Source organism: Phodopus roborovskii, unplaced genomic scaffold, assembly GCF_943737965.1.
Source record: "Phodopus roborovskii unplaced genomic scaffold, PHOROB, whole genome shotgun sequence".
In the NCBI taxonomy this organism is placed as follows: domain Eukaryota; kingdom Metazoa; phylum Chordata; class Mammalia; order Rodentia; family Cricetidae; genus Phodopus; species Phodopus roborovskii.
This window is the reverse complement of record NW_026125927.1, coordinates 463,801-607,979: the sequence shown is the minus strand read 5'-3', so window position 1 is coordinate 607,979 and position 144,179 is coordinate 463,801. Positions and strand designations below refer to the sequence as shown.

At 40.4% G+C, this 144,179-nt stretch overlaps 1 protein-coding gene across 6 annotated transcripts; it reads right to left on the bottom strand.

The window, feature by feature from the left end:
* Window positions 1-56,858: 56,858 nt before the first annotated feature.
* Zfx (zinc finger protein X-linked) lies at window positions 56,859-130,190 on the bottom strand. Of its 6 annotated transcripts, none has more exons than XM_051178992.1 (8): window positions 130,112-130,190; window positions 80,235-80,323; window positions 76,282-76,851; window positions 65,096-65,245; window positions 64,386-64,529; window positions 63,876-64,025; window positions 63,066-63,206; window positions 56,859-62,306 (listed from the first exon to the last, which is right to left on the bottom strand). In XM_051178992.1, the coding sequence occupies exons 2-8, from the start codon at window positions 80,293-80,295 to the stop codon at window positions 61,123-61,125; spliced, it is 2,400 nt and encodes a 799-aa protein (XP_051034949.1). In that variant the 5' UTR covers window positions 80,296-80,323; window positions 130,112-130,190; the 3' UTR covers window positions 56,859-61,122. The 6 variants fall into 6 exon arrangements, with proteins under 6 accessions (XP_051034949.1, XP_051034948.1, XP_051034947.1 ...); XM_051178991.1 differs by lacking the exon at window positions 130,112-130,190 and adding an exon at window positions 101,644-101,716; XM_051178990.1 differs by lacking the exon at window positions 130,112-130,190 and adding an exon at window positions 101,104-101,502.
* Between the last annotated feature and the right edge of the window lie 13,989 nt (window positions 130,191-144,179).

Below are 144,179 nucleotides of genomic sequence, written 5' to 3'. Positions count from 1 at the left end.
CCTGGCTGTCCTGAAACTTGCTCTGCAGACCAAGCTGGCCTCGAAATCACAGCAATCCACCTGCCTCTTGTCTTTGGAGTGCTGGGATTAAAGGCGTGCACGACCACTGCCTGGCCCTTGGGTATTTTTTTTAAGTGGTCAAGATAGAAAATGTAAAGGAAGTGAGACTAGCTTTATCTCTGTGTGGTTGAACAGTCTGCACCTCCTTCCAGGGGCTCTAGATGGGCAGTGGGCCTTTGTTGGAGCAGTAGACACCAGCAAAATCCTGAATAGAAAAGCTTAAGTGTTCAGGCAGCCCTATGAGCTGTCTCCCAGTTGTCATCCTAGCAGTGGGGAGGCTGGGGACACGAAGATCAGGAGTTGCAGATCAGCCTGGACAACATCATGAGACCATGTCTTAGAAAAAAAAAAATAAAAGATCAACCAAAACTAAAGAACTCAAAGTGTAATGGTTGAAATGGGTAATGTACATAAATAGCTGGACCAGTTTTTTTCTTGTTCTAAATTCTATTCTATTTAGGAGTAATTTTCTCCCTCTTCGAGCTCCCTCATTATATATGCTTTCATTCAAAATGTTAATTCTTCTTCTTGTTGTAATTTAACCATCCGCTAATCATTTCTGGGATGGAAACACATATTCCTAAGTGAAACTCTATTGAAGAGCTGAATTCAGCAGACAGTGTGTTTGTTTCTCTAATTTCTTATCTAATGGTTAATAGAATTGCCAACGAAGAACTTTTTCAAAGTCTTAAAAACTATCTGTGGTAATGTTTTGTGCAAATTAAACTTTTTTGGCCAGGCAGAGGTTTAAATCTCTATAAAATAAAGTGTGTGTGTGTGTGTGTGTATGTGTGTGTGTGTACGTGCACGCGCGAGCACATTCGTGTGTGTAGCCCCCAAATGATATTTGCATGCAAAAAAAGAAAAAAGAAAAAGACTATAGTCTCTTTAAACGAAATGCAACTCTTTTCAAGTACAAAGAAAACTAGATTCTAGACTCCAGTGTCTACTGCTGGAGAGACCTTGGGCAAGCAACTGAGTACAAGCCTGCATTTTTTTTCCAAACTTGAGCCTGTTTATAACACACATGATGGAAACTGGATCAAGAAGCAAAAAGAATATAATGAGAAGAAAGTTTGATCTGAAGAAGAGAATAGTGACACAATAAGGTAAAAAGTCAGACTACTGTCTCCGTCTGGCTTTTGCTGACATCCTGCTATGTCCCATTCCTGCAATTCAGAGGGCTATCTAACCACTGTAATTTATGGGCTCCAGAGCAAAACAACACTCTTAATGAAGTCAGCAGTGTACAAGATCAGCTATGATTTTTTCCCAGACTTTGAAGAGATAAAACAGCAGTCAACTTCAAATTAGATTGTATTTATACATTTAAAAGAGAAGGTTGTATGTCACCTGTTTTTTTTTTCCTGTATCTGATAGCATCCTTTATTACTCTCAAGAAGAAACTTTGAAATAAGAATATTATTAGTCTCCACTCCCTCCAGTCCTCAAAAAATGCACTGTGTCCTGGACTATAGATGCAATCAACCCAAGACCCAATTCTCCACCCCTGTATTCATAATGTTCTCTATGTAAATGCATAGTACCCCCTCCCTGGTATGAAGCCATACAGCTACTTGATTTCTTGAGCTCTGAAAAACATGAAAATGTGTTGGAGGTAGAGAGATTGTTCAGCACTTTTTTGCTGTTGCAGAGGACCCGGGTCTGATCCCTAGCATCCACAAGATACTTCATAACCATCCATAACTCCAGTGCCAGGGGATTATGATGCCCTCTTCTGACTACCAGAAGCAGAAGGCAAACATGTGGTACCCATACATACATACAGGCAAAACTCTTATACACATAAAATAAAATAAAAAAGTCTTTGAAAATTTAAAAATGAAAATGTGAGTTCCCTACTCAAAACCAGAAAACAAGTCTCCTTTATAACTTTGAATGTTTTATTTAAATTTTAATTTCCTAATGTCATTCTCATACATACATAGTTTTGGTTGATATTCTCTTACCCACTCCTGTTCCCCATAACCCTGCCCATTTATTTTGTCCCCAATTGTTTTCTTCTACCTCTTGTATCCCCTCTTCGGTTTTCACACCACATGCATTTTATCACTCTTCCCCCCACCTCCCTTAAAGCCTATTTGTCCCATCTCACAGGCCCCACTGTAATTTCCTGACCTCTGCCCATGTTCACACCCATATAAATATCCACATATAAAAATTCCATGTAAACATCCGTATATGAAGTTAGAAGCCAAGCTCCACAGACTGTCAAGTGTTCGCTTGATATTATAAGTTGTATCTCATTGGGAAAGGCTCCCATGTCTTTCTTCTCTCCACAACTAACGTGCAATATTTTTTTTGCTGCCTTTCATGCCCCTAATCCATACACTTTCCTTCTCCTTCTGGTCTTATCCCCTCTTGTCCTTCCCCATGTTCCCTTCAGTTACTTAAATGTTTATCCCCTAGCCCCTCCCCCCAAAAAAAATAAAAACAAAAAACTATTAACTTTATTTTACCCAACCGGTGCTCTAAGTACCTGACTCCAAGCTTTCATAGCAATTGACATATAAAACTTCTTCCTCAGGGCTGGAGAGTTGGTTCAATGGTGTAGAATACTTGCTGGTCTTGTGAATGACCAGTGTTTGATTCCCAGCACCCAGAGGTGGCTCACAACCATCCATAATTCCAGTTCCAGTGGATCTGATGCCCTTTTCTGGCTTCTGCAGGTACCAGGTACATGGTGCATATACATATATTCAGGCAAGTCATTCATACACATAAATAAATAAATGTCTTTTAAATTTTAAAAACTAAGCTAATCTGCTTTTCCTCTACGATCTCTCTCTCTGTCTCTCTCTCTCTCTCTCATGTGTGTGTGTTTATGTGTGAGAGAGAGAGAGGGAGAGAGAAAAAGAGAGATTGATCCGTTTGGGATTTGTTGATTTTACTTTTTTGAGATGGGGTCTCATGCATCCCAGGAGGACAGTGGCACCTTTATCTTTAAATCCCTGGTGTTAGGCACAGTGTCTAAGACACAGAAGGTAAAATATATGTTTCGGGACCCAGGGACGGTGGGGAAGAAGGAAGTGAGGTTTTAACCTGCTTTTTTCCCTGTGAGAACATGGACAAACTGGCCCATTTATGAACTGCAGAAGTGGACAATGGCACAAATGCTTTGGAAAACATTTTGCAGATATCCAAGAAGGTTCCAATGAGGCAAACAAGATAGTTTAGAGATAGAGTATTTTCCTAGCATGTGCAAAGATCTAAATTCAATCCCCAGCACTTAAAAGGAAGTTGAGCATAGAGTTATCATGTGGTCCTGCAGTCCCCTACCCAAGAAGACTGAAAACATATCCACATAAAACCTTTTCATAAACATTCATAGAAGCATTATTCCTAATAGTCCAAAACTCAAAGCAACCCAGTTTTCCAACAACTGATGGATGGATTTTTAAATGGTATATCTTGACAACGGAACACAATTCTGCCTTTAAAATGTGAGGTTCTGGTTTGTGCTGTGGCATGGATAAACCCTTGAAAATATTGTACTAAGTGAACAAGGTGACTCACTTATAATTCTAGAACCTGGGCAGCTGAGCCAGTGGAATTTCCATGACTTTAAAGCCAGCCTGGATTGCATAATGAGTTCCAATCTAGCCTCCAAAACAGAGTGAGGTCCTGTCAAAGAAAGAAAGAAAGAAAGAGAGAGGGGGAGGAAGGGAGGGGGAGGGAGGGAGGGGGAGGGAGGGAGAAAGACGAGAAGGCAGGCAGACAGACCAGGTGTAGTAGCACACATCTTTAATCACAGCACTCAGGAGGTAGAGGAAAACAGGCCTCTGTGAATTCAAGGCTAGCCTAGTCTACATACCAAGTTCCAGGCCAGCCAGGGCTACATAGAGAAACCCTATCTCAAAAAACAATCGTAAAACCAACAATGTAATAGTGATGGAGACTTATACTGCAAATCAAGGAATTCCAAGTAAAGCCAGGCACCACTGGAAGCTAGGGAGAAGCATGGCACCCATTTTCTGTCAGAACCAATCCTGATATATTTTGATATTGGGCTTCTGGTTTCCAGATATATGATAAAGTAAAACTTTTCAAGCCACTCAGTTTGATGATATTGGTTAGAGAAACCCTTGTCCTAAGATTTGTTTATTTTTATTTTATGTATATATTTTGCCTGCACGTATGTCAGTGTACCATGTGCATGTGGTACCTGCAATGGCTAAGAGAGAAGCAGAACTCCTAGAACTGGAGTTACAGACATTGGGTCCTGGGAATCAAACTCCAGTCCTCTTCAAGAGCAGCCATTGCTCTTAGCCTCTGAGTCATTTCTCCAAAACTGCAATGTGCTGACTTGTATGGAAATAGCAAGGTACCAGGCAGATACAGGTACCACAACAACTCTCTAATAATTTGCTTTGATGGTTCATACAGAGTAGAGCTGACACAGTTAATAAGTGCACATGAAGGAATCTGAAATACAAGGGAAATGATGAGCTGCTGCCAGTGGGATGTTCTCAGTTATAGGAGATGGATAAGCTCTAGAAAGCTGCTGTGCAACATAATGTCTGTGGTTACCAAGATGGTATCCTACAATCAAAAAAATCTGTTAACAGAGTAGATCCTGTGGTACATATTTTTTTTTTACCATGAAACAAAGCAGACAAAAATGAAAGGGGCACAAGTAAACTTCGAGAGGTGTTGAGTATGTCTATGGCCTTGATGGGAGTGATGGGACTGTGGATGTTTGCATATGTGCAAGCAAAGTCATCAGATTATAGACATTCATATGTACAGTTCTGAGTATGTCAAGAATGTCTCAGAAGAATTATTTAGTCATGGGCTGGAGAGAAGGCTCAATAGTTAAGAGTACTTGCTGCTCTTCCAGAGGCCACTTTGGTCCCCAGCACTCACATGATAATTACTGCCTGTAACCAGCATGGACACACACACACACACACACACACACACACACACACACACACACACCATGTACATATAAATAAAAACAGAATAATTTCTTTTGAGACAAGTTCTCACTATGCAACCCTGAATAACTGGAATTCTTCATGCAATCTAGGATGGCTTCAAACTCACAGAGATCTGCCTGCCTCTGCCAATGGAGTTCTGAGATAAAAACAAATCTTTCTTAACTGATTAATGAGACAAGTACGGTGGTACATGTCTGTTATCCAAACCCTCAGGATACTGAGGCAGGAGGATCATGAGCTTGAGGCAAGCCTATGAAGCACACAGCAAGAAGTTCACAAAAAGCAACCAAAGAACAAAATTCAATTAGCACAGTTTTGTGTTTCCAGCAGAGGGCGATGTTTCCTTCCTTGGTAGTCAGACCAATGTGCTATTTGAAGTATATACAGAGATGACTGGAACCATGTAATGAATTTATTACACCACTGTCTGTGATACAAGAGTTTTATTTTACTTGTGCCAGCCTGGGACTTGAAGCTGCAGCCTCCCCTGTGCTAAGCAAGCATTCTTGAACATAAGCTACATCCCTAGCAGCACCATGTCTCAATGTCAAAATTCACATACTTTTTCCTTGCCCCAACACAAAATCTTCTCGAATGTTTCCTCTTTTGCTTCATCTCCTGTTCTGACCTGCCAAAGCCCTGAAGGCCCTGAGGGAAAAACCAATATCATGCCTCTCTCCTCACTTCCTGTGGTAGCTTCCAACCCTTTATGCTCCTTGGCTTGTCCCTGATACATGTCCCCACCTCCATCCTCTTTGGTCCATTATTCCCCTGTCTTCTTCTCTGTCTTTTAAAAAGACACTGTCATTGTATTTACAGCCCACCCTAAATCCAAATAATCTCACTCAGCATTTCCTGAGTACAGGAACCAGGTCTTAGACAAATCTTGGGTTTAGGGTGGGAGTGAGTCTCGGACATGATTTAGCCCACTATAGTTATCTTCAGTCTGAGCTCCTTGAGGTTAAGATGACTTGTCTATTATTTGTTTACCCCCCCCCAAGTGCCTGGAGTTGTGTGTTTAATAATGTCTTAAACACAGAAAGTGCTCATGGAGTTCACTCAGTTCATGGCTTGGTGAACTGGCTACTAGGACAAAGGATGTTGTCTAACCTGGTAGGTGGACACTTGGTGTAGCCAGAATTGGAAGGAGTATATAGAGGATACATGGAGCTCGCAGTAAAACCCCGTGCACGAGCCAGGTGCAGCGTTGCACACCTGTACTCCAGCACTGGGGAAGCTGGAGCAGGAAGTGGGCTGGGAGACTAGACTAAACCACATAGTGAAATGTTATCCCAGAGCAGGGAGGGAGCCCAGCACAGGACGCTCCATAGCTTCGCAGGCACGCCACGTAGCTTAAATGAAAAAACGTCTCACAAAGCCTAGCAAATACATCCCAGATGAAGCTTCTCTGGCCTTCAGAGAGTTAGGTAAACTTGGCGGAAACCCCAACTGTCACAATGAGGATCCCCAGCCCTCTCTCCAATTTCTACAAATTACTAACCCTACTTCGTGCTCCTAATTTGTCATCTTCCATGTGTTCTTGATTTCTTCCCTTGCCAAAAATCTGGCCAGTTCCTGGTTGTTGTGCAAGATTCGCCCAGCTGCCTTCGCAGTGCAAGCACACAGTGTTGAGTATTTTGCTCAAGTTCCTGGATTTACACAGTAAACCTACAGTATCCCCACAGCCTTCACTCTCCATTTTCTTATTTGACTTTCCCTTTCCTCTCCCTCTCACGGATTCCTTTCTTTATCTCAGGCTAAGCAGTACTCTTCATACTTAGCAACTACCACCACCATGTCCCTCTCACCTTCTACTCTCAGAACAGGCTTGTTAAAACACAAGGCTGGGCCAGGGAGTGGGGCGGGGGTGTGGCATAAGCCTTTAACCCCAGAGGCAGAGGCAAGTGGGTCATTGTGAGTTCGAGGCCAGCCTGGTCTACAGAATGAGTTCCAGGACAGGCTCCAAAGCTACACAGAGAAACCCTGCCTTGGGGGGTGGGGGGAAACAAGTCTGAAAGGAGGAAGGAGGGGGAGAAAGGAGAAGAGAGGAGGGTAGGGAGTGAGGAAAGGGAAAGGAGACAAGAGGAATGAAATGAAGGGAAGAAGGGAGGAAAGCAATGGAGAAGGGCAGGAGGAGAGAGGAGAGAGAAAGGCAGACAAAAGATTAGAAGGAAGAAGACAAGGAGAAGAGAGGGGGATAAAAGGAATTAGAAACGTCTAGGAGGAACATTCATAAAAGCGCATAAAAGACTATGTATTTTCCTCTGTTTCATTAAGAAAAGGCTAAATTTTGAAAGTCTCTGGGTAGGAAGTGAACTTCAGCATCAGCCCCTGGGCCACTTGCTCTAGACTTTCCTTAGCGTTCTTAGCAGAGTGAAGCAAGTCTCGTCTCAAGTTTACATTTAACTCGAATTGCAACCGTAGAGATGATTTACGCCCCCCCACCCCCCAACCTCCCCACCCCAAACCACTACCCCCGCCTCCTCCGCCTTTTGCATTGTCTTTTTCTTGGCGTGCTCTCCTTGGCTCTGATTGCCTGCTGTACACTGTGTACGAACCACAGAGATGCCTGCACTGTTTAACTGTGCCTTTTGTTTGTTCCCACAATCAGCTCCAAAACAGCTGTTGAATGTTCATCCTTGGATCTGGCATCTTCTTTCAGAGACCTGGAACAGCAGCATCTTCTGCTTTTCATTTTCTTGAAGAAAGAGGAGATTAAAAAAAAAAAAAAAAAAAAAAAAAAGGAGAAAAAGAACAGGCCAGACGCTGTGAGTAGCTGCTGGTTAATGGCTTACTTCCTCCCTTTTCCTTAACCAGCAAAGTTCATACTCCAGCGGCTGCCGAGATCCCCTTAATAAGCTTCCGACCTACGCTGAGCTGAGGGGAAAAAACGGTGGTGTAAACAGCTGGCTTCAAGAGCCACCGAGGGGTCCAAATGAGACAGCTGGGGGTGTGGGGGGGAGGAGAGCTGCCATTTGACACAGTTGTGAGGAAAAGCAAGGACAACTGTCACAAACTTGTGATGCCCCCCCCCAGCTCTAGAACACCCCATCTATTGAAAAGTCAGACATTTAAGTGTCGACCAAGTGAGTCCTTTTGGTATGAATTGGCTGCTGAGTTTTGCTTTAGGGAACTTAAGAAAACTTGCCATTGAGTGATGGACACATTTAATACCTTGTGGTACGAAAAAGCACTCAAGAAAATCAAGACAAAGTGTGCCTTTTCTGGGTGCAAGGTATTGCTTAGTGTAGAATCATTGCTTCAAGGCTAATGGCTAATCAAAACAGCCATTATTAAATGTCACTAGCTATGCTTAAATTGCTTTTTGACCACTGGTTTTCGAACTGCACCTCTCCACAGGGATAATTTAAGGAGAGCTTTGGAGGAGGGGGCAGACTGGTGACAGAGTCCAGTGCCATCTGCTTTGCTCTATCCTGCCGCCAGCAAAGCCTGGGGAAGGGTTGTCATGTGCAGCCTGCATCAGAGGCACAGACAAGCCTTAAAATCAACATATGATGTGGGAATGAAAAGTCCCATGAACACCCCGCTTTAAGTCTGCTCATGTTGGAACTGCCTTTTAAGTGGAGTTGGAGCCCCTTCTGTTGGAGGGACTTAGCCCGTGGCGCAACATCTTTGGCAAGCTTCATGTTTACTTCTATACTGTAAGTCTCTCTCTCCCCTCCCCTCTCCTCCCTTCCCCTCCTGTCTCCTTTCTCCATTTCTCCCCACCTGACCCTTAGAGACTCAAACTTAGTGTTCAGTCCACACCATCCCTTAGAGACCAAAGTCCACAAAAGGTAGATCAGACTAGCCCAGAGTAATAACTTTTTTAACTAATGCATCTTCACTTGTTTGAATAAATTGTGGTCCTACCTGTCTCACCTCAGCCCCACATCAAGTGGAAATCAGGAAAATACGAGCCTTACAGGGAAACAAGCTCCCAATATCCCAGTTTCAAAAACTGGCCCCCAGCGCTATACTCTAAGATAATAATGGCCACATCCTCAATTCTCTCCTTGCCCTTCCCTCACAGCAAGGCCCTCCCTCCCCTACACTTCACTCAATCTATAACTCACAACCTGCGTTCCCCAGCTTTCCCCCCACGCCCAAGGCCTTATCCCCACCTCGCACCTTGATATGGTCACTGTCCTGTACCTACATTGACCTGTCTTCAGTTCTCACTGCCTTCAAGCCAGTTCACATCCATCAGCCAGAGGAATTTTTTTTTTTTAATTTTTTTTGTTTCCTTTTGTTTTGCTCAAAATAGGTTTTCTCTGAGTACCCAATCTGGCCTCAAGCTTAATTCTCATTGCCTCTGCCCCTCTAAGGCTGAGATGTGTTGAAGGGCCCTGTAAATAATGGTTTACAGATCACTTTTCTCTTGAACACTTTTTGATAGTTTCTCATCTCACATGCAATAAAACCCCAACTCCTAGCCATGACCTAGAAAGGCCTTCCTGGCTCTTGTGGCTTGTATCAAAAGCATGTATGGTCCATACCTTTCTTTCTGCCTCTCCCAGGGACTGGCTTTCTGCCCCTGCCCAGAGCAAGCCACCACACTCAGGGCTTCTCTCTGCCCCTGCAATACCCTCTCTCTGGTACGATACATAGCCAGACTCTTCTTTGGCTGCCAGTCTTGGCTTGAAGGCCATTCTTCAAAACGCCTTCCTCTACTACCTCATCTCGGCTGTGACATCGTATTTATTTCCCTTAGAAGTAGCTGCTTCATTTATTTGTATTCTGTCTCCCTCCACTGGAGGGAGAAATCCATGGAGAAAGGTATTTTGACTTATTTACAGTTATGTTCATAGCCACCATCAGCATACCTGACACAACATAGAAAAACATCAAACCATAAGATCTGACATCTCCACCATAAGATGTGGCAGTTAGAATGAACTCAAATATCTGCATGCATAATACTCAATTGATGAACTTGGAAGGATGAGGAGGTGTGGCCTTGTTGGAAGGATATGTGTTGCTGGAAATGGGCTTTGAGGTTTCAAAAGTCCATGCCAAGCCCTGTCTCCCCACCCTCACCCTCATCCCTACCCGTGCTGCCTAGAGGATCAGGGTGTAAAGCTCTCAACTTCTTCTCCAGCACCATGCCCCACTGCATGCCACCATGCTCCTAGCCATGGTGATAATGTACTTAAGCCTTTGAAACTGGAAACAAGCCCCCAGCTAAATGCTTCCCTTTATAATAGTTGCCTTGGTATATTGGCTGATTTTGTATGTCAACTTGACACAAGTTAAGAGTCATTAAAGGAAGGAGCTTCAGTTTAGGAAATGTCTCCTTGAGATCCAGCTGTAAGGCACGTTCTCATTTAGTGATCAATGGGGGAGGGCCCAGCCCATGGTGGGTGGTGCCATCCCTGGACTGCTGGTCCTGGGTTGTATAAGAAGATGGGCTGAGCAAGTCATGGAGAGCAAGCCAGTAAACAGCATCCCTCCCTGGCCTCTGCATTAGCTCCTAACTCCAGGTTCCTGCCCTGTTTGAATTCCTGCCCTGACTTCCTTCCGTGATGAACAGCAATGTTGAAGTGTAAGCCCTTTATTCCACACCTTGCTTATGGTCATAGTGTCTCTCCACAGCAATAGAACACTGACTAAGCAGAAGTCAGCTGAGCTAGTTCTGCAGCTGACAACAAATACTTGCATCAATAGATGAAGAGCTGGGAATGAAGCAGGAAGATGAAGTTGAGTGATCCGTTTTGGAGGCAGCGTCTCTCTAATTTTCCCTTACACATCACTATGTATGTCTATGAGCTGCTGCTGACACACTCATCCTCACATGACCCTCCGAATGTATGTTGATTTCCTAATCTAGTTCCAAGTACGAGAATCAGAAATGAAGCTAGGAGAGGGGAGAGTGGCGCATGCCTTTGATTCCAGCATTCAGGAGGCAGAGGGAAGCTGAAATCCATGAATTCGAGGCCAACCTGGAAGAAATTTATTTGAGACAAGTTACCCCAAGTTACTGTATAGTGGAGACTTGGATGCTAAACTCTTGCCTCTGTTCAGCTGTTTCCTTCTCTAGAGATCAGCTTTCTGTCCTCTTGTCCCCACCACACCCATCCATACCCCACACACACCTCCACACACAAATGCACATTAATTGTGAGCTACTACATCTCTGCCGTCCACATTTTCTAATAGATTTTGATTCTCAGGTCCTCCTGGATGCCATAGGCTTGGAGCAGAACCTTGAATAGCTAGAAAATGTAAAGTGTTAAACTTGTCTTATAGGAGAGAAAGCAGGGGCACTTTTTATGCTGCAATGAATTCAGCCAAGGAAAGAAATGTATTTTAAGCATCCAACTATAAAGCATTATTTCTAAGAGGAGAATTGCATTAAGAATAAGCACATATTTCTGGATATGCTGATGCATGTTTTTGATCCTAGAACTCTTGGGAAGCAGAAACAAGAGGATCTTTATGAATTTAAGGCCAGCCTAGTCTACATAGCGAGTTTCAGGGCAGCCAAACTACATAGTGAGACGCTGTCTCTAGGAAGAAGGGGGGAGGAAGTAGCAGCATATGTTAGGCCTGAAAGCTTGATGGGTTCTTTGAAGCTGTTGCCTTTTCAAACCAAATGATTCATCCACCAAGAGGCTCTTTTGTTACCAGATCAATCTCACTCTATTGCTAATACAGACAACTTGGATGATTAAAATGTTGCACTGAGAGGAGCCTGTTTCCTTGTTCTTATACTCAATTTCATGAAATATCATCCACCCACATGTGCTCAAATCTATAGAAATAGAGCCATCCATATATTTGAATTTTTAAAAAGTGGTTGAATGTTGGGTGTGAGGTTTTAAGTTTTTGTGGAATGATGTCATGTAAGCTACAGCAATAAGCATGTTCAGAAAAAAATACTAGATAAGGAAAAGCAATGTTTATAGTGGTTAATATTCTGACTTTGGAGACTAGAGAGATGGCACAGTAGTTAAGAATACCAGCTGCTCCAAAGGGGTCATATACACCATGGGAAGGCTCACACAATCAACTAACCTGGACTTGTAGGGGCTCACAGAGACTGAACCGACGACCAGGGAGCCTGCATGGAATTGACCTAGGCACTCTACATATAACAGTGGGATCAGGGCCTGTACCTGACTCTTTCTGATTCTTTTACTGGCTTTTGGGAACCTATTCATCATACTGAGTCTCGTCGTCCATCCTTAATACATGGGAAAGTGCTTAGTCTTACTGCAACTGACAGGCCATGTTTTGTTAATATCCATGGGAGGCCTGCCCTTTCTTAGAGCTAGGAGAAGACAGGATTACGGGCAGGCGGTGATAGGAGGGGGGATGGGGGGAGAAGGACTGGGAGGGGAAGATGGGGGGGATGCTGTGGCAGGATGTAAAATAAATAGATGAATAAAGAAAAGAATATTAGCTGCTTCTCCAGAGGACCTGAGTTCAATTCCCAGCACTCACATGGCAACTCACAACTGCCTATAACTGCAGCCCCAGGGGATCCAATACCCTCTGAGGGCCTGTAAGGGCACCAGGCACACACATGGTGAACAGACATACATGCAGGCAAAACACCCATACATATAAAAAATAAGTATTTAAAATCTGGCTTTTTAGCGTAATGTTTCAAACCCTGGTTCCTGGCTCTTAGTCTGCTGTGTAAAGTTTGATTTCTTATTATAGCATAGGAATATTAGCATTCTGAGGGGTTGGGCAAGATTTACTTGTAAGGATGGTTTGTATAAATTAGGGATTATTGTTTCTTTCTTTTTTTTTTTTAGTTTATTGTGGAGGTTTTTCTGTTGTTTTTTTTTTGGGGGGGGTGCTTGTTGTTGAGACAACAGGGCCTTACTATGGAGCCCTGGCTGGCCTGAAACTCACTATGTAGATCAGGTTGGCCTTGAACTCACAAAGACCTGCTCTGCCTCTGCCTCTGCCTCTGCCTCCCAAATGCTGACATTAAAGGTATATACCATCACATCTGGCTTGCATTAGGGATAAAATTCTTAGTTATAAGTGACAGAATTCTTGACTAAATAGTGGCTTCAGAAGACCAAAGAGTAACCTTTTCACATTCACCAGAAAGCTTAGAGATCAATGGTCACTAACATTGCGTAAGGAACTCAGAGATTTCAGAGATGAAATTACGATTAGGAGGTAGGAGGTGTGGCCTTGATGGAGGAACTATGTGGCTTGGGCAAACATCCAGCTAGCTCTCTTAGCATCCTGGTTGTAGTTTGACATGTGAGTTCTCAGCTGCTGCCCAGTTACCTGTCACCTGCTACTTCCATTCTGCCATCATGGATTGTAACTCTCGGGAACTGTAAGTTCAAAAGAAACCCTTTTATATATTGCCTTGCTCATAGTGTTTTATTGCAGTAATGGGAAAGTGACTAATAGACTACAGGAGTTGCTTGTCTCTGTCTACTGTATGTTTCACAGATAGTAGCTCAGATCCTCCAGGCTTAGTGGAAGGCACACTCAACCTACTGACCCATCTCATTAGCTCAAACATGGGAAATTGTGTAAGGGGTTTATAGATAAGATCTATTCTATTTATAAGATATTCTATTTGTGTCCACATCTTATTGGCCAGATTTTACTCACATGGATCCACACAGAGGCAAGGGTGATAGTATTCAGGCATCTATACTGGCCTGTCCTTGGAGTTCTGACAGGATTCGTCCTCAGCTGCAGCTACTAATAGCACCACCTGTGCATATCACTATGTTACCTTTTAAAGGGGCCCTGCCTACCTCCCATCCCTCTCTCTCCCCTCTATCCCTCTCTCTCTTCTTCTCCCTCTCTCTCTCTCTCCCTCTCAGTCTCCCTCTCTCTCTGCTCCTCTTTCCTCTTTCCCAATGCTCCTGTCCCTGGAGGCCGATCTCTCCCCCCTCCCTTCTCCCTATGATCTCTTTCCCTAATTAAAAAAGAAAAAAAAAACTTTCTTTAAACCCTGTTGAATGGCATCTTTCTCTCATGTGCCACTTTTTAAAAAATTACAACAAAGGGGAGCTAAAAAAATACCAGGAACCGGCAGCTGTTACCAGAATGAAACATCTCCATGCTTTGGAAGGGGAGCAGTGATCTTTGGAGCTACAGTTGTTGGTGACACAATAGAAGCCCATAATGAGCCAAGTATGGTGGCAAACTCCTGTAATGCCAGCACTTGGGAGGCAGATGGAGAATCACCCAAAATGTGAGGCCAGATTAGTTCATACAGCAAGTTCCAGGCCAAGGAGGACTGAATAGCAGAACCCTGTCTTTAAAAACTACACTGAGAAAATTAAGCCAAATCACACAAAAGACAAATGTCATGCTGTTTCTCATTTGTGGTTCCTAGATTTTTATATAGATGAATAAAGTCATGCGCATACACACATATATACCCTAACTGAAAGGGACCAAGAGGAGAGGAGAGGGAAGAGAAAAGGGAGAGTAGGAGCATATGAGGAGTATATACTTGACATACACTGTATACATAGAGAAAAACTTAGAAGATAAAAATACTAAAAAGCAAAAAGTCATAATCTGAACCCATTCATAACCCCATCTGCAGGTGGCCATTCCGAAGGTCCTGCCCAGAAGAGTCATTTGGCACTCACACTAGTTGTCTGTTAATCACAGATTTGTAGGTGGAGTTTTCTGTCTAGACCAGTTCTGTCTAGATCAGTTTTGTCCTGCCAGCCACTCCTCAAATAACCAACATAGAGATTAAAAATTAATTGTAAATGCTTGGCCAACCATTCCCTATGGAGGGATACTTTCTCAGCCTAGATACACAGTGGAGGGCCTAGGTCCTGACCCAAATTATGTGACAGACTTTGACATCCCCCATGGGAGGCCACACCCTCCCTGAGGAGTGGATGGGGGATGAGATGGGAGGGTCTTTGGGGGACAGAGGAGGATGGGAGAGGAAGAGAGAGCTGGGATTGATAGTGATTGTTTTCAATTTAAATAAAAATAAAATAAATGCTTGGTCTTACTACTTAAAGTAACCCATTTATATTAATCTACATTCTGCCACGTGGCATTTGTCTCTCTTTCGTCTTGCACCTCTTGTTTCCTCTCAGTGTCTGGCTGGTGACTGCTCTGACGCCACCCTTCTTCTTCCCAGTGTCCTTAGTCCTGCCTAACCTTATCCTGTCCAGCTATTGGCTGGACAGGTATCAGACTAATTAATATCACATGGTTGCTGCCCCCTAAGAATCAGAATCCATAGCCAGGTGCCACAGAAATTTGTCTTGTTGAAGACAAGGACAGGACAGAATATGCTACCAGCCAGGCCCTACTACAAAATACATGAAGAGTGCAATGGCACCAGGAGAATACTAACTAGCCTTTAAAAGGAAGGAATTCTGATACAGGCCACAATATGGGTAAACCTGAGGACACACACACAAAATAAAAACATGATTCCTTACACGGGGGCTCTGGAGTAATCAGACTCACTAACATAGAAGGTAGAAAGGCAGGGCCAGTGAGGTGGCTCAGCAGGAAAAGGTGCTTGCTGCTGAGCATGGTGACCTGAGTTCAATCCCAGGGTCCCACACGGTAGGAGGAGAGAGCTGACTCCCATAGGTCGTCTTCTGACCTTCACACATGCCCAATGGTACCTATATGCATGTATGCACACAAATAAATACATAAATAAAAATTCACTTTAGATGCGGTGGCATTGGACAGAGATGAGAGAGGAAGGGAGAAAAGAACGGAGAAGGGGAGAGAAGGGAGGAAAGAGAAAGAAGGGAGGGAAGGGAACAAAAAATTCTACAGGTCTCCAGCACTGGAAAAAAAAATGAAAAAGAGGACCTACCACCACTCGAGTGGCCAAGGCAGACAGATCTCTGAGGCCAGTGTGGTCTACAGAGCGAGTTCCAGGACAGCCAGGGCTATACAGAGAAACCCTGTCTCAAAAAAAAAAAAAAAAAAGAAAGAAAGAAAGAAAGAAAGAAAAAGAAAGAAAGGAAGGAAGAAAAGAAGAAAGGAACGAAGGGGAGGGAGGCCCACACACAGACATACACACCAGAAGGAGGCTGGGTACACACAGAAGCCACAGTTGGAGGGCTGCAGCCATAAGGTAAGGAGTGTCAAGGACTACTGATGGCCACCCACAGAAGTTAGAGACGGTTGAGCAAGGACTCTCTTTGAATCCCAATGTCCTGCAACACCTCTTCTCCAAACATGAAATGCAACACAACAGATTCCTGTTGCTTGAAGGCAAGTAACAAAAGCAAAGGCAAAGGCTGTCCTGTGTCCTTTATTCATACTTCCCACATGCCCTGCTCCTGAGTTCTCCATTTTTCATGCTCTTCATTGCAAAGAAAGTTTCTGTGGCCTCTTTTCTCCCCCTACATCTACCTTTCAAGAGGCAATACTCCTTTTTTTTGAGATGACCCTTTTCTGACCCCCATCAGTCCCCAAATCAGCAGGCCTTTTTTCCCCTCTGTTTCCACCTGCCCTCAGGTTAAATACAAATGCCTGTTATGTTAGCAGAAAAAAAGATGAGAATGGAACTGCAAGAAAGTTTGCCTAATTTGTAAAATAAAATGAGTTTCGATTCCAGCAGCTTATGTATTATTCTTGTGAGGACTGGGTTTACATCGATCATCTTTTTTCCTGGCAGTCAAGTGTGGAATATGGTGGAGCGAGAAATGTAATTGTGTAGACATAAAAAATTGCGTCTTGATACCCATCATCGGGACACTTTTCTCAAGATGCTATCTCGGTGTCCTTCAGAGCAATAACGATACCAATTGAGAACGTAACAGGAGCAAGTTAAGTGTTGTGCCTCGTTTACGTGTGGCAAGCTTAATGTGCTTCGGAGCAGGGCTATTGCTCATGACATAAGGTTCTGTCAGAAAGACTGGAAACACTTCAAGACCATTAAAATAAAATGCCCACCATTCCTGCTGTTCAAATATTCTTCAACTTCTAATTTAAGGCACCAACACCTAAGAATGTAATTGCGTTATTCTCTCTGATAGCTGGAATCTATCTAAGCCAAATGCCTAGGAATTATGGACTATTGGGGCTACAGGAGTCCAGAAGACAAATGAGGTGGGTAAAACGTGTTATTTTGTACTGGCTCATTCAACATTTGGGCTCTGTTACCATTTACGTGTTAAAATGCATTCAAAGACGAAAGTGTCTGAAGTGTCTTTCCTAGTCTCAATTGAAGAAGAGGTTGGGGAAATGGACAAACCACCTCAAGATCTAAACTTAGGGGAGAGAGAGATGAAAGACTCATACACCTCTACTTAGTTTCCACAGTGAACTTTCTCTCTAATCATCCTTTTTAAAAACAAATCTGGGAGTTGTCACCTTAATAAAGGAGTCCCTTGCAACTCAAACTTTCTCACCTGCTCTCCCTGATTAGCCAGTGAGAGCAGATGAGAAAGGGTTCCCTGGGTCAGAAAAGGGTGATTTTAAAAGCAAATGATGGACAAGGTGATGCCTGCCACCCAGCCACCCCAGCCCCCACTGCATCGCATGGGAAAACCACTTCTGTTTAATGCCTGCCTCAGGAGAGGTACACTTTAGATTCAGGTAACCCATGGGCACACCAGGACTTTGACTGGGACATGGTGCCAATTCAAGGTGTCACATAATAGGAGAATGGGGGAAAATCCCAAATCGGTTTCTATTCTTTAATAGAAAGCAATACTGTGATTTAAATTAGCAAGGCGCTGCTGAGCCCTCATTTAAAATGTGTTTGCACTGACATCCCAAGAAAGGATTTTTTTTTCTTCTTTAATTGCACTGTCAGTGTGGAGCGCTTTCACTTAAAACTATTCTGAGGTAGACCTTTTTAATAGAAAGTGACAATTTAAATTGCCATGATAGCAGCAGAAATGGTGCTTAAAGTCATTACTAAACTGAAGTCGCAGTTGGCTCCAGACCAGTTTGTTAAAGCTGAGAAAAGGTGTTGGGGGAAGGGAGGTAAGGAATGAACTGGTGAATCGTTAATTCCTTTTGTATCCATTGTAATAACATCAGCTGTGATGAAGTCATCTGGCTCCCAGTGGATGTAATGTACATTTCTATTGAATTCCACATTATTCCATTCTAACGTTTGCCCTGATTAATGCTGACTACTGAGGAATTGTTCAAGTCATGGGCACTTACTTCTCTGCAGTGACTTTGTTTTCTTGTCTTCACTCCCAGGGTGCAAAGAGAGGATGTGGGCTTCCATTTGCTGGTTGGAGTTCCAAAGCCCCTTTTTTACTTGTCCTACAATTACTCAAGAGTTGCCTGGCAGCCTCTGCAGGTGACTTTCACTGGCTTTCCAGGAGTGCCATCTACAGACTAAATTTGTCCTGGAAGCTGAGGTCAAGGCTGCCTGAGGGAGGCCACTGGGCAAACCCAACTGATTCGCCAAAGCAACTGATGTGCCAAACCAGTGTGTCAGCTTGGGGTGGGGGGAGGGGCAGTGGATGGGATATTACTTCTCTGAACTTGGATAACAGCTCATAAGTGAGTCAATGTTGACTTTTAAACATCGGGGATATATGGAGAGATGCTACAGAAGTTTGGAAGGATGAATGAGAGGCAGACAACCCTGGAAGTTGGGGCCCACCTAGGCACTTTCATAGTTTGTCACACATTATTTTGAAATTGTCTCTGGAACATACTCCCTTAAAAGGATATTAATCATTTGATATTTCTAGAAATAATAATAGGTAAGTTAGCTTACAGGATTGCCCTTTTAAAACTACACTGCAGATGGAGAGACAGCTTGGTCCATCGGTGTCCAGAGCCCACATTAAAAATAATGCTGGTCATAGTGCCACACTTGTAATCCCAGTCCTGGAGAGGTAGGGACAGAACCTATGAGCCCCATTGGCCAGCCCATCTACTCTAATTGCTGAGTTCCACAGGCAAGTGACAGACCCCATCTTCAAAGAGGTACTGTTCCCAAAGATGACACACTTGGACACACATAGATTTTAAAAGCATACACTGCAGCTAGGCATGGTGTTACATACCTATAATCTCAACACTCAGAGCCTGTGGTAGAAGGAATACATGTTTAAGGCCAGGTCAACCTATGTGGTGAGCTCCAGCCAGAACCATACAATGAGATCCTTTATAATAAATATATACAAATATGGACTGCACACATCTTTGTTATGTAAAAAATTGCTTCCAAGAGCTAATGAAGTTAATCAGGCTTACTTTAGGGAAGCATACTTTGCTATTTAAATTTAGAATATAGTGATGGGCTGGTGAGTGGCTCAGCAGATAAAGGCATTTGGTAAGCAAGCCTAGTGATCTGAATTCAACCCTTGGAATCTGCCTAAAGGAGGAAGGAGATAACTAACTCCAAAAAAAAAATGTCCTCTAACCTCTACACATATCACATGCAATGTGTGCTCACACGAGCACATACAGACATCATTTCCACACATGTGTACAATAATAATACTTTTCTGTTTTGGATTTTTTAGACAAGGTTTCTATGTGTAGCCCTAGCTGTCCTGGAACTTACTCTTTAGACAAGGCTGGTCCCAGACTTAGAGATCTGCCTGCCTCTGCCTCCTGAGTGCTGGAACTAAAGGTGTACAATAACAATACCTTTTAAATGTAAATAAAATATTAGAGTTAGGCTAGGGTTTCTGAATTATTGCCTGGGGTCATCTAATTTAAAGACCTTGGGAGTGACTCTCCACCCATCAAACTTTCTCTAAATTACTACAATTTCTGAAAATTTCCATCACTCAAAAGCAGAGGCAGCATTGGTAACCACCTGGGGAATAACATTAGGATCTTCTTGAGTACCTGGGTATGGGTTACTTTTTGTTGATTGTTTGTTGAAGCAGGGTCTCCTGTATCCCAGGCTGGTGTGGAACTTGCCACATAGATGAGAATGCCCTTGGACTCCCGAACATCCTGCCTCCTGCTCCCAAGAGCTTGGTCTGCCAGCACGCACTGGCACACCCAGCTTACGGTTTATTTGTGCTTCTTTTCCATTCTTAGTGAACTCCCTTATTTGTTTGCCTGTTTCCTGACTATTGCACCCATGCCCTGTCCGTGTGTGTGTGTGTGTGTGTGTGTGTGTGTGTTTTGGTGATGAGTTGTTTTGTTTTTATTATTGTTGTTGTAGTTCTAGAAACAGAACTCAGGGTTTTGTGAACACTAGGTACTCCTGTCTTTTTTTTTGTTGGGGATGTGGGAATGTAGTCATGTATGTACAGATGTTCATGCACATGTGTTCACACATATGTAGGAACCAGAGGTGGACCTCTGGTGTTACTCCTCAGAAGCCAACTACCCTGTTTAATGCAATCAAATGTCTTTCATTGGCCTGGAACCCACCAATTGTTGAGGCAGTCTGGATGGTGAGCCTCAGGGGTCTTTCTGCCTTCATCTCCCCATCTCAGAATTATAAACACGGCTCCTGCCACCTCTGGCTGGAGCTGGAGATCAAACCCAAGTCTTCATGCTTAGACATCAAGCACTTTACCAACTGACCATCTCTCAACCATCCTTTGCTTGCTTTGGTTTCAGATAGCTCCTCACTGTGTAGTCTTGGCTGTCCTGGAACTCCCTATGTAGACTAAGCTGGCCTCAACTCAGAGAGCTTCCTGCCTCCCAAGTGCTGAGACTAAAGATGCACACCATTACACTGTTTTGTTTTGAGAGAGTCTCAAGTAACTCGGAGCTGCCTCAAACTTGTTATGTAGTAGAAACTAGCCTTGAACTCCTAATCCTCCTGCTTCAGCCTCCAGAGTGCTAGTATTATAGACATGTACCACAATATTTAGCTTCATGTATGAGTTGCTGCATGTTTGTATAGCCATGAAGTTTTAAAGGAGCTTAATTGTTTGAAATATTTACTCAATTAAATCCTCACCAACTTGTTATGCCTCATTCTGACAAATTTCATCCCCTTGCACCAAAAATAATGTCAAGTTAGATGGGAGAGGATTGCAGAAACTGTGCTGTTGGTTCATAATTGTTAGATACCTATTTGCTTATAGCCTTACATAAAGGGTACAGCATGGACAGTCGTTGTCATACAATGCTGACCCTGAGCCAGGAAGTGAGCAATAAGTGACTTCTCCCATAATCTTCGAGCACAGGATTGAAATTTATGTTATGAGATGGAAACCTAGGTCCACAAATCTTATACACAGTGAATGCTCGAAGAGGACCATTAATGTTAGCAAATAGGTGAAAGCTTAATGGATTGATGGAAATGATAAACTATGGTGTATCCTTACAGTGAAGTATTATTTGGTCGTAAGTAGAAATGAAATACTGACACATGCTAGAATGTGGATCAGTGTTACAAACAGTGTGATAAAATGAAAGAACAGACCAAAAACAAACAAAAAGAACATGTTCTGTGAAATGTCAGCAATAAGCAGATCTGTACAGACAGAAAGCAGACTGAGGGCTGCTCGGGGTTTAGAAAGACAGGGGTGGAGTGCCTGAGTGGGTGAATACTAAAGGATGAAGGCTTTCTTCCTTTTCTTTTATCTGTGTATCCCTGGCTGGCCTAGAACTCACTCCATAGACTGGGCTGACCTCGAACTCATGGAGATCCACCTATCTGTGCCTCCCGAGTGCTGGCATTGAAGGCATGCACCACTGAGCCTGGCAAGAGTTTCTTTACAAGATTATTGAGATGTTCTAAACTTGACCATTGTGAATATACAAACAAAATATTGGATTGTATTCTTCAAACAGATGACCTGTTTTAATTGTTGTGTTTCTTTTTGGCTGCTTTTCTTCTTGTACTAAGTTATGAACCCCGGGTTCTGCATGTGTGATGCAAGCCCTCAGCCAGTGAGATCTCTCTCTCTCTCCCCCCCCCCCCATGTGTGTGTCTGTGTGTGTTGGAGGTCATAGGAGAAACTACTCGAAGTACACTATAGAAATCTTAAATCTAAACTTTAGCCCTTTAGAAAGAACATCATGCCCCCTTGCTTGCCCACCTTCCTCATTGAGACAGGCTCTCCAGGTCAAACCCAGAACTCACAGATATGGTTAGGATAGCTTGCTCTGGAGACGCCCTGTCTGTACCCTCTGAGGCTGGAATTACAGGAAATTACAGGTGAGTGGCTACACTCATCTAGCATTCTCATGGTTTCTAGGAACCCATACTCTTGTCCTCCAGTTTGTGTGTCGAGTGATCTAACCACTGAGCAATCACCACAGCCCACTGGGGGCAGGGCTCGTGTCACATCTTTAATAGTCCATCCTATCCATAATAAAAGAAGGGGCCAGGTAAAACACTTTAAATAAAGGTTGCTTTCTGTCAAACACATAGTGAGCATTTTGATTTAATCAGGATTTTTCAGAAAGATAGCACCAATAGAGAGGAAGAGGAAGGGAGGAGGAGAGGATGACAGAAAAATTAGATATTGTGAAGAAAAGATCAAGCATGTTAAACACAGAAGCAGTTGCATCCCACGCATGTGCTGATGGGGATGGTCCAGTAGACAGGAGTGCATCAGTGATTAGGAAGGGAGGGAAGGATTGCCGAAGCCTGGTCCTTGAGAGGAGATAGGATTCAGCACCTAAGCACAGGCACTGCTTCTGGCCACCACATAAATAAGTCATTCATCTTTGTTAAGTAGGAAGCAAGGCCAAGGTCAGTGGAACAAATGCATCTGGAAGGGGGCGGGGAGAGAGAGAGTAACAACAGCCTCGACTTTGGAAATTTACCTGAGTTTGTAACTGGGCAAGCTCTTTAGTAAAGGCTTCCTTCTGTTACCAATAAAACCCATGTGCCCCCACAAAAGGAGGTAGAGGCAGACCAGATCCCCAGATGTTTGCAGTAAGACAAGAAGTATACTACAAGAGACAATGGTTGCAGGATACACGCAATTGGCCACGTTGTCCAGAAGTGAAGCTTAGTGTGAGGTCTGTTGGTACCTCCAGGAAGCATTAGATCAGTAGTTCTCAACCTATGGTTCACGACTCTTTCGTGGGGGAGGTGTCAAACAACCCTTTCACAGGGATTGCCTTAAAACATCCGTATATCAGATATTTACATTATGGTTCATAACAGTAGCAAAATTACAGTTATGGAGTAGCAATGAAAATAATTTTATGGTTGGAGGTCAACATAACATGAGGAACTAAATTACGGGGTTACAGCATTGGGAAGGTTAAAAACCTGTGCAGTAGAAGAAGGAACTTTCCTCCATCTTGTTCATTCGCTTCCTTCAAACTGAAAAGGGTACATGGAAATTCAGGTTGCCAGAAGAAACATTTGTTTGCAGAGTGGCTATTACTTACTTTTGTATTGCTGTGATCAAAGACCTTGCAGAAACAAGGGGAGAAAGGTTTATTTAGGCTCATGGTTTTTAAAGATATTTCAGTCTATTGTGGTGAGAAAAATAAAACATATGTTTTGGTTACTTTTCTGTTGCTGTGATATAACACCAAGATTAAAGTAATTTAGGGGATAAAGTTTATCCGGGCTTATGGCTCCAGAGGTTAGGGAGGTGGTGGGGGAGACCTGGTGACAGGAACTGAATGCTGAGAGCCCACATCTCGAACCTCAAGCACAAAGCACAGAGAGCAAACTAGAAGTAGGTGAGGATTTTTACTCTAAAAGCCTGCCCCCCAGTAACATACTATCTGCTAAACTTCCCCAAGAGCCTGGGGGGGGGGGTTGCTGTTCTGGTTTTTTTTGGGTTTTTCTGTTTTGTTTTGTTTTCAGAAACAGGGTTTCTTTGTGGCTTTGGAAGCTGTCCTGGAACTAGCTCTGTAGACCCAGATCCGCCTGTGCCTCACAGAGATCCGCCTGCCTGTGCCTCCCCAGCGCTGGGATTAAAGGCATGTGCCACCAACACCTGGCATGTAGGGGGGCATTCTTATTCAAACCACTACAACATGACTGTAAAAGCCTGTGGCAGAGGCTGTTTTCATGGTCAGGACTAGGAAACAGAAAGCACAGGACAGAACCAGGGCTGAACATAACCTTCAAAGTCTCACCTCTAGTGACCTGCCAGCTGGGTCCACAGCTTTGAAAAACAGTGTCATCAGCTGGGGAACAAGTGTTCAAACATGAGGTTTTGAGGAGACATCTCAGATTCAAACCATCACAGCTCCCCAATCTCTGAATGAATGTTCCAGCCCCTGTATCAAAATGGAATGGGTATGCTAGATGTGCTGGTGCACATCTTTAATCCCAGCACTCAGGAGACAGAGGCAAGAGGATGAACTCTGTGAGTTCGAGGCCAGCCTAGACTACACAGCAAGTTCTAGGACAGCCAGGGATACACAGAGAAATTCTGTCTCAAAAACAAAAACCCTAGGGTTAGTGTGGCAGGTATGGTGGTGCAATGAGGAAGGAAAGACATTGAATGCCCTCCATGGACTGTGGCTGCCCCCTGTGACATCAGTTTCACCTGGGAAATTGGCCCTACCGAAAACCTACTGTTACGATTTGAATGTGCTCCAACGAAAGTTCATACTGAGGCCAGGCATGGTGGTGTGTGCCTGTAATTGGGAGGCTGAGGCAAGAAGATCACAAGTTCAAAACCCTATTTCAAAAAGGGGGAGGGCAGGGAAATGGATAAAAGCACTTGCTGGCAACGTGAGTTTGATCTCCAGAGCCCAAATATAGACTGAAGGAGAGAGTCAACTCCACTAAGTTGTCTTTTGACTTGTACACACTGTGATGTATGTACACACACACACACACACACACACACACACACACACACAAACACACACACACACACACGAAGGAGGAAGAGAAAGAGGAGGAGGAGAAGGAGGAGGAGAGAAGGGAAAGAACAGAAAGAAGCCCATCAGGAGAATTATAAACTGGCCTGGACCATTTAGTGGGACCCTATCTCAAAAAGGATAAAAGCATCCTGCTCAAACAATCCCCAATGTGATGTGATGGTATTAAGAGAAAAACCCTGTACGAGGAGAAAATGGTTAGAGGATTAGTATTCAAGTTTCTCTTCTGTATCTCCTGCTTTTCTTCCTTCCTTCCTTCCTTCCTTCCTTCCTTTCTTTCTCTCTTTTTCTTTTTCCTTTTATTGAAAATCGGGATTTTGTCACATAATATATCCTAATTACTGTTTCCTTCCCCTCTACTGCTCCCAGTTCCTCCCCAACCCCCTCCCACCCAGATCTACCCCCTTTCTGTCTCTCATTAGAAAAACAAACAGACCTCTAAGGTGATATGATATAACAAAAGCTAACACATCAGAATAAGACAAAATAAACTAACAGAAGGAAAAGAGCCCAACAGAAGACACAAGAACCAGAGACCCACTTGTTCACACACTCATGAATCCCATAAAAACGCTAAACTGGAAGCTATCACATATACACCCAGGACCTGGTGCAGACTGCACAGGCCTTGTGCTCGCTGCTTCAGTCTCTGTGAGTTTACATGAGCTTTGCTCATGATGACATAGAGGGCCTTGTTTTCTTCTCTTTTCTTTAAATTACCTGGTGTCACATATTTTGTTATAGCAGCACAAACAGACTAAGACACCTACTAACTCAAAAAACTCTGGATGCGGGGCCCTGCTGGCTGTGTTTTAGCAAGGTCATTGTAATTCAGGTGAATGTTTGTGAAACCCTGCTGGGAGGCACCTGGCTAAGTTTCCATCTGCTCTTATCCCGTACTGCCACCTATTGGGCAAACTCTTCTACATGCTTTGAGGTAAATGAAACCTATTTAAATGAAAAGGAATTAATTTCTTTGTATTTTTCTCTTCTAAACAACTTTACAAACCAAAATAAAAAGTAAGCTTGAGCCTTTGTATGCAAACACTAATTTTGCATTGCTATAAGCAGTATATTTAGAGGAGTTTTTTGCATTTGTTTACTCTCTCTCTCTCTCTCTCTCTCTCTCTCTGTGTGTGTGTGTGTGTGTGTGTGTGTGTGTGTAAACAACTTCCTGGAATGCATCCTTTCCTTCCATCATGTGGGTCCCAGGAATCAACTCAGGTCATCAGACAGATTAAGCAGACAATACCAATATTTGGAATTAACAACATTTCAGTAAATCTTAGAAGGTTGCTATCATATCCAAAATTAGTCATTCCTTATTTTATACATTTAAGCTATTTCCAATTTTCTGTAGTCATAATCAATAATGTAATAAATACTTCTGTATGATAGACTTGGGGTAGTTATTTCTTTGGGGTTATAATCTCCAAACTAAATTTACATGTTTTTATTTAAAGGCTTATTTGCTTTTATGAGTATGAGTGTTTTGCCTGTCTACATGTCTACGTACCATGTGCATGCAGAACCTGCCAGGGTCAGCAGAGGGAGTCAAAGCCCACATAACTAGAGTTACAGACCGTTGTGAGGGTTTAAACCCAGGTCCTCTGGAAGAGCATCTCGTGCTCTTAACACTGAGACATCTCATCAGTCTTACAATTTCTTTTTAAATTTTATTTAATTTTAATTTCTTTTATTAAAAATGTGACAGAAATTAGGCATGGTGGCTCATTCCTCTAATCCCAGTACTCAGGAGGCAGAAGCAGGAAGCTTCCTGTGAGTTTGAGGCCAGCCTGGTCTACATAGTGAGTTCCAGAACATCCAGGGCTACATAGTAAGATCCTGTCTCCACAAAAAAAGTGACAGGGTCTCACTATACTACCCGGGAGGCAGGAGGGCAGGAGCTGATGCAGAGGCCATGGAGCAGTGCTGCTTACGGGCTTGCTCCCCGTGGCTTGTTCAGCCTCTCTCTCTCTCTCTCTCTCTCTCTCTCTCTCTCTCTCTCTCTCTCTCTCTCTCTCTCTCTCTCCCTTTCTTTCTTTTTGACACAGGATTTCTCTATGTAGCTTTGTAGAGCAGGCTGGCCTTGAACTCACAGACATCCTCTAGGCTCTGCCACCAGAGTGCTGAGAGTAAAGGTGTTCACCACCAACGCCCAGCTTCAATCTGATTTCTTATACAACCCAGGACCATCAGCCAAGGAATGGCACCACCCACAATAGGCTGGGCCCTCCTCATCAATCACTAATAAACAAATTGCACTGCAGGTTTGCACACAGCCCAATCTTATGGAGGCATTCTCTCAATTGAGGTTCCTTCCTTTCAGATAACTCTAGTTTTGTGTCAAGTTGATATTAAGACTAGCCAGCACAGTATCCAAGGATGACCTTGATCCTTGCTTTGATCCTTTGCCTTGACTTCCCCAGTGCTGAGTTTACAGGTGTGCAGTTTGAATAAGAATGATCCCAGAGGTTCACATACTTGAATACTTGATCTCCAGTTAGTGGAACTGTTTGGGACAGATTAGGAATTGTGGCCTTGTTTGGACACGTGCATCAGGGTTGGGGGGTTGAAGTTTCAAAAGACTCCTATGATTCAGTCTTCTCTCTCTCTCTCTCTCTCTCTCTCTCTCTCTCTCTCTCTCTCTCTCTCTCTCTGCCCTTGTGAGTTCTACACCAACCCTCCAAAATTATAAGCTCCAAATAAACTCACTTCTATAAGTTGCTGTGGTCATGGTGTTTTATCACAACAACAGAAAAGTAACTAAGACACTGGTTTATGTGGCGCTGGGCATGGAACATAGACTCTTGTACATGCTACACAAGCATTCTAATGATTTGCTTAAGTTTAAAGAAAAAAAGAAATAATCCAAATGTATTCACAAAAGAATTGGTGGAGTATGGAAACTGTTACTCTAAAGCTTCTAGAGTGTCCCAGAACATATTGTCAGGAGTTCGGCTAAAGATCCTAGCTTCTGTCTAACTTTAAGACATCCTTCCTTAGTCTCCTAACTTGTGTGCATCTTTAAAACATCCTTCCTTGATCTCCTAGCTCTATGTATCTTTAAGACATCCTTCCTTAGTCTTTAGCTTCTGTGCATCTTTAAGACATCCTTCCTTAGCCTCACCTTCCTGCTGGAAGTCAGAAAGCTCTTTCTGCAGAAAGTTCACGTACGATCTAGGACTCATCCACCCAACATCCCAAGGTCAGACTGACTCAAAAGTGCACAAAGGGAAAAAACAGGAAACCTGGGACAGGGTAGCATTGCATTGCACTATTCAGAGCTCCATGACACTGGTACTCAGCATACAGGCGCAAGCAATGGGTCTGTGTCCACTACATGGTGGAGTTTACTCACTTATGTAGTGGTGTACTTAGAGCCTTCAGCCTAGAATTCTGGCCCTCCCAGACATCTGTGAACTATGTACATTTTTTTTCATAAGTCCACCTCTGCCTGTGTGTTTGTTCCTCCTAATGTTGCTATGTAACAAATTTAGTGGACTGTGTAAATGGAACTGGGTTTTCTCAACATTTGTACAACAGACATTTTCTTGTTGTGTGGGGTTGTCCTGGGTCCTGTGGAAAGTTAAGCAGCATTCCTAGTCTCTGTTCACTATTCACCAGCAGCATTCCAAATCCTAAGTTATAACAACCAAAAACAATGTCTCCACATATTGCAAAATGTATCCTGAGGCTAAAATCTCCCCAAGCTGAGACACACCAGCTTAAAATGGCCAAATCTTGGAGCATATCTAAACATATTAGGGTGTCTGGTGAAACAGTGGTTAGAGATGGGTGGGCTATGGAATGGCTGGCATTATTTATCTACTTACTGAGTCTCAAGGGCTCTCCACACATCCTTTGTTCTGTTTTGATTTCTGAGACAGGATCTCTCTGTGTCCTGAAACTTGCAATGTAGACCAGGCTGGCTTGGAAATCACAGAGATCTTCCAAGTATGAGCCTCCATTCTGATTATCACATCTCCTTCTTGTAGGACCTACTTTGTGTTTCTTTGCAGCACAGTGACCTAAGTTAGTTTAACTGCTTATGTGGATGCCCCACGAGGATATCAAAAAATAGGAAAATGCTTTTTAGGACCTGGTCTCGGATGCGACATGCCACCATTTATGCCATAATCACAAGATCCAGAGTGGGAACATGGACTCTACCTCTTAGGTTGAAGAATATTAAAGTTACATTGTAAGGTCATATGTAATAGCATGTTGTCAACACTTTTGAAAATCTGACCTGTCACAGCCATCAACATAACATCACCATGCATCAGGAAAATGCAAATTAAAACCAGTAAATACTACTACAAACTACCAGAATACCTAAGTATAAAGCAAAGATTTAAATTCTAAATTGAAGAGAGAATACATGTAGGTATAATCACTCCAGGAAAAGTGGCTGTACCCATAGAGTCTAAGCTCATGTCTACTCTACAACTGAACACTCATCTAGATTGCTCCTGAGAGACAAGAACAAGCATGCACACCAAAAGATATACAGGAGCCTGGTGATGGTAGCACGAGCCTTTAATCCCAGCACTCAGGAGACATAAACAGGTATATCCCTGTGAGTTCAAGGCCAGCCTGAACTACAGAGTGAGTTTCAAACCTATCAGGGCTGTTACATAGATAAACCCTGTCTGGAGGGGGAAAAAGACATACAGGAGGATCTCCATACATAGAGTCTTACTTAGGATAATTAAAAACTGGATAACAAAAAAATGTCTGTTAAGGAACTGTCTCAGAATGGGGCTGGAAGATTTTAAGAGCCAGAAGTCATGGAAGACCAAAGCAAAGCAGTGTGTTCTGGACATGACAGGACAGCTGTACTCATGAACACACGGCAGCTGTGCTGGCCTGCACAAACCTGTGCAATATCAAGTCAGTTAGCATTCTAGCATGGAGTGGGAAGGGGTTCAGGAGCTTCTACCCCTAACTGACAAGGTAAGGATTCTAGGAGAGGAAAAGCTAGGTTTTCTTTAAGGATGTAGCCCCTGGTAGGTCAACCACAGTCCAGTAAATGAGTGAGTGGCTGCACACCTAAGGATATATGAGAAGACAAATTGAACTAAATGTTTTTTTTTTAAGGGGAAATAAAATTAAAAGGAAGGGGTGGCAGAGTCGAACCAGGCAGACTTGGGGAATGGCAGAGGTGTGAATGTCATGAAAATACATTGTATGAGCTAGGCAGTCATTGAACACCTTTAACCCCAGCACCTGGGAAGCAGGAACAGGGGGAATCTCTGTGACTTTTGAGGCCATCCTGCACCACAGAGCAAGTTCTAGTACAGTCAAAGATACACAGAGAAACCCTGTCTCACAAACAAAACAAAACAAAAAATTCATTGTATGCATCAACAAAAGTCTCAAAACTTATTAAAATATTCTAAATAGCTGTCAATAAGAAAATGACTATAAGTTAATTATAAACTAACTGTGATCTAGTCATCTACTTGCATGCTATACTTTAACATAAAATGATTGTTTACACCCAGAAGGAAAAAGGCAATAGACATTATGCTCAACAAAGGAAGCCAGACACATATGGTATAATTCCATGTGTATAATATCAAAAACAGGAAGCTAATCAGTAGCAATAGAAATCAGAGGACGTGGTAACCTCTAATGGAAGGAGGAAATGGATACTGACAGGAAAGAGGCACAAAGAACTTCTGCAAGGTTGGAAATAGTTATATTTGATCTGAGAGGTGATTAAACAAGTTGTGCACACTACATAGGATGCACTTTTAAGTACTTAACTCCATTCTTCAATAAGAATCAAAAGTAAAATGATGCCTCTGTTTAAAGAAACACATGGGTTCTGTCAGATACCACTAAAATTCTTTGCCTAAGAAAGACTGTGGCCCTCACCAGGGGAAGACACAAGCTCACATGGTATGCACAGTACTCCTGTTGGAGCACCCCCTCTGCCAGTTAGTCCTACTGGAAACCATCGACACTCAGACTACTCCCAGGATTTTCCTGAAAGAGCTAAGTAATGCAAGTACAAAACATAGAGGTTTTTATTAGAAGCCAGGGCTCAGAGAGATGGCTCAATTGTCAAGAGCTCATACAGTTCTTGCAGAGGACCCAGGTTTGGTTCCCAATAAATACCCACACACATGAAATGAAACAATTTTTAAGAAAAGAAACATCTGAGGGACTGGAGAGATGGCTCAGCAGTTAATGGCACTGACTGCCCTTTCAGAGGTTCTGAGTTCAAGCCCCATCACCCGCATGATGGTTTACAACTGTCGTGAACTCCAATCCCATGAGAGCCAGTGCACTCTTCTGGTGTGCAGGTGTACATGCAGACAAAACACCCATATATATACATAAATAATTTTTAAAGAAAAGAAACATCTGTATTTAAAAAAATAGTTTAAAAAGAAACCTCTGAAGACCCCACACTTTGAACACAAAAATTTTAGAGAACATTGTTTTTAAATATTGGGCTGATTCAGGGAGAATGTATGCTAAAGGTTCCTCGCTCTGTTTCAAGACTATAAAAAATTATATTGCTTCAGATGACACCAAGGAATGTAATTAAAACAGCAACAACAACAACAAGAACTAGCCTAGTAGTGCATGTCTTTAATTCCACCCTACAGCAGGCAGAGTAGGCAGATCTCTGTGACTTGAGGCCAGCCTAATCTACATAATGAGTTCCAGAAAAGCCAGGCCTACTTTGAGAGACCCCCATCTCAATAAAATAAAATAAAATTTAAATATCACAAGAACCAAGAACTAGAAACAAAGAGGAAATCCTTGGTTATAGTGAGATGCTTAATGCATGGGTCCACAGAGCCCAGGATCAAGCAGAGACAGTGGTCTAGGATTTGAGACACACAGAGGAAAACTCCATTGGAGAAATAAGGAGTTGAAACTGACCTTCTACTCCACTCTTAAGTTCACATTTAACAGGCTAGGATTCCTCACCTAGCTAGAAACAGCTTCTCACCTGTGACTAAGGAAAATGCAGAAATGCTGATAGAGTGACCACCAGGGACGTACTCCATGTGAGCTCCTGGTCCCAAATGGTGATGCTCGCCTGATTTATCCCTGAGCATAACATGATGAAGCAGAGAGGGAAAAGGAGGAGGAAGGGGAGGGGGGAGAGTAAAAACGGGGGCAGGCTTCCATATTAGATGAACACTCAAGGACAGTTACAAGGCCTCAGTGAACCTGAGAACCTTAAAAGAAAGACAACACACCCAGCATGTATAAGGACTTATATAAAAGAAGCTAGGTCTATGGAGCAAGTTCAAGCAAGCAGGCAAACAAGCAAGCAAGCAAGCAAGAAAGAAAGAAAGAAAGAAAGAAAGAAAGAAAGAAAGAAAGAAAGAAAGACAACTGTCTCAAAAAAAGAAAGAAAGAGAAACTAGGAACGATAGGGCAATCTGAAACATATTTTAAAATAAGTGCATTAAAAATTAAAAAACCAAAACAGGTGGTTATGCCTTAAGAACAGGATTTTTAAAATTATTTATTTTTAATTTACGTATGTGTTTTGAGTGCCCGTGTATCTGTGTACCATGAGCATGCCTGATGTCTACAGAAAGCAAAAGAGGGAGTTAACTCCCATGGAACTGGAGTTACAGATGGTTGTGAGCCACCATGTGGTGCTGGGAATCGAACTTAAGTTCTATGCAAAAGGCATGAGAGCCTTTAACCACTGAGCAATCTCTCCAGCCCCAACTTGAAAAAAAAAAATTTAAAGCCACTGACAGATAATTTTTAGATCCTGTACCATTCAGCAAAAGAAATATTACTCTAGACATTTCCAACAAGGGCAAAAAAAAATGTGTGTGGAGATTTTTATTTTTATTTATTTATTTATTTATTTATTTATTTATTTTTGAGTCTTTGAGGCAAGAACTCTCTATGTAACCCTGGTTGTTCTGGACAGCCTTGCTATGTAGATCAGGCTGGCCTCAAACTCACAGGGATGTTCCTGTCTCTGCCTCCTGAGTTCTGGGATTAAATGCATATGCCACCACCCCTTTATAACAAGTGCAAATTTAGACAAGGAATTTATTATACAGGTGATAGACAAGCTTAGATGGTGTAACATCCCAGAAATTAAACACAGCAGAAAGCTCCTGCTACCCTTATGCCCAAAGAGACAAAGAAAGGAGACTGTGTTGCCAGAACCCAGTACTTATAGCCATCTGGTAAGGGCTATGAGCAACTGTGGATTGAAAATATCTTTTTCAAAAAAGTGCCTAGTGGGACTGTGATGGCTCATGCCTTCAATCCCAGCACTCAAGAGGCAGAGGCAAGTGGATCTCTGTGAGTTCGAGGCCATCCTGGTCTACAAAGTGAGTTTGAAGCCAGCCAGAGCTGTTACACAGAGAAAAAAAAACGTATATATGTATGTATGTAAGTATGTATATGTGTGTTATATAATACATTATATGTTAATATACTATAATATGTAGTGTGTATTATTGCAGTTAAATAAGGATCAGGATAAACAAATAGGCCGAATAGATGTTTATTCAGGGAGAAATAACTTACAACCTAGACAGATGAACACCAGCAAGTTCCACCGGATGCTCTCCTGTCTGAGTCCCGCCAGCAAGAAAGCCTTCCCCGGTTCTTTCTCAGACCTCCTTCCACAGGTCACTTCCGCCCATGGCTCCACCCCCAATGGGCGTGGTCAGTGCCACAGAAGGAGACAAAGTAAATATCTCACTACAGTGTATTAAATATGCATAGGCTTATTCTTATCATTAATCCCAAAGCAATACAGTATAGCAATGATTTATACAGCATTTATATTGCATTAAGTATTCTGAGTAATATAGAGATGTAGTGAAGGATATAGTGTATGAGTATGTAGAGACTGTAGCTTGGTTGGTAGCACACTTGTCTAGGAGTGATAAAGTCCTGAGTCTACATAAGCCAGGCATGTTAATAACAGCCTGGAATCCCAGCACTCTGGGTAGAGTCAAGAGGATTAGAAGTTCAAGACTATCTGTGAAGTTCGAGGCCAGCCTTGAAAATATGAGACCCACTGTTTAACAAACTGGTGAAGTGGCTCAGCATTTAAGAGTACTTGCTGCCCTTGCAGAGGACCTGGCTGGATTCAGTCCCCAGCACCCATGTGGTGGCTAACAACCATCTGTTACTTCAATTCCAGGAGATATGATGCCCTCTTCTGACCTCCCTGAGTACCAGGCAGGCACATGTTACACATACATACACACAGGCAAACACACACACATAAAATGATAAATAACTATTAAGATATATGGTGATATTTTGTTTGTGATCTAAAAATAAAGCTTGCCTGAAGATCAGAGTGCAAAGCTAGTCACAGTAATCAGCAATAGAGGCCAGGAAGAGGTGGCACACACCTTTAATCCCAGCACTTGCAGATAGATCTCTGTGAGTTCAAGGCCTCCCTGGGCTACATAAGAGTGAATCAGTCTAAAAGAAAAACAGAACTCACAAAAGGTGACCCCAGCACTTGGGACGACACACCTTTAATCCCAGCACTAAGGAGGTGGAGACAGGAGTGATATGGCTGAGCAGAGAAAGAAATATAAGGTGGGAGGAGATGGGAGAGAGATGCAGTCTGAGGTGCAGTCTGAGGATGCAGTGTGAGGAAGCAGTCTGAGGACAGGATCGCCCCTTTGGTCTGAGCATTGTGAGAGGTGAGAATTCTCTAGTGATTGGCTGCTCTTCTTCTCTGATCTTCAACATTAGCCCCAATATCTGATTCTGAGTTCATATTATTCAGAAGAATTAGAATCTGTGTTACAAAAATATAGGTAAATACAATAAAGTACACAGGAAAATGTAACACACATAAAATAATAAATATTAAAATATAGGTAAATACAATAAAGTATATAGAAAATTGTGAATAAGGTGTTTACAAATCCAGTCCCACTTTCCATATGGGACTTGTGGTGATTTAAATGAGAAATCTTCCCAATAGTTCCCAAGCATTTGAAAGCTTGGTCCCCAGTTGGTGGTGCTGTTTGGGAAGGCTTAGGAAGTCAGCCTTTTTAATGCAGAAAATGTGACATTGGAGGTGGATTTTGAGAATTTAAAGACTTGAGCCAGCTGGGCATGGTGGCACAAGATCCAAGATACCCAGGGCTAACAGGAAAATCCTGACTCACAGAATGGATGGATGTATGGATGTGTGGATACGTGGATGGATGGATGGATGGATGGATGGAAATAAAGACGGGCCATTTTTACTTCACACTCTGGTTCATGCTTCCGGTTACAGATGTGAGCTGTCAGTTTCACCATGCCTGCTGTTTACTTTCATGCCTCTCTGCTATGACAGACTCTATGCCCTGGAATCACAAGCCTGAATAAATTCTGTCTCTATAAGTTGCTTTGGTAATGGTGTTTTATCATAGCAATAAAAAGAAAACTAATACAGAACTCAAGCATCCATATATTTTGATATTCAAGAAGTCCCTGAAACCAGTCCCCCATGGTTACTGAACACAATGCCTTATGAAGTTTAATGCATATGGCTATGGAGGCATATAGTTCAGGGAAGGGTGTAGTGAGATATTCACCTTGTCCGCACCTGTGGCTCAGACAAGTCTATGTTGCAAGTTATTTCTCCCTGAATAAACATCTATTCGGCCTATTTGTTTCTCCTGATCCTTATTAAACATCAATATCTGGTGTCAGAAGTGAGATACGAACCCACACCTCTATTCGGAGACAGATGAACACCATCAGGTTCCTGGTCCCAAGGATACCTCCTGATGTTCTCCTGTCCCCATGCTGCAAGCAAGAGCTCTCAGAGCCCCCTCCTCAGATTTAGTTCCCCCAGGTAACGTCCTCCCCTGTCTCTACCCCCAATGGGCGTAGTCTGTGCCACAGGTGCGGACAAAGTGATTATCTCACTACAGAAGGGGCTATAAATAAACTACTGTAGGGTCCTCGAATTGTCTGAGAAGTGGGCAAAAATGCCAGTTAACATTAGACTTTGGAAAATCAAAGATGCATATTGTAATCTCTATTACAGCTACAAACCAGCAGTCTTGCTCCTGGGTACATGCCTAAGGGAAATGTGTGAACATTTGCTCCAAAAGGGAAATGCAAGGACACTTGTAGCAGCTGCATTGGAGACAGCCCCAGAGGTCGATAATTTGCAATGTGCTCGAGAGATGGAAGCAGGCCAAGCCAAGGAACTCCAGAGCACCTCTGCAGCTGGTAAAACTGGACAGTGTCCACCCCCAGCACTGCCTCGGGAATGAATAGACTTGCTTCACTCAGTTTAGGATTAAAGGATTAAAAGTTCCAGAAGAATGAGTCACCCTCACATACTTTAGGCGACATGCTGGCACCCTGGCCCTATTGCAGAGATTAGAGGAAGAATCTGCCAGATGGCGTCTTCAGGGGCCTCTTTGGTTTCTGTAGTGGGAGTTCTGCCAGATTCTGGATTTATCATTCCACTGAGATTGCACACACCCTGGGAACTGCCCGGGAGCAATCATGCCTGTTCTTAGGAAGGACGAATGAATGAACGTTAAATAGAAACCCCTCTCCCACAAAACTACATCGTTTCAGGTCTGTCTTCTCATACACATATGCCCAATAACTCTGTTGTCTAAAGTGATGTGATTTCCCCTAGCAACATAAAATAGACTCATGTTTCTCAACATCTTCCCAGTTTCCACTTCTAGCTCCAAGATAAAGATCGGTTTGAATCTGATGTGTTCTCCTAATTCCATAGCAATGCTGTAATCTAAGGTCCACACAGTAAGTTTATCCATCTTTATCTATAGCAGAGAAAGAGAGCCAAAAAGATGAGAATGGTTTTTAAACACACAAGCATACATACTTGGGGGATGGGGGAAATGAGGTTCACCTAGAGCCTTTACTTTTGCAGCTTGCTATCCATGATCCAATCCTAAATTCTATTAATTTGCAGATGTGGGTGTCAAAAAACTAGTCTCTGAAGGCCTATGTCCTTTGTGGTCCTGCCTGGCCAAACACCTAGCAGTTTTCCATTACCTTTCAAGCAAAGGAATGACCCCCTGACTTCCAGCCCTATCCTCAACGTATTTTGTAGCAATCAGAGACAAGGCTTTATCTTTCACTTGCTGGTCTACTGGCTAAACCCAGTGACTCCCACTGGATTAATGGCCAGGCTGAACCGAGGAGCTCTTCATCACCCCAGAGGGAGTGACAGGCTGCTCAGTTTCTCACAAGCTGTCCCAGGGCTATCAACACTAGGCAGCTGGTGTTCTCAGAATGGTACGGGACTTCCCTGAGTAGTTGGCACCAAGGCTGAAATCCCACTCCCTAATCCTCACCCTCACACAGGCACAATAAACTCCTCTCACAGAAGTCCTGTAGAAAGGGAGATAGTTTGCCAATGGATTCTTTTTTAAATTGCATGAACGGGGGGATGCAAGCTAAAAACAATAAGTCCTGTTTCACCTACTGGACTGGAAAAATAGGACATCCCAGACAGGGTTAAAGCTGTCAGGAACTTCCATTACTGCAAGAAGTATATATTGCATGGCCATTTGGGTGAGCAACTTGACAGTGCGTGTAAGACTTTGAAATGTTTGTATTATATGACTGAAAGTGTCTGTCCTAGAAAAACACTCTGGAACAGACAGGTGAGCTGTGTTCAACTGAAGCATTGGGGAGAATGAAGAGAACCTAGAAACACCCCCAAAGGTCATTAGTAGGAAAACAGCATAATGTATAGTTCTTACTTGATAGTTACGATAGAAGTGTGTTTCAAGGCCCTGCTTTTTTTAACCGAATCTCCAAATGGACATCTCATGATTTATGTAATATTCTGTTCAAAGCTAGATGAGATGGTTAAGTGGAAAAAAGCATCGAGTGAAAAAAGTGAATGTTATGGCAAGATGGGCTCATATTTGCAAAAATAAACACATACATTTGCTTTGGGTGTGGAAAGATTGACTCCAAATTCATCAGTGCAGGCAAGGAGAGATGAGAAGGAGAGGCCCTAGATCGGGTTACTGTCACAGAGGATTCTATTTATAACATACTTACTTCATAAAGAGAATGTGTTCGCCTTATATTCTTACAACTACAAATTAATCTAAAAATAATGTGGGCTGCTCTGGGAAGAATGCTTAACAGCAAAATGCTCATTTGCAAGATGTATGATAATGACTTGCCTTTTTATTGCGTGTTGTGAGAAAGTAATAGCTCATTGGTCTAACACTCACTAATAATATAGGTCAGGCTGGTCTCAAATTCACAATCCTCTTGCCTCAGCCTCCCAAGTGCTGACATTTCAGATATGTACTACCATGTTCAGCTAGACCTACCTTTTGTAGACTGTGAATGGCCCCAGAAGCTTCTAGAATTACTTGTCTGGAAAGGCTAAGTCTAGCAAGTTCAATAAGTGAGCACAATGGAAAATCTTTCCTGAAGCTTATGAAGTCAAACTCACACAGGAAACTCCTGGAGCGTTTGAATTATTTTTGTCTGAATAAGTGCACTGATGGTGGTCCCTGGGTTACCTATTTATATTATCTGCACAAGAAATAATTCTAAAATGTAATGGAACAGAACAATGTAATTTCCTCAGTTTCTGTGACTCAAGTATCAGGGTCTCTCACTGCGGGGTTACCATCAGAGTATTGGCCAAGGTTGTGGTCTCATCCAAAGGCACCATGGGGGAAAGTTCCAAGTTCACTCATATAGTTGTTGGCTGGATATTGTTTCTCACAAGCTGTTGGTCCCCCAAGAGCCTCAGTTTCTCATGGATTGATGAGCACAGCTGGCTGTTCTCGGCATGGGAGCAGCTCCATAAAATAGGTGGCAAGAGAGCAGCTAGCCTCACTCAAAACAGACAAGCAAAAGACAAATCATGAGCCAGACAGAAGTCCTTGTTTCTTGTAATCTAATCTAATCTCAGAAGGGATATCTCATGACTTTTATCATTAGAGGCAAGTCATTAGTGTAGCTCACACCCCAGGCCTTACAGAGATCACTGGAATCTGGTCCAGGAACTTCCTGCCACAGCCTGGTGGGAATGCTGCATTCTGCTTATGCTGTTTAAATGAAGCCTGTGGAGTGGGAAGAAGGAAATGCCCTATGAATAGAGGAAATATTAGCACCCAAAAGCACATGAAAGGGAATTCCTGGTGCTCCTAGAGAGAATACTAGCCAATCCCCCAGGAGGCATCCTCCTTGGGAGCTGATCCCTGCCCTTTCATGAAGGGCGCATGCTGGGAACAAAAACCTCTGACACCAAACATTCTAGTCAATGGGAATGACCAGATTCAGTGCTGATGGTTACTTTGCAAAAAGATACACTTCCACTACCATTCCAATTGATTGGTATGCTTTTCTAAAGAGTCACTGGTTTGGACATGATGACAAATTGTAGCATAACAACATATGCATTTTTTACATTATCGTATATTACCCAGAGGGCAGCCCATTTTAAAGGAAAAGCCCTCTCAGGCAGCATAACTATTGATAGATTAAAAAAGCATTGTACTATCTGTGCCTAATAAAATGCTATTCTTGCCCATGGCTGGATAATTCACAATGCATGAGCTATCAACTTTTAACACTTTCTTCCTGTTATAAATTAAAATATTTGAGCAGTTATAAATACTAATCACCATCTAGAGGTAATTTTCATTTTAAAGTATGTACCATATTAAAGGGCCAGGAAATTAATCTGGTAGGTTGTGATAAATGTTTTATATCACAATGAAATTATATGTATAATAAATACATACATTGGAATTTATCATTACTACCATTTTTAAGTTACAATTCAATGGAACTATGTATACTGCAAGTGTTATTTAACCATTATGTATTTTCAGTATTATTTAACCATCACCATTATCTGTCTTCAGAACATTCTCATTATCCCAAGCAGAAACTGTAGCTTAAGCAAAAACTTCCTAATATCCCTCCCACTCCTGGCCCCAGCTCCTGATATCCTCATTTTTTAGTTGGGGAGGGAGTTATTGTGAGGTTTTGCTTTGACAGGGTTTTAGTCTATACCCCAATGCTAATTTTCATTGTGTGGCCCAAATTGGCCTTTAAGTCGCTGCAATTCTCATACCTCAGCCTTCAGAGCTTGGGTGTGCTCCACTGCCATGGCTTGAACCTGGTGGCTTCTAATCCACTTTGTGTCTCTGTCTCATATACCTAAATTAATGGTCGTTGTCCTTCCTCACACCTGGCTTGTTTCACTTGGCAGGACACCTCAAGGTTAATTTCCATTGAACAATCGATCAGAATTTCATTATCAACAATATTCCAGCATATGGAAAGATCATCCCATCTTTTAATCCATTTGTTTGCCCATCATTTGAGTTATGTATCTTTTTTTTTTTAACTTTTGTGAGTAATGCTGCCATCAACGTTGGTGCATAAATATCCTTTTGGGCCCTGGCTTCAATTCTTTGGGGTATCTACCTACTGGTAGAATCACTTGCTCATATGGCAATTCTATGTTTAACTCTTTTAGAGTCATGGAACTGTTTTCCACGGCAGCTGCACCCATTTACATTCCTACCAGCAATGCCTGGAGATTCCAATTTCTCCATGTCCTTTCAAACACTTGTTATTTCCCATGCTTTGGATGAGGGCCATCCTGGAAAGTATGAAGTAGGATCTCACTATGGTTTCAATGTGCATTTTTAATGACTAATGGTGTTGAACATCTTTCCATGTGTCTGTTTAGCCATTTCCATATCGTCTTCAGAAAATGTCTGTCTTTGCCTGTCTTAAAATTGGTTTGTTGGCTTACTTGCTGTTGAGTTAACTTTCTTTCTTCTTCCTTTTTATTAAAGAAAAATTTTTTCATACAGTATATTCTGATCACAGTTTCCCCTCCCTCAACTCCTTCCAGCTCATGAAAGATAGGGATGACCTAGGAATTGAGTTTTTTTTTCTGTATTTTGTATGTTAATTCTCATCAAATCTATAATGTGCAAATATTTTTCTCGTTTTATAAAGTATCATTTCTCTCTGATAGTCTGTTAAACCTCGAACTTTCAGTGTAACAGAGTAACCTTGAACTTCTTAACTTCTTGCCTACACATACCCAGTTCCTGTGATGATGAAGATTGAACCAGGACCTTAGGCATGTTAGGCAAACACTCTATCAACTGAGTTATGAGCCAACCTTTCAGGCTTTTGATAGATTACTTTTCACAATTTCTATTCAATACAGTTCACCTATTTCTTCTTTTGTTTCTTGTGCTTTTTGTGTCACATTTAGACAAATAAGTGACTTAATGAAACACAATAGAAAAAAATCACAGTTGACCACACAGGGTAAGCATTAATGAAGCTCTTGTATATACGATGTGTGCATCCTGGATGTATTTTCATGATAACTGCAGTTGTTTGGATAGGTCGCAGTCAAAAGTGTGTGAAGTTCATCGATGGAGAGCAATTCCCTATCACATACTTGAATATTCTCCATCTACCCTCTACTTGAACATAAAAGCTTATATTGACAGAGAGCCTCCTAGTATTCCAATAAAAATTGCAAACTGATCCGAACTTCCTAAATTTCTTCCAAAAGCCTGAAATAACAGAAAAAAAAATATTTATGTATTCCACCACTAGAAAGTGGAACCTTGTGAATCAGACATGTTGAAGTACACTCAAAGCAAAGTTACAAGGCAAGCTCACACACATGTGCAAGACAGGAAGAAGGGGGACTGGCAAAGTCAGAAAGCAATGACTATGGGGAGCATGGTGGAATCATGGGCAGTCTTCCAGGTAGTTAATTTGAAGACAACATGCAAATTTCCCTGTCTTTGTGTCTGCCTGTCTGTCTGAGCAATAGACCAGAGAAAGAGTTACCCTCTGCCTAAAACTTCCCCAGGAGCAGACAGTCCACACGAGCTGTTACCATCTTCCACTCCAGCCCCATAATCCAGACAGCACCCATAGTCACATAAGCAAAAGCTTTCAAACACCATTGGGAGCACAGGGATGAAAAAGAAGGAAGATCTGAAGACACTAGACAGGCACCAGCTCAATCACCACAAGAAATGCCAGCATTGCCATTGGGGCTTCAGGATAGTTTTGTGTTTTTTCTCCTTTGCAGCCCACTGTGAGGAGCCTGCCCCAGCTCAAGGCTGATATGATGAGAGAGGACTTTGTCCCCAGCATGGAAAATAACTAAAGCTGATAGGATGGCATGTGCTTGGCACAACACTTGAAGGCCGAGGCAGGAAAACTGTGTATGGAGAGGCTCCTACACCAACCACACAGTAAGCTGCAGGCCAGCCTGGTCTACAGGGTGATACCTTGTCTCAAAATACGACAACAAAATGTAACTAAAAGATGAAAAGAAGGCATGAAATCTTTGGACATAACTAGGCCCAAAATATATTTCAGTGACAACTAATCTGCTGCTTCCAATGCCTCACCTCCATACATGAGGGGAACCAAATGCAGTGTAACTGGCAAGCTGTGACAAAAGCTGACCCATGAATACTGAGCCCACAGAAGGTAAGAATGCAAAGAGGATAATAGTTTAGTGGGTAAGAGCACTTGTTCTGTAAGCAAGAGGACCCAAGTTCAAATCTCTGGCACTCAAGGAAAGTGCTAAGCACAGCTGCAAATGCTTATAACTCTAGAATTAGGGGCTGGAGTCTTGGAAGCTCACTAGCCAACTTACTCAGCCCAAATAGCAAACTTCCAGTTCAGTGAGAAAGCAGGTCTCAAAACAATAAGGCAGATTGTGAGAGAGACAGACACCCCACATCCTGCTCTGTCCTCCACATGCAAACACAGAAAAGCACACACATGCATGCAACACACACACACACACACACACACACACAGAGGGTGGGGTAGAGCCTAACTTCCACCCCACCCATGTCCAATTTCTTAAGAAAAGACCAACAGGCCAGCGTTGGTGGCACACACCTTTAATCCCAGCAGTAGGGAGGCAGAGGCAGTCAGATCTCTGTGAGTTCCAGGCCAGCCTGGTCTGTCTACAGAGTGAGTTCCAGGACAGGCTCCAAAGGTACACAGAGAAACCCTGTCTCAAAAAAACCAAAATAAAGGAAAGAAGGAAGGAAGGAAGGAAGGATGGAAGGAAGGAAGGAAGGAAGGAAGGAAAGAATAAATGACCCACAATGATTGTCTTTGCTCAAGACCCTCCTAGTACCCTCCACAATTCCAATGACACCATGAGCTCCCACGGCTCAGTAGCCTCTGTGAGGTTTGTGACAATGTGGGCTTACGTGCAAGAAACAGGTACCAGGTCAAACGGCTACTCTGTTGTCAATGAAATAGTACAGAGAACTGGGCATATATTAAGCAACTATCAGGAGAGTTTTTCATGGGCCCTTATGTCTGCAAAAGTAGGTTTTATGGACTGCTTTATACCATTAGAGAGAACAGCAGCATGAACCACTGCTGTGATCCACATGCCAGTTTATCAGTGTGTCAGTGAGAAGAACAGAGGACACTCCCTATTTGAGCAGAATGCAACAACTCTCAATGTGCATCATCTATTGGGAAGAAGGCCACAGGTGAGAAGGACCAGAAGCACTAACCAGGAAGTAGTTCCCTACCTACCCCACTCTCCACTCTCTCAAGGTCTTATAGGACCATACCCATGTGGACACTGGTTTTTCAACTTGGGTGCACAGTCAATCATCTGGAGAGCATTATTAAAAAAACATACTAGTGCCTGAGCCTCTCTCCTAGACAGTCATGTTCTGATGACCTGAGAGGACTCCTGCACAGGGGAACTTTTTTTTTAATTTATTATTTTACATGTCGATCCTAGTTCCCTCTTACCCTCTCTGCCCCCTCACATGCACCCTGACCACCCTCCCCTCCCATCGCCCCGCCTCAATTCCACATGTAGGGCAATGCCATCCAGGTGGGGTCATGTAAATCTGTCAAGTCATTTGAAGTAGGGACTAGGACTTCTCTCCTGTCTCTAGGTTAAGGGAGTATCCCTCCATGGGGGATGTGTCCCCAAGGTCCTTTTGTGCACTAGGGACACATCCTGGTTCCACTGTCTGAGGTCCCTTAGACTGCTCAGTCCTTCTGGCTGAGACCCATATTCAGGGGGGGCCTGGGTCAGTCCCATGCTGGCTTCCCAGCTATCAGTCTGGTGGCCTGTTAGCTCCTCCTTGTTCAGGTAAGTTGTCTCTATGTGTTTCTGCAACCTGGTCTTGTCCTCTCCGTCTGCATCTGGATTCTAGTTTGACTCAGTGTTTAGGTATGGGTGTTTGCTTCTTTTTCCAACAGGTATTAGATGAGGGCTCCATGGATAAGTTAGTTGTTGATCTCACTACCAGAAAGAACATTTATGGTAGCCTTTCCACAGTTGCTCAAATTGTTATTTGGTGACAGTCTTGTAGGTCTCTAGACCTTTCTTTAGGTTCAGTTTTCTCTTCAAACCAATAATGGCTCCCTCTTTTATGTTCTCTCTCTCTCTCTCTCTCTCTCTCTCTCTCTCTCTCGTCTTCTATTCCTATCCTGACTCAATCTTCCTAGTCGCACGTGCTTTCCTCTCCTCTCCTTCTCTTTCTCCTACTTCTTTCTCCATTCACTGCCCCCCCACTTCCCACAGGGGAACTTTTTAAATGACCCCAGGGAGGTCTAGTGTGTAGCTGAGTTGAAAATCTCCACTGAGAATTACAGACCTGTAAACCTGGTTTGTGATGGGGATTATATATTCATTTTAGATCTATTTCCAATTTGCACAGCTCTCCCATTGCTTTAGCTAATCTGAGGCTACCATATTATCTATGCTCTCCAAAAGCAAGATAAAACACTAAAAGCTCAAATATGACTGTGGTATAAAGCTAGAGTAAAGGACCTGGAAAGAAACCTGGTAGTGCAAGATCATGAATCACAGCATCTAGAAGATCAAGGAAAAAGGACAGTGTGTTCAAGGCCAGCCTGGATTTCTTAAAGAGACCCTGTCTCAAAACCATAGCTACAAACTGGACTGATGAGATGAGGGAGATGGTAGTGGTTTGGATAAGCACAGTATAAACCTATATTCATGTGTGTTGGTTGGTTTTTTGTTTTTTGGTTTTTTTTTCATCTTGACACAAACTAGAGATATCTGGAAAGACAAAAACTCAACTGACAAAAATGCCTTCATCAGATTGGCCTGGAGGTAAGTCTGCGAGTCATTTGCTTTTCTTTTTTAAAACTTTTTTACTATTTTATTTTGTGTGTGAATGTTCTGCCAGAATTGAACCTGAGTCCTCTGGAAGAGCAGTCTGTGCTCTTAAGCGTTGAGCCATCTCTCTAGGCCCTAAGAGTAGCTTTCTTGACTTAAGCAGGCTCAGCAAGTCAGGAGGACCAAGCCAGTAAGCAGCACTGCTCCCTGGCCTCTGGATCAGCTCCTGCCTCCAGGACCCTGCCCTACTTGAGTTCCTGCCCTGATTCACCTCAGTGATGGAGTGTTAACTGGAAGTCTAAGATGAAATAAACACTTTCCTTCCCAAGTTGCTTTTGGTCATGGTCTTTATTCCACCAATAGGAAGCAAACTAAGACACCACACACCCTCCCAAGAGCTCGGTTGGAATACTGCCCCCTCTGATTTGCTTCAGTTGAATGGGATGAGTTATGAAAACCCAGACAAATATAAAATGAAACCTAAAACACTGTTTTCAAACACTAAGCAGTTCTCTAGGCCCTGGACTTGCTTTGTGATCAAAGGGTGTGAGTTAACTATAGGCCAGCCTGGGTTACATGGCAAGACCATTGTGTCAAACAGACAAAAACACAAACAGAACAAGGACTGGAGAGATAAAAGCCAAACAGCCTGAGAGTTTGTCTTTCAGGACATAGGTAGAAGGAGAGAACTAACTTCCAAAAGTTGAGCTCCGACTTCCACTGACACACAGTAGCTGTCATGAGTGTGTGTGTGTGTGTGCGCACACACACACACACACACACCCACACACACTCTAACAATGGTAAATAAAATAACTTTTAAAAACAAAAGCCAAGCCAGGCAGTGGTGGCACATGCCTTTAATTCCAGCACTGTGGAGGCAGAGGCAGGTGGATCTCTGAGGCGTCTGAGGCCATCCAGGTCTAAAAGACCTAGTTCCAGGACAGACTATAAAACAGAGAAACTCTGTCTCAAAAAAAAAAAAAAAAAAAAAAAGCGCCAAGCAGGACAGTGGTGGCACATGCCTTAGATCCCAGCACTTGGGAGGGAGATGTAGGTGGATCTCTGTGAGTTTGAGGCCAGCCTGGTCTACAGAACAAACAAACAAAAAAACCATCTGACAAGAGCTTGCAAACATGTAAAGTTGGTGAACAGATCCCCCCAGCACATATACAAGTATGGAATGTCTGCTACTTCCTGGCTCTAAAGTTTATGGCAAGCACTCCTGGTGAATTCAGTCAGGCTCAGCAGGAACGCTAAGATACGAAAATAAATAAACAAGTATTTAAGTTCACTCCAGAGCGAACAAGATGAGGATTCAACTGAAGGAGTGGTTTCTGAGAGCTCCTATGGAATACAGGACTTGTATTTAGACAGACTTCCAAATATTTCCTTGGAAAAGTGTGAGGGAAATTGTAGTATGAATAGTCATGTGTTTTTCCTTCTCATTGCATTCAGTTTCTAAAGGAAAAAAGCTTCTTCCTGCTCCTGGGTTTCCTTTATTGTAGAGAATGTACAGGAAAGTCTACCAACCAGAAGGCTTTTTAAAGCTCTGTATATCCCAATAGGAAGAAAATGGATAAAGGGTGGGGGTGGGGGAATTTCTGAGGATCTTCAGGAGGGTTGGAAAAGTGATGGAGAAATTTTTCAAAGATGGATGATCACTAGTGTGACAGGTTTTAGAGAGGTGACAGTGGAGGAAGGGGACATTGGAGAAGTTAGGTGGGAATTAAAAATGTATTTCTTCTTTAGTTCTTCTCAAGAAAGTAAAGTAAAGCTAAAAATGACCTGTTAAGAATTTTAGACGCTGACCTAGATTTCTTTGGATGGATGCCTTGCAATGAATGAATCACATAAGGCCCTGACTTACATGAATGTTCTAGAGGGTACACGTAGCAAATAAAAGATGACTTAGAATTAATTATAACTAAGATCTGGAGGAAGATTAGAGAAGCTATCTCGTTCATAAAGCAGGAATTAACTGTTGAGGAAAAACCTATTAAAGACAGAAAATAAAGCTTGAATATCACAAACTCTGGCTGGACAAGATTGTCTGAGTCACTTTCTTGGAACATCAAGCAAACAGGAAACAAAGGAGATTAAAACGTGAGAGAAAAGTTGAGGGAACAAGAACAGACTGAGTGGTGCCAGGACTGAATTAATGGGACTTCCAGGAGAGCTAAAGAAAATAAAGGGGAGAAAATAAGTTTTAACGAAGATGAAAAATTGCCCAGGAGATGAAACAAATGAACACCAATTTTCATGTTGTAGAGCCACTGGGGGCAGGGCAGGGCTAGAGGGATGGTTCAGCAGTTAAGAGTGATTGTTACTCTTGCGTAAGACCCAGGTTTGGTCCCCTGCACCCATGTCTGGTGGCTCCCAACTGTTTGTAATGCCAGCTCCAGGAGATCCCCATGGAAACCTACACACACATACACACACACACACACACACACACACACACACACACACAATTTCTCTCTTTTTTTAAGTCAATCAAATCCAAGGAAGATAACAATTTTAAATATAGGGCTCACTGGGTAAAACGCTTGCTGAGCAAGCCTGATGACATTAGTTGGAGTCACAGAATCCATGTAAAGATGGCATTATAGAACTAAGCTATAAAGTTTTCCTCTGACCTCTTTCTCAATACATAGGCATAGCATGTGCCTCCACTCGTCACACACATATCATCCATACACACAATAGTAAATTTAAAAAAATAAAAATATGAATACGTGGACCCACTAAAGTCAAACATCAGAACAACAGAAATAAAGCAAAATCAAATTTCCATAGAAGAAAAACACATTGCTTCAAAAGAATATGATTACCCCTCCATTGATTTCTCATCAGTATTTCTAAGTGTTGTACAAGAACTAGGATAATGTAACCTCAACTATCAAGGGTGAGAACAGTATGGAGACATTTTCAGACATGCAAGGGCTTAAAATTTACCTCCCCAAACCCTTTTCAGGAATTTAAAGGATCTGCTCCAGCATGTGAGAGGCCACGTAGCCTAGAAAGAGAAAGGTGTAACGCTAAAGAAACAGTAATACAAGCAGGAAGCAAGAATTCCAGCAGAGCAGCTGCAGAAAGGAACTTGGAAAGAAATCAAGGGAGTTGGAACAGGATAAAGAGGGGGAGCATTTTTGTGACTAAAATCCACCCAATCAAATATTGATTCACAACAAAGAGCTAAAAATCAAAACAAACAAAAATTGCATTGATTAGGGATGAATATTGTGCCCATATAAATTTAGAACGCACATTATGTGACCGTGGAAATTAGGATTACAGAACAATATGAAAATTTCAAACACCCCGATGAAGTAAAACAAGAAGAAGGAATAAAAAAAAAAAAAGCTCAAAATGTTGATTTTTCTATTTGAGGCAGCAGTGAGAGTGGACTGAATTCTTGCATACCAGCTCTCCCACTAAGCACAACCAGAACAAACAAACAGGCAAGCGAGTGTTTAAAATGTCTTAAAGTGTATCAAGAAAGCTATCAGTACAAAGGAGATTTGAGAGCCAAGAGGAGACACAAAGCCACTGGACATTAAAAGGCAGCTGAGACTCTGCGAGTTTAGCAGAAGGTGATGAGTCATACACAGGAACTGTGCAGCGCTCCCAATGGTCGCAGAGGGACTGGGAGGTGCTGTTATCTGAATGTTCCCTCCAAAACTCATGTCGAACTGAATTGCTTTTATAACCACATTAAGGAGTAGGGCCTTTGAGAGGTCGGTTACATTACAAGGACTCTGCCCTGAGATTATCCTGGGAAAGTCTCAGCATCACAGGAGCTTAATTCTGGAGAGTCTGTTTTTCAGGATTCTGTTTCTCCCTCAATCCCACTCCCTCCCTCCACCTTCCCCCACCCTTCCCCCTTTCCTCTTCCTCTGTCTCCAGCTATCTTTCATGTGATACTCTCCACATGGTAACACCAAGTGTGGTCCCTCTATCATATACTTCCCAGCCACAAGTCAAACAAACTTCTATTGTTTTAAGTTACCCAGTGGGTGCTGTTCTGTTACAGCTGTGGAAAAAAAAAAAAAACAGACTAAGACAGAAAGCAGTACCAAGAACTGGGCCTGTTACTATAGCAAATATTTTTTTTTTATTTTATAAATTAAAAGCTTGGTCAGGTTTAGTGGTCACTTGCAGTTGGATCTCTGTGAGTCTGAAGGCCTGAAGGCAGACTGAGCCACATAACAAGTTCAAACCCAGCCAGGGTAACAATGAGACCCTTTCTCAAAATGTAAAATAGAAGGCAACCTAGAGAGACCCTGCCTCAAAAAAATGTAAAAATCAGAACAAAACCAGGAGTAACAGAAATATTTATAATGTGTGTATATCAGTCAGCATGTTTTACTATAAATGATTCAGGATGCAAAGGGGAAAATCAGCATATTCTAACATTTATTTTTAATATTTCCTACTACAGGGGATGCACACATGATAGCAGGTCCTGGAGGAAACCGGAGGCTTCGGATGTCCTAGATCTTAAGTTACAGACAGTAGTGAGCTGCCAGACATGGGTGCTGGAAACTAAACTCTAGTCCTCTGAAAAGAAGGAAGTGCTCTTAACCACTGAGCCATCTCTCCAGCCCCTATATTCACATTTTTTCTTTGTGTGTGTGTGTGTGTGTGATATTAATATATATATATATATACATATATATATAAATATAAATACAAGAGGCTTCTAAAGCACAATTAAAATTGATAAGATAATATGATAAAAAAGTATGCGCACACGAAAATATATATAAATCAGTGCTGATGTGATTGATGGTTTGGATGGTAAACACTTGCAGCCAAGCCTGACAAACTGAGTTTAATCCCTGGAGCCCACATGATGGAAGGAGAGAACTGACTCCCATAAGTTGCTCTCTGACCTCCACATGTGTGCTGTGGCACACACACCAAATAAGTGCGAAAGAAGGTATGCCAGGACTAGTGGTGCATGCCTTAGTTTCAGCACCTGGGAGGCAGAGGCAGGTGGATCTCTGAGTTCGAGGCCAGCCTGGTCTACAGAGTGAGTTCTAAGACAGCCAGGAGTCAGGGCTGTTACACAGAGAAACTCTGTTGCAAAAACCCTAAACACACACACACACACACACACACACACACACACACACACAAGATATATCGGTAGCTTTTCTCTATTTTCCAGCAGGAGATAGCTCTACAAAGTATCATGAACTTGTGAAAAAGGTATGATTTACACAATGAAAGCAATAACATTTTATAAAAGAATTAAAATAAAACTAAACTAAACTAAATGGAAAAAAAGATGTGAGGGCAATATGATGAACATTTCAGGCTCAATTTAATAATAAAAATTCCCAATGGGCCTTTTAAGGGAACCAGTTGAAATAATTTTTATTATTCCTTTGGAAGAATAAATGTCAAGAAAATGATGAAAAAGATGTAAAAATTCACCATAAGACACTGTGAATAAAAATTATGACATAAGCACAAAAAAATCAATCACCAAAATGTCAGGAAAAAACCAAGGTTGAATTCGTACTTATAACACAAGATTATTTCAATCCATGAGTAAAGGATGACTTACTCCTTGTTGTTTTTGTTTTTCAGAGCTGAGGACCAAACCCAGGGCCTTGTGCTTTCTAGGCAAGCACTCTACCACTGAGCTAAACCCCCAATCCTCATGACTTACTTCTTAAACAGCATTGAAATGATCAGCTCTTTGTCAAGAGAAAAGAAAGACAAGGCTTCCCTAACTACTAACTAAATAGATAAATAAATAAATGGAGTTGGAGAGAAGGCTTAGTGGTTAATCAATTATACTATTTTACTACAGTACCCATTTTGGGTGACTCACAACTGGCTGTAACTCCAGGGCATCCAACACTACTTTCTGACTCCTGTGAGCATTTTCACTCATGTGCACATACCCTCATACAAACACATACACACAATTTTTAAAAAATAACTTGTAAGTTAAAGTAATAAAAATATTAAAAAACAGGCATGATGGTACACCCCCTCTGGTTGATATGTAAATAAATGTAAAATAAATGAAAAATTTAATAAAAACATAAACATAGTTGAACCCACAAATATTAGATTCCTGTATGCATATATATTATTATAGAAACAAGATAAACTAGATAATAAAAATGTGCAACAAGATGGGCCAGTGAAGTGGCTCACTGGGTAAAGGTACTTGCTGCTGAGCCTGATGACCTGAATTTGATCCCTGGTACCCACCTAATGGAAGAAAACCAACTTCCCAAAGCAGCTATCCTCTGACCTCCACTACCACACACATACTCCTGTGTACATTCACACAAGCATACACACACACACACAAACACACACACACACACACACACACACACACTTAATAAGGAAATGTAAGTTCTTTTGAGACAGATTCTCACTAGGTAGCCCTGGTTAGCTTGGGATTCACATTGTAAACCAGGCTGGCTTTGAACTAACAGTAATCTCACTTGCCTCTGCCTCCCAAGTGTTGGGATTACAGGCACGAGGAGGCATCATATCCAGGTTTTAAAAAATTGAATGAATAACAAATATATTAGAAAAATTAATAGGCCATCCAAAGGATACTAAAGATTCCAAATAGAAAGTAGGACTCAGAGGATGTGAACAGGCAATTCATCAGAGAGACAATGCACAGGACAATTAGATATGAAGAGTATTGAACTCCATCCCGTCAAAGCAGAGTTTGCTTACTGAACACCTGAGAATGGCTATAGCACTTCTCAGTTAGACAAAAGGGGAGCAGACTCCCATATATGGCCAGGGGAGGATGAATTGCTCTAAGCTTGGAAAATTCATCCAACAGATTTCTTGAGCACATACTCTTCATCACTCTATTCTATATGAACAGCAACAATCAAAACAACATATATATCTCTGCATTTATAATATTTACAATCTAGAAAAAAATAGTTCGGCAATATCTAGTAACATTTTAAAATAGGACACTAACAATTCATCTGGGGGAAACACAGATCATATACACAAAGATAGTTATTTTCAGTGTTCTTATTTGTGTGTATGTGTGTGTGTTTGTGTTCACACCCATGCACATGTATGGGAAGCCCAGAGGAGGGTATCTAGTATCTTTAAGTAACATTCAAATCATTTGGAGGAAACAGTTATTTCAGTGTTCTTATTTGTGTGTGTTTGTGTTCATACCCATGCACATGTATGGGGAGCCCAGAGGAGAGTATCAAGTATCTTTATCACTCATCACCTTATGTTTTTCAAGACAGGGTCTTGCAATGAACCTGAGGCATAGTGCTTCATCTAGACTGGCTGGCCAGTGAGCTACCAGGATCCTGCCTAACTCTGCCTCTCCAGTGCTGTGACTACAGGCTGTAGTTGTAATTTTCTTTGGGTCACCAATCAGCTCCCAAATAAAGATATGGGGACTTAATTATTGTTAATTATGAATGCTCAGCCTTAGCTTAGGCGTGTCCCACTAGCTCTTTTAACTTAATCTAAGTTGTTTCTATTCATCTGTTTTGCCTCAGGGCTTTTTACCTTTCATTCTGTATTTCTGTCCTGCTTCCTCTGTGTCTGGCTGTCTGACCCCTGGAAAATCCCTTTCATCTTTTTCTTTCTCTCCCCAGCCTAAATTCCTCCTCTCACTTACTTTCCCTGCCTACAAGGCTCACCTACAACTCCTCCCTCACTATTGGCTATTCAGCTTTTTATTAGAACAATCAGGTGCCTTAAACAGGCAAAGAAAACAGCAACACATCTTTACATACTTAAATAAATATTTCACAACAGATTTTCTGTGAGTGCCAGGAATCTGAACTCAGGTCCTCTTGCTTTCACAGCAAATGCTGTTACTTACTGAGCCATTTCTGCAACTTGCTTCTTCTTCAAGGGGAACAAAAAGAAAAACTGAAAACAAGTATCTATCAAACAGGAGCTAGTTGATTAAATTATGGTGAGTCGATGTATGGAAAGTTATTCAGCTGTTAAAAGAGAATGAAACTAAGCCTTGCCTACTGCCCAGAAGATTGGACACAATATATTAATATATAAAGATGCATAAACTCATTTTTCTGTCAAAAACTTGAAATAACTGAGTGTAGTGGTACACATCTGTGTGAGTTCAAGGTCTACAAAGTGAGGCTATCTAAAAATAAAAAAAGATAATCTATAAATAAGCCTTAAAAATCACTGTTACAATTGAACACAGGTAAACACATGAATTAGCAGATATGACTGCAACCTGTGTCAGACAAAATTCCCAGGGCTCATGGGGTGTGGCTCCCAAAGTCCCACCCCTAGCTGAGAAGCTACTGGCAATCCATGGTTGTTGGGAGATGTAGAGTAAGATTTCTTGAGGTTACCTGAGAGGGTGTCCATGCTCTGGTAGATGGCCTTACACTTAACACACATGACCACAGCACTAAGTGGGCTCCATTAGTTTAAAAAATAAAAAAAGAGCCAGGCACAGTGGCACAATTTAATTCCAGCACTCAGGAGACAAAGGCAGGTGTATCTCTTTAAGTTCATGGTCAGACTGGTCTACATAGCAAGTTTAAGTAAGGGGCCAAAGCTATAGAGCAGGAAGACCTTGTCAACAAAATAATAATAATAATAATAATAATAATAATATTACACATGAAATTGGGGAGGGTTGTGGTAGGGGAGTACAGAAGGATTCAGATGGGAGGGAGTAGGGAGATTTGATTAAAATTCATTATATTCTTGAAATTATCAAGCAATTGAAAAACTCTCGAAATTCTGCATGGTTTCTTTTGGTTTTCCAGCTTTGTACAGGTTTGTGTGTGCATGGAGGCAAAGGCTACAGGCTGTGTACTCAGATTCCCTCAAGAAAATCAGTTTGCAGGGGGCATGTGGGTAAGATCATTAAGCTGCTTTTAATAGCTGTTCTGTATTCTATATTTGTTCCAATAACATTTAACAATTTTTGGAGAGGCCCCATGCAACTCAGACTGGCCTGAAACTCTCTACGTAGCCAAAAATGACCTTGGACTCCTGAGCCTCCTGCCTCTATACCCCCTGCTCTTGGAACAGAGCTATGTGCCACAACGTCCAGGTTCACACTCATTTTGGAATTGGAAAAAATCTGATAGGCACTTTCTAATTTGTGTGTGTGTGTGTGTGTGTACATGCGAGATGGGGAAGGACCCCACCATGAAGTGCATTTGGAGAGCAGAGAACAAGCTTTTCAGTAGTTCTCCCTTCCACCCCACTGTCGCAGGGCACGTTTCTGCTGTGTACATACATACTCTGGGCTAGCTGCCCAAGGCTTCATGGTGTGTGTAGGGGGTTTCTCTGGTCTCCACCTCTCATTTTGCTGTAAAACTTAGGGTTATCCAGCTTTTTAAAATGTGGGTTCAGAAAAAATGTCAGTTCAGGGGGGTTGAATTTAGGTTACTAGGTTTGCACAAGTGCTGTTACATGTTGAGATGTCTATGTCGCCTGATGGCTTAAATTTTTAAAGGACAATCATGTTGTGGGTAATGGAGCTGAGGAGACAAGGTTGTTTTTTGTTACATCATTTTGTATTTCTCCAAAGAAGTGCATTTTATAAGTGTCGAAAGGCAATCAGTGTATTCAAAAATGCACTTGCTTAACAACAACAAACCCTATCAGTCAGTCAGGCATGGTGATGCACATCTATAATCTAAGCATTTGGGAGGCTGAGGCAAGGGGAATGAGATTTGTTTTTCAAGGCAGGGTTTCTCTGTGTATCCCTGGCTGTCCTGAAACTCTCTGTAGAACAGGCTGGCCTCAAATTCAGAGATCCACTATCTCTGCCTCCCAAGTGCTGGGACTAAAGGTGTGTGCCATCACTGCCCAGTTTGGGATTGAACAGTTTAAGGCTAGTTTGAATTACAGTGCTTTGAAGGCTAATCTGGGTACATAGGAAGACTTTAAGGATGTAGTTCAGTGTTGGAGCTCCCCGTTAACACAAGACCCTGAATTCAAGACAAACAGGGTGGTATGTGTCTGTATTCTCAGTACTTGGAGGGGGGGTTGAGGCAGAATAAGTTCAGTCATCATACTCAGCCTCATACAGTTAGACAGATGATGCCTTAAATTCAATCTCCAGAAAGTGAGGAAGAGTTATTGAACATAAAATAGAACTAATGCTGTGATTAGAAATTAGTTAAGAGATTATGTTGTGGTTTTTAAAATTGGAAGAGAAAAATCACTTTAACAGAGAAGATGGCTGGGCTGATGGGTGTAGACAGTAAAGTATTTGCCTAGCATACATGGAGATGGAGTTCTGGGTTAGATCCACAGCACTGAAAAAAACTGGGAGTGGTGGTCCTTATCTGTAGTTTCAGCACTCAGGAGGTGGAGGCAGGAGAATCAATTCAGTGTCATCCTCAACTAGATAGTGAATGAGTCATACGAGACAGAAAGGGAGAGAGGGAGGAAAAAAGGGAGAGTGACTATAACGTACATATGCTATGTAGACCAGGCTGGCCTTGAATCCAGCCTCCAAATGAGCTTTCATGGCCATCTTAATTTTCATGTGTGTATGTGTGTGGGCTGCAAGGACTGAATTCAGGACCTTACCCATGCTATTTCTGTGCTCTACCGCTAGGAGAAATCCTCAGCCCTAAATTTGCCCTTCATAATTATTTTTTCTGCCAAGAACTATGTTGTAAGACTGCAATCTGGTCGTCAGGAGACAGAGATAGTATGTTAAGTTTGAAGGCAACCTTGGGCCAGTGAAATGGTTCAGTAAATAAAGGTACTTGCTATTAGGCCTGACAACTTGAGTTGATTCCTGGAACCCACAAGGTAGAAAAGAACTTCTGAAAGTTGTCCTCTGATCTCCACATACAATGTGGCATAAAATTGTATTTAAATTGAAGCCAACCTGGGATATATTAAGTCCTTCTCTCAAAACAAAATTTCTGAAGAACTATCAAAATATGCTGCTTGGGAGAAATAGGAAAGGAACCTTCTAACATGTCCCAAACTCCACCTTAGAAGCAATAAAAATCAAGAGTGGACACAAACATGCATGGCCAAAGGGTAACCTTGCATTTATTCATGTGCTAGAGCCAGCAGACAATCTAGGATGGCACAAGGAACCCTTTCTGTATCTTTCCAGGTCCCAGTCAGGGTGGCTAGGGCATGCTCTGTATGAGACAGTGTTTGGGACTCAGAGCAGAGGGTGGGCTCCACATGACTGGCTGCAGACAGGGTTTCCAGTGGGTGGAATTAAACTGCAACATGTATCCCTGCTAAATGGAGTCTGCATTCAGACAGAAACATGAACAATCAATCAAACTGCCTCCTCTTAGAAAGCAGAATGATTTTTCACAAGTCTAGTTCACTGCTATGTAATCTTGGCCAAAGTGTTCAGATACTTCTGTGGCAAACCACATAGCCATATGCCATCTAGAACTCATACGAATGGGCCTTGGTAGCAAGGTATCCTGGTGGCCTTACAGCATCAGCAGGTTACCAGTGCCAAATTATGTTTTCCAATACCAGCAAGACAGGTAAAATGAAAGGGAGCTATATAGGGAAAACCAAGCAAAAGAAAATGTCTTGATTTGTACCCTCAACTGGATCAGATATTTCCATCAGAAATCAGAAAACAATTTTAAACCCAAGTAGGGCTGGGGAGATGGCTGCCAGTAAAGTGCTTGCTATGCATTTATGAGGACAGGAACTCAAATCTCCAAAACCAATGTAAAAGTCATGTGATAACACATGCCTGTAATCACAGCAAGGGGGAGGCAGAGTCAGGAGCACCCCTGGGGTTTTCTGGCAAGCCAGTCTAGCCAAATAAAATCTAAGTAGGAGCTGTGCTTTAAAGCAACAGTGGTTCCTTTGGTGGTGATACGTACTTCAATGAAGGGGTCTCACAGCACACTGGGCTTGTAACAACATGGGGATTATTATGTGTTCCAAGTGTCATTTCTGTGTGCAAGTGTGTGATGTGTGCACAAGTATCCATGTATGCCTTGTCTATAGCCAACACTCCACTAGGGTAACTTAAAACAAAATAGGAATTTATTTACAATAGCAAAGATGTCAAAAATAACAGGAACAATATATAACAAATCCAAGAATTATTTTATGAAAAAGGCAAACAATATATACATGAAACAAAAGATAAAACAAAATCCATAGGGCAAACTTAATTTTGACCTCCTAAAAAGCTGTAAAACGCAGCAAAATGTCCTTTTTAATATGAATTACTTTAGTAACTCTGGGCCAATTAAACACACACACGAACACACAATTTTCAGTCCTTCTCTTTACTTATCAAGTCTTCCTACCTTTGAGGAATGCAACACTGGGGGACTATGTAAGAGTAGGAGGTACAAGCTATTTAGATGTGCACTGAAGGATATACTTAGTGACTGACTGGCTCAGACTTTTACAGAGAGGATAAAGCAAAAGTCTCTGGATTCTAATTTACTCTCACTGTGCCATCTCTAGCTGCTTTTCTGTGAGCTTCTCAACTACACAAAATGTCACACCAAGTAATCTTTAGGTTCTTCAAGTGCTCTAAGATCACGTTCACTAAACTTGAGCATGCAACAGAATCACTGGGAGGGCATCCTAAAACACAGGCTACTGGGGCTCATGCCTTGTTCCAGTCCACTGGGGACTGGCTTAGGACAGAGAATCTGCTTCTTTAACCAAGTCCCAGGAGATTACCATGCTGCCAGGAAATCGATCCTCTTTAAGATGCATTGATCCTGCTTTTCCTTACACAAATCTAATATTTTGCAGGAAATTAATAACGAGATCCCCAGCGACAACAGTGCCGCATATTCTAGTAGAATGGGTGAATCAAGTTTTCCATCAAGTCCTGGTTTTGTCAGACTTATGACTCTGACTGTGATGTCCACCATTCTTTTGGACATTTACCTCAACTTTTGGTTACTCGTTATCTCATCTCTTAGGCCAACACTGATTCTATATTACAGAATGTCATTGGTAAATCAAAGTGCTGTAAATCTCTCTCTTGACTCCTGACTTTTACCCAACTTGCAATTTTCACTACTACAGTGACCATCCTCCAGTATGCTGGGGTCTATTACAAACCTCCAACCTGGTCACAATTGGGTAAACTCAAAGGTAGGGCTTCTGAATAATGATAGTCTCCTCAGACTAAATGTGTTGTGAATTGATAATAAAACAAATTTTAAGTGCTTTCAAAACCCACTTTATGCGCAGGTAATTTATAATAGGATTCAGAGATGCTAATAAATCATTTACAAAGATAAAGAAAAAATGAATTTCAAGGACATGCTCATCAAAGGACTCACCAATCACCTCTTAACTTCTCTGTAATGTTACTTGCAAATTCACAGGACTGAAATATCAGTATTTGCATCCAAGTCACAAAATTCAAAGCAATCAAGCATTTTGCATTCCACTGCTGCATAAAAGGAATTAAGAAATAGGGGGATGAAAATAATCCACTGCTTTTGATGTTTATTAGGTTTACAAAAACTGTACATTGTCTTTCTTAAGAAAAAGCATTAACTTAGTACTGGTATCAAATAGACTGAACATTCGTTAACAGGAAAATATTCTGATTTTTATTTTTGCACGTTATTCTCAAGTACACAATTACAATAATGTCACACATCCCCTATATGATTTTCTTTTTATGTATTTTACTTTTTTTTTTTACAAAGTATACAGAGGGGGGGACATACAATATTTAATAGGATATTTCTACAGAACAATAACTTATATTATGTCCTTGTAAAAATCTGTACCTCTTTAAAACATTTAACTGAAACATCCTTTTTTAGCTTTGCTAATCAAAATTGTTTTAAGAATTAAAACTAGGTTGTAACTAATGTCAGTACATAACAGTGACTACTTCATTTTCTCTTTATACAGACAAACACATTTTATATTCACTTGACCAAACCCTTAAATACCTTTTAAAGGCTTCAATATTGTGCTTTAAAAAGAAAAGAATTGTGTATGGTTCCAGATTATGTAAAGAGAAATATAAAGTGTGTAAAGTGTTGTGTTCCTTATCTCTCAGTTTATTTAAAAAATATGTTAAATGGTCCAATCAATCATATTTCCTGTACTGATTTATAGGCGATTTTTAAACCTTATAAATTTCAATGTTAGGTGTTTTACATTACTTCTGGGGAAAATAATAAAGTAGATTTTAAAAGTTCTCACAAGAAAAGACAGAGCTTTCAAAAATAACAGGGCAATAAATCAAATCATAATTGTGATGCATTTTTTTAAAGCACATTGCGGAGGCTACAAAGGCAAAAGAATTCCCTATTGGATGGAAAGGCTAGGGAATCTACGCCTTGGTTTTGACTGGCACTGAGGATGGAGTTTATACCAGCCTTAAGAACTTGATTTAGAACTATACTAAATCAATCTAGCACTTCAGAGGTTTGCCAAACACCAAATATTCAAGACATCTAACCCCAAAAATATAACTTTTGAATACAAATAGTGATGACTAAGAGAAAGATGAAAGGTAAAAACCTAACGGCACGAAAGGGATGGAGCACCATAATGAGGCAGCAAGGCAGCTATCGAGTGGGAAGAAATTTCTAAGTCTCCCCATGATGTGCCAGACCCGTGTGCCAACAGCCAATTCCAGGGACTCTAGAAACTGCTTTCCAAAAGACATCTTAACATCCAACTTTTTACAAATTTTATCAGCGATCAGACCTGTATGTTACAAATTGCCAGCTCTCAAAAACAAAACTGTGAAAGACTTGGTGAGGATCCAAGTGAAGCCTCAGACTGTTCACATACTTGAACCACACCTCTACCATGTAATCCAAGCCAACCGAGTGTTAAGTTTTTCAGGTTAACAAAGAACTAGCAGAACAGGCTCAATTTGCCAAGTCTAAGTCCTTATTAGCACCCGTTCTCTGGTCCATGGAGCCATCACTCCCTTTCTGTCCCTCTCACTTGGTCAGACAAGAGTTCTCTCGTCAGCTTCTCAGAGAGAACTGAGGGACTCCTGTCTGGATACCCATTAGCTTTTCAGAAAAATATAAAGGCATGGAGTTGAAACTGTATGAAAGCATTGTATCTATAAACATCTTAACCTCTATTTTTTCAATTATTTTTCAATTACCAAAGATATTTAAAAGAAAATACCTTTACTCTTTAAAAATACTAGTGTTCTTATTTTCCTTCTAATTCTTCACCTGAGTAGTCTCTCTGAAGAGCAAGACTTACAAAATGCTTTCTCTTGCATCCCTGGATCTTTCACGTTACGGTAAATTTAATACTTTTCATTATAGATTTTAAGCAACTACTACTGGGGGTTGTGTGTATAAGTATGTAAAATAAGCAATACACACAGATACATGTTACATATATATGTGTATATATAGATAGATATATATATAATTCAGGGTACATTTACATATATAAAGTTGCAAAAGATCCTATGAGCCACAAGTTACCCCTAGGAGATTCCAAAATGCAGTCCTCGGTTAAATTTCATTTGTAGCACACAACCATTCCAAGACAAAGCAGCACAGACAGAATAATCAAAGTACAACAGGATCAAGCAAAAATTTCCAACAAGGTTTTCTAAAAGTTTGCTACACTGACAAAAGATGTAAATAGTCTAAAGAAAAAAAGAAATATATTTTGTTCACTAAAAAGAAAAAAAAAAAAGAAAGCAAACATAAACCCAGCCCCTGTTCTCTTACTCAGCAATGCCAGGGACACGAAAGTTCACATGGAAACTTTCATTGTCATACAGTCTACAAATACTAAGCAAGACAAGTAAATGACTTCCACGTCATGATAATAAGACCTCACTGTAAAAATCTCCCATTCCTATTAGATGACTCTGACAATTTTATTGTGAGAAATTTGTGAGAAAAAAAAATAAGTCAACATGAATACTTTCAGTTACCAATGCAAAATTACCATGAGTTAAATGGTCTTAGAAGAGTACCATCAAGGTAAGCAAGGTAAATGTTTTAAAATAAATATAAAACTTCTAAGATAGAAAACTTCAGTATAGAATCAGGGATTACTTTAGTAAAAGCAACTAACTTGTTGCTGCTTTTTCCCCATGTATTAAACAAACTGAATAGAATTCAGAACACACTACTGAACAAAATGTAAAAAAACAAAAAAAAAGTCAACTAGAAGCAATAATTCTATTTGTACACAGCATAAATCAATATACAGTATTGTATGTGAACAAGACTGATTGGCTTTAAATGAACTTTCTGTTTCAAGGCCAGTTTTTCTACCAACATCTGTGAAGACTAACTACTGTTAGGGCAGGCCAACTTCTTTATGATGTCGCATTATGTGCTGGTTCTTTTCCGACGGTCTTCGGAATCCTTTCTTGCAGTACTCACAGCGGTGAGGATAGTCTTTTGTATGAATGGAGATAACGTGCCGCTTAAAGCCTGAGGCATCTGTAGTGCTATATTCACAGTACTCACACTGATATACTTTCCGGCCACTGTGTGTCTTCATATGCTTTTTAAGCTCACTCTGTTGCCGAAATCCCTTTCTACATCTCTTACACCTAAATGGAAGGTCCTTTGTATGAACTGAGAGAATATGGCGACTTAGTACAAACGGATCTGCAATCTTAAAGTCACAATGTCTACACTGGTGCATTTTTTTACCCTTGTGGGCAGCCACATGCTTCTTGAGTTCTGAAGGCCTGTGAAAGCCTTTATCACACATATCACACTTATGAGGGTAGTCCTTTGTGTGAACTGAAATTATGTGTCGCTTCAAATCACTTGAGTTCGAACTCTTGTGGTCACAATGCAAACACTGGTGTGTTTTGCTCTCTTGATGGATAAGAGCATGTTGTTGCACCTCTTTGGTATCTGAGAAAGTCATAAGACAAATGTCACACTTGAATGGCATCTCTTTACTATGCTTAGTTTTTACATGTGTTTTCAAGTTAGAAGAATCTGCAGACCTGTATTCGCAGTACTGGCATTCATAGGGCTTCTCCCCAGTATGGATTCGCATGTGCTTTTTGAGCTCGGAAGGGTGACGGAAACCTTTGCCACACTCTACACAAATGTGAGGAAAGTTCTTGCTGTGGACTGCCAAAAGGTGGCGATTCAATAAGCCTTGTTCAGCTGTTTCGTATTCACAGAATTTACACTTGTGCATTTTGTTGGCTCCTTTTTCCTTATGCACCATTTTATGAGTAAACAAAGCCCCAGCATGGGAGAAATGCTTTCCACACTCATCACATTCTATGGCCTTCTCTGCCTTGCTGGTCAGCTTGTGGCTCTCCAGGTGATTGTGTAAACTTATCTTCTTGTTGGTAGTGTAGTCACAGTCAGTACAGCGGTACTTCTTCTTGGCAAGATGTTCAGGATGGTTTTTCATGTGTCTTTTCAAGAAACCTCTTGATTTAAACTTCTTCCCACAAATCATGCAAGGGTAGACAGTCAGGGGATGTCCATCTGGGCCAATAATTATTGCTAAGAAAGGAAAGGAGCATAAGTGATCAAAACACGCTGGTTTGGATTTCTTCAAGTCTGAATGTGTGCTTTAAGCGCTACAGGCAGGGACTCCTAATTTGGGCCACATGCCACGCATTTCTCTTGTCATTTTCAATCTAAAAGATACAGCAACTTGGCCCTAAGAACTTGATCTACACTAACCTCTTCCATTTTAATAAAATCCATTAATAAACATGAAATTTCTATTGAAAAGTGATTAGCCCACATCAATTTAGAAACCTAAGGGAATTAAAGTTTTTAAATTAGTATTCCTGCTTTATGAAGAAACATTAACCTATACTAACTTAAATAGAGCTTAAATATACCTGTAAGATCCTTAATAAGCAAACTGGCATAAAAGAAATAAGCTTCATCACACAAACTAAAATAATATCCTGCTCCTCTGTAAATTATGGCCATGTTATGCTTAAATAATCATTCTTTAACTATATTTTTTCTAAAATTAATACTTGCCAACATGGTTGCCTTTCACTTACATATAATTTAAGTTTTAACTTTTTTCATCCTTCTTTGATCCATTTTCCATTACTTTTTAATTAAGAAAATCATTCATGAATATCACTGAATTCTGAAAATTATATTTTAAAATTCAATATACAAAAGTTACATATAGTCTAGCCACTAAGATGCCATCATCACAATACCCCTGTAGATGCACACTAGCATTTCCTGAGAGCTTGCGGAGCACGCTGCACCGTGGAACTCGCACGCCCTCACCTGTTTGGTACTGCCTGGAATCAGGTCTTCTCCTTTTCTTTGGTTTTTGTTTAGCCAGTCTGCCGAGGCCAGCAGACTCATCTATGTGCAAGAGGGCACTTGCTGTGCCATTCCGGTTTTCAATTCCATCAGAATTATTACCTAACAACGTGCATTAAAAAAAAATCATACAGTATTAAAAATTATAAAGAATTAGGAATTCTTTATTAATTACAACAATGAAAAGCCATGATACTCATGAATGACAGAAATAGCCAACTCTAGGTAATGGAATTTTATGCATACATTCATTACAGCAAGACCATTGGAAATGCCCAGCTTCCAAAACTAAAACATGTCAGTATTTCCCCATGGGTACCCATGCTGTCTCCCCAGATTTTAAAGTCATGGGCCTGAAAGAGTTAACATGAAAAGTTCCAGCCTGAAAGCCTGTATACTTCATACAGTATATTTCCTTCTATGTAATATACATATAAAGAAAAAATCTGCTAAGAATCAGGACAAAAAGTAGACTTTATATTCTTCTTCCTACTCTTACTTAAATCAAGTTATCCATATACATACAGTATTAGCACTTCAAATTTCTGAAACCTAAAACCATAAAAAAAAATTGGGGGGGGGGTGCAGTTTGATTTTTTCCCCCTAGACATGGTTTCTGTATAGCCCCTGGCTGTCCTGGAATTCACTCTGTAGACCAGACTGGCCTCAAACTCAGAGATCCACCTGCATCTACATGCACCACTACCTCCTGGCTACAAAAACTATTTTTCAACCACAAATTCATGTCTAAAGAGCTGCTCTATGACTTACCATAAGCAGCTGCCCATGCAATCGGCATGAAGGTTTTCATTTCATTGTCCTCTATCTGTTGTTCATGTACTGCAGCTGCAGCTGCGGCTGCAGCATCCTCCTCCCCAACAATCACTTCCATATAAACTTCGTCGGCAATTTCAGCAACATCTAAATAGAAAATATATGAACTTTTCTGACCAGGTTTAGAGAGATCATAGGAAAGATACTTTTATTTGAACTCAGCTAATATGCAAATGGGGCTAAGTCCAAACATTACATTCCTAGAACACAGCTTTTGTAAAATAAACATTCAACAAACTTACTGAATAATTCGTTTCTTGGTTTTCACCGTAATTTAGTTTTAAAGTAACATTCTAACATATATAATGGGTTAGTACAATTCCCTCAGAACACGCCAACATAAAACAATGCTTTTCTTATTTCCTTCAAATACTGACCATTTGAAGGAGACAGAGATAACACATGGAAACACATTTATTTTCTCCCCCAGAAAGCCCGTCTACTTACTTAAATCTTCATCTTCCTGTTGAGAGTCATTAACAGTCATATAAACCATCTTTTCCCTGGGAACACGAATACTATTGTTTGGATCAAGCAGTTCAACTCCGTGATCATTCTCGGGCTCACTTTCCACAATGTCTACAGTTCCACCTATCAAGGAAAACAGCAGCTCCAAGAATTTATTTTAAAATTTCATTTCTTTTTTTTTCACTTCTTTTTTTTAACATATTTTTTCTTTTTAAAATTCATTTATTTTTTTACATGTGAGTGTTCTGTCTTCATGTATACCTGCAGGCCAGAAGAGGGCATCAGATCTCATTATAGATGGTTGTGAGACACCATGTGGGTGCTGGGAATTGAACTCACTCAGGACCTCTGGAAGAGCAGCAATCTCTCCAGTCCTTAAACATATATTTCTGATACTATGTTAAAATTTCTTGATTCAGAAAAAAAAATCCTATCTTCTCAATCTAAATAACCAAAAACAATTATACTGAAATACTGATCAAGATGTAAAAAATGCAAAGGCTAGCTGGGAAGTGGTGACACATTGACACGCATCTTTAATTCCAACACTTGGGAGGCAGATCTCTTAGAGTTCGAGGCCAGCCTGGTCTACAAATCAAGTTCCAGGACAGCCAGAGCTTTTACACAGAGAAACCGTCTCAAAAAACAAAAACAAAACAAAAAAAAAGATGCTAAGGCTTCCCTCTCACCTAAGTCATCTTCTCCAGGGTCAGCTTTAAAAATGTACACCTTGATGACTTCAGGGCAAGTGCCATCCACTTTACAAGGATCAATTTCAGATTCCGTGTCCATGGTCAGTCCAGATGAACCATCATGTTCTATTTTGCCAGCATCATCCACTAAACAAGGAGAAAAATACATCTCAAGTAATAATTAAAAAGACTCAAACAGAAAGTTACTGTTTTTGAGAGTCCTGTTAACAAACTTTCTCTTTAACTTGATTCTCATAAAACTGGGTGATTTTAACTTAGACAAGTAGAAGGTAAAATAAATACACTTCTACAGACTTTTAAAACTGACAACAGTATTACTCAGAGAAAAATGCCTGTAGCTTAGAAACTATAAGTAAAAAGATATATTTATCTTTTGGTAAACCACAGGTAAAAGGACTCCTACATTTAAAATAACTTTTGAATTTGGGGGGGTGGTTGTTGAGACAGGATTTCTCTGTGTCATAGCCCTGCCTGGCCTCAAACTCAAAGAGATCTACCTGCCTCTGCCTCCAAAGTGCCCAGCCAAACACTACAGTTCTAAAAAGCTCTATAGAAGTCACCAATGTTGTGTATGATTTAAAAATAAAACACAAGGGAAGTGTTGTCAAGCAGTCTAGTTTTGAATAAAGACCAAAAATGTAATTGCTATGTAAGCACCCTTGTACCACACATTTTACTTAGGGGCCTCTCTGCCAACACAGTGTGGTAAAAGTTAATGACAATTTAACAGAGACATCAGATTCATTAATGTTAAGTCTATTAAACATGAAAATGTTCTTTCTGCTCTAAACCCAAATAGTCCTATACAGCCCAGTTTGCTACAGCGGGGGGAGAGGGGGACACGGATGGACACGGGACGGGGGACGACGGACAGGAGATGGGTCCAAGACCTTCAAAAAGAAGTCCCAATGCTCCTAGTAACCCGTTTCTTTTCTCCTAGTGTCCTCCCATATTTATTTGTTTTCCTTCTGGCTAAACACTTATGTTTTAATCACTTCATCAAACAGTGAATTGCAACTGTGTATAATTACTTTAGACACTGGAAGATATCAATATGACATAGTCTCTACTCCAGTGAGAGTGCAGACACGTTATTTTAAATACAGTAACAATAACTGTAACTACCACTTATTGACTAAGTACTATTTAATACATAATCCTATGAAGAAGAGTATAGGACTGTTGACATTTTACAATAGAGCAAATGAAAGTAGAAAGGTTAGTGTTTAGAATTATACAGAATTTAAATCTCAAGCCACACAAGTCTTGGTCCAAGTTTGTTTTAGTGTCTAGAATAGGAGACGGATATTGGCAAAAACTACTACATTACATGAAAAACTAGGATAGTGGGTTTACTTAAAGGCTTTCATTGGTCATCAGAAATTAAATTTACGTATGTATGTTATTACTGCAACCAAGGCTAGATGGTGGTGGTTGTAATCACTTTAATTTTTAAATTCTAGATCATCACTTTTGCAGTTTACAACCAAGACAGAACTCAGATTGTGATTTCAAACGTCCTGTCATATTTTCCATCAGTTTCAAAAACTGCATTTACCCAAGCACAATTCTTACAAAGAACACAGATGGGCCAGTATTTCAAAACCAAAAGTAAAAATCAATAACCGGGCTAATAAGACATGTATGCATGTCAAGAAAAGTACTTGCACCCCTGAGTTTCATCTGTGGAACAAATATTACTGAAGGAAAAGAACTACCCCAAAGTTGTCCTCTGCTTTCCACATGTGTGCCACGGTGTGTACTTGCTTAAACACATACATAGATATACCCATAGCAAAAAGTTTTCAAAAAGGTAAGGATATATTGACAATTTGTCAACCTGATTTCTGACTTATCAAGAATTAAGACCATATGTAGTGAGATATTCACCTTGTCCACACCTGTGGCATAGACCACGCCCATGGGGGGTGGAGACAGGGCCCGTTGAGACTTGGGGGAACTAATGTCTGGGGGGGGGGGATGAAGGCTCTCTTGCTTGCAGCACAGGGACAGGAGTACTTCCAGAGGCATCCTTGGGACCAGGAACCTGCTGGTGTTCGCCTGTCTATGTTGTGAGTTATTTCTCCCTGAATAAACATCTGTTCGGCCTAATTGTTTATCCAGATCCTTATTAAACATCAATATGTGGTTTAAAAAGTTATCCATTTAACCAAGTGGTGGTGGTGGCACATACCTTTAGTCCCATCACTCAGGAGGCAGAAGCAGGAGGCTCTCATTGAGTTCCAGGATAGCCAGGACTACTACACAGAGAAACCCTGCCTCAAAAAAAAAATTTTTTAATCCATTTATTTATTATGTCTTTACTGTGTTTTGCCTGCATGTGTAGCTGTTGGACTCCCTGGAACTGGAGTTATAGACGGTTGTCAACTGCCATGTGGGTGCTAGGAATTGAACCATGGTCTTCTGGAAGAGCAGCCAGCAGCTATTAAATGCTGAGTCATCTCAATTACAAGGATAGAGAAGCTAAGCTCTCTAATGCAACTTTTAATAATAAGTTCAACATGTAAGAGGATTAGTATCGAAAATGATAGTATCTCACTGTACACTAACAGGTTCTATGTAGACAAAGAAAAGATATCTCACTCAGGCTAAAAGAACAAGAAGGGCAGTTACTTCCTTCAGGTAAAGGACAAACTATGGATACAGGTACAGAAGACATAAAGCATAAAGTGTGTCACAAGGCATGGTGTGGAATACAGGCAGCTACCAAACTGAAGTCAAATCATAAAGGGCCTCCTGCGCCTGCCAGAGAAGCTAAGATATGACCCTGGAAAGCTGGAAGTTTTTCAATTGGGTCAGATATCAACTTTTCTTGGGTAACTTGAGGTGGGGGTGAGCCTTTATCAAAGCAGTTCTACATCATCAAAATGTAGGGGATGGGGCCTAGAGAGACTGATTTGGAGGGGCCCTAAAGCCCTAACCCTGAGCAGAGGCATGAGAGCATCTACTGTAAGTGATGGGAGATCGTTAAGCAGTAATGAGCTCATATGCCTGTTGCTGTACCATCTTGTTAGTTTTGAAAAAGTGAATGGGCTGAAATGGATTAGACACAAAGCAGGGAGAACAATTATAAGTCTGCTGTAGCCAAGTAGATGGCAGGTGACAGGTGACAAGGCCTTCAATAAGGACAACAGATAGTAAGAATGAGGAACAGAGCTGGGTTGGACACCTATTTGGGGATGAGCAGAGACTTGGGGATTTGGCTAGTACCCTACTCTGAGACGAATGGAACAAAGGAACCAAGGCAGGGGTCTGATTCTGAGTGGATAAGAATGTAAGAGAAAGGAGGGAAAGGAAGGGTTTTGTTGTTGTTCATTTGTTTTGAGACAAGTCTCACTTTGTAGTCCAGTCTGGGATGGAATTAACATTATAGCCTTGATTTGAGGCATCCCTCCTACCTCTGTCTCAGGCTCAACAACAGTTGCATTAAAGTCTCCGCTAGGCTATGAAGATGGTAGGTAAAGGTGCTTTGCCACCAAGTCTGATGGACCTGGTCACTGGGCTTTAAATGGTAGAAGGAACAAACCAACTCCTGTAAGTGTCCTCATATATTGTGGTACATGTCTCAAGGTACACACACACACACACACACGGGGGGGGGGCAAGGTGGGAAAATTATAATTCCAAAATTAACAAAGTATGTCAACATACTTAGAAGTGAATGGTTAATTACATTAACATCATAATACTTTAAATATTCTCACAAGCTACATAACTGGACCAGTTGTCACCTTCAAATTTCAAACAGAGGGTAGCACCAGAATGATGGTAATCTCACCAGTCTATGTAGAAGAGTCTAGAATGCACGGGGATTATCATGGGAATACTTATTTTTAAACAGTTCAAATGTAATAATGGAGTTGGACTAAACTTGAGCAAAATTTGGCAAACTGATCCTAAGCCAGGCATTGATCTTAGCACTCAGAAAGATGAGTTTACATAATGCAAAACTGTTTCAAAAATCAAAAGCAAAGCAAGGCGGTGGTGGCACTCACCTTTAATCCAAGCACTCAGGAGGCAGAGGCAGGCGAGTCTCTGAGTAAGAGGCCAGCCTGGTTTATAGAGTGAGTGCCAGGCTAGCCAGGACTGTTACACAGAGAAACCCTACCTCAAAAACAAACAAAAAAGTCAAAAGCAAAACAACAACAAATGGGCTGGAAGCTGGGTGGTGGTGGTATATGCCTTTCATCCCTGCACTTGGGAGGCAGAGTCAGGTGGATCTCTATGAAATTGAGCCCAGCGTGGTCTCTAAACCTACACTGAGAAACCCTGTCTCCAAAAAACAACAAACAAACAAATAAAACTGGGCTAGAGAAATGGCCCAGTAGTTAGGAGGAATTGCTCCTAACTACACTCCCAAAAGACAGAAGTTTGATTCAAGTAGCTCACAACTGCCTGTTACTCTAACTCCAAAGGATCCAACAACCTCTTCTAACCAGCTAGAGAACACATGTCACACACACACACACACACACACACACACACACACACACACACACACACACACACACACACCAAGAAACCCAACACCGTTACTAAAAAGTCAAATGTCTTAGTTCCACAGAGCAAGGGCAAGCTTGATGTTTTCACACTAGTCTGTCAATCAGTGCCCTTATAAAACCCTCAACCACTAGAAAAATCTAACCATCTTAGAACATGCGACGTGTCATACATTATAATTCAGTTTTAAAAACCCATTTGCTTTCATAAACATTGGTAAAACACATTTCAAACAGAGACTTCCCTGATAACAGAGCTATTCTATTATTATACAAGGGTAGAATTCACCTTCAGGTTTTCACCTTGAGAACTTGCCTCACCTATTCAACTTGTGAAATTATTCTGAATATAAAATATTACAGATTTTTTAAAAGAACACTCCAATAGTCCTGTTAAGTACTCTGAATCTCACCATAATTTTAAAGCTACTATTAAAAATGCATTTCCAAAAACAGACAAAGCTTCAGTAAATTGAGTCATCATATGTATGGTTCCAGCTAAGTGCCTTCTTCGGCAGTCATGAAGAACTACTACTTTAGAATAAGGCTTATCCAAAATAGAAGTGCATAATTTTTTAAATTAAAATTACTTCTAATAATAACTACCATTTGCATTGCGTTTTGCAATTTCCTTCATGTTTCCACGTAAGTTTCTTACTTCACTTTCCAGATAAAGACACAAAGGCCCTGAGGCCGTGTATAACTTGGTCAAAGTCAGTTAGCCAGTGAAAGACTGGGGAAAGTGCAAGGACATGCCTGTCTTTAGAACCCAGGCCTTTATTTTCACCCAGGCCTTTATTTTCATCTCCTGGTTTTTAAAGAAAGATGCTTAGTGCCCAAAACTCAGTATTTAAAAAAAGTGTCAATAATCTCAAGCCACCCAGGAATTCTCCCACTTTAGTAGCTTTTTCATACTTTTTCTATTTTAGCAAGCCTCACAAAATCATCTTCACATCTTGCCCAGCATTTGACCTAAAAACTGTAATTCTGACCAACAATCTCATTCATAATAATGGAGCTACAGTAAATATAAGCACATTTTACACAGCTCCAAGGAAGCTTCAGTAAACCATCTGAAGACTGAACTAGGAAATGATCACTTGCAGCAACAGTAGATACTATGGCATCTAAGCTTATGTTATACTGAAGTCGTTAAACCATTAATTTATTTTAAACGTCTAATTTATAATGCCTACACAACAATATTCTCCCTCCCTCTCTGAGTGTGCATGCATATGCATGCATGTATATGTATTTCTTTACAGAGATTCAATTTAAGACCAGCTCTACCCATGAAATTTAACTACACAATTTTGGATGGAGGAGCAGAAAAATATCTGAACAAGCTTTAAAGATGTAGTACTATGGTGATTATAATTAATAACAATGTTCTGTATACTTGAAAGTCACTAAAGAAATAGATTTTAAGTTCTATCAACACAAAGAAAATAAATATGCAAGTTTATTGTTCAATGTAACCATTCTACACAGTTCCTCTGTTCACTTAAAACAAAACCTTAGCCAGTCTTAAAGGTTTGAAGTCAATATAGGTTGTACCACTAACAATTTTCCAACATGTTAAAATGGTTTGATTTCAAAAGTAATAAAGTGGATTGTTTAATACGATCTTTACTTTAGAAAAGAAAACAAGATATGATGGTGAGGAGGGGAGAAAAAGTTCAAAAATGTCTGTACCATATAGAACATTGTGTTCTCTATCTCTAAGTCTAATTTTAAAACAACCTAACTACATTATAGCAAAATAAGACAATAGCATGAGCATATATACCTATTTAAGTGCACCTTTGTTTTCTTTGAACTTCTTTTAACAGGAATGGAATAAATATCATATTAAAATTTATTTATTACATAAAAGCATATATTAAAATATGTCAAAATAAACTAAAACTTATGCCCATATTTACTTTTTAGGGACCATTAAAAATGACCTAAATTGGAACCCCCAGTACCTAAAGGAAAGATAAATATAAATGTTTTGAAGTCTGGATTCTGCAATACTACACCTGGTATGCTAGGGTCAATCATTACTAAATCTATCTCTATATTTTAAAATGAGTCTACAGGAGAGGTGCACTTTCTAAAAAAGCAGTAAAGGCAAAAGGCTGGTGTGCAATTAAGCCTTACTCCTTAGCAACCCCTTAGAAAGCTAGAAAGGTGGAAGCCAGAAGAACAGAAAGCAGAGAGAAGCTGTGGTGCTGTTGCTTTCAGTGTGGGACAAAGCCAACTATTTCCTCTAGCCTTGGTGCTAGGTTGCCCAGTCTTGTTATAGGAAAGTTGGCATTTGTATTTAAAAACAGTATTTTTGGCTAAGATTGCTTAATGGGCAATGGCTGCCACCAAGGTTGGTAATAGTGTTCTGTCCTTGGGACCCACGCAGTAGTTAAGAAACATCCACAATATGTCCTCTGACCTTTACCCATGTACCATGGCACAAGCACACACACACACACACACACGCACACGCACACTGTAATTTTAAAAATAAAATAAAGGGGCAGAGAGACAGCTCAGTAGTCAAGAGCACTTGCTATTCTCACAAAGAATCCATGTTCAGTTCCCAGCACACTAACAATCATCCATAGCTCCAGTTCCAGGAGCTGAACCCTCTTCTAACCTCAGTGTATACCAAACATGCACTGGATGCATTATTATGTATATGGAGATAAACACTCATAAAAATAAAATACATCTAAAACTTTAAAAATAAAATACAAACACATTTCTACTAGAGCACCTTACTTACAAATTTAAGTATCTTTACTTTCTGCTAGCTGCTCAATTCAGTTCCATCTGTCTTAGACATCCATGTAAGTCTCTTACCCTGGCCCATTCCCATCAGACCCAATCGTTTCAACCCCTTTTCACTATTCATTGCCTTTCGACCCAACCTCGTGTTGGTAGATGAAGCTGTTTCACAGGATAACAACTTTGACATTCAAACATTACTCTAGCTTTCTGTCTCTAGAGAGAGTCCTCATTCTTATTAGTATTTTCTGTCCCTCCCCACCTAGGATACAACAGCCATCCACTATGACCCTAAACATCAGTCCTTTCCTCTTCTCTGCATCTTACTCCACCTATTAGCCTTCCTTTCTCTACTGGGAGACTGGCCCTGTGCAGTAACATATGTTTATGGTACTGACCCTGTATCATAAACATGTCAAACATACACTCACCATTTCACCAGCCAGCAAAAGCCACACTATTGCTTACTGCCCCTTGACTAACCATAATGACTTACACAAAGTGTTACACCCTGTTTACTTTCACTGATTTCTCAATCCATTATAGTTCATTTCTTCCATCTCCTATCCACTCACCCATGCTTTATTGAAAATAATCAAAATACCAACAACATCCTAATTGCCCAACAAAAATTTTTCTTCTCAGGGACTGACACTTTTAAAGAATCCCCTGTATCTTCAATAGCATTGAAAGGACTTTCCAAGTTTGTCTTCTACAAACCTCCAATTTCCATTTCACCTCTTTCTTCTTTTTTTTTTTTTTATGAGACCTTGTCTCACCTTGTAGCCTAAACTAACTTCAAATGTCAATATCATTTTGTACCCAAAATATCTATACTCGACACTTTTTAAAGTTAGGACACAAAATAATAGGTTTCACTATGGCATTTTCATACATGTGCTATAATGTTATTCATCTAGCCCTCATGACTCCCTATTGTTGGCTGCCTTCCTCTCCCTACTTCTGCTTTCATGCCATATGTATTCCATTACTTCCCCCTCCCTTCCCTTTCCTTTGAGAGTTCTTCCTCAGGGCTGGAGAGATGGCTCAGTGGTTAATAGCACTAGTTGCTCTTGCAGATGAACTGAGTTCAAGTCTCAGCACCCACCAGGTGGCTCACAACCACCTCTAACTCCAGTTCCAGGGGAACCAACACCTTCTTCTGACTTCTATGGGCACATGTTACACATACATACATGCAAGCAACATGTTCATTCTGTGAGTTTGAGACCAGTTTAAAGTGTTTTAGAGTTCCAGGACAGCCAGGGCTATACCGAGAGACCCTGTCACAGGAAAAAGATTCTTCCCCTCTCATGATTCTATTGTTACTTTTATGACCTATAACCTACCCCTACACACAAATTTAAATCTATAGTCACCAAGCGATAAAACATGCAGTATCTGTCTGAGTCTGACTTACTTTTCTTAACATGATAATCTCTAGCTTTTTCCATTTTCCTGCTATTTTTTCTTTCATCTGAAAAAAAAAGTGTCACTATGTATCTACCACCTTTCTTTATCCATTCATCTGCTAGTGGATATCCAGTTGGTTTTATTTCTTAGCTGTTTTTAATGCAACAGTAAACTTGGACATATAGATTTCTCTATGGTACACTGACTCAAGAGTCCTTCCTTTGGGTAGACATATATTACATTTTGAGGATTCTCTGTACTGGCTCCATAGTAGCTGCATCACATACTTGATATCGTGTTATTCCGCATGCTCTGTCTGGGAAACACCAACTGTTTCCATGAGAGACACCTCCTCTACCCATTACCTAACCTATTTCTCCATTCTCTAAAGCAGTAAATTTACATTTTCAACCACCAGACTGTCTCCAACAAGCAAAGAACTCAAAATTTTAACAGATCCTAAACAATTTTTATCCATCAAACCTACTCCTCCACTTGAATGATTATCATGACCCAATCTTTTTCTTATTTTTTAAGAGAGTTTCACTGTGTAGCCCTGGCTGACCTGGAACTCTTTCTGTAGACCAGGTTGGTCTTGAACTCACAGAAATCTGCCTTTCTCCCATCTCCAGAGTGCTAGGACTAAAGGTGTGTGTCACCATTGCTGACTCTTGGTTTTGAGACAGGTTTTGCTGGCCCTATAACTCAATCTTCCTGAGTAGTGGGTTTACAGCACTAAACTACCACACTCCAACTTGAGGTATTTTGTCTTATATATAAACCACTTGAACTGACTATCACTAGTCTCTTGTTCACTTATTCATACCGTACTGCTACAAGGACCTTCCAAAATAAATTTAAAATTGAAATAAGCTACATCACATATTGCCTTGCCAATCAACAAAAACTTAAAAATTAAAACACCACTGTGTTGGTTAAATAACAGAAAAAAAATAGATAATCTCATAAACTTCACAGGAGGAATTATATTAAGGCAAAATAACTAAATATATAAAGATACATACTCTTCTAAATTTTTATTATTGTGTGTATGAAATGTGTAGGGAGCACATGAGTGGAAGAGGGGACTTTTTTCCTCGTAAACAATGGCTTTCTCTATGTATTTAGGAGTTTTCAGTGACTGGACCACCTACAGCAATGCCAAACACACAAATCCCATAAATACACGTTGAATGAATCCTTTTTTCTTCCTTTTTATACAGACTATTTCAAAAGTTCTATCATAGCTTGTTCCAACAGTATCTTACTTTGCAGCCTACACTTACTTCAAACTTGTAAAAGTCAGCTGTGCAGTGTAGTGCTTGCCTTTAATCTCAGCACTTGAGAGGCAGAGAGGCAGGTGAATCTCTCAGTTCAAAGTCAGCCTGGTCTGAGCTAGTTCCAGAACAGGCTCCAAAACTACACAGAGAAACCCTGTCTCAAAAAACCAAAAATAGAAAAAACTTATAAAAACCTTTTACCTCAGCCTCTTGAATGTTGAGATTACAGGTATGCACATGTCACCACACCTGGGTTAGAATACCTCAGTAACTTTCAAAAGCTATTTCCTATAAAATGCTGGTGGACTCTATTAGATGATATACTAATTTCAAATATGAAAACTAGGCAAGTTTATAAATAGTATATGAGTCTTTATTTACTTAAGATGAGTGCCTTAAGGCATAAGAATTTATACTGGGTTAAAACTGTAGTCTACCCAACCTAGAATTTTCTATCTGAAAGTTGTACCAAGAAATGTAATGTTATAAGAAAAAATAGCTGCTCTCCCAGATGTCAACTTAAAATATTTGGAGGTATGTCACCTAAATAACTTAGTTTGCTTCGGTGCTCTAATAAATTCACCATGCTAGAAATTATGTTTCAGTACTATGCACTTTCCCATTCTATTCCATTAACAGGATTTTATATACAATTAAAGTACAAAATATTACTTTACACCCAAAAACATAAATTCATACTTGGTTTTTTCCTGTCCAGTGGTCTGTGTCCGAATTGTTTGAGAATTCCTAATGCCAAGAGTCCTAAATCATGTCCTTCGTGATTTTGAAAGTTATAGAGTATCTTTCTATAACTGAAGAAACCATCTCTATCTCACCTTTATATAGAAAATAAGTTAACCATTTTACTATTCACAATTTTCAGTTACCTTACAGACTCCAAACTAAAACTCATTTTACAGAGATAATTATTTTGTTTTGTTTGAGACAGGGTCTCACTATGTAGCCTTAGCTGTCCTAGAACTTACTGTGTAGACCCAGCTGGCTTCGAACTCATACAGACCTGCCTGCCTCTACTTCCCAAGTGCTAGGACTGAAGGTGTGCAACACTGGACAAGGTATTTTTATACACTTAAGTTTAATGAACATTTGCTAAGAAAAAAATCACCCCCGGTTTAAGTTAGAAAAGTAGCACCTCTGACAAACACTATACCCCAAGACTTACAGGAAATCATAAGGTAGTCCTCACAGTTGGTTTTATCATCATCTTGCTGGCCCACAGGGATTCCGTTGGCATCTATGACTGCTTCAGAGGCACAGTCTGCTACCAACACTTCTTCTGAAACAACATCGGCAGTCAAAGGATCAGTGACAATTTCTGCTTCTACTACACTATCATGAACCACATGTTCAACGTGACCAACGTCAGACACATGTATAGATTCACTTGTCAAGACATGTTCAGGCATAGATATTGAGGCTGAAGTAATATCAGAAGCTAAAACATCATCTGGAACTGTGCAATGTGTTAAAGAAACCTCTTCAGTTACATCTGAGTCCAGCACTTGCTCTGGGATGATGACTGTTTCTGATACATCTGCTTCGTCCATGATATCTGGACACTGGACATCTTCTATAACAACGTCCTCAATAACATCTTGGATTACAACTGAGTCTGGGTCATCAGGAACAAAGTTATGCACGGTTATGTCTGAATCCACAACATCTGACACAAAAACCGTTTCTTGTACTTCCACAACAATCTGATCACCGTCCATGTGTGTAGCACCAGCTCCTGAAAAATAAACAAACTCATAAATAAGTGTGGTGGGTTGAATAAAAATGACTGCCAGAAGCTCATGTATTTGAATGTTTAGTCACTAGAGAGTAGAACTGTTTGAAAGAATTATAAGGATTCTGTTGGAAGAGGTGTTGTCACTGAAGGTGAGCTTTGAGATTTCAAAAGTCCCTGCTAGGGCCAGTCTCTCTCTTTCTCTACCTCCCTCCCAATTAGGATGTAGCTCTAAAGCTCTCAGCTAATTCTCCAGCCATGTTCCCCACAGTGATAATAGACTAAACCTCTGAAACTATAAGCCAGCCCCCAATTAAATGCTTTCTCTTCTAAGAGTTGCCTTGGTCATGGCGTCTCTTCACAGCAATACAACAGTGGCTAAGACAATTAGTTAATATTTCAATTAGTTAATAAGACAATTAGTTAATATTAATAATAAGTTAATATTTCAAATTAATGTTTCAACTGGCAGATCTACTATTCAATTTCTCCCAAGATGCACTGGCTTATCAGTTTTCTGAAACATTTAGATTCCCTTGAATCATCTACCTTGAAAAATCAATAATAATAATTTGCCAAGCAGTGGTGGTGCATACCTTTAATCCCAACACTCAGGAGGCAAAGGCAGGTAGATCTCTGAGTTCGAGACCAGGCTGGTCTACAAGAGCTAGTTCCAGGACAGCTAGTGCTGTTACACAGAAAAACCATGTCTCAAAAGAAGAAAAAAAAAAGAGGAGAAACCTATCCTTGACTTCAAAGTGCTGGATTCTATCTAGCTTCTTCCCTGGTGTCACTTGTCACTCCCAAAAGCAGCTCCTCACAATACAGGAAACTCTGCTACAATTCATTTTAGTTATAAGAGTGATGGGAGATGAAACAATTTTTGCCCAAAGAGATTAAATGACTTAACTGACATCACAGTTTGCATAGTATATGGTGCTCAGTAAATAGTGTTCTCAACAAACGCTGCAAATGGAACAATTATACATCCTTATGAGAAATACAAAATAAAATAAAAACAAATCCAGTATCTTGGCTGCCAGTCCAAAGAAAATAAAGTTTTACTTAAAAAAAAAAAAAAAAAGAATGTCTTCAATAGATCAGTGAGTGATTCTGCTTGTTTTGAAGACAAAGCTAAATCTAAGCAGGTACCTAATTCAATAACTCTTTCCCTGGCCAAAAACTCAAAACAAAAATTAGAGCCCAGTGTTGGTGGTGCACGCACTTTAATCCCAGCACTTGGGAGGCAGAGGCAGGTGGATCTCTGAATTCGAGGCCAGCTTGGTCTGCAGAGCTAGTTCCAGGATAGGCTCCAAAGCAATACAGAGAAAACCTGTCTTGAAAAACCAAAAAATAAAAATAAAAGCCATGTATCTGTCAATAACAACAACAAAAAAATCAAAGCCAAAGAATTTAAAAAATGATACAAGTCTTTGAAGTTAGTTAATACCCACCATAATTACTTCCAGAAATAACAGAGTATGTTTACTTTAACTCATACAGTTTCTACAAAAGGCTTATGATCATTTATTTTCAATATTTTCAACACTGTCATGAAGCCATAAAATAGTAATATCCATTTGGAAAGCAAGAAGATTGAAGCATTTAGTGGCAACGGCCTGGTTACAAAATGTATATACCTTTCTGATAGTTATTTAATATACTACAACCTGATCATTTAAAGTACAATGGGAAACTAGTTAACACTTTATATAAAAAGATACTTCAGCTAAATTGATATAAAATAATTTTTATGTCCAAAAACACACTTCAATGTTATAATTAGAACCACAGATAATCCAAAATTGTGAGTATTTTCTTTCCTCATGTTAACAACTACATAAACCCTTCTGTACTCTAGAGAGTGAAGCAAGATGGTCTTCCTAAAAGAAGGCTCACTCTTTGTGAGTGAGGAGGTTGTGAAAGTAGGGTAGTGTCAGGACATGGAGGACCTTGGTTTATACTTTATCTGTTGGATGACAGAGAAAAAACACATCATATAATCTACATGTTGTGCTAAATATTCTGACTAGTGGGCTAGATTAAAGAAATGCAGGGTAAGGAATCAATGTTACTACCAACTAAGACTGAGACAAGAGACTATGTGGCAAGAGGAGAGTCAAGTGGAACAAATGTAATCAAGGAGCATTTTGTCAAAGAGACAAGGAACAGAACTCAGAGAGATAACTGGGCAAGATAATAAGAAAACACTTAGAGTTTGATACTACTATTGTCATAAATAGAGTATTCCTTATTTAAAATGTTTGAGACCAAGCCAGGCCAGGAAAGTTGCACACACCTATAGTCTATGTAACTCAAGAGGTTGAGGCAGGATAGAGAATTCAAGACCAGCCTAGATTTTAAAGACAGTCTATCTCAAAAACTGAAACCAAATACTTGAGAACAGAGAGAGTTGTTTAGCATATTAGACTTCTCAACTTTTACAATATTCACATATTGTGAACTATTACTTTAACTAAGCAAAGATGCATTACATTTATTTATGATGTGTTTAATGATGTAAAGATATGTTGTTTTGCCTGCCTAAGGCACCTGATTGATTTAATAAAGCTAAATGGTAAATAACTAGGCAGGATGGTTAGGAGGGGCTGGTAGGCAGAGAATAAGTAGGAGGAGGAATCTAGGCTGAGGGGGAGATCAAGAGAGAAGAGGGAGATATCAGGGGCCAGGCAGCCAGGCAGTTACCAGACAGACAGAAAAGTAGGACATACAAAATGAAGGAAAATAAAAAACTCCAAGGCAAAATGTGGATGAAGAAAAACAGGTTAAATTAAGTTATAAGAGATAGTGGGACAAGCATAAGATGAGGCCAAGCATTCATAACTAATCATAAGTCTCTGTGTCATGATTTGAGAACTGGTTGGTGACCCAAAGAAAGCCTGATACATTCACACATACAATGTGTCATAACTGGAGAGCTAAGTCTAAACATGAAATTAATTTCTTTTATAAGCACCTTACACATACACCCTAAAGGTCATTCTACACAGAACTTTTTCATATGCATGTGTTTTTTTTTTTTAACTTCAACAAATGTCATGAACTGAGATGTGGAATTGCCTTTCTTTCTACTTGTGGTATCACATTAGCACTCATAAGTTTTGTGTGTTGGAGCATTTGGGATTTTCAGATTAAAGATACTCAACTTGTACTGACAAGAATATTAAGTTGGTTATGAGGAAGCCAAATTTTTTTAGAAGAGGGATAACATGTTTACTTTCCCATTTGTAGATTCTGAAATCCAAGGGTGACTAACATTGTAATAGTTTAGCAACTGGACCTATAACAAACTCCCAATTTGATGGACAAAAAGTACAATCCAAAAAGAAAAAAGAAAAAAGAAGGTACAGTCCAAGTCATCATACCTGTTGCATCAAAAAATGAGTTTGGCGCCTGTGGTTGTAATTCAAGTCCATCTTCATCCATGGCCTTTAATTCTCATCAGCCACAACTCCTACATCAAGAGGGAAAATGAAGCCAGTATTAATTTGTCTTTTTTTTTAAACATCACACTTTCATTTCTGAAGCACTCAAGTTATATGACAGAGAAACATCTATCCATTATGTAAACATATAAATCAAAAAGATCACCTTTACCCGGGCTCACTATAAATTGAGATACATGCCAGGTACACACCAATAATCCCAGCACTTGGGAGGCGGAGGCAGAAGACTCACAAGTTCAAGACCAATCTGGAGTTCATACATAGAGGGTTCCAAATCAGTTTCAGCTATAAACCTTTCAGAAGACCCTGCCTAGTGAGGCCCTGTCACAAATAAATTAATAAAAGAAAAATAAATTCACTGTCAGGCAGTGCAAATCTTTAATACCAGCACTCAGGAAGCACAGAGAGGCAGATCTCTTTGAGTTTGAGGCCAGCCTGGTCTATAGCATGAGTTCCAGGATAACCAGGGCTACACAGAGAAAACCTGTCTCCAAAAATGATTTATCTATCATATGTGTATGCATTTATATATAAGCACAACATGCATGCCTCGTTCCCTTGGCTAGAAGAGGGTGACAGTTAACCCTAGAAGTAGAGTTATGGGCAGTTATAAGCTACCAACAGTATTCCAGGATTTGAACCTGGGTTCTCTGAGTACTGGAATTAAAGGCATGCACCACCACCACCACCACCATCTGCCAACTAGTTTTCTTAAGGTGCAACTAAAATCATGTAATTTTTTTTCTGTCTTTCAAGACAGGATTTCTCTGTGTAGATTTGGAACCTGCCCTGGAACTCAGCCTATAGACCAGGCTGGCCTCAAACTCACAGAGATCCACCTGTCTCTGCCTCCCAAGTGCTGGGATTATTCTGTAATTTATCGTGGAAATTTTCTGCACCATTTTTGCATTACTTCTCTAAATTTGCATAATCTTTCTTTCAACCACTATAGTGAATAATCATAGACTCCACAAAGTACTTATAGTAAAGTGAGTGATCTTTTTTTTGTTGTTGTTGTTTTGTTTTGTTTTTAGAGACAGGGTTTCTCTGTATAACAGCTCTTGCTGTCCTGGAACTGGCTCTGTAAACCAGGCTGCCTTGAACTCAGAGTTCTGCCCTTTTAAAAGGATGCACCACTACCTTTCTTGACTCCAATTTAGGGAAGTTAAATTTTCACAGTGTACTTGACTCTTTTGGCCATAGGTGATTATCACTAGCTATGAAATGTTTTTTTAAAGGTCATTTTTTGAGCACAATAAAATCAAATTCCTACTAAATGGAACTATTAGATCCATCTTTCTTTGGCCCTTACTTTTCTTTGTTAGTAAATACTATATGCTTATGAAAATCTTAACAAAAATAAGCCATTTCTGTAAGCATCATTCCTGTTTAAAGAGACTTGACACTCATACTATCCCTAAATTCTACCTCCAAACTACCTTTCCATCATTATCTCTCCCACCTTTCTCCCAAGTACCTCCCAGGACCACATATGCATACACACGTCAATAAACAAAAATGGCAGAACATCTCAACCTTGGCCTGTTATGCTAGAGCCCATCAGTAATTCTAGTATTTGGAGAGGAGACAGGAGGACTGCCAAAATCTATGCCTAACCTGGCTTCACAGCAAGACTGTTAGAAACATAAATAAAAATATCTCATCTCTGCTGTGTTCTTTCCTTGCAAATGTCCTCGCATACAACTCCAATATAAACACAAAACCCTAAAAATATACTCCCCCAGGCCTGGTGGTGGTGGCACAAGCCTTTAATCCCAGCAAAGGCAAGTGGATTGCCATGAGTTCAAGATCAGCCTGGTCTACAGAACTAGTTCCAGGACAAGTTCCAAAGCTACAGAGAAACTCTGTCTTGAAAAACAAACACACACAAAAAAGTATTCTCCCTACTCAGAATCTCCAGAGCATTTATCTTAGTGGACTTATTAACCACGGCTATTTTTGTGTCTTACTTTTTTGTGCATGTTCATATGTGCATGTGGGCCTGTGTGTGCATACAAGTCAGAGGTCAACTCTGGGTGTCTTGATTGCTCTCTATACTGTTTTGTTTTTTAAGTCCCTTTTTTGGGATTCCCTATGGCCTTTTTCCAAACATTCTTTATGTATTTAGCCTCAACCCCTTCTTCCCCCATCTCCAGTTAAGGCTCCCATTTTTACCCTCTCTGCTATCTATTCTCCTGGCTTCTATGGTTACTTTAGGTTATAAACAGAAACCTAAAGATACAATTGTAGGATCCACAAATAACTTCTTTTTTAAGACAATTTCATATTGAACTTTGCTGATTTGGCTATAATGTGCTCCAGTGGTCCGGCTGTCTCTACCATGCCCCAGATTTTAGGTAAGTCTGAGGGTCCAAACTCAGGCCATCAGGCTTGTGCAAGTGTCACCTTACCAAGAGAGCAAAGCCCTATATGTGTTATTTTTAGAGGCTAAATTCCATGTAGTTCTTAAAGAAGTAACACGAGAAAAACAAAACTTATATAATGGATATTTTTCAGTGTGTCAGCGATGATTCTACTCATTTCCAAGAAATAGCTATGTTTTGTGTTAAAAACTATTTGAAATTAAAACAAAGGATGGCTAGATTAATATACAAAAAAATGTTCAACCATGAATACTCTAAGCTGTCACCACCCACTCCCTACCAGAATCACCTCTGGCTAGAATTCTTTTCCCTTTTAAAAATGCAATTATGAAATGAAAAATGCAAGTTAACCATCTAAGCATAGTGAAATTGAGCCAACTAAGGCAACAAAAAGGATACATTAAGGTTATTAAGGCCCACATCCCTCAAAACTCCCTACTAATTTCCATTAACTAAGAATTCTCAACTTGTAAAACAACTACTTAGCTTTTATCTTTTTTTGGCTTTTCTATTAGACTCTGACAGGTAATCAATTCCACCGATTCTGAAGTTCATTCCTTCCTGTTTTTTGACGTGCCATCTCAATTCCCTTCCCCTTGTCTATACAGCTAGCTGACCTAACTCCGCTCACCAAATCACAACTGGACCTCAGTCTTATACACATAACCATTATTTCTTACTGTTTTCTCTCTACTCTCCTGGTCTTAGGTACCATTTGCACAGACCACCAAAATCTCTATACTCAAAGTAGAACTTTATGCCTCCAACAGACGGACAACACTTTTGGCCACCTATACCTTTATCCTTCTTCCCCACTCACAATCAGTCCAGAGTGCCAGATCTTGTCAACTACTTCCTCACAGGACTTCTCAGCAATCCATCCCAGTTCTTACTACCTCCAGTCTTATTACTGGATTCATACTTCCTGATCCCTGAGGCATGAAAATAGCCTCTCAAGTGGCCTTGCTCTTTTCTGCCACTCCCATAACAAATGACTAGGAACCCAGCACAAGTAGGAGCTGGTGCCAAGTTCTGAGACATTCCTGCTATCTGTGGAAGACTAATCCTCCTACCATTGCTTTGATCATAGCACTCCCCTGGGCTCAGAATACTTCAACAGCATCCCAACATTCAGAAGCTCTATGATATGAAGCCAACATGCCAGGAGAGAATTATTTGTTGTTATTTTCATCTTTTATCATATACATATTCTAACATATTCTAGCAAACATGAAAAGGGCCATTATAAAACTCAAGGTTTGGAGAAAACACATTTTGTACTTGCAAGCAGAAATGACTATACCTAGGGCTTTGTAACCCCTCTGGGATCAGACTTCCTAATTCCCTCTGACAATCAAAATGAAACTGTATTGTTAGAATGGAAATGACTTAGAGAAAGCAGAATCACCTAAATGTGATTGAAAAGGGTGAGCCAACAATGACACAGATTCATTTGTCTATAGAAACTAACCCCCAAAGTAGCCAAATAAATGGAATGGTTCAGAGCACCAAGATGAAAAACAAATGAAAAAGAACAAAAGAACCAAATTATTACTACTTTTCTCAAACACCCTCAAAACACCTGAGACCCTTTCACCCCAATTTGGAAGAAGATCCCTTCCTGGTACAAAAGTCATGATTCTGAAAGAGTTCACAATGGAAAGAAAACGTTTTAAGGGAAATAGTGAACTGGATGAAATCCGCAAAATTCCTCCAAGCTTCCTCCCTCCCAATCTTTTAAGTATAAACAACCCACCAAGTCAATAGGAAGAGCAATGGCATTTTATCTCTTAAATTAGGAATCTGGGGTGATTTACTTGTTTTATATTTCTTTAATTTCCTTTTAGGGAGGTGGAGAGCAAGGCGTAGTTTTGTAATACAGCCCCATGCTGGCCTCAAATGCATGGCTGTGTTCTATTTCTGAATACCTACACACTTCTTTGATGAGTCTCTTAGGCAAAACAGGGATCTTAGATATATATGTTGCTAACATACATATACAAAAAAAAAATCACTTTTTGCTTGTGGTTCCCCAGAACTTTGATTTAATAAAATGTTATGGCTGACTACAATCTTTTCTGTCACACTCAGGAACTAATTTGTACTACATATGGTAGATGAAATGGTTCAAACTTCACAAATAACAAAAGCAAACCTTCCAGAATTTTTCTCAGAAATTGAAAATTTACAGCTATTAAAACCTAATTAATATCTTCCCTCCAAAGTTAGATTTCTTTCCCAATTTCTTGCCACATGGTTCAATATTAGCCATTTCTCCAAATAGTCTCAAATCCTGAATCATATTTCGCTTCTCTTAGGTTAATCCTCAAAGTCAGTTATTCTTTTGGTTTAATTTTATGTAGCCCTGGCTGCTCTGATCATACCATTAGACTTGGTTGTCCTCAAACCCAGAGATCTTCCTGCCTCTGCTTCCCAAGTGCGGAGATTAAATTAGCCATTACATGTCTGGCTAAAGTCAGATATTCATAAATCTCAGTTTTTATTTATTTATTTATTTTCACTGCTATCACTCTAACAACCTCTTTTCAACTCACAGGTACACTCATTGTGCCCTTCAATCAAGATTTGACCCCTTCTTAAACAAAGAACATTTTCTTGGTTTTTCGTACTAGACATTTCAAGGGTCTTGAACACAGAGCAGGTGCTCTACCATTGAGTTGAATCTCAGCCTTCTTTTTCACTTTCTGAAGCAAATTCACTAAGTTGCATAAGCCAGCCTTTAACTTATTCTATATGGCAGGCAGACCTTTATCTTTCTATTCTCCTGCCACAATCTTCCTACTAACTGAGATTACATGTCTATGCCATAAGGACCTGCTAAGTTCCTGCATATTAGACATTTTCTTATTTTTTCTCAGACATTGGTAATGTATTTTTTCAGAACTAGACACTGAGTCTATATCTAGTACACACTAGGTTAAGTGCTCTACCACTGAGCTAGAAGGAACCCAGCCAGCTCCTTCTATTTCCTTTAGTCTTTTTTTTTTTTTTTTTTTTTTTTTTTTTTTGTGGGTTTTTTTGGTACAGGGTCTCAGCAAAGGCTGACTTGTACTCTATGCAGCTCCAGGCTGGCCTCAAACTGGTGACAATTCTGCCTCAAACTCCTGAGTGCAACTCTATTGGCTTCTCTCATCACTCTTATTAGAATTTCTATTACAGGATAAGTACTCCTAAATCTGTCCTCTACTATCACTTTTATTTCCTCTTATTTGCTTTTGAATTATGTATTATGTATTGGTATATGCACGTGAGTGCAGGTATCTACAGAGGCCAGAAAGTGGGATCTTCTGGAGCTCAAGTTACAGGTGGTAGTGATCAGCCCGACATGAACACTGGTCTTCTATAAGCTGTATGTGCTCGAATGACTGACCTATCTCTCCACCCCACAGCTTTCCTCTTATTGTATTTACTTTTCTACTAACTTTTCTATACTAGCTAACTTGATAGTCACAAATAAGATGCTTTGCTTAGTTCTGGCTATCCTGGCAGGCCTTGGATCTAGAGATCCACCTGTCTCTGCTGGGATTAAAGGAGTATATCACCACATCTAGCAAGAGATCCTGTTTTAGTTCCAAAATAAACTGAGGTGGCTGTTGTTTTTTTTTTGTTTGTTTGTTTTGTTTTGTTTTTCCCTATAGCAATCTTCTAAAATTTTGGTGGACAAAATGCTTTCCCAGATATTTCTGAGATACCAATGCTTATTCTACACCCAACATTACACTTTCTTCTCTGCTATTTCATTTTTCAGTTGGTTGTTATGGAAGCCCCTTCCAAACTACTGGTTTTCCTCAAAAGCATTGTTCCTTTTGGTTATCCATATTTATAGACAAGATGTTAAATTTGTTACATTGACAGCTGGGAGATCTTCCTCAGTCCTAATGAAAAGCTTGGCTGTGACAAGTAATGAACTTGTATTCTAAAAGTCAATGTCTAAGTCACAAGCATACTTTCTAGTATGAGTACACGAAAAAAAGTCCATGTAATCAGTCAGGCTTTCTTTCAATGGTAGAAAAATACTACATTTCCCTTGTCCAGTGTCATATCATGCAGAATAACTACAAGCCACCTAAAACACTGCCCCTTAGCTGGACCTGGTGGCACAGGCCTATAATCCTACCGACTTGGGAGACTGAGGCCTGACTGCTACAAATTCAGTCTCAAAAAGTAAAAAAAAAAAAAAAACAAGGGCTTGGAAAATAACTCAGAAGTAAAGCATAAAGCACCTTACCTAGCATGCATAAGGCCCTATACTCAACCTCTAGTATTAAACCAAAACTACCAACCATTCTTGCTACAGCACCCATTTTGTAAATTCATGTGTATAAACAAATGTGCAACTCAGATAATTTAATGCAGTTCCTGCTGCAAAACCACCAGAGACAGACCTACCTATGCCCACAGGGAGATGGTTCAGATTTAATCACCTGCCTACATCTATGGCTTGCTCTTACAGGATGCCAATTGTTGGTATAGGGCCACAGACAGATTCACTAAAACTCTCTTGGGTTTTCCCACTGACAAATTCTAAATTGCTTTATTCAAGTACATTTCAATGTTCCCCCTACCTCCCAGTTTCTATTTTTTTCCCTCAATGTGATTTTGGCAGAAAGGAAAAGCAAAGGAATTTGATCATAATTCTATGTTAAATTCAAAGCCATGGGTTTTTTTTTTTACATGTATGAAAAAAATTTATGGAAGTATGTTTTTAAAAATCCATAAGATAGAAATTTTAAAGAATTGATTCTGGTGCTGGAGAGCTGGCTCAGCAGTTAAGAACACTGCTTGCTCTTCCCGAGGACTTGGGATTCAATTCCCAGCACACACATGGCAGCTCATAACTGACTATAATTCCAGGATCCAACATGCTTATGCAGACATGCATAAGAGAAAATGCCTGCTGTGGTGAATGGAAGAACCCTGTCCTCCTTTGCCCTGTCCCACTTGGAACTTTTTGTATGCTTCACTCAGGAATTCAACGCCAAGTTTTTGTTAGACTGGTTTTTCCATAAAACCATTCTGTGCCAATTGTTAATTTCAAGGTTTTGTTTGTTTAAAGTTTGAAATTTCACAATCTATTAAAAATTGGCCCCAAAATGACAAACTTAAAACTCTTATTTTTCCAAAGCCCCTATTCCTGCTCAGATTAACACGTGCCAAAAATATTCTCTAAATTTAGCTGCATTTGTAAGCTAACAATAGCACGCTGTGTTAAATGCTTTTAAGACTAGCTCCATGGTAGGACTAGTACAAGCACTTGTTTTCAGATATAGAAAACAATAAACTCTTATTAAAAAAACATTGCCCTTTAAAAGCATGCAGTAATTTACCTATCCACTGTTACCATATAATATTCTACTGTTTATCAGAATGGAACAAATATAATTCGACTCTTTGGTTCACCCTTTCTGACTTCATACTGACTAATTTTTAAATTGCCTTGTAACTTTTGATGAGATTTTCAACAAAGTCCTACTCACATTTCCTCAAATGAAGCATTCTCCCTTTAGCTGTAGGTATACTAGAGTGGAATGTGTAAAATGAGGATGAAAACAGTATTTAAACATAATATAGAGTGGAGATTAATTTAATCTATATTGGACTGCCACAGGTAAAATTTTTAAAAAGTCATTTCCATCAAATGCAATGCAGAGTGAAGAAATGTTGGTGTTATCAGGGGAATGTTTCCTTAACCATTGCTTTGTCCCTCTAACACCTGCCATCTTTTCCCAAACTGGGCATTTGATTAATTGCTGGCTTAGTCATTTGTTAACTTAGCTGAGTGCTTTTCTTATGCAGTCCTTTTCTCAAAGTCTCATATACATCCTTGCATTTAAAAAACAATTTAGGCTTGGCATGGTAGCACAATGACTTTGAACCCATCATTCAAGTTGAATTTGACTGGGGCCAGCCTGTCTAAACAGTAACTTCAAGGACAGCCAGGACTACACAAAGAGACCCTCTCTCAAAACAAAAAAACAACCCATTTCTAATACAGAACTTAAAGGGTTTGGTTTTGTGTTGTTGGATGCGTTTTGTTTTAATTTCTCATCACACTTAATGTTTTGTAAGCAAATGCATGTGGATGTGCACATTCTCAAGATGTACATTACTGAAGGTCAGAGGACAGCCTGTGAGTGAGCCCTCTCTTTCCACCATGTGCTCTCCAAGAACTGAAGCCAGGTAGTCAGGCTTAGCAGCAGGCATCAGCACCTGGTAAGTCATGTGCTATTGCTGGGTTTTGATTTTTTTTAAGTTTCACAATTCAATAGCCCAGGCTGCCCTTCAATTTCTAACAATAGTCCAGCTTCAAACTCCTGAGCGCTGGAATGACAGGTGCTAGCTACTATATCTGCCTTACATTTTTAGTTTAAACTTCAACTATTTTATTCAAACTCAATCTTTTCTTGTCTGGCAACTACTTTAAAAAAAAAAAAAAACCACAGGCTGGCAGTGGTACACACCTTTAATCCCAGCACTAGGGAGGCAGGGACAGGCAGACCTCCGTGAGTTCAAGGCCAGCCTGGTCTACAGAGCTAGTTCTAGGACAGCCAGGACTGTTACACAGAGAAACCCTGTCTCAAAAAAAAAAAAAAAAAAAAAAAAAAAAAAAAAAAAAACCACATACTGCCACCTTGCACTTTTTAAAACATTTAAAATACTTATAAACTTTAAAAGGTTGGGGATGTAAAGGGTAGAATGCTTGCCTAGCATGTGTGAAACTGGATTCTACACTCAACACCACAAAAATAAACTATGAATATTTATTTATGTTTTTATTTATTATTTTTACTTGTTTTTTTTCTCTCTCTTCAAGAAATAGTCTCTCTATAGCCTCGATTGTTGTGGAACTCCTATTATACCTGGCTGGCCTTGACCTAGAGATCTACCTGCCTCTACCTCACAAATGCTGGAGTTAAAGGCATGCACCACCATGTCAAACTAACCATGACTAACTATTAACATCACTGTCCTACCATATCACCAATACCTTGCCAACCTGAACACATGATTTCTTTTTGGGGGGGCGTTTTTCAAGACAGGGTTTCTCTTTTTAACAGTCCAGGCTGTCGTGGAACTTAATTTGTAGACCAGGCTGGCCTCAAACTCACTAAGATCTGCCTGCCTCTGCCTCCCAAATGCTGAAATAAAAAACGTCCACCACTACCACCCAGCTGAACACATGATTCCCATTACTGCTTTTCTTAAATATGTTATATTAAGTCTCCGAGATTCTGTAATTATAGCACTAGTACCAGTAATGGTTTCCACATGTCTTCAACACTGGCAAGAATATAATATTGGGCCTTTCCATAACTAGAACAATGTTTTTAAATTGGCAAATGCAGAACTATAATGTTTCCACACTGATCTTCTGTTAATACAATTAGCAATTAGACTTTGCACAAATAACTTAATAAATCCTTAAGTATCCGAAGAACAGGTTGGATTTGCCATAAAAGACCAGCAGTAAATATGTTCCAAGCTGACTATCAACAAGTGTTTTTAAATTTCACAATCTTTCCCTGGAACTAAACTAAGGAACCGGCTAATTTAAGGAAGGAATAATCTAAGGTTGTCTTGTTTTTCCATAAAAGTACAAAGACAATAAAATACTAAAGCCATGATAATTAAAGTGGGGGGGGAGCTGATAAAGAAAAAAATGGAAAACTTCTAAGAAACTAAGTCAATGCTAGCACATTGAGGGGACATGTAAATTATCAGCATTAAAATTACCAACATTAATTATGTTAGACACAATTATGTTAGGCTAAAGAGGCAGATGTAGTAACATGCACATTTGCCTGTCATGTGCAAGACCCTGGGCTCAATCCATAGTGCCACAAAAAAGAAAAGAGGAAGAGGAGGAAAAAATACATTTAATCACTATGAAGATTTTTTTTAATAAATAAAGCTGTTACATGTAACGCTTTCAAAAACCATCAAGCTTTTTCCCTCAAACTGTATAAGCACAAAGAAAGCTTTCTCAGTTATTTTTTACAAAATTATGTAGGCACTTAAAAACACAAAACAATTTAACCAAACTAGAAACTTAGCTACTATGAATTCCAAGTCAAATACTTTTTAAAATAAGACCTAGCATAAGACCCGGGGCTGGGTGGCACACGCCTTTAATCCCAGCACTGCAGGGAGGGCAGAGGCAGGTGGATCTCTGTGAGTTGGAGTCCAGCCTGATCTACAGAGCTAATAGGCTCCAAAGCAATACAGAGAAACCCTGTCTCAATAATAATAATAAGAATAGCAACAACAACAACAATACAGTCCTACTCCACAAGCAGAGAAGTTAACACAACAGTCACTGTAGTGTTAAAGGAAGGAGCCAAATAATGGTCAAAATTAATCATTCAAAAAGGGAATCAGGCCAGGCATGGTAGGGCATGCCTTACTCTCAGCACCCAGGAGGCAGAGGCAGGTGGATCTCAAGACCGGTCTGATCTATAGAAATCCTGTCTCAAAAAAATAAAAAATAAAAACAAAAACAAAAAAAACAACTTGTAATATGCTTTGTTGGAATTACCATAAGATATTATACTCTATTTGATCTTGTCTCTAAATTTAAGTTTTATGTTGCTGGTATAAATAAAACTGAGTTTTGTATCAATCAATGTTCCCCAATTATGATACAATACAATCAGAAAAGTCAGAAAATATGCACAGTAATACATGTCTGTAAACCCAGCACTTTGAAGACAGAGGCAAAAGGATCAAGAGTTATGGCTAACAGCAAGTTTGAGCAGCAAGTTTCAGGCCAGCTAGGGCTACTTGATATCTTGTCTTTAACAGAAAAAAATATAAAAAAGACAATGTATTTAGAGCCACTTAATAACAAAAACATAGCATCAAAATTGCAAGATCTAGTTATCAGAGAAAAGTTTTCAAATTTCAACACATATTCCTCAAATAAGATATTAATGATCAAGTCTTCAACTTATTTTTTTAATGTCGGAATAAACAAAAACAAAGCAGAAGGAAAGGCAATAATAACTCCCAGAGTAGAGCACAAACCACCCAGAAAACGAACAGTTTGAGGAATCTGGTAAGTGTAGGTTAGTTACTAACTTACTAATAACACATGAAAAAAATGGGAATGAAAGTCAATTTTTAAACATCATTAAGAAAACCTGTATTATATATCAAAATGAGAATTTATACTTTTTAGAAAAGAAAACTTTTTTGTATAAATTACCAAAAAGAAGAGAAAACCTCAAGAAAAGCCAAAAGAATAAATATAGCATGGGAGAGAAGGGGCTATTAACAAATCAAATCCAGCCAGGCAGTGGTGGTACACACCTTTAATCCCAGAACTCTTAGAGGCATAGGCAAGCGGATCTCTTGAGTTCGAGGCCAACTTGGGCTACAGAGCAAGTCCCAGGACAGCCAGGACTACATAGAGAAACCCTGTCTCAAAAAGCCACATCAATCAATCCAAAAAAGAAAAAGAAGAAACAAGTGCAGTTTTACAAACAGAGTTCTAACTTTCAATAATCAGAGCACTTCTATTAAACAGACTGTTAAAGAAAAATGGGGACTACTCCCCAATTCATCTTACAAGGTAAGCTGGGCACAGGGTACACACCTGTAGAGGGAAAAAAGAATCAGTTAATAGAATAGTCTATTTCCTTATTATGTATGACTTTCATTTAGACTGACCAAAATAACTTTGGAATTAAATTTAGGTAGGACTTCTATACTATGTTGTACATGTATGAAAGCACATGAGCATGCTCATGCACAGGTGTGCACGCATATGCATGCATGCACACACACACACCTATGCACAAAAGAAATTAGTAGGGTATTCCCAATTTACATTCAGGGTTCTAACTGTGAGTTGCTCCTCTAACTCTTCAAATCTGTTCGATTGTTCCTAACAAAACTTCTGTCGGCAAGTGTTAGTGATACAGCATTTCCTAAAATGTCTTACTATTATCTGTGGGATTTTCTTTTTAAGACAGACAATCATTTAGCAATTTTTTCTGTCTTCTGCTGCACTGTTGGGACATGAAATAATATGAAACAATGCACATATTCTTTAAAGTGATGACAAAATTAAGAGTCCTGACCAAGTCTGTGCTTGTGCGAGCAATTTTAACTATATGGTGACACCTGTCAGGACAAATGTAATTATATAATACTATCAAGTGGGGCTCTATTTTTTACTTTATGTTAAAATGTAAAAAGGAAAAGTATACCTCAGAATCCATGACATATCCATGGCAAGAGTTCAGCAATGTAAGATCAATTCACCACGCTGCTTATGAAAAACGAAATAGAATGTAAAAGACAGGTATAGCTAGCTCAGTTGCAGAGTATTTGTCTAGCTATCATGCACAGGATTCTGGATTCAATCCTCAGCACCATTGAGGGGGGAAGCTGGCAACAGAGCCCCTAATTCCAGACGCTGTGATAGAAAATCTCAAATTTTAGTCCAGCCTAAGCTAAAGAATAAGTTCAAGGCCAACAAACAAGTTATAAGAAAAAATAACAAAAAAACGAACTGCAGGGCCTGAGGATGTACAGTTTGTTTGTCTAAAATGCATGGAGTCCTAGGTTCAATCCCCAGCATCGCATACACTGTGCTATCTAAAAGGCTACCGAGGAATTGAGCATAATGGTACATGTCTACAATCCTAGCAGTTTAGAGGAGGCTGCAAAACAAAAGTTCAAGGTTATCCTTTGGCTACATACAACTAATTTGGGAACCGCCTGGGGAAAATATGGTAGGGAAGGGAGGAGAGACACAGCTTGGCAGAAGAACACGGGTCTAGCACGTATGAACCACTGAGCGTCATAAAAAGAGGGAGAAAGAGAAAAGGGGAGGAGTAGGAAGGACAGAGAACAAACTAAAAGACCTGACTTAAAATGACTACCAAGATTACAAACCAAGATTATAGTTTATTTAATAGAGGTAGATACAAATACCATAAAAATCCACTCATTCTTCTCAGAAATTGAAAAAGGAACCCTAAAGTAGAGACAAAACAACTAAAATAATCCTTAAGAAAGAAGGACCATACTAAGACTTAATTATAAAGCTATCATCATTAAATCAATGTGTCAATGATAGAACTAGCTAAACAGGTCAATAAACAGAAAGGGAAACTAAAAACAGATGTGGAGCCAGCCAATGAGATGGCTCAAAGGGTAAAGGAACTTGCCATCAAATCTGACAACCTGAATTCAATCCCCAGGACCCACATGACAGAGAATCGACTCTTGGAGGTTGTCATCTGACCTCCAGATGTACCCCTGCACATACACGCACACATAAATGTAATTAAAATTTAAACAAATAAAATAAAAGCAGATGTGAAGATGTGTGGAATATGGTATACCTCAGGAGTTGGGGAAACAGACTGAACTATTTGAGAAATTCAAATGCAAGCATAAATAAGAACCCTGTATCACAAACTAGAGAAAAGTTTTCCAAGTGAATTGTATATAAGAAAAAGCAAGGCTTGAGAGACGGCTCAGAGGTTGAAAAAGCACTGTTCTTAGAGGACCTGAGTTCAATTCCCAGCACCCACATTAAGATCTACACAAAAATACAAGAAAAGTCAGAGTAGGAAGATATTTTCATCATATATAATCACAAATCTTTAAGATCCAGAATACAAAAATTTCCATATATAAGAAAAGGATAACAACAAAAAACTTCATGCAGGCCAGTGATGGTGAACGCCTTTAATCCCAGCACTTGGGATGCAGTGGCAGGTGAATCTCTCTGTGAGTTCAAGGCCAGCCTGGTCTACAGAGTGAGGTGCAAGACAACCAGACTGTTATATAGAGAAATCTTATCTCAGAAAAGAGACAGAGAGAGGCAACAGTCCAACATAAAAGTTGATAAAAGGATGTATATATGTACAAATGATTCCCAGAAAACTCAAATGGCCACTAAATTTGGAGGGGGTAGTCCAGTCAACCCCAATAATAACCAGAAAAATGCAAAATAAACACAGCAAGGAGATTGCATTTATACCCAACAGATTCAAGAAAATAGCAAAACATAAACTTTCAGCAATGATCTGGAGAAACAAGCTCAGAAACACCAGTAATATTGACAAATGCAATTTGTCATTTTGGCAATTCCCAGCAAAACTGGCAATGCAGCACTGCACTTGTACTACAATCTCAAGAGACAGACAGGTTTGAGGATGTTCACAGTAGCACTGTTAGAAATTGCTGGAAACTGCAAACAGCCTACTGTGCCCCTACAGAAGTAAACAGATCACAGTGTTTTCATATACTGACATACAGTATTAGGTAGGGCTTGCCTAGTATTCGAAAAGAGACATGGCTCTGATGCCCAGCATGCTTAACTCCCAAACAGTATGAATGAACTACAACAGTACTTTTCAAACTTCTTGGTTTCAGAACTCTCTTAAGTTTTCAAAAATATAGGACCACAAGAAGTTTATTATGTTATTCATACTAAAAAAAAAAAACAAATAAATTAAGAGCCCATATAGCATGGTGACACCTAACTAAGCACTTGAAAGGTTAAAAAGCAGGACTGCTAAGTTTCAGGCACCTCTAAAACTGAAGTGAAATTTTCTTTTTTTCTTTTTTTTTTTTTTTGTGGGGGGCGGAGGGGTTTCTCTGTGTAGCCTTGGCTGTCCTGGAACTCGCTCTATAGACCAGGCTGACCTTCATTCTGATCTGCCTTCCAAGTGCTAGGATTAGAGGTGTGCACCACCACCTATGAGATCAAGATTTAAAAACACTAATTATGAAAATAATCTTATATATAAGCATGAATATTTTAGAATGTTAAGTTTTTAAGTAAAAATGAAACTGTTTTTACAATTCTGCAAATCTCTTTAATGATTCACTTCACAGAGGAAAGATGAATTCCAACTGTACTTACCCCATTATGATATTGTGAATCACAATATACTTATATAATGTACAGGTGAATGTGGATGAAAAGAGCAAATAATATTATGAAAATAATTCTGACTTCATGGACCTCTTATAAGACCACTGGGGATATCTGGGAATCCCTGCAGCATACTGAAAAGCCAATAAATTGAACCTCAAACATTATATTTAATGCATAGGTGTGGTGGCACTTGCCATTAATCCCAGCACTCAGGAGACAGAGGCAGGTGGATCTCTTTTGAGTTCGAGGTCAGCCTGGTCTACAGAATTCCAGGACAGCCAGGGCTACACAGAGAAACCCTGTCTCAAAAAAAAAACCCACTAATAATATATAGAACAATACACAATAAAGTTAAAACACATAATATTTGATAGTTTTCATTATATACATATTAGAACAATGCTTACAAGTAGAAAAGAGAAATAGGGATGAAGGAAGACATACCTTTGCATCAATTAAACTCTTTTACTAAACAAAAACTGTATGTGTGTGCATATATCCAACATCACAATACACTAAAATTTGTTAACTCATTAATATTTACTTTTAGTAATTTTGAAATACTTCGTAATTTAAAACATAATTTAGAAGACAAATGACTACATACATCAAAAGACCGTAGTTTCTTTAAAGTATACTTCCTGCTGAACAAAAAAAAAAGTTTTAAAATTACATGGATTTTAAAAAATGCTGTCTGGAAAAACAATTTGGCAGGAGTAAGAGCAGATTGGCCATACTCCAATCAGATATGGGATAGGGATAGAGGTTACTCTGCACCTGGGTTTGACCTGCTGTCCTAACAAGATAGGTGTGCCTTAAAATGAATATCCCTTGGTCAAAGAACATACCTGATAGATAACTGAATTTGAATAGCTGGAAACAATTCAACTTAAACCAAATTTCCTGCCCCCATTAATTTACAGAATTATTTGGGGAGATAATGACCATATGCCAGGTACTGCTTGGGGACAAAGACAAATGAAAACTGTCTCTATATTCGATTTAGAAGACAAACGCACATACATACATACACACATACTGTTAAAACTAAATTAAACTAAATTAAAGATGTCTACATTGTTCTATGGAACAAAGAACAACAACTCAGGAAAACTGGTGGTGTTAATAAGAGTACGAGTAATGACACATGCCTTTAATCGCAGAACCTGGAAGGAAGAGGCAGGCAGACTCTGAGGCCAACTTGGTCTACAGAGTTCCAGGACTACACAGAAAAACCCTGTCTGGAGGAAAAAAAATAATAAATAGGAGATGTTTGGAGGCCCTGAGCTTAAAAAAAAAATCCTATAAATAGTATCGGTCATCTACATGCTACATAAGTTTGTTTACAGCTATGTTAAGACACATTAGATACTTCAAACCCTGGATGAGAAACTAGATGTGTGGGCATAGTAAGACACATTGAACTAGCAGAGAAGATTCCAGAGAGAAAGAAACTGGCAGATAAACCTTGAGGAAAATCCTTCCATAGGAGAAAGAGAAAGAAAGCAAAGGAGTATGTCAAACAGACTTTTATGTGACAAACCCATTAGCATGTGGTAGAAACTTTCAGACTTGGAATTATTGGATTTAGGAAAAGGTGAAGTGAAAAGTACTGGTTAAAGGAAAGAAAGAGAAGACATGAGGTTTCTGTACAGTTAGCAAAACCAAGAATACTTGTAAGGACAGGAAAAAGCACCAGCAAAGCTAAAGGAGAATGCATCAGGCAAGGCTAATCCCTGAACTGGGAGGAAGAGGCAGGTGGGTCTCTGTGATTGAGGCCAGCCTGGTCTACCATACTGAGTTTCATGACAGCCAGGGCAACATAGACAGACTCTGTCTCAAACAAACAAACAAACAAACAAGATAAAATAAACCAAAGAGACTGGATCAACAGAGCTCCATCCCAAGGAGGCAGGCCAAGGTGTGCCCAGGCAGCAAGGCTAGACAGAGGTGGGGCAATCCTTACATAGAGACAAAAGGCAAAGAGAAAAGCCTACAACAGAAAAATTACAAACAGGAAGAGACACTGACAACCAGATAACTTTTCACTTAGGTAAAAAAATGAAAGAATCTAAGCCACTTGTGGCAACACACAAGCCTGAATCTCAGCACTCAGGAAGCTGAGGCAGGTGAATTAGGGGACTGAGGCTAGCCAGGCTACTTAATGAGACTGGGTCTCAAAACAAACAAAAATTAGAACTTTCATGAGGGTAAAGGATTTCAGAAGCCTGTTAAAGGTTTTTTTAAGTTTAAAAAAATGAATTGCCCATGTGCACGAGCATAAACAATACATTATTAGTGACAGTGCAAGTCTAAATACTGGATTCTAAACATTTACAGCAAACAGTAAGTACAGGGGGAAATGTCTTTGAAAGTATACCCGAGCATTTTTTTTAAAGAAAATCCAAAAAAAGAAAAGAAAAAGAAAAAAGGAAGAAAGAAAAAGAAAGGAAATAGCCATCTATTTGGAAAGTACAAATAAATAAAATCCTAGCATCTTGTTTATCCAAGATGAATAAGGTAGCAATCGTGTTCCACCAGTTAGTTCTCCAGACTAGCAGGATCGGCCCTTTAAGGTAAAAATAATTTTGTATATAACCATTCCTTATGGAAGCTATATACTTATCAATCTTCCTAATTATACAATTTAAATCATCTAATTTCATCTCAATCTTGAATACACACTATCTGGATTTGTATAAAGAACTACTTAACTGTAATAATTAAACTTAACAATTTCACACTATATATTATAAATTGTGACTGTTCTTAACCCCCCCCAAAACAACTGCATCTTAAAAGCCTTTTTAAATTAGTTTTCTCAAATGTGATTTTTTTTTCTTTTAGACAGGGTCTCACTATGCACCTCTGGCTGTCCTGGAACTCACTATGTAGATCAGGCTGGCCTCAAACTCACAAAAATCTGCCTGCCTCTGCCTCCCAGTGCTGGGGCAAAGGTATATCAAGCTTAAGAGAATATCATTAATAAAAGTTTGCTATGGCCTCTATGAAACACTCTCCCAGTCCCTCCATGCTCTCTGGGAGCACTATTTCCAACCTGTTGCTTCCTACAAAAGTATAAACATTAACAATGAATACCTACATTTGTATCATACCTACAGGTTTGTATCATAAAATTCTAAAACACATTTCCCACATGTGCATCTAGATAAGTCAAATATTAATCAAAAAGAAAAATAAAACGAAGGAAGGCTTGCCTTAGCAAATAACCTTAGTTAGCCTCTCAAACAAAACAGTGGTTACTCTCAGCAAGGAGAAAAACAAATTGCAAAGGGCATCAGAAAGCCACTTTTTTTTTAAAATAATCATCCTTCCAAACTACTTTTCAAAACTGACTTCCTAAAAAATTACCATGGAAACACTTGTAGGTTCATTTCTCATTTTCAAGTTGCCCCAGTCTTAATTTTCAACGATAGTGAGTGAAATTATAGCAAGCCCTTCTCTATTTACCACAGAAATATTAATCCTGAGCAAAACGTTATTTACAGCGAGTACAGAAAAAGAGAGCAGCTGTCTAATGAAAACAGATCAATCAAAATGTAATAAAAATTCTTTTTAAAAGGTAATAAAATCTGGGTCTGACCACTCTTTGTAATCGTCATCGCGGTGAAAACACTAGCCAACCTACTTCTTTCCAACTTATCCTAGCCGATGTGATAGCTATTGAGCACAGATCCGGGTGTGTTCATCTTGCCAGTCTGAAGGCTTCCCTGCTGCGTTCCCCAGGAGCAGAAAACCCTTTCGTCAGTCACAATGCAAACCACCTTCCCAAGCCTTGATTCCTCTGCCCCTACCTATGCTATCTACATTTCAGCCCAAACAGTAAATACTTGCCGTTCTCTGAAGAAACTTCACCCTTGAAATGCCCTTTCCCTGTCTGGGCCACCACCTAAAAAACGCCCCGGTCTGTAACCTCAAATGCCACCTATTTCAGGAACCCTTCCCTGATGCTTCAAATGGAAACCATACGTTCTCTGAAAACCCACAACGCTCGGATGGAGCCTTCGCAGCACTTGGTGCATTTCAGCCCTCGCTCATCTGCCTCGGAACGAACCTGCAGCCAGCACGTACAAGAACCTCCTTCATCTTTCTTAGCACCTAGTACCAAGCACCGCTAACACGGGGACTCCGAGTTCACCAGGAAAGTTGTGCTCAGTGCAATCGGAACAACTTTCACGGGGTAGAATTCCACTTTCAAACTTCACAAATAATCTACCACAGCACATCAATGTACGCTAGCTAATAATACATCACAATTCGTTGTTAAGAAAATAACGTTCCTTCCCTTTAACTTCCCTCAATTAAAAAAAAAAAAGTATGTACCAAAATGTAAACGCAGCCTCCCAAGAAACTGGTTTCGACAGAAATACAAAAACTTCCCTCCGACAGTTAGTCTTCCGCTTTCGTAGGATGCCTTTTTCCCCCTATTGGTCAAAAGAGTGGTGAGAACTTTCCCATCATTTTCTTTCTTTATTCACAGACTCGTGAAAGCAACGATTGGCGGAAAACAACCGCATCAGGGTCACCGTAACGGCCATGTCTGGCTTTCTCTGAGAAAAAAAAAAAAAAAAGAAAGAAAGAAAGAAAGAAAATGTCTCCGGTTCCACCACTGCCACCGGTGCGGATGACCCTGAAGCGGCAGCAAACGCCTGGGAAAGGCTCGAAGCCCCGGGGCAATACAGACCCGGCGCGATGGCCGCCTGCGGCTGCTAGGCTGAAATGCAGCGGAAACAGCAACCAGTCACGGGGCTGTAGGAGGCTGGGCAGGAAGGTGGCGCTGCCGCCAAGCGCCTGGAATCCAAGTGCTCATCATGGCGGCGAGGGCAATGGCCGCCATGGGGAGCGAACACGCCCCTCCGCGCACACTCGACGCCGCGCCCGTGCTCCGGTGCCCGTCACCAGCGCCACCGCGGCCGCTGCCCGCTCTCACACCCCCCCTCACGGGCTGTAGCGGAATTTTCTCCTCAGACGCCGCCTTCAAGATGGCGGCTCCCCCTCCCGGCAACCCCCTCAGTCGTCCCCTGCAGCAGGCGCCGATCGGCCGCCATCTTGTCCCCCGTCCCTCTCCCCCCCCTCGCCGATATTTACATAGCGAAAATCGGCCGGGCCGGCCTGCGGCCTTCACCTCATGCCTGCAGCCTTAGCCTCCTCGCCAGGCCTCGCCCCCTCACGGTGCCCCGGGTCGGCCGCGTCGCCCACCCAAGACCCCTCAACCGCCTCCCCAACCTCCGAGCAACACTGCCCCGGCCCCCGCCCGTTTACAGAGAGCGCCTCAACCGTCGCTCTCAACACCCGGGCGCCACCCCAGGCCTAACTGCGGCCTCCTCGGGGCCTGCACGGCGTCGCGCGCCACGCCGCCCGGCCTAGCGCGGGAGGGCGCCTTGCGGGCCGCCGACCAGGCCGGGACCAGGCCGCCGCGCGCGCACTAGGCCCCACCGCCGCAGCGGCACCCCAAACTTACCGGACGGGCGTGCGGCGGTCGGCGACGGTGGCGGGTGCTGCAGGCCGGCCTTTCTCTGGAGCACTGGGCCGGGCTCCGGCTGGTGGGGCGGGCGGAGGGAGGGAGGAGGGGCCGAGCTCGGAGCTGACAAAAAGCGGCCCAGCTCCCCGGCACGGGCCCGCCGTCAGCACGTCACGTCACCGCCGGGGAGAGAGACCCAGGAAAATGCGGAAGGATAGATGGGCCCCCTCCTCCGCCCGGTGGGTCCTTCTGACGCCCCGGGTTGGCGCCGTTCACGCCCCGCAACCGGGAAGCCCAGTGGCCTCGCTGCGGCGGGGTCTCCGGCGGCCCGTGTTTCCGTGACAGCGCCCCCCTTCTTTCCACCTCCGCGCTCCCGCCCGCCACTGCCGCCACACACACACCGCTGCTACCGCCGCCTCGGCTGTAAAGTCCGCACGAGGCCGTGGTCCGCCGACCCCGTCGAGAGGCGGGAGGCCCGGGCCGCCCCCCACCATGTTTGTGGGCCGCAACCACCCCCTTGGGGCCTCCAGGGAGACCTACCGCCTCTCCGCGAGGGTCCTGGCCTGAGGCGGTGGCTCCAGTGGTTAGCAGGCCCTCAGACCCCCTCCCGCTGTAAATGTTTCTTTTTTTTTTTTTTTTTTCATCCCCGGTGCCTGGGGAAGAAGATAAATTTAGCAACCCCCGCCGTCTCCTGTCTTCCTTTTAAAAAACGACTTTTAAAACAAAATGAAAATGGGCTTACCAATTTTAATGGGGGGGTCCCTAAAACAACTACTGAACCCTTTAATTTTTTTTAAATAAATAAACTGCCAGGGGGTCAAATCAGGCTGGTAGGGGTACATTTTAAAGACTATATCACACTGGAGTGAACAGGAATTTTTTAGTGGTATAGTTTCTAGACGTGTATTAACATTTATTTGGAGTGTATAAAGTTTAACTTATGTATGTGTCAATAATCATGTTATACATTCTGCCATAAATATCGAGAAAACGATTTTTTTAAAATAAAACTCTTAAACAAGTCTCTTAGAGTTTAAGAAGATAAAGGGAAAATGCATGCGAGTCAACAAATATGAACTTAAAAAGAATTTTATATTTTCCTCTTACTTACTTACTATGTTACATTTCTTTTTCTTTTTTCCCCCTTCAAGACAGGGTTTCTCTGTATAGCCTTGGCTGTCCTGGAACTCCCTCTGCAGACAAAGCTGACCTAGAACTCAACGTCTCCTGCCTCTGCTTCCTGAGCACTAACTAGAATTAAAGGCATGTGTCACCTCGACAGTCTATGTTACAGTCCTATACTGAATTGAAGATTAAAATGAGACTTTAACGTTACCAGGAACATGTTAAATGGGTATTTTACACATAATGTACATTAATGTAGAATCTAGCATGCTATAACTTTTTTGTGGGATACTGGGGGATGTAAGACAATGGGTATATAATATAGTCCAGCCTGACAATAAACTTGCCTCAGCTTCCCAAGTGCTGGAGTCACAGGCATGTGCCACCACCCCCAGTTTGACATACTGACAATGACAATGTTGATAGCTTTTACCTTAGTTAAGACATTTTAAAATAATACAGAACATAAAAATGATAAAGCAAATAAATAGCATACTGGTGTGAAATGCCTTTAAACATGGAGGTCATATATTTTAATTCCACAAATGTAAATTGTTCTACCAAACACAATAATAAAAAGCTTTTTCAAGGTGAAAACGTGTAGTCTAAGAACTACCTCTGAGACAGGTATAACTCAAACCAGTAAAGTCCAAAATCTACAGGCTAAGGCAAGACCAGGCTACTGGTGGGAGACTCCCTTAGGTAGAATCTACACTAAGATTTGAATAGAAATTAGCATGGATCCTGGACAAGAATGGCATAAATTTGTGAACTGTTCCATCACTTTTTTTTCCTGAGGAATCTAGTAGATCTAATAACCAGATAGTCATTTTCTTCTCTGAGTTTTAGCTTCCTGCCACCAAACATGTTTTCTTTCAAATATAAATGACACCATCTTCATCATTTGTAGATAATTCCTTCAGGCTATGATACATGTGTATCCACATAAAAATAAAAATAAGCAAGATTACTTCAAGAAACGAGAAAAGGTCAGGTGCGGCATACACCTTTAATCTCAGCACTCAGGAGTCTGAAGCAGGAATATCAAAAATTCAGGCCAGCCTGGTCTACACAGGAAAACTATCTGAAAAGGTTGGGGAAAAAAAGTTGCCAATGTTCCGGAAACTGAGAAGATTTTTTTTTCAGTATAAGTCTTGGAGGCCAGCCTCACCAATATAGTGAGACCTCATCTTGGGGTGTGTGTGGGAGGGAGTGTAAGGTAGCTTATGTAGTCACATTAATATAGTTTTGTAAATGATAACCAGTGTTTAAAGTACTTTATATGGCCCTCCCCTTAATACTAGGTTTGCCCAGAAGGGAATCTGTACATCAGCCACACAACCACAAACAGTAGGTTAAGAACAGAAAGATGGAATGTCAGCATTCTTGTCAGGTTTTCCATTATTACCACCAACTACTCTATCAGTGGCTAAGCACTTAAGAAAAGAGTGTTCAAGGAGAAAAAAAAAAGATGCCACCTCAATTTACAAGATCAACAAGTTATTGGGTATTGTCAGTGTCAAAGAGCCCTTTGTGATTACTTGGGACATGTAAAGAAACTTAACTTTGATGGGGAAAGGGAAAGGATGGTCTAGTTCTATTGCTTAAATTAGATATACTTCCATTAAAGTGAAATGAGAACTGGTGATTGCACAAATAAAGTCAACTATGGTTTTTGTTTGTTTGTTTGTTTGTTTGTTTTAGTTTTCAAACCAGGAAAAGTAGCAGGGGTATAGCTCAATGGCAAAGTACTTGCCTATTATGTGCAAGGTCCTGGATTTAGTAGCCAGAACTGCACCCAAAAAGGAGCAGGAGGTGAGCTAGCATTAAAAACAACATCACTTATGAAACTACACTGGAACCTTGAATGTACCCAAGATTACTGAAAACATTTGTCAATCAGGCCTCAGGTGATAAAGCATCAGACACTTTGTGCTTAATTTCTAATAGTGTTAGTGACTATAGAATCTTGGGCATCGATTCTCTGCCTTCTGGCCAAGATGATTGTGGGATCTTGGTGAAAGGGAACAAAAAGGATGCAATGGTTATCCTTGCAGAACTTTTCAAAAGGAGGCTGTGTGGAATGATTTAAAAAAAAAAAAAAAAAAAAAAAAAACACTCCTGGAAAGCCCAGCATGGTGGAACAGGCTTGCAATCTCAAGAACTGCAGAGGCTGAGGCAGGAAGGTGAGGAATAAGATACATAGCTAGATAGACCGAGTCTCAAACAGCTAACAAAAACATAGTCTTAAAGTGCTTTCATTTTTTTCTAAGTTAAGTAAATACAAAAGAAGAAACTTTGTAAGGGAAACTGGAGAGCAGAATATTTCAAAACCTATAGTAGAAATTTTTTTTTAAAAAATAGCTGATTCCAAAGCAGTCAAAAGAATTTTGATGGTGTGCTAACAGCAAAGCAGTCAAAAGAATTTTGATGGTGTGCTAACACCTACCTATTTGTTCCTTCAGAGCTGTTCATGTATGTTAAATATCCAGTCAAGGTTTTGTGGCTATTTTAATCATTCAATTTCTGGCCTTTCAATCATTTATCCAGAGAAAAATTAGAGCAAAAATAAGTGGTTGATGTTCACTCCACATCTGTCACTAATGAAAATCCAAACAGAAGATGATTTATTACTGGCTTATAAGCAAATATAGACTTGCTTGAATAAATTGTGATGATACATTTATTTTGTATCCCAATGTTTAAGTTTTTTAATTCCCCTTAGAAAAGCTGTATTTTTATCTGAGAGTGCCCTACGAAAATTAACTGCTTGTCTGACACTAGATCCTTAAACTTACTTATACTATCCTTATACTTAATGAGCAAGTGACATCTTCTGTAAGACTTCAATTGGCTATAATCAATGCCAAGTAAGAATTTTTAAATCTCCAAGCTGTGTGCCTTCCCCAAGGAAAAGAATTTTAAAATAATGGTTGACAAGCAGTAATGTTTCAAGCAATATTCCCATACAAATCATTAGTTAACTAAGACATTGTATAATTCATGAAATTTACCAATTCTACCTCATGGATTATAAATTACAGGGCATGCCAAACCAACTAGCTCCACTGAAGAGGGAAAATCAATACAGTGGCCTACAAACAAAAGGCAGTAATGGGCAGCAACCCTGGTGCCCAGGTTTCAGCCGCTATTTTCCACTGGAGAAATCAGGGCTTCTCAAATAACTGAAGAATAGAAAAGCACAGGATGAGCCAGGAACATCTTCTACCGGAAAAAAAAAAAAAAAAGAAAAGAAAAGAAAAGAAAGCATTCAAGCTTAAAAACGCTGTAGAGAAAGTTCTCCGGGGCCAGTTCAAAGATTCCAGCCAGCTAATGTTCAGAAAATTCAAACACCAAAAGAATAGTAACTCTATGGATTGAAATATACTGGATAGAAAAAATTCACCCCATGTAGATTAATAAAAATGGGTTATTTTAAGTTATAAGAGCTAGTTAGGAGCAAGCCTAAAATATAAGCTGAGTTTCATAAATAATAAGTCTCCGTGTCACTATTTGCAAGCTGGCTGGCAGGACAGAAAAAAAAAACTTGTTACAGATATGTTCATGAATTTATGAGGCCTTACAACTAGCGGTGATGCTTGCACAACTCAGCAAAAGTGTAAAGATCTAGTAAATTCTAGGTAAGGTTACAGGGGTGTTTTCTTTTTCAGCGATAAGGCTCAAACCTAGATCCATGTGTAAGCCCCTAGCTCCTGGTTTTTTGAGATAGGGCTCCACTATACAGCCCAGGCTAGTCTGGAACTCACAACCTGCTTGCTTTTACCTCCTAGATTACATGCACTTGCTGTCAGGTTCACCACCTTAAAATGGTGATTTTGATGGTATGTAAATTATATCTTTTTTTAAATGATAACCTTTGGAGAATGCTAAGGAACCCACTTATTATTTTGAAAGCTAGTGAAGGGCAAAATGAAGCAGTTGCCCCATAAGAACTCTTCCTCAGATGAACCAAATTATTCGCTAGGGAACTGTCTTTAAGTAGAAATATTCCTACTAATACATGAAGAAGGCTTGATAAAATTAGACCATCACCATTTTGTAACCACCAGATTAATAATAGATCTTGGCAACAATAGTTAATGGCTGCTAAGCAAAAGAACTTCCAGATGTATACTTCATGATGGACACACACAGTGTCACTTGCTTTAACTCCTGATTTACAGGAAAAACATGGGACAAAGAAATGCATCAATGAAAAGTCCTCGATATGACCAACAACATTTAATTATTCAGAAAGTCTATACAAGAAGTGGTCTGCTTTCTTCTACAAATTATAAAGAAACAATTGTAGGGGAAAACCAATAGGGTTACCATCACTAGGTAGAGACAGGAGAATCAAAAGTTCAAGGTTATCCTAGGCCACATAGACCAGTCTGAACTACTTAAGTCCCTGTATCAGAAACAAAGAATGTATGTATGTATGTATATGTATGTGTATGTATATGCAAATGTGTTAGAAAGCCTTAAAGAATGTCAATATATGAACTTCAATCTTTTCTTAGTTTTGAGACAAGATCTCGCTATATAACTCACTCAGGCTGGCCTGGAACTCCTAGCAATCCTCCTGCCTTGGCCTTTTAAGTGTCACCATACTCAGCCCTTTCGTTTCAATCATGATTCAAAGAAACAAACTAAAACCTAATGAGGGAATTGGAAAAAGAATGAGATATACAGCTGATAGGAACAAATTTCGATTTCATTTAGGTATGATAATGGTATCAGTGTATCTAAAAAGGAGTCCTTAATTGAGAGGTACAAGACCAAAACATTTTCAGGTGAAAGCATACACTATCAGGGGTAGTCTTCAAAAGACAAGCGACTGAGAATGAAACAATTGAGGGACAGAGGCACGGGGGAGCTGGGTGGCTAACAGACATAAAAGGGTTTCTTCTACTATTTCCCTCCTGTATATATCTGAAAACTTCTTCCTTCTTTTGTGACAGGGTGTTACCATGTAGTCTTGGCTGGCCTAAAATTCACTATGGGGCTCTGGCTGTCCTCAAATTCATGGCAAGCCTCCTGCCTCAGCCTCGAATGTGCTGAGATTGCAGGTGTGAAACACCACCCCTGGCTTGGAATTTTCCAAGGCAAGTTTAAACCCTATATGCATAGAAAAAAAGTTAGCTTCCAAGTTCAACGTGTCTTTGAAGTAGGCAGAGCTTTACATATATAATGGCTCCTTTCTCGTTTCTTTATTGGCCATAGGAACTTCATTGTTTCCAAAACTATCATCATGATCAATAAAGCACACAGCCCAGAAGTAGAGTGCTTGCCTATCACGAATGAAGCCCTGGATTCAATCTCCAGCACAAAAAGGGCAAGAAGGAAGGAAGGAAACAGTAATGTTTTCCAAATTTGTAAGGGAGCACTTTGGTACAGAGGAAGAAGCTTGGGGCCCATTTCCCAGAAACTGTAGGCAAACAGTCCATCTGAGCTAGAGCCCAGCTTCCTAATTTTTTTTTTAAGTTTGCCTTTTTTTTTTTTTTTTTTTTTTTTTTTGAGACAGGATCTCATTAGAAATTCTGATTCTGATCTTGCCAGGTGGTGGTGGCTGTGGAGGCTTCTGAACACACTTACAATTCCAGCACTCAGGTGACAGAGGCAGGTGGATCTCTGTGAGTTTGAAGCCAGAGTGGTCTACAGAGATAGTTCTTGTACTACATAGAGAAAGAGAAGCCCTGTCTTTAAACTCTTGAAACAACAAAGAAAAACAATTCTGATCTAGCCTGGTTTGGTAGTGGATGCCTTTAATCCCAGCACTTGGGAGGCAGAGGCAGAAAGATATATATGTATGAGTTTGAGGACAGCCTGGTCCAGTTCCAGGCAAGCCAAGGCTACATAGCGGCCACATAGTGAGACCCTATCTAAAAAAAAATGGAAAAAAAAAAAAAGAAAGAAGGAAAAGAAAGGAAATTCACATTTGGAGCACATGGGAGGTAGAAGCAGAGGAATCAGAGGTTCAAGGTCATATATGGCTGTACAGTAGGTTCAAAGCCAGCCTGGAAAACATGAGATACTGTCTTAAACAAAACAAAACAAAAATGTAATAAAGAGATTCACATTTGGATCTGTAGACTGGGCCAAATAGATGAAGTTCTCCAAGGTAAACAGGCCCAAAACATTGAGGCCTAAATACAATGACAAGTAAGAGAAATGGTCAATCTTTTCTCTTGCTTCTTTTTGTTGTTGTTTTGGTTATTTTGGTTTTGAACAAGGTCTTATGTAGCCCAGGCTAGCCTGAAACTCAATATGTATCCAAGGCTAGCCTTAAACTCCTGATTGGCCAGCATCTATCTCATTGGCAGTTGGATTATGGGCATGGGCACTTGCTTCATGAGCTTGGATACCCACCTTCTGCCCTCAGACACCAAAGCTCCTGATTCTCAGACTGAAGACTGAACTTCACCAGTGGCTTTGCTTGTCCTCTGTCTTCCAGACGACAGGTCAAGTGACATGTTATGCTCCATAATTACACAAACAAATTCCCCTGACAAATCTCCTCTTGTGTATCAATACACATATCACTAGCTCTATACCTCTGGAGAACACTAGCATAGTACGTACAGGATGTGGCCATAGAATCTTCAGTTTGAACAGAGGCTCCTGGAGGCTCAGGGAACATTTGTTGCTATTTCTTTCTTCCTTCCTTTCTTTCTTCTCTGTATAGCCCTAGCTATACTGGAACTTGCTTTGTAGACTAGGCTGGCCTCAAACCCACAGATGCCCCTGCTTCTGCCTCCCAAGTGCTGGGATTAAAGGTGTGCACCATCACCATCTGGCACACATTTATTGCTCTTGAAGAGGTTCTATTCCCAGTACCCATAAGGTGTCTCACAACAATCCATGACTCCGGATCTAGGAGATGTGATGGTACACATACATACATACATATAGGCGAAGCACTGAAACACATAAAATAGAATATATAAATATAGTATAAAATAAATAAAACTATCTTAAACCTATTTTTGTGTGTGGTATAAAATAAGGATTCCATTTCAGTTCTTTCTATATATAAAATCAATTCTATAAAAATCACAGTTGATCCTTTCTCTATTGATTTGTAGCACCAACTGTGCCGTATGTTTTTTTGGTGCTGGGGTTGTGTGTTTGTGTTCTGAGGATTGAGCCTTGAGCCTTATGCGAACTAAGCAGGGATTCTACCATCTCCTCAGTTCTATAGTACATTAGCTATGCATGCTCACTCTTATACAATAATCTGTTCATCTATTCCTACAGGAAAACCACCTTGTGTAAATTACCATAACTTTATTATGTCTTTATTATTCCATCAAGTCCCTTTCCACCTCAATCTTACCATCATTTTTCAGGATTGTCTTGAATCATCTTAGAAATTTCTATGTAAAATTTAAAAATATGTCACCAAGGATCTGGAGAGATGGCTCACTGGTTAACAGCACTGGCTTCTTTTCCCAGTTTCCAGCACCTGCATGGAGACTCACAACCACCCTTACTCTAGTTCCAGCGTGATATTACACCCTCTTCTGGTCTCTATGAATACTGCATTCCCATGGTGCACAGACATACAAACACCCACAAACAAACTAACATACCTCATCAAATTTTACAATACATCATGATGGTTTTTAAGAGCTTATATCTTGTTTTAATTTGGTTTGGTTTGTTGGGACAAGGTCTCATTCTTTTTTGCCTCAACTTTGCCCAGGCTGTCAGCAAATTTATGATCCTCTTGCCCCATTCTCTCAAGTGCTAGGACTGCCAGCTTGCAGCAACATACCAGACTTTCAAGGATATTTTTCTTCTGCTCCACAGCCTCCTTACTGAAATCCCCAAGGGCAAACATCTGGTCTGTGTTATTCCTTTTGCCCAGGGTTGTACCATCCCTAACACTAAAACAATGATCAAAAGTATCATGGCAAGATAGGCTTTAAGTGCAAAATGCCTGGTGTTTAATCACCTAAAGCTTGATTACCAAATGCTTTCAGTGAGCTTTGGCACCCTCAAGGCCCTAATGTACTTTCACTGATGATGCAGGTTTTAATTATAGTATCATCTCTGCTCACTGGGATTACAGGTGTGCACTGCCACTCTTGACTTTAATGGCATTTTTAAAACTAGATTGAATTTATAGACCACTCAGAAAGAACTTTTACATTTCCTGAGCCAGGCATGGTGATGCATGCCTGTAATCTCAGCATTCAGAAGGTGGATGGGTGATGCATGCCTGTAATCTCAGCATTCAGAAGGTGGATGCAAGAGGACCAGGAGCATTCTAGATCACCCTAAGCTACATAGCAACTTTGAAGACAGCTTGGGCTATATGAGACCCTGTCTCAAAAAAAAAAAAAAAAAAAAAAAAAAGGGAACAAACTCAAACTGCTTATTTAGTTTTTCCATTACCTACCTACTCTTTTCTCGAATATATGCTTCATAAAAATGGGCTGGGAAAGTGGAGAAAGTTGAGCGCTGGGTGAGGTTCCCACTTTTTTTTTTTTTTTCATGCAGATGCCTTCTAAAGATCAACACCCTCACACACACCGTGTGCTCATCCTCTCTTAATTTGCCACTTTGCTCACATGAATTGGAAGCTCAAATATATCACCACCATGAGAAACAGAAGCCTTAAGGAAATAGGTTTAAATTGTCTTTAGGACGTTTGTGTTGTAAATACCCAGCAGGTAAGAAAGGAAAGCAAAGGTATGACTTAATTCTTTTTTTTTTAATGTGTATGGGTGTTCTGCCTGCAGGTATGTATCTGCACCATGTGTGTGTCTAGAGCTCAAGGAGGCCTGAAGAGGGTGTCTGATCACATGGAACTGCAGTTACAAGTAGTTATAAGCTCCCATGTGGGTGCTGGGGGCTGGTCCTCTTAATCACTTGGCTCTCTCTCTAGCCCCAAATGTTTCTATTCAATTTTATCTGACTTTATTCTCCAGTGTATTTCTCCCTTTCCTTCATAATAAGGGAATTTTAATTAGACACAGAGCTTTGCAGCTGAAATATACTCTTCCTGGTCCCCTTTGACACTAGCTGTCACCACATTAATATAGTACAGGAGGGAGGGATGGGGCTCTGCTGTATTCTGTATTATAAAGAAACATTTGTACTCAATATTATAAAAAGGAATCTGCACGTACATGTTATTAATAGCTTAGAAAGTATGTGTTGTTAATTGTTGGCTTGTTTTGCATTAGCCACCCCCAACCCGCCTCCCCCAACCCAGATGTCCTGGGAGGAGCACAAGGTTGATACCCAAAGAACCTAAGTAGACTCAGCATTTCACAGGGCAAGGGAAGAGTGCACAGCTTGATAACAAGAGAAGCATGGACAGCACATGTCTCCAAAGTGTGCGTAAGTGCCTGACCAAGACTGAGCTGTGCAGAGAGAGATTCACTGTCTGCCTCTGTGCTCCCCTCCCCTATAACCCAGTGCTGGCTGCTGATGAGATGGAAGACAGGAGTTGTCTTGTTTTGTTTTTTAAAAACATGTTGATGTGCTTGCTGCCTTCTCAAATCCCCTGCTCTCTGAATAAAGCACAACTTAAAGATTTGAGTCCTGTCTCCACTCATTGGCCCAAGGGGGTGAGAGGCAATGAGAATGCTGACACTCAGTTTACCAGATGACCAAGTTCTTACCAACAGAACTGAGGAAAACAGGTTAAGTGCCTCTTCAAGGCCCTTTAAAACATGATGTCTGCACTCTCTTGGGCTCTTTGTCATTGCCTGATGGCCATAACAGCAGCCTGACAGTGCCACTTGGGATATGCAGATAAGAGGCTCATGTTGAGTTTGGCATGGATTCCTACCAAACTTTCCACCGCCATAGGATTACTTTGTGGGATGGAAATACAATTAAATAGTATTAAATGTCTGTGTTTTGAGGGCTCTTTGACAAAAAGTACTAAGCCTTACCGTTCATCTTCTTGTTCTGAGTAGTTAGATCATATGCTCTAAATGCGTTCTTGTTGTGGGGGTATCTGTAGACTGTGTGAAGGTGTGTTGCTGTGGGTGGTGTAGTAAAAAAGCTGAATGGTCAATAGATGGGCAGGAGGTATAAATGGGATTTCCAGAAGAGAGAGAGGAAGTAGGAGGAGGAATCTAGGTGCATAAGGAGAAGCCAGGAGACAAGGAGAAGAAACAGGAGATGCAAGATGAAAGAGAGGTAACGCCACATGTCAAGACATAAGATTAATAGAAATAGGTTCATTTAATTTACTAGTTAGGAACAAGCGTAAACTGTAGGCCGAGATTTCAAAACTAATAAGTCTCCATGGCATTATTAGGGAGCTGGCTGGCAGGACAGAAAAAGACTCGTTACACTTTCTCTTCTTTAAAATACACATGTAGGGCTGGAGAGATGGTTCAGCAGTTAAGAGCACTGGCTGCTCTTCCAGAGGTCGAGTTCAATTCCCAGCAACTACATGGTGGCTCACAACCATCTGTAATGAGATCTGGTGCCCTCTTCTGGTCTGTAGGCATTCAGGCAGGCAGAATGCTGTATACATAATAAATAAATCTTTAAAAAATAAAATAAAATATACATGTAAAACTGTAACTTCTTTCTCAGTACCACTACCTGTACGACTCAGACTTTGACAGACTGATCTATTGCTGTCAAGTGCCAAACATTTCATAAGTTTTTCTTGTTTTAATTCACTGTGGTGTGTGTGTGTGTGTGTGTGTGTGTGTGTGTGTGTGTGTGTGTGTGTGTTTGGGGTGTATGTATGTGAAAAAGAGATGGGAAGAGACAGAGAAAGAGGGACACATACACACACACACACACACACACACACACACACACACACACACACACACACTATAGCACACATGTAGAAGTCCAGAGGGCACCTTGCTCGCAGGAGTTGGTTCTCCCCTTCTTTCCACTATGTAGGTTCCAGGATTGAACTCTGGTTGTCAGGCTTAGTGGCATGAACCTTTACCTGCTGAACCATCTCACAGGACTCTGTTTTTTTTAACCTAGTCATTATTTAGAAGTGTTTTTAAAATGTCCCTACGAAGTCAGATATTACAGTACATGTCAGTAGTTACAGTGTCTGAAGAACAGAAGGATAGCTTGAACCCAGTAGTTTGAGGCCATCCAGGGCAATGTAAAGAGATCCTACGTGAAAGGAAAAGAAAAGAAAGAACAGAGCAGGGAAAGGGGGGGGGGTGGGAGAGAAAAGGAAGAGAGCCCAATAAGGGAAGGCAAGGTTGTTTTCATATTGCATAGCAAATAAGATTTATTTCTTTAAACCAGAGGTTGTACTTAGCACAAGAGCTACACAAACCATCTGTGTTGAAAGACTAGTTTTTAAAAAAAAATTCCATATCAGCTGGGTGGGGGTGGCACATGCCTTTAATCTCAGGAAGGTGGATATCTGTGATTTTGAGGCCAGCCTGGTATACAAAGTGAGTTCCAGGACAGCCAAGGCTACAAAGAAACCTGTCTTGAGAAAGCAAAAAAAGTGTGTGGGGGGGTAAAGAATATTATTTTAAGGTGTGTGATTTCGGTTTATGCTGCATTTGCTTAACTCGGTGAAGCTATGATTCTTTACCTGTCTAAAACACCTGATAGTCTAATAAAGAGCTTGGTGGTGCCCCCCCCAAAAAAGCCAAAATAGTAAAAACAAGTCACAAAAGGGGGGGCTGGAGAGATGGCTCAACTGTTAAGAGCACCAGCTACTTTTCCAGAGGACATGGGTTAAATTCTCAGCACCCATGTGGCAGCTCCAAACTGTCTAACTCCAGTTCCAGGGGATCTGACACTTTTACACCAATGCACATAAAGTAAATTTAAATAAATTATTTTTTTCTAAAAAGCCCAGGGCAGGCCTAGTCTCTCCCCCTTGCCCGAGGATCAAGCTGTAGCTCTCAGCTCCTTCTGCAGCACCATGTCTGCCTGCATGCTGCCACGCTTCCTGCCATGATGGTAATGGACCAAACCTCTGAAACTGTAAGCCAGCTTCCAATTACACACTTTCTTTTATAAGAGTTGCCATGGTCATGGTGTCTCTTCACAGCAATAGATCACCAACTAAGATAGAAGGTTGGTACCAGGGAGCAGGGTATTTCTGACTGTGCTGCTTGTTGGTGGCATGTGGGCTTTGGGACTTTCTATTAGGAAATCAGTTGAATGCATTAAGTCCTGCTTAAAGAACCATCTTAATAGAAGCATAGAAGACAGTGGTGTTGAGAGCAATGTAAATTATAATGGCCCAGCTCAAGAGCTTTCAGATGGGAAGAGTATTAGTAAGCAGCCTAGAGACTGTTATTGTGATGTTCTGGGGCGGGGGGGAGAAAGAAACAAAGAAAGAAAAAAAGAAAGAAAGAAAGAAAAGGAAAAGAAATGTGAGTACTTTTTGCCCTTGTCCTGAAATTTTTGCCTGAGGCTAAATTTAAGAGTTTTGAACTAATATTAGTGGCAAAGGAAATTTTAAGAAAGGCTCGTATTAGCTGTGTCATGCGGTTATTAGTGATCATTCTTATGCAGATATATATATATATATATTTATACATACACACACTATATATATATACACACACACAGAGAGAGAGAGAGAGAGAGAGAGAGAGAAAGAGAGCGTTGAACAAAGAGAAGCACAAAATGTAGAGTGTGGAGAGAAAAGGAGCACCAGGAAGTGTAATGGAGCTAAGTCCTGTGCTCAAGGAGATAAAAAAAGTTTAGTGAAAATCCTGCCGCTAAATGGAATAAAGGGAGTGGTGACTCAGAACAAGACCCTGCCCAACTAAGGGAATTCCTTTAATTATATTATATTTAATTACCTGGGGTTGAAACAATGGCTCGGTGGTTAAGAAAACTTGCTGTTCTTCCAGAGGTCCTGAGTTCAATTCCCAGCAACCACATGCTGGCTCACAACCATCTGTAATGAGATCTGGCGCCCTCTTCTGCCCTGCAGGCATCTATGCAGACAGAACACTGTATACATGATAAATAAATAACTCTTTCAAAAATCCCTTTAATTCCTTGTGAAAAGAAATTTAGGGGACATTTAAGCAGTGAAGGAAACTATCCAAAACACAAAGCTAGTGAAGATGTAATTGAACCAGAGGGTCAAGTTCCAGCCCCAGCAGGCATTGTAACTTGGAAAGTTTGGCTATGTGGGTCTGGCTTTAGAGTTAAGGCTAGAAGAAAGGGGTTATGGAGTCTTCCCCAGCAACTAAGGAAAACTGCTGAGGCCAGGTGTTTGTCAGGGATGTCCCTGCATGGAGGCCTACAGAGGCCACTGTGTAAAGATGCGAAGGTGAAGCCTGGATTGCCCTGGAGACACCAAGATGTTGGAGAAGCCAGAGCCATAGCATACCTGCCAAGAAGAGCTGCTAGCAGGGAGTAGAAACAGCCCAAGACAAAGAAGTGTGCTGTAGTCAACAAAGATAAAGGAGTTAGAGAACTGAAGAGCACTCTGGCATCAGACATGGAGATGCAGAGTTTGGGGTTTGCACAGCTGGTTTTTGGTCTTGCTCTGATCCAGTGTTTCCTCACTATGCTCCCTGCCCTATATTTTGGAATGATAATGTATATCTTGTGCCATTATATGTTGGAAATATGTGATCTGCTTTTGATTTTGATTTTACATACTGCCTAGAGATTGCCTTGGGTCTCAGAAGAGACTTTGAACTTTTAAACATTGTTGAGACCGTTATAGACTTTGGGGACTTTTGAAGTTGGACTAAATACATTTTTTTGCATTATGATATAGCTACAAGCCTGTAAAAGCCAAGGAGTGGAATGTGGTGGTTTGAAAAAGAATGGTCCTTACAGGTTCCTACAATTTGAATTATTAATTTCTTCACAGCAATACATCAATAACTAAGATATCTTAATCTCAATAATATATAGATATTGATAGACAGATGATAAATAGATAGATAGATAGATAGAAATATTGCAATCTAAACTGGGCCTGATATGTCATGCCTATAATCCCAACAGTCAGATGGTTGAAGCAGAAGGATTACAGCAAGTTCTATGTCAGCCTTGTCTCAAAAAACAAAAGCACCCCAAAAAACAAAACCCCAATCTACTATACACTATTGGTATAAAATAGAATAAAAATAAACTACTAGAAAAAGTACCATTTAAGGTAATTTTAAAAGATTTATTTCATTTTATATGTATGAGTCTTTTGCCTGAATGTGTGTGATACACCACATGTGTGTCTGGTGCCTGTGGAGGTCAGAAAAAGTCGGCAGATTCCCTAGAACTAGAGTTATGGATGCTTGTGAGACGCCATGTGGGTGCTAGGAACTGAACCTGGGTCCCCCACAAGAGCAAAAAAGTTGCTCTTAACTGCTGAGTCATCTCTCCAGCCTCAGTATAAATCATTTTTTGATCAGAATACAAGTCTATGTTTTTTTCTTATTTACTTCTCATTAATTTAAATCCCTGAGTGGTAATATTTAATTTTTATAAAGTATTTTAATGATTAACTTATTTTTATTTTTTTGTGTGCATTGGTGTGTTTTGTCTGCATGTAGCTCCGTGTGAGTATGTCAGATTCCCTGGAACTGGAGTTACACACAGTTGTCAACCACCATGTGTGTGCTGGGAATTGAACTCAGAACCTCTGGGCACGCAGCCAGTGCTCTTAACCACTGAGCTGTGTCCAAAGCTCTGAGAGGGAATATTTTCAAATGACACCTAAAAAATGTTTTACTATTAGAGACAGCAGTATAAAATATTCATCAAATGTATAAAACAGTATTGGGACAGGTGGCACATGAATATAATACCACTCAAAAGGAATCTGAGTTTGAGGTCAGTGGGAATATACAGGGATAGTTTGTTTCAAAAATAAATAAGTTTTAAAACACATTCCCTCACTTTCTGTTTTTATCTTGTCACATGCTACAGACAAGAAATCCACTGACTGGCACCACTGCAGAAACTACACAGGTAATAGCTTTGCACAGTGAGCATTACATAGCATAATATTTAACTAACTTACATAATGGTTCTTTAGTTAGCAACTTTGGCCCAATTGGGTCTTGAAAATTAAACCAGGTTTTAAAGAAAAACTCCTCCATCCCTATACCAGTTGTAGTCAATAAATATCCTAAAAGAAAGCCCAGTGTGTAAAGCCAGGCATGATGGCTCATACCTTTCATCCCAGAAGTAGAGGCAAGTGGATAATGGATCTCTGTGAGTGGGAGGCTAGCCTGGTCTACATACATATAGTGTTCCAGGACAGCTAAGGTTACATATAGCAGGTCAAAAAAAAAAGGCTAAAATAAATGATAATTTAACATTACACTTTATGGGGGAAAAGTCAATAATTACAAGACATAAGAATTCTTAGTCAGAGACTATCATATGGAACATATTTGGATGGTGCCCTGGTCTTGAATGAACCACAAATGTTTTCTGTTTATTTCTTTTAGCATACAGACATCAAGCAAAAGAAATAAACACCCCTAAATTGAGAACAAAGCAGGAAGAAGCAGCTGGCAGAACTGTGGAAAGTTTTGTAATTTTGGCAAAGGTGAGGCAAGCCAAGGACACAGCAGGAGTCTGACAGAGCAAAATTAAAATTTCAGTGAAGTCTGAATTGTGCTTCTAGGTGCCTGGCAACAGATCGGTTTTTGATAGTATCACTATGTTAGGGGGAATTTCATATGAAAATAGAGAGAGAGAGAGAGAGAGAGAGAGAGAGAGAGAGAGAGAGAGAGAGAGAGAGAGAGAGAGAGCAAGAGGAGGGAGTGCGAGAGAGAGAGCAAGAGGAGAGAGAGAGCAAGAGGAGAGAGAGCAAGAGGAGAGAGAGCAATAGGAGAGAGCGCACGCAAGAGGAGAGAGCAAGAGGTGTGTGGGAGAGAGAGAGAGAGAGAGAGAGAGAGAGAGAGAGAGAGAGAGAGAGAGAGAGAGAGAGCAGTCCATGATTCCATCTGCCCAGGCACTTGGAGATTTTACTGGGAGATAACTGGCTGGGTAGAAAAACAAGGATTAGGAACAGAAAGTCAGGCGGAGCCAGTGCTCTGGAGCAGAGCATCGTACACTTCGATGCTCACACAGTAGTGGGCCTCTGTGGACAAACTTCTCTGAATGCAGAGGATCCGGGTCTGGGGCTGAGGGTGGGTCTGCCCTCGTAGCCAGCTCCCACAAAGAGCACCCCCCCTCCCCCGTTTGCTGCTGCTCTGAGCTGCAAGGGGTTCTGGGATCCTTCAGTGTTTGGCTTGGACCTAGCATGGAGTCTTGTCACTGTTGAGTCACACAATGCAATTACCTGCCAGAGGCTGGTACAGAGACAATGGTGGCCAGGAAAAGGCCAGAACCCTTCTGCCTCAGGTAGCCTGGGGCTGCTCGGCTTCCTTCCCCCCTCCCCCCATGCTACAGAGGCCCAGGAATGTTGGGCCCAGCACAAGAAGTCCACCACCCTCAAGATGAATGCTTTTGCCCAAGGCCAAGCCCGGAGGAGCTGCAGCCTTCAGAGGTAGAGAAGAGATGATTATGAAAGAGATGAGCGAGCTGGCGCCAGCAGAGATGAGGGCACTTGCTGTTGCAGCTCAGAGCAAGAACGATGGCAATTTACAAAGAAAGAGCCCTGAGCTTCAGAAGATGGTATCTCCAGAATGAAAGAATTGACACTCCAGGGCAACCCGACTGCCTACATGCAGCTACATTTTGCTACAATTTTTCGTTATTATTACAAGAAAAAAGTACCCTGTAAAACGCTGCTTCTGGGGGGCTTTCCTTACCAATGTGCTTCTGTCCTGGAAACAAAATGCCCAAATGCACGCTGATGGTATCTGAACGTAAATCAGCATTAGATGAAGTCATTAAGGTAGGACTTATAGGCTTGAGCTTACACCTATTTATGTCTCATCTATTACAGAATTTTACAGCAAGAAGGCCCTCACCACATGATATCATCACCATCTTAAATTTTCCACCTTCTATAACTAGGAACCAAACAACCTTTTGCTCTTTGTAAATTATCTACTTTCTGGTGTTTCATTATAAAAAAAAAAAAAAAAAGAAAAGAAAACACACTAATTAGACCCACAAAGGCAATTTCGAGTGTCTGTTTTATTTCCCTGTATGTGGTTCCCATTTTCTTTGGTTTGCATAGCTGGTATTCTGTGTTGTTAACAACTGGATGTTTTAGAGAAATTGGAGCAAATCTGGATACTGACTCTCTCCTATTTCCCAAGGCCAATTGTTAAGTCATTTGACTGGCTTAGTTCAGTGAGTCTGAGATTCCTGCACAGTGCAGAGCCTTTTGATGTCTTTCTCTGAGGCTACAACCCTGGATACACATCACAGTCTCCAAAAGCACCAGGGTTGTGCAGCTAGGTTCTCTCTGACCCCATCTAGCTGCTCAACCAAAAATGGTATCACACCCAGCTGGTGAGCTCCACTAATTTGTAGCTGATTGCTCTGTTTTTGATACATCATGAAGCACAAATTGTGCCACAATCTGATCAGTCTCCTTTTCATGGACAGCAATATTGGTCAACTTTGAAAAGAGTTCTTCTTAGCTGTCTCTCCTTCATATCTTTTTTAACCTTCTAGAAGGTCTACTATTTCACTTAGCACTACAATCACATAGTGGAGCCCCTGACCCTCTTTTAATTGCTCATCTCCAAGATGGCCATTTCCCCCCCTAATGTCCCAGGTATGAACTGCCTATGCTGTGTTTCAAAATACTGTCCTCGAAGACTGGGTGGTAAAGCTTTTCGTTCATTTGGGCTATCTCCCTCCTGTTGGGCAAGATCTCTGTATCACCACACTTGAACTGGGTGGAAGGCAGAGAACTGGTGGCCTGCTTCTCCCAGAGGTACATATTTGCTTTACAAGATGGACCTTGAGAGGAATATCAGGGCCCTGGTCTTCCTGCCTCATCTTGCCCCTCCTGGTGTGAAACCTACACCTTGTGAGAAAGCTAGAGTGGGAGTGGTCAGGTATCATTGCATGCCAGGCACAAAGTAGTACTTCTGTCTTCTGTCCAAAGGTACAGGGCAAACAAAATGATCTCCCATCCTCTGACTTCTAGTTGCCTAGAATTCAGCTTCTGTATGGCTATGAGGAGGAAGAAAATATGCTGATGAGCCATAACCCCATCCTGGTAAATATTATAAACCCGTGCATTCAAACTTATCCGATTATTTCAATCCACTTCAATTGTTTTGTTAATGCTAAAGTTATCTCAGTTTTTAAAGGAAGAAACAGAACCCCTGTGTTTTGAACTTATATTCCCAGAATAAAGCTTCCTTCACAAGGAGTAGGTAGGGTGATGTGGGAAAGAGTTTGTGGCCCAAATGCCACAAATTCCCATTGTTCGTACTAAGGTTTAATAGATTATCTTTAGTGTTTCTCCATTTTCTCATCATACATAAAAACAATTTAGAGACATAATCTCCTTCATCTTTTTATCTTTATATTTTTTGATACAGAGTCTGTAATATAACCCAAGTTTGCCTCAAATTCATGATTCTCCTGCCTCAAACTCCTGAGTGAACATAATACCTGCCAAGCTTGTTTCTTTTTGAGACAAGGTGGTCTCAAAACCTCAAATTTAACATCCTCCTGCTTCAGCCTCTTAGGTGCAAGGATTACAGGCATGTGCTACCACACCTGGCAACTGTTAGGGTTTTGTGCGTGTATGTGCATGCATGCTTGCTTGCTTGCTTGCGTGCGTGCGTGCGTGCGTGCGTGCATGTGTGCGTGTGTGTGTTGAGACTGACAAGGTCTCACTGTGTAGCTCAGACTTGCCTCTAACTGGCAGTCATACTCCAAAACAAATTTTACCAGTTAAATGGATGTTTCGTTGAGGCATTTATCTACCAATTTCCTCATTTCACTAATTTCTAAGTCTTTTATCACAATCCTATTTTCTTTAGAAATAGGTGAAAAATAAAAGTTTGTGATAGTATAACTTCATGCCTTCATTCCTGGTTATTTCAATCCAATACATTTTTATGATGAGAAAGCTTAAAATCCACTCTCTTAGTTTTCCTTTCTTCTTTCCTTCCTTTCTGTTGTCTTTCTTTTTAGACAAGGTGACAGGCTGTCCTGTAGCCCAAGCTGGCTTCAAACTTGCTATGTACTGAGGATGACCTTAAATTCTCATCCTACTGCCTCCACTTCTTGAGTGCTAGAATTACAAATGCGTTCCTCCACACCAGCTTTGCTCATGGCTGGGGACCAATTCTCCAGCCTCTTATAAGAAGCTGAGAGAGATCCCCACCTCCCTCTCTTAATAACATATTTACTTATTGCACTCACCACATTGTACAGCAGATCTCTTGAACTTATTCCTCCTATGATATTATTTTTCTGCTCTTTTATTGGACTCTGCATTCTGTCCAAGGATCGCTGATGGGTTGACTTTTTGTTGTTGTTATTGTTTTGTTTTTAGAATTTCTGGCAGTAACATTTGCTATTTTTAATTTTCTGGTGTACCTTTCTCTGGGTTTTGACAGACAAAAGGAGCCAGCATTCTTGTAAAGCCCACGATAGCTTCAATTATTCCTTATTTCCCAAGCCCTGGTAACCATTGGTCTGTTTCATTCCTGTTTTAGACTAAATGATGGCCCACACAGAAACCCACATTCTACTATCAGAAACCTGGGAGTGTTGCCTTATATGGCAAAAGAACTTCACAGATGCGATTCTATCAAGGATCTTGAGAAGAAATTATCCGGTGTTATCTGCCCATTTGGGCCCTAAATGTAATGACAAGAATCCTTAAATAAGACTGAGGGGAAGGAGGAAGTAAGATGTGAGGTCTGATACCAGAGGAGTCAGCTATGGAATGCAGATAGCGTCAGAGCTAGAAAAGACAAGCCCCTGCCAATACCTTGCCTTAAGCCTAATAAAGCAGACCCTGGACTTCCATCCTCCAGAAGGTGCAACAAAATACATTTATGTTGTTAAAAGCTATTCAGTCTGTCATGGTACTTGGTTACAGAGCAATAGGAAATGAACACACATTACTATAGTATAGTCTCTCTTTTTTCAAATGTCATATATAAGGAAACTTACAATTATTTCAACTCTTTTATGTTCTTACCCTGACAGACTACATTTAAAATTTATCCATGTTACAGAACATGCTGGTTCATGCCTTTAATCTCAGCACTAAGGAGGTAGAGGCATGTAGATCTCTGTGAGTTGGAGGCCAGACTAGTCTACACAGAGAGTTCCAGGACAGCTAGGGGTACATAGTAAGAGTAAAATCCATCTATATTTGTGTGTATTTTACCACTATGAAAGAAAAATTTCATCCTAATTGGTAAATGAATTAATAGGCCTTCCCTTTTAAGCATGAACTAGAATTCCATTGTATATAGTATCACAGACTATCAGTTCACCAGTTGAAAGACATCTTGAATGTTCATAATTTTGTTGTTTTTTATTATCTTGGTAAGTAGCTCAGGCTAGCTTGAACTCATTATATAGATCCTGTTGGCTTTGATCATCCAGCCCTAGCTTCTCTAAAACTGGGATTACAGGCATATGCTACCATACTTGGCATTGATTCTACTTTTTTATGAATAAAGCTGCAGTATTTGCATATACATTTTTGTGTCATATCAATTTCCAATTAACTTGGCTATTTAAGAAAACCCATAAGCTTTTAGACTGTGGAAACAAATTAAGTATCATTACCAGAGAACAGATTATGAAGTGATACAAACAAAAAAGAATTGCAGGCTTGTTAAGGCCAAAGTTACATTTAAAAAACAAGCCACAAGCTCAGAGTTCCAGATCTCCTTTCTAGAAATAAATTCAAAGATCTTTAAGAAACCAAGAAATTATCTCATCCTATTGGTGTGTGGGGGGCACTGTGGTCACAGTGCTTATTTTCATAACACAAAGAACACTGGCCTAAGGAACTCAAATCTTTCAGCAATCCTGCACTTTGACCCAAAAGGAGATATCACTTATCCCTCCAGGCAACTCCTTGCAGTGGGACTCAGGTCTAATAGCCCTCCTCCTGGCTTTGCATTCTTGGCATACCCCAAAAAGAAAACCAGAGGCAGCTCAGCTCACACAGGATTGCATCTCCCAACAATATGCCCTGAGGGAAACTAGGCTGTCTCCCCTTCTACAAGAAGTAGACAAGATGTACTCTGCCTGATGTTTTGCCCCTAGGACTACCTTCCCCTCCACTGTCCTTCAGGGGCTAGAATGCAGCTACTGTGATCTTTTGATGGTCGTAGGTCTGTATCCTTTCTCTGTTGGCTGGTCATAGGGAACTTGCAAAAAGCCATAAATGAGGGTAAAAGGAGAAATAGCCTAGTAGACTAAAATGCAATGGGTGTCTGAACTACCTACCTCTTCATGTCCTACAATTGACTTTCACTTTTTAACCACCCTAGGACCCAAATTGGCACAACATGATCACGTTGTGATGGAAAAGGGCAAGGCATGCTCGGCCTAGCTCTCAAAGCTCATAGCAAGAGCCCTAACTCATCCCTCTCCCATTTTTCAGATCTTGTATCTGTCTGTGCCTCCCAGAAGCTGGAGGGCAAGAAATCCTGTCAATCACAGTCACTTTCTGCAACACAGAAGAGTAAAAAGGGTCTGGAAGGGTCGGGAAAAATATTCAGCACAGCCCATAAATGGCATTAATGTCATTGGTGTGGTTTTTCAAAAGCATTAAGCCATTCTTGGGAAAGTTCCAAACAAAACACCACTCCATACTCCTTTCAATTTACATAGTAGTTCCCATTCCTGGAAAATTCCATGTACATTCAAGCCATATAAAAACCACTTTGACTTCAGCAGCAATATGCTAAAACTGAAGTTATACAGAGAAGTAACCTATGACCCCCAAACTAGAACTAAATGGAGCTTTGTGAACATACTCCATAGCTTTCTTTAAAGCAATTTTAGAAATAGGAAACAAGGACTTTGGAGAGATAATTACAGGTAGATGTTTAAAATACATGCATATTGGGGGGATATTTGAAAAGTATGTAAGATGTAGAAAAAAAACTTTAAGAATGTCACATGCAGTCAGAAACATGTAACATTCTTAGCTGCTGTCCACTACTTGTTAGGAGACCTTTGTCAGTAGATTCCTGTTAATCACTATAATGACCAAAATGTTCCCCATGTTTTTGAAGCACACCTTTGGGGGTGCTGCCCACAGTAATACCCATTCTTTTAAGGTAAAACATTTAACATAGCAGAATTTCCACATGAAACTTTACCTACTTAGTGTCTGAGGCCGCACTGACTAGAAGCAATGACTTCTCCAGCATACAGAAGAAACTTCTCACCCACAGAATTTCCTGTTTTTTTGTTTGTGTGTTTGCTTAATGTTTAACTCTGAATCAGAATTTTCTGATTTAGTAGTAAGAAAATACTGACTAAATGGTTCAATTATACTTAACACTGAGCTTTAAAACTCACTGACATTGGGCTGGAGAGATGGCTCAGCCATTAAAGGCTAGGCTCACAACCAAAACCAAAAAATGTTAGTAATTACCCACATTTTATGTCACTTGAAAATATAATATTTAGCTATAATATACTCATTTTTTTCCCTTTGAGACAGATGTCACTATATAGTCCTGACTGGGCTGGAATTTGCTTTGTAGATCAGGCTTGCTTTGTATTCATAAGATCTGTCTGCCTCTGCCTCGCAAGTGCTGGAATTAAAGGCCTGTGATACCACAGCTGGCAAATTTCCTTTGTTATGACTGAAAAACCTCCAATGTGTATATATGCCACCTTATATTCTATTCATTCATCTGCGGGCAGGTGTCTACGCTGATTCCCATCATGTAGCCCAGTCTGGCCTCAAACTCACAGCAATCCTCTTGCCTTAGGCTCCCAACACTGTAATTACTAGTGTGAGCTGGCCAGCCCTTTTTTTTTTTTTTTTTTTTTTTTTTTTGTCCAGTATCAGCCTCCAACTCTTAATTCATCTGCCTGTTTCCTGAGTTCTAGGATTGCAAAAGTGCACTGCTACCCCAAGTGTTGATAGTAATGTCCAAATACAATGGCCAACATGAAAATTATAATTATTATAATAATTCCATTAAAGAGTATGAGGGACAGGGGTTGGAGAGCTAGCAGTTAAAGAACTTTTGCTACTCTTTCAGAGAACCTGAGTTGGGTTCCCAACACTCACATGGCAATTCACAACTACCTTTAACTCCAGCTCCGGGGATCTGATGGCGTCTACTGAAGTTTGGGCACCTGCATGCACGTGGTCTGTGTATATAAAGTAACACACATAAACATGAAATTTTTTAAAAACTTTAAAAATGTTTGTTATGTTTTGCTAAATCTGCCATACTTTCCACATTTGTTGACATTCACCTGAGAAGTACAGCTTTTCCTCATGGTTTAGTGATATTTAGTTAACAGAAATATATACATTATTCTGGAAAGGTTGCATAAAAAGCTGAACTTTGCATTATTAATGCCCATTTTCACAGTAAATATTTTTTGCAAGTGCTTAGCAACTTTATTAACTTTATTCTTCCTGCATTATTTTGAGCTAAATCCTACATGTAAATAGTTAACTTACTTCTTTTTATGACTAATTTTTTTTTTTGAGACATGGTCTCTCCATATAGCCCTGACTATTCTGGAGCTCATTGTGTAGACCTGGCTGGCTTTGGGATTAAAGGCCTAAGCCACCATTCCTGGATAATTAACCTTTTTAGATTTATTTATGTTGTGTCTATGAGTGATTTTGCCCTCATGTATGCATGTATACCATGTGCATGCCTGATGTCTTTGGAGGTCAGAAGAGGGTGTCAGATACCCTGGGACTGGAGTTATAGGGAGTTGGGAATTGCCATGTGGTCCTCAGAAGAGCAGTCAGTGCTCTTTAACTGCTAAGACAATTTTCTAGCCCCATAAACAGTTAATTTAATATATTTCTTTTAACCATTTTATTTATTATGATTGTGAGCACATGATGTGTGTGGGTGTGGGTTTGGGCATGCCGAATCGAGCATGTGGTGGTCAAAGGACAACTTTGTAGAGTTGGTTCTCTCTATCTTTACATGAATTCAGAGGATAGAACTTAGGTTGTTAGGTTTTCACAGCAAGCACGTTAGCCACTAAGCCATCTCCCTAGCCCCAATACCAGTCTCTCATTTCATTGCCACCATTAGCCTTTACATACTATAAATATCATGACTGTGTCTAATGAAACACAACCCCATTCATCCTTGAGAGCACACACATTCTCTCTCCCTCCCCCTCCCTTCCTCCCTTTCTCTCTCCCTCCCCCCTCTCTCTTTCTCTCTCTCTCTCTCTCTCTCCTGTGTGTGTGTGTGTGTGTGTGTGTGTGTGTGTGTGTGTGTGTGTGTTTGTTGGCCTCAAACTCAGTCATCTGCCTCTGCCTCCCAAGTGCTGGAATTAAAGGCACGTGCCACCATGTCTGGCTTGAATATTACTGACTTCTAGCACCATAAAAATCCCCCTGGTTCTTTGTCTACTTTCTTTGCTTCTTATCTGTGATAAGCTCTTTCTGCAAATGATCCAACTCCCTTTTAATGGGGAATGAGTTAAAAGACAAGTTGAGCACTAGTGACACTCATTACAAAGCTGGAAAATCCATACATATTTGTTGCAGACAAACTCTACAGCAGCCCCCATAATCCATGCCTCCCTGCTTCTGTGTGTTCAGGCTCCTGTATGAGCTGCTCCTCTTGAATTTAAGAGGAGTTGTCATCGTCTTCTAACCAGTAGTATATCTCAAAGGTGACGGGATGAGCAAGATCTTCGTTGTTGAAGATAGGAGCTCATGTACCTCAGTACAGCAGAGGATGATCCTGAATTTTTAATCCTCCTGCTTCAACATCTAGAGATCTGGGATTCCAGGAGTGTACCGGTACACCCAGTTTATGAGGTGCTGGAGACTGAACCCAGGCCCTCATGCATGCTAGGCGCCACTCTATCAACTGCTACATTCCTAGCCCTGGTTTTGGTTTTCATCTCTCAAGTGCTAGGATTATGTGTGCACCATCTCAGCTGGCTTTTTTTCCTACATTTTCTGTGTGTATGTATGTTTGTGAGTGTGCGCATCATAGTATGTGCATGTGAAGGTCATAGGACAACTTGTGGGAATTGCTTTTCTACTGCCAAATAGGTTCCAGAATTGACCTCTGGCCACCAGGTTTGGAGACAGGTTTCTTTACTTGCTGAGCGATCTTGCTAGCACGTCTTTTTTTTTTTTTTTTTTTTTTTTTTTTGCCTAGACTTGCCTCATATTCTTGGCAATACTCCTGCCTCAACTGTACATATACATGATTATATTATGTGTATAATAATTACATGATGTCCCTCTTGTAGGGAGACTTCCTCCCTTGCTGGCTTTAAAGAAGCAAACTGACTACCAAGAGGGCCACGTGGCAAGGAATTGGGGACAGCTTCTGGCTGAAAGCCCACAAGAAACTGAGGTTAAATGTGCCAGTTTGAATTTGGAAACAAACCACAGCCCGATTTAACTGATTTTCTGTCTTGTTTCTTTGGTGGGGAAGAGGGAGCTGGACCTTGGACCTGGGGCCTCAGGTATGCTAAGCACATGCTCTCTGCTCAAAAATTAGATATTTTAGGGCTAGGCATGGAAATGCATACCTTTGATCCCATCACTCAATAGGCAAAGACAGGCAGATCTCTGTGAATTCAAGGCCAGCCTGGTCTACATAGTGAGTTCCAGGACAGCCCGGGCTACGTAGAGAAACCCTATCTCAAACAAACAAAATTAGATAATCTAAAATGTCTATTTGAAATGTCGTTAAGTTGATTGAAAAATTACTCAGATTCATTTTAAATACTCTTCTATTTCAAGTATATCATTGAACAAGAAGCATCACTTAATGCAGCCTGACTAAAAAGCATTTCCCAAAAGTAATAATTCCAGTAACAATTTCCCTCTTGAATGAGACTTGACAATAAGTATTGTGAAATACCTTATAACTACCCTGCACAAGGTCACTTAATAGTTCTGTAATAGATTCCATAGAAAGAAAGTAGCGGGACTAGCTTTACAGAAACTTCAGAAACAAATCAAAAATACCTGGAGATTAATGAAGTCAAATACTTCTTGCACAGCTTCACGTGTTCCTTAAGCCTCTGTTCTAGGATGTGAAGCTGTTTTCTCTGGATTAGTAATGTATAGAAAAAAACTAAGGGAACATGGAGGAAAGTTGTTGGCTTTTACTTACCTTTCTCTTGCTAGGTCTAGTACAGAACCTGGTGCTTTCATTCAGTTAATGTTAAACAAACTAGTGGATAATTAAAAGAAGGGGGAGATAAAGAAAGAAAGGGAAACTGAGCCAATGAGACGGCCCTAAATATTTTTGTTAGAATAAAATATATTTAAATATCAGAAAAGCAGGATTGGGAAGACTCAGTGGACAAGAGCACGTGCTACATGAGGCATGACGATTTGAGTTTTAATTCCCAGGACCTGTAACCCCAGTGCTGGGCTGGAGAGAGATAAAAGGGTTGCAGGAGCTTGCTGCTGGCAAGCCAGTCTGGTTGAATCAACATTCCAAACCTAGTGAGAGATCTACTCAAAAAACAAAATGGAGTCTTTAATCCCAGCATCCAGAGGGCATGGGGAGGTGGATTGAATTGCTATGAATTCCAGGCCAGCCTGGTCTACATAACGAGTTCCAGGACACTGAATCTACATATTGAGACCTTCTCCCAAATGACTAATAACAATAATGCAGAGATTGATAGAGGAAGGCACCAAGTGTTGACCTCTAGCAACCACGTGGTCATGGACAGGAGACATACCTGCACACACATGAATACACCAGACGTGTATGCCACATGCGCGCGCGCACACACACACACACACACACACACACACACACACACACAATTATTAAAAATATTTTAAAATCTGAAAAGGAATAAAGAAATGCAAAGTAACAAAACACTCATCCTTAATCTTTGTGAAGGCTGCAGGGTCAGGAGTGAGGGCTACGTGCACATCCTGTATTTTAAAACTTCAAAATCTATAGTTTGTCTATAAAAAGAAAATTAACCAGGCCATGGAATTTAGGAGAAATTGGAGATCTACAGCCCAAATTCCACAAACCACAGTCTCAGTCCAAAAGCAACTTCAGGGTATAGGAACAGTAATTAAGTCCATCACCATGTCACACATCTGCTATCTTAGCACTCCAAAGGTGGGGGTGGGAGAATCCTGAGTTCCAGGCCAGCCTGGAGTACATAGCAAGACCCTGTCTGGAGAGAGAGAAAGATAAAGAGAGATAGGAGACACAGGCACAAAAGGAATTTTCTCCAAATTATACTATGGATAGTAAGGATGATATTGGCCTCCGAGGACCATTTAAAAAATATATGTATATATATCTTGTTTGTTTAACACAATGAAATAAAACTGCAAAACATAAATGCTAAGAGAATCTTTAAAGCCCGCAAGACTGAGCATGATGGCCCACAGCTCTAATCCCAGCACGTGGGAGGCAGAGGCCCGGGCTGACTTGGAACTTGCTGTGCAGATAGAGCAAGCAGGCCTCAAACTTACAGAGATCCACTTGCCTCTGCTTCACAAAAACAATGAACAAACAATCCCATAGGAGATAAAAGATCTTACCTCTAAGAAATGAAAATTAGATCATTAGCAGCCGACCATCGGGAAGACCGCGGAACTTTTTAAAATGAAAAGGAGAAGTTATTCGCCACCTAGGATTAAGTTATTTGCCACCTAGGGTTGTATACCTGGGTAAATTAACTTTCCAGAATCAAGGCCCAATTTACAAGCATGCAAAGACACAGTACACATTCTCAGACTCAACGAACAAAACATGGCTTCTGGTGCCAACCAAGGTTGGAATAAGAATAAATCCACAATAATCGCTCTTACCTACCTCTAACAACGGACATCTCTGTAGAAAAGAGAAAGAATTACCTGAAGTCCGGGAAAGGCAAGCCAGAAGAGGCTGATCTGGAGGAGAGATCGAACGTTCTTCGGGCTCAGTCAGCGCCTCTGTGACTAGGAAGCGAGTGGGCAGTGAGTAGATAAAGGCTCTAGCCACGCCCCACTGGAAACCAGGATTTGTTCCCCGGAACTCGGGGATGAAGAAAACTGGCTCCACAGAGTTGGCCTCTGACCTCCACATAAGCCCCGTGACGTGCAAAAACGCACAAACAGAATTAAAAAAAAAAAAAAAAAAAACCTTGAAAAGCCAGGCGGGTTGGCGCATGTCTTCGATCCCAACGCTCAGGCAGAGGCAGGCCGATCTTTAAGAGTTTGAAGCCAGCCTGGTTTGCAATGGGAGTTCCAGGACAGCCAGAAATCATACTCAAAACCCCTGAATTCAATTTCCAGGAACAAAACAACGCAAAACAAAAAAGCTTGAAAGATCGGCTTTGCCGGTAATTCTAGAACTTGGGAGATAGAAGCAGGAGAATCTGGAGTTCATGACTAGGCTCAGCTGCAAAGCAAATTCAAAGCTAGTCTCGGCTAAGTAAGACTCTGTCTCAAACAACAGAAATTGATTTTATATATATAATTTTTTTTCATCCATAAGGAAGAATGAAGTTATGCCATTTGAGGGAAAATCGGTGCAATCAGAGATAATCACATTAGGTAAATTTACCCAGTGTCAAAAATATGAATATTATTTATTTTTCCTTTAGTTTATGGTTCCTACATGAAATCATGTATATATAGATTAAATGAAAGTAGAAATAAGATTGTCTAGAAAGGATAGAGTGATGGCTTAGGGGTTAAGAGGACTTGCTGTACTTTCCTGGAACCATGCTTAGTTGTTGTACCCACAGGAGACAGCTTACAACCCACAACTCTTCCTTCCTTCCTTCTTCCCTCCCTCTCTCCCTTCCTCCCTTTCTTCCTTCTTTTTTGAGACAGGGTCTCTCTCTATTCCCTCGGCTGTCCTGGAACTCACTATATAGACCAGGCTAGCCTAGAAATCACAAAGATACACTTGTCTCTGCCTCCTAAGTGCTGGAATTAAAGATATGTGCCACTACACCTGGCAACCACCCACAACTTCAATTCCTGGGGATCTGAAACTGTCTTCTGGCCTCTATGAAAACCACACACATGTATGCAGTGCACTTACATAAACTCAGGCAAAACACTCATACACATAAAATAGAAATAAACAAATCTTTTATTTTGTTTTTGTTTCGTTTTTTGGTTTTCAAGACAGGGATTCTTACTATAATAGCCCCAGCTGTCCTGGAACTCTCTTTGTAGACCAGGCTGACCTGGAACTCAGAGATCCTCTTGTCTCTGTCTCCTGGTGCTGTGGTTAAAGGTGTGTGCCACCACTGACTGGCATAAATCTTTTTTTAAGAAGAAATTTTCTAGAGAAAAAGAGGACCGACTAATGGGAAGAAGGAAGAAAAGAGGGAGAGGAGACTATTCAAATTAACTCTCCATATATACTTTCAATTACATTTTATTTATTGAGGAGTATATAGCACATTGCACAGTAGAGATCAGAGGACACAGTTCTGGAGTTGTTTCTCTCCCTCATCCATGTGGCTCCTGGGGATTGAACTCAGATTGTCAGGCTTGGCAGCAAGTAACTTTAACCATTGAAACATCTCTCTAGACCATGCAAATATTTTTTTTCAATTTTTAAAGGAAGTAACTCTTATAGGGCCAAATTACCTACATTGTCCACCCTACTTTGTCTTCCAACATTGATCTGAGGTGCTGTAAGCTATGAAAGAAGAAAACATCTGAGGAATCCCATCTTTAGGGCCTCTGAAAGTACACAATGTGGAATCACAAACAGAACTTGAGGAGGCAACTTTTTATCTTGTGTGCACAGCATGAATCCCAGACTGCCTCTAAACTGGACAAACATTCATCAGCCTCAAAGTAACACCACAAAGACCTTGAGAACTGAACTATGATATCACACGCCACCCAGACTAACCCTTGAGCAAACTGTAGATGAAGTAAACCCAAAGTTGCTGGGCAAAGGCTTTGGAAACTGAGCTGATAGGGGAACAGCTGCACACAGAAGATGGAATACCATTTAAATCTGAGCCTAACCAGACTGATAGCCTGACTTCAAGAAGAAAAGGACCTTGAGACTCACAGTGCTCAACTTCAAAATGTCCATGATGCAATGTAAAATTCCATGACTGGACTGGGGATATAAGTCAGTAGTAGAGTGCTTGCTTAGCATTTGATAAGCACTAGCTTCAATTCCTAGTACACAACAAGCAAAACCAGAACCAAGAAAACACTAATTCCTTCAAGGAAATGCATTCAGTAAATGACAAAATCAAGATGACTCCAATGTTGAAATTAACAATGACTTTATGTTTTAAAGATTCCTATTTTGTTTTCATTTATGTGCATGAATGTTTCACCTGTATGTGTGTGTGTGCACCACATGCTTGCCTGGTGCCCTTAGAGGTCTGAAGAGGATCCCTTGGAACTGGACTTACTGATGGTTTTGCCATTTGGGTGCTGGAAATTGAACCTGGCTCCTCTGCAAGAGCAACAAGTGGTATAAAATCTCTGAACCATCTCTCTAGCACCCCCTTAACAATGACTTTAAAGCCATTATAATACTGCTCTATGAGGTAAAAGTAAACAAACTTTTTTCTATTTTTATTTTCCAGGGTTTGGGATTGAACCCAGAGCCTTGTGCCTGCTACTTGAGTATAAGCATGCATGCTTTAAATAAATGAAGATATAGGTCTTAGCAGAATATAATGAAATTATAGCCAGGCATGGTGGCACACATCTTTAATCTTAGCACTAGGGAGGCAGAGAAAGGTGGGTCTCTGATTTTGATTTACATAGCAAGTTCTAGAATAGCCAGGGAGCACATAGTAAGGTTCTGTCTCACAAAATAAAAAAAACAAATAATTAAATAAAAATAAATCCAAGGGGGCTGAAGAGATAGTTCAGTGGTTAAGAGCACTGGCTGCTCTGGCTGCTTTTCCAGAGAACCAGGGTTCAATTCCCAGTACCCACAAGGCAGCTCACAACTGTCTATAAGTCCAGTTTCAGGAGATCTGACACCTTCACACCAATACACATAAAATAGATAGGGTAAATAAATTATTTTTTAAAGCATCCAATATTCAGAGGCTGAGACAGGAAGTTCAAATGTTTGAAGAAACTTGGGCTATGTACAGAGTTCCAGGCCAGACTGGGCTATATGAGACCATGTCAAAGACAAAAGGAATGGAGGAAGGAATGAAAACAACTGATGACCAATAGTAACAATGCAGCATATGAAATTTAAAAAGTCACTAAGTGGTCTCATAAGAAACATACACACAAAGCCCGATGGTGGTGGTGCATGTCTTTGATCCCAGCATTTGGAGGTAGAGGCAGGCAGATCTCTGTGAGTTTGAGGCCAGCCTGGTCTACAGAGTGATTTCCAGAATAGCCTGTTACAGACTGTTACAGAGAGAAACCCTACATCAAAAACAAACAAACGAACAAACAAACAAAAAACAAAAAAGGAATGGAGAAAAAAAAAGAAACGCGCGCGCGCACACACGCACACACACACACACACACACACACACACACACACACACACACGAAGGTTCTGCAAAGAAGCAGACCCAATATAACATAGACATATAATATATAGGCAAGCCCAAAATCTGTAGGGTACAGCCATAGGATAGGAAGTAGGAAAAAGCTGATACTGCAGGCTTGAGTCCAAAGGTAGTTGGTCTGGAGGCAGAATTCTTTCTTCCTCCGGAAAGGTCAATCTTTACTTCCAAGGACCTTGCTGGGGTGGATGAGGCCCTCCTCCATTACAGAGGATAATCTGCTTTACTCAAAGTCTACAGGCTTAAACATTAATCCAATCCAAAAACCAGACTCACAGCAAAATCTACCCTAGTGTTTGAACAAACAAGAGGTACCATAATCTAACCAAGTTAACCATTGGGCCAACAGGAAGGCCTAACAACCTGAGTTCAATGTTTGGGATTCACGTGGTGGAAAGAAAGATCCAGTTCCTGAAAACTGTCTTCTGACTTCTACATGTGTGTGCTCCCCCAACAGATAAATAAAATGTAATGCTAAGATTTACTGTTTACTGTCAGAGATGGCAGAAAATAATGTCAGTGAGTTTTAAGCTAGATCAATAGAAATTCAGCAATCTCAAGAATGAAAAGTCATCCTCGGTTACATAGTCAGTTCCAAACCACCCTGGACTACATGAAGATCAAATTATAGATTATAGTAAATCAAACAAAGAATAGATCAAAATAAAAGTTAATACATATTTCTATCTCAACTGAAATTTAAATATTACAAAAACATTCTAAGCTGGGTGGTGATAGTGCACGCCTTTAGTTCCAAGCACTAGGGAGGCAGAGGCAGACAGGATCTCTGTGAGTTCGAGGTTAGCCTGGTCTACAGAGATAGTTCCAGGACAGCCTCCAATGCCACAGAGGAACCCTGTCTCGAAAAACCAAAAAAAAATTTTTTTTGTCACTTTTTTGTTTTGTTTTGGTTTTGGTGGTTACTGGTGATTTCATTCTGTAGCTCAGGCTGGCCTTCAACTTGCTCTGTAAAACAAGCTGTTCTTTGAACTTATGGCAATCTTTCTGACTCTGCCTCCCAAGTGCTGCATGGCTCAGTGAGTAAAACTGCTTGCCATGAAGCTTGATGACCTCAGTTCAATCCCTGGTAACCACAAGGTAGAAGATAGAAAGTAGAAGTCTTTTGACTTCCACCAACTCATGCTGTGGTACTCATAGACACACATACACACAAATTAATAAATAAAATGTAAAAATAAAAATACTTAAAATTGTTTGTACACACACACACACTAAGAAAGACATGCCAGGGCTTGGGTAGTGATGGGTATGGAATGGCTGGCTGCCTAATGTATATGACCTTTCACATTTGGAATGTGGAACATAGATAGGAGTGGGGCTAGGGATGGAGCTCAGTTGGGAAATAGAGCATTCAGAAAGTCCTGAGTTAAATTTCCCCAGTGCCACATAAAACTGGACGTGGTGGTACACATCTGAATCCCAACACTCCAGAAATGAAAGCAGGAAGATCAGGAGTCCAAGGCTCTGGTACTTGAGACCCAGTCTCAACAGCGGGGGAGTATAGGAGTGATAGCTGTGCAACTTTGTAAATATAGTAAAAACCACCAAATTACACATTTTACAAGCATGAATCTCATGGTGTGTGGAATGTCTATAACATAATTATATATAAAACATTTATATAAAAGAGAAAATGAAAAATACCTCAAGAGATTGGGGTCATAAATATAGCTCATTGTTAGATTACCTGTATAGTATGGAAGGCTAGGTACTGGGTTTGATCTCCAGCACAAGTGAAAGGTGTAGCAAGCAGGGTCTGGACTAGCAAGAACAGAAGAGCAGAAACCTAATGACAGAAAACAAAAATTTAAAGTCAGGTATACTTGTAATCCCAGTACTTAGGAGGCTGAGGCAGACAGAAGGATTACCATAATTTCAAAGCCAGCCTGGACTACATAGTGAATTCCAACCAGCATGGCCTACAATGTGATATTTTATTTCAAGAAATGAAATTAAACAAGCCAGATGTAGTGGTGCATGCCTTTAAATCCCAGCACTCAGGGAGCAGGAGGACTTCTGTGAATTCAAGTGTAGCATGATCTACATAGCAGAGTTTCAGAACAGTCAAAGCTACACAGTGAGACCCTGTCTAAAAAATAAAATAAAAGTAATAATTGATAACAACAACAATAATAATAATTGTCTCTCATTATAAGAATTATCAAGACCACGCAGTATTACTCAAAAGTCTTTCAAAGGGTAGATGATTTCTCTATATTGTACAATATACATTTTTAGAAAGCAGAAGTAAGTAAGTAGATAAGTTACTTAGGTCATTCTATATGCTAGTGCTAATTTGGCATCAAACTCATAAAATATTTTTAAAGTAAACTTGGCAGTGGTGGCACATACCTTTAATCCCAGCACTCAGGAGGCATAGGCAGGTGAATCTCTGTGAGTTCAAGGCCTGCCTGGTCTACAGAGTGAGTTCTAGGACAGACTCCAAAGCTACAGAGAAACCCTATCTCAAAAACAAACAAACAAACAAACAAACAAACAAAAAAGAAATCATTAAGAAAAAGGGAGAGAAGAGAAAGAGGAGGAAAAGGCAGAGAAGGGGAGGAGGAAAAAAGAAAAACAAGAAAAAAAGAAAATGTAAACATTATGTGGTAGTGTTAATATAATAATGGCCTCTTTGAGATGTCTTATCCTAATCACCGGGGCCTAGAATGATACTTTGTATGTCAGGTGAGATTTTGTAGGTGTGATTAAAGGTTAAAGGTTTTCTGATAGGAAGATTATCATGGATTATCTGGGTAGGCTCAATGTAACCCCAAAGGTTCTCATACTTGAAAGACTGAGATAGGTCTACAGAGCAAGTTCCAGGACAGCTAGGGTTATACAGAGAAACCCTGTCTGGGGAGCGGGTACTAATTCAGGGTCCCACAAGCACTATATATTTAAACATTAATTTATTTCCTCCGTGTTTATGTGTCTGTCTGTTTAGAGGCATACATGTGAAGGACACAGGACAATTTACAGGAGTTGGTGCTTTCCTTCTCCCACGTGGATCCTGGGGAATGGAACTCAGGTCATCAGGCCGCGAATCTTTACCTGTTTAGCCGTCTCCCCAGCCCAAGAATTATTTTAAATCTGAGATCAATGGACTCCCACAAGCTCCACTTCTAAAAGGATTCCTGCCCCACACTCCTAACATCACTAAGGACCAAACTTATAACACTGGAACCTTGCAATACAACCTCACACTGTGTGTAGAGTCAGACCAGATTAGGGGGACAGACTTTACCCAAACTATACCATGTCCTTAGAAACACCAGAAAAATATATGCAGCCTTGCCAGTATCTTCACCATCACCCAGTGAAAGCTGTTTCAGACTTTTGACCTCCATGACTGTACAACAGTAAATTCATGTTATTGTAAACAACTACTTTTGTGGCAATTTATTACAGCAACAATAAAGACTAACATAACTATCAACAAACTCTATCTAGCTGACATTTTTAGAACATTCCATCCAACCACTTCAGAAGACACATTCTTTTCAAGCACACATGGAACATTCTCTAGGATAAACTATGTCATAGGCAGTAAAACAAGACTCCATAAATTTAAAGGAACCCAAGTGGTATTGAGCATTCTTGAACAACAATACAATAAAGGTAGAAATCAAAATGTCTCAATACATGGGAACAAACATGCTTCTAAATAATGACTAGATCAGAGAGGAAGTCCAAGAAAACAAAATTAAAATACAGCAATTTTAAAAAACATAAATACTATATAGCTACTTATAAGAGCCATTTAAATCATTCAAATTTGTAAAAACACACACTTTAATGGTGATTAACACGAGGTCAGGGGAAGTTACAAAGAGGAATTATCTAGCTGGGCATGATGGATTATACCACCCAAAACTCAAGAGACAAAGGCAGGAAAAATTCCTGTGAATTTGAGCCTAGCCTGCTCTACCTTCAACTAGGATTATAAGTGTGTGTTATCATGCCCAGTTTGTTGTTTGTGTTGTGTGTGTGTGTGTGTGTGTGTGTGTGCGCGCGCGCGCGTGTGCTCACGCGCTTGCTGTGGCTCAAACCCAGGGTCTCACACATAGTACGAAAATTTTCTGTAAATGAGCGATGCACAAAGTCTATGTAAAAGGAATATTAAGCTAAGCAGATTTCATTTCTGGGAATCTGGTTAACAGAAATATGAATACATTTATTACTACTGTACACTTAAAAATAGTTAATATAAACTGGCTGGTGGTGGCATATGCCTTTAGTCTCAGTACTCAGGAGGCAGAGGCAGGCGGATCTCTGAGTTCTAGGTTAGCTTGGTCTACACAGTAAGTTCCAGGACAACCGAGGTTACACAGATAAACTCTTTTTCGAAAAACCACTCCCCATATACACACACTTCAAAAAAAGGTTAAGCTAGGGCTGGTGAAGTGGCTTAATGGGTAAGGGTGTTTAGTGGCAAGCCTGATGACTTGAATTTGATTCACAGAACTCATATTGTGGAAGGAGATAACAGACTTCTGAAAGTTGTCCTCTGATTTCCATGCACATGTCATGGTATCTGCACTACCACACAGCACAAATAAATAGATGATAATCGTTTTTAAGAGGTTAAGATAGTAAAATTCCCTATGTGTTTTTAAAAATCACAATTTAAAATATAAAAATATTATGTATTTGGGAAAAACTGGATAGAAAAATAAACCATCTATTACCAAAGATGGACAGAAGGAAAGAAATGTATAAATTTGCAAAGCACAGCTACAACAGTGCTGTAAGGACAAAGGCTCAAGACATTTATGCCTCCAACAGAAGCAGAAAAAGAAATAGTACGGAGAACACCTGGAACTGGAGAGATGGCTCAGTGAGGGAAAAGCTTGTCACACAAGCACAAGGACCTGAGTTCAGATCCCCAGGCCTGTGTAAAAGCCATGTGAAGGCCCATGTCTATAATGTTAATGTTGGAGGTCTTAGATATCCCAGCCTTCCAGTCTAGTCAAAATAGGCAAGCTGCAGATTCAGTGAGAGACCCTGTCTCAAAAAACAAACAAAACAAAAAACTGTGGAGAGTGATTAGTGAATACACCAATGTGTTGGCTTCTGCTCATGCATGGAGGAACTTCTCTACCCTCACACATACATTAAACACAGAAATAACACCAGAAATCCACGTGAAAACAGGGTGATAGTGAAGAATGCAGAAAATAAAAAACAATCACGAAATTAACCGGGGTAATCACTACAGATTCTGAGGACTTCAGTGGACAATAACAATTCAACCCACAAGAATTTGACAATTAAGATTAAATGCACCAATTCCTTTAAAAACACAATGAACCCAAACTGAAATACAGAGTTTGAGTAGTTCTATGCTTTTTTTCAAAATTAATTTAAAGAAAAGAAAGTGCAACCTTAATTTTGTTGTTAGGTTTTAGGAAACAGGATCACCCTAAATTGTTCAGGCTTACCTTGAATGTACTATGTAGCCCAGACAGTCCTTAAACTTTCAAACATCCTGCTTCAGCCTCCCAAGTAGTTGGGATTGCAAGTGTGAGCCACAATGCCTGGATAGTCCCAAGTTTCTCAAGGAAACTCATATATATATATATATATTCTTTTCAGTGGTGCCAATCATGCCTAAGGCCTCACAAATCTTAGGCAATCACTCTTAACGCCGAACCACATCCCCCACCCACAGACACTGAATTCTTCAGCTTCAAAATTCCATGTGAAATGGTCCAGCCACTTTGGGAAAATAGTTTTGGCAGTTCCTCAAAATGCTATAATATATAATTACCTTGGCCCAGCGATTCCACTTCTAGGTATGTACCTAAAAGAATTGAAAGCAGGTGTTCAAACAAAGACTTGAACACAAATTTGTTCATTGCACCACTATCTGCAAATGGAAACAGCCCAGATGTCCATCAACAGATGAACAGATAAACAAAATATGGCATGTTTTGCACTTACAGAAAGGAATGAAGTACTGCCACAGGATGCAACATGGATGAACTCTGAAAACATTATGCTTCGTGAAACAAACCAGACACAGAGGAACACAAAATATGTAGCTCCATTTATGTGAGTTATCCAGAACTGGCAAATCCATATAAACATATAACAAGTGCTAGTGGTTGTCAGAGGCAGGGAGGAAACGGGAATGGGGAGTATGTGCTTCACGGGTATAGGGTTTCCTTCTGGAATGATGAAAATATTCTCAAATTAGATATCAGGAATGGTTGAACAACATTGTGAAAGTGCTTGATGCCAAATGTTCATTTTTAAAATGGCTAAAAGTAAATATGTGATATTTTGTACTACATTAAAAATGAAAACTCACCGGGCAGTGGTGGTGCATGCCATTATTCCCAGCACTCTGGAGGCAGAGGCAGGCAGATCTCTGTCAGTTCAAGGCCAGCCTAGTCTACAGAGAGAGTGCCACGACAGGCTCCAAAGGCACAGAGAAACCCTGTCTCAAAAAAACAAACAAAAAATTCAAATTCAAACACCACAAGCTAGTTGAGTTCATTTCATAGATGCAAATCTGGTTCAATATTTAAAATCAGTGTAACCAGTTATATTGATTAGCTGAAAAAAAGATCATAAAAATCATCTGCTTTTTCATTTTATTTTTATGTGTTTGGGTGTTTTGCCTGCATGCATGTCTATATACAACCTACGGTCCTGCTGTCCATAGATAGAAGCCAAAAGAGAGACTGGAGTTACAGAAGGTTGTGAGCTGCCATGTGGGTGCTGGCAATCGAACCCTGGCCCTGTGATCTTAACTGTTCAGCCATCTCTCCAGCTCTCAATTTTTTTGAGGGGGGGTCTTATATAACCCTAGGCTGACCTTGAACTCAGGATGTATCCAAGGTATTCCTTGAACTCTTGACCCTCCTGCCTCTGCCTCTCCAGTGCTGGCACAAAATCATATCAATTAATTAAGGAAAAGCATCTATAATTTCAACCATCATTCCTGCTAAAATGTCTCATGAACTAGCTGGAAAGATAACTCAGGGGTTAAGAGCACTGACTGGCTGCTCTTGTAGAGCACCCAGGTGCGACCTCCCAGCACTAACATGATGGCTTACAACTTTATGTAGCTCCAGCTCCAAGGGATTTGACACCCTCTTCTGGCTTTCACAGGCACCAGGCACACAGGCACACAAAACACTCACATATGAAATAAAAACAAAACTTTAAAAAAATTCTTCTTCAAATTGATAAAGAAAAACTACCAAAAACTTCCTCTAGTTAACCTACACACTGGTAAAATGCAACTTCACTTTATTCAACTTCGCTTTATTCAACACAATACTGGAAATTCTAGCAAGTATAGCAAAGTACAGGAATTTTTTTTTAATTGACCAGAAATTGACTATACTGTTTCTTGTTTCAGATGATATTATTTTCTCTATATAAAATCTATAAAAGGGGGGCTACAAGGATATCTCAGCTGTTAAGAGTGCTTCCGTTTTCTGCTGTTCTAGAGGACCTGAGTTCAGTTCCCAGCACCCAGTTGATTTTAAAAACAAAAGAGTAATTCAAAGGATAAGAAACTATCCTTTGCTAAAAGGTGTTGTAGCAACTCGTTTCATGGGCAAAAATACAACTCTACCTAACCTCACACTTCAGAGAAAGTTAGTTCAAAGTACATCACAGTCTTACATGTAAAACACAAAAACTTCAGGGGAAGAAAAAAACAAGCAAACAGGAGAAAATCTTTAAGATCTGGGGCCAGACAAAATATTCTTAGAGTTGACATCCAAAGTATCATACCACAGAAGGACCCATTGGAGGATGAAAAGTCAACCTACAAATGTGGAGAAAATACTTGCAACCCACACATTAAACAAAGGATGGGTGTCTCAAAATTCAACAATACAAAAGCAAATAATGCAAGTATAAAATGAGGAAAAGATACAAACCACTTTTCCCAAACCAGATTCACAGAAGGCAAATAGGCCCATGTAAAGGCATCTGATACCATTAGCTGTTAGAGGGATCCTCACATGCCTATCAGAATAGTCCAAATGAAAAGTGGTGATGTCTATTTTTGGCAAGGATTCAGGAAAACAGGATGCATTGCTGGAGAGCAGGTGAAAGAGTGTAGCCACTCCATCTGGGAAACAAGTTAATGGGTTTTTTAAAAACCTAAATACACGCAGGGCAGTGGTGGCACATTCCTTTAATCCCAGCACTAGGAGGCAGAGGCAGGCAGATCTCTGTGAGTTCCAGACCAGCCTGGTCTACAAACAGGACAGCTAGGACTGTTACACAGAGAAACTGGTCTCAACCAATGTTATTATTGGGAAACACTTGTAAAGTACACATATTCTAGATATAAGCAATAGGTTCCTGGGATTTTTGCCGGGAACACAAGATTGATATAATATTTTAAAATAAAAATTAATAGGAGTTAGGGATGCTGCTAAGTAATAGAGTACTTGCCCAGCAAGTGAGGTTCTTATGTCTATTCTCAAAATGATAAAATAAACAAATAAATGAGACCAGGGACAAAACAAGAATATCTACTATTGCCACTTAGGCTCAATCCTGGGCCAGAGTGCCAGAGTGCTTATCAGCATGTGCACAATGTGGGATTTGACCTTCAGTATTTGTGAGCTGGGCAGAGGTGGTGCTCACCTTTAATAGTGGCACTCAGGAAGCTGTAGCAGGTGGATCTCTGTGAGTTTGAGGCCAGCCTGGTCTACAAACAGAGTTTTAGGAAAGTGAAGACTGTTACAAAGAGAAAACCTGTCTTGAAAAAACAAAACAGAAAAAGTATTTGTGTGTTCTGGAGGTTCTGGCCAGTGAACTAAATCAGTAGGAAAAAAAATTAAAAGCGTTCAGATAGTAAGGGAATGAAACTGTTTTTCCTTTCAGAAGACATGGTCTTCTGGGATGAAAATCCCATCCCAGGACAGCCAGGAATACATAGAGAAATCCTGTCTCCAAAACCCAAACACCAAAACAAAGTAAAATAAAATCCAAGGAATGCACACATGTGAAACAAACAAGAAAACAATCTCTTTTTCAGATCAATAAACACATGTTACAGGGATACAAGGCATAATATGGTTAATATGCAAAAATCAACCATGCTTTTATATACAATTCAAAAATGAAGAAAAATAATAACAAAAATGGCTAATTATGAGTTAATTTTAAAAAAGAAGTGTAAGACATGTACACAGAAAATTAACAAAATGTTAGAGAAAAGTGAAAGAGAATGAAATACTAGTAATTGGAATTATCAATATTGTTTAGATGGTAATTACTTCCAAACTGGGTCTAGAAATGCATTACAATCCTCAACAAAATTCTAGCAGACTATTTGGAGAAATTACCAAGCTGGTACTGAAAGTATGTGGAAAATCAAGGACTTAAAATAGCCAAGACAAGAACTTAGAATAGCCAAAACAGTTTTAAATATAATAAAAGAGTTGGAAATGTAGCTTAGAGGTAGGGTTCTTGCCTACCATGTGTGAGGTTCTGTGATCCATCTACACCACTACCAAACAAAACAAAACAATAACTATAAAACTTCTAGGAGAAAACACACACACACAAAAAAAAAACTTTGATCTCTAAGTAGGCAAAGAATTCTTAGCTATGATGCTAAAAACACATTCCACAAGAAAAACATTCTGTACTTCATGAAAATGACATTTCTACACTTCAAAAGATGTCTTTAAAAAATAAAAGATAAGACTAGGAGTGTATCCCAGTGGTTGAGTGTACTTGGTGTGTGCTAGGCCTTGGGTTCAATTTCTAGTGCCAAAAGAAAAAGCAAAAATTCTGAGGATGTAGGTCAATATTAGAGTGCTTGCCTAACAATGTATAGTTTGATCACACACACACACACACACACACACACACACAGAGAGAGAGAGAGAGAGAGAGAGAGAGAGAGAGAAAGAGAAGAGGGGCATGTATGTAAAAGGGTTTTCCAAATTATGAATCACTACTAAGCATGTAAAAGATGTTCATTAGTTAGGAAGATACTAACTGAAATGACAAGCACTGCACATCCAGTAAAACAAACAAAACATTAGCGAAGACTTGGAGAAACGGAGACCCTTCTGTATTGCTAATGGTAATATACAATGAAGCAGCTACTTTCAAAACCAGTATAACACAACCCAGCATTACAGTTCTAGGATCTGCTGCAAAGAAACTTACCAATATACATGAATGTTCATATCAGCATTATACTCACAGTAAGTAAAGTGCAAACAGTCCAAATGTCCATTAACTGATGAATGAATGGATAGGATGTGGCATATCTTTATAGTGGAATATTATTATTCAATGAAAAGGTTATAATTGGCAATCACTGCAATATAGATGAATCTCAAAAATCTTTGAAGTGAAAATGCAGATGTGGGTCAGCAAGATGGCCCAGTAGGTAA

Bases quoted from the DNA above. Each gene is read 5' to 3' on its own strand.
- Zfx (XM_051178992.1), bottom strand. From the start codon at position 80,295: ATGGATGAAGATGGACTTGAATTACAACCACAGGCGCCAAACTCATTT. The intron at 76,852-80,234 runs GTATGATGACTT...TTTATTTTTCAG, and splicing joins CTCATTTTTTGATGCAACAG to GAGCTGGTGCTACACACATG. The intron at 63,207-63,875 runs GTAAGTCATAGA...GCACGTTGTTAG, and splicing joins TGCATGGGCAGCTGCTTATG to GTAATAATTCTGATGGAATT.